Below are 144179 nucleotides of genomic sequence, written 5' to 3'. Positions count from 1 at the left end.
ACCGACGAATATATATATATATATATATATATATATATACATATATAGCAGCCGTTTAGCCCGTGGTGCTGCGTACCACGATTTTTTTTTAGATTTATAATTTTATGTCCTGCACATGAACGTTTCCGACTGACAAGGCTTTTGTCAGGAATAAATTTCACCAGTTTCGCAACGAGGAAAATCGGCAAAACTGCAGGAGCGACGAAGCTATTTTTACAATGCAACCGCTCTTCTTTTTATCTATGATGAAACGGAAACGATGACAGTGATGGAGCCACATTCGGATGCGTGTTGCGTGCCCCAAAGACCTTGACTTTGATGTCTGTCCTTCGGAAAGTGTCGGAAGCGGCCGTCAAAAGGAGGACCGCTGGCAATTCATTATGCGTTCGCAGTCAACGATGCCCGCGTCTTTACGAGAGGACCGCTGAGCCATCGTGGAGTCAGAAAATGCCCCGTGGATAGACGGCCTCTCATCGGCGTTTCCGCAAGTACTCGCTCAAGAAGAGCCTTTCGTTCGTTAGACCTAAACACCCTCTGGCTTCGACCTCGCGCTCCATCTTATACATCTCTGCGATCGCATTGCCTCCACTGTTAACTTTTGATTTGGGAGTATTGCCACTTGCTGTGACGCAGCCATTGTGCGGATACTACGATCTTTTCCTGATGAATGCTATGTATAACATCGGTCTATTAAAACTCGCAGGGAAGTAAAAAAAAAAAAGGAAGACAGTTTCCCCTGTATTTAAACTTTCCTGCGAGCAAAGGACATGAAACTTTTCATAAATGCCTTTATTTGAAGATCCTCGATTGCTTTCAATATTACTGTGGTGGAAATACATCACCCATATTTTTCCTCATCTTCAGTTTTCGCAGCTTAGATTGCACGAGATACATGTGAGTGTGTAATCGGAATTTCATCAAGGACTTAGTCTAGTTTTCGTGCTGACTGCAGCTTGTCAACTCCGTGTCTTGGCCGTTGTCTTTATAGGGCAGCACACGCTAGTTGGGAACTGCGACATGTGAGACATCATTTTTCACTTCGGTGTGAATAGTTATTGGAATGGCGCTCGTTATCATTACGAGTGCAATAACCTTTTACAGTCGCTATATTAACGTTCGCATCAGGACGCACAACCGAAGGCACACACTAATAAGCTAAAAAAGGTGAAAGGGCAACTGCGGAGATTTTTGGATTTCCACTGATATCAGTAAAACTCTGAATATACGTTTGCACTATGATTACCTAAGCTTAACAATATGGCTGCAAGTCATTTAGTTTTCCTGAAAATGAATTTTGAAGATTGCTTGCGTTCCCGACTCATGACTTTTTACCTGCCACGCTTTCTTTGCGACGTCAGAGACTACACCGCCACTGTCGTTAAGATCGTCGCTGAATACGCCGCTGTCTAGTTCGGAAAGCCTGTAAAAGCTCCCTGTGTCGTCAGGACATATCATCAACTTCGCTTCTTTGGCATTAGTGTCAAGTGCACTGCTAGTTTAGCACGCTTACTGCGTGTTTACATTAGGGTAGTGTAGGATCTGACGTCATCGACTCATCGTGGCATCACTAGAAGCAGCTACCCGTTTCGGTTTCGGCATCTCGTTTATCGGTATTTTAAAGTTATACGATGAATCTCCAAGTACATCGAACCACCCTACCAGTGACAGGACTTTCGATGCCGTTTGAGAATGACAATATCATAATGTGGTAAATAAATGCCGGGGTTGCGCTTTAAATCTTCGCGTTGTCGTTGGCACCATATATCGCGAACCACAGCGAATAAAATGTGTTATCTTCGGTGCAACATCGCAGGTTAAGGCGTGGCTGTCGCGATGCGGCTGTTTCGCGTACAGCGTAACAACCTATGGCGGCAACAGCAGTTTCGCAAGAATCGCCGTTTGTTGAAAATTCGCGACTGAATGCTTCCGCTGAAGCAAAGTGAGCACTCATTTACTCATGGGTGTCCAGCTAAAGTTGAAGCGCTCGTTCGCGTTGAATAAGGTATATATATATATATATATATATTCTGAGGTTTTGCCTGCCAGAACAGCGATATGAATACGAGGCACGCCATAAAGGCAGACTGCGGATCAATTTTGGCCACGTGGGGTTCTTTTCTTTGACATGCACTCAATGCAAGGTACACTAGCGTTCTTGAATTTCGCCCCCACCGAAATGGGGACAAAGCGACCGGGATTATATATACCACGCCCTTAGGCTAAGCAGCGCAACGCCAAATCCATTACGCCCCCACGGTTCAAGTTAAACGACAATTCCATTTAGGCGAACTTTGTTTAGCTTGACTCAGCTGTATATATTTTATATATTGAAGGGGTATTGCTACGCATTTAAGGTTAAGACGATGTAAGCACAAGATGTGACCAAGAAGACATATGCCAAGAACTTGAGTTAGCCACCCCTGTTACGTTTTTACAGCTAGAGGGAAGAGCATCAGGACGCGTTTGGTTACGTCATCAGGATATCCGTAATTTGACGGTGTTTGAAGATCAGAGCCGTCGCTAAAGGCATTTTCCGTGCAAGGGGATCTTGAAGATCCCGAAGTAACGCTGAGCGCTAAATTAGACCGCAGACCTTTCAGTTTAAAGAAACGTTTGGGTCCTTGGCCAATAACGTCTTTGCAGAAGAGCGCTTTAAGAGCACTAAAGACTGTTCTTGAATACAGCGGCATTGTTGGACGTTATTAACGCTTTTATTGTTCCTTTCATTTCATTGTCGCTGTATATATGCATGTATTTGTGAATTATGTAATGTTGACTGTTTTGTTGTGACTATACGTGATAATGCATTGACATGATGAATGTACCACCCGCTGACTAGAGACTGTGTCGTTAGGAGACAGTATCTTTTGTATTTTTGAGACTTCTATCTACATAACTGAGGAGACATTTACCTTGTATATTGTATGTATCATGTGTTTATTACGTCATAGTCTGTCTGTGAAAACGTTGCGTGTTAAGTCGTGGTGCTTCTGTGAAAAGATTATTTCATGTGTAATCTTGAACCCTGTATGTTGTATGATGGACCATTCAACAGATAAGGAGTAGCCGGTGGCTTAACTTGTGCGTCAACATCTCCTTATATCATATCAATAGTAAAAAAAAAAAAAAAACGCTTAGCGCTAAGTGTCCATGTTGACAGTAAACATGCTCAATAGAGGTTACGTAATACGCGATCTCCTGTTTCACTTTGTGTGATTTCTTATTTCTTTTTAGTGGCACGAGCATCGAGTCACGCTTACCTTTTTTGAGCAGCACTTCCGGTTCACCTCATGAGACGACCGGGGACGAAATTCAAAATTAATCAAGAAGAAATTGTAAAAAAAGAAGTATAGTACGAAATTCATGGGTTTCACTACAGATATCATATCAGGGCATAAGTTTCTTTACAAGTTGAGCTACTGAAGTGTCTCGAATAATTAAAATTTGTTAGGAATGACTGACTGTCGCACACCAAAGCACAGAATCGCAAGCTTTAGAGACCCGCCACGTTAACACGACATTGGCGAAATGCCTGGGAACCCGGTATTAGAAAGCGGTGGTAATGACGTCACTAATGACGTCACACAGAAGAAGGTGGCATGGTATTTAACCTGCTAATTAATAGAAAACAGTTGCCTGGTATAAACTGAACAGCTGCCTAACAGAGTGCATGTGACGTCATTCCCTCCTCTCTCGCTTATCCACTCCCTGCGCTCACCTGCTTGCTCGCTCGCCACAGTTGTGCGTGCGTACTCGTTACATGCTCTGACGTCAGCACCGGAGAGGAAGCGTAGGGTACGCTATGGTGGCTAGAAGGGGGAGAAGGGGGCATGGTGACGGGCGGCGTACCTGCGCCCTGCGAGGGAGAGGAGCGATGAGCGATGAAATTTCCCGGCGCTGCTAGGGGCGCTGAAGCGCACTGGTGTACAGCAAGAGCAAGAGCTTGGTGGCGCAACCCACGGCCCCGTTTCAAAGGGGAAACTCATAACATCCATCCATCCATCCATCCGTACAAGGTCTGCCGGGCAAGCGCAGGCGTGTACATCGGCGTTCGCACGTCGATCGCGGCGCACTTGCGCCACTGTGATTATTTTGAGGCGCCTAGTGTATGATATTGTGCAGTTCCTGTGTTGTGTTGGATAACGCGGCGTGCACTCATAGCGTCGAAGGTGCGAGCATGTTTTGTACTCGGGTGCAGAAGCGGGTACAGAACGTGCAACGCCAAGGCGTCCCTTTTCAGACCGCCTAAATATGCATGGTCGCGAAACATCAAACGTGCTGACAAGGAGTTGACAACAGAGTCTGTCGTTTCCGAACGGCCTATTGTACCCTGTAGATGAGTTAGCCACGCTCATTAAAGTTCTAAAGGATGCATTCACGTTATTTTTTTCATCAGAGAAGCTTCATGCTTTCAGTGTGCATGCTTTTATGCAGTTCTTGAGCATCAACACTCCGCCAAGCGTGATGCTAACTCCACCGCAAAGAGCTCACTGCAAAAATTATCCATTTTGTGGTGTTAACTAGGCTGCACTTTTTCACAGTATCTTTGAACAAAGACATGGTTCTTCAAAGGGAGCGCCAGAACCATTTGAAGTTAAGTAGAGTGAAGTAAAGAATAATGCTAAGCTCGGTCTGGTCGATCCACGTAGATTTCTGTATGTAATAAAGTTTTTCCCCTCGTCTAGGGGATCTGTACAACAAAAGCAGTGATGGAAAATACTCAGTGCACCCGTCGTGGTTGCTTAGTGGCTATGTTGTTGGGCTGCTAAGCATGAGGTCACGAGAACGAATCCCGGCCATGGCGGCCGCATTTCGATGGGGGCCAAATGCGAAAAAAACCGTGTACCTAGATTGAGGTGCACGTTAAAAAACCCCAGGTGGGCAAAATTTCCTGAGTCCCCCACTACGGCGCGCCTCATGATCAGATCGTGGTTTTGGCACGTAAAACGCCAAAAGGTAATTTAACATATTTAGTGCATCTTGAGGCTCGCGAAGGAGCCCACATATGAACCTAATTTTGTTTTGCAAAGCTAAAGCTTCTTAAAGGTAACGTTTTTTTGCGCCTGCGGACGCGGAGAGTGTACTGAACGAGTCGGTGTTGTCATTCCCTGGTTTATTGCACGCAGCCTCAGCGTTGTTTTTGTCTGTTTGCGTGTGCGATTTTCTCTGCGCCCAAGGGCTACATTTGCAGCACATTATCTAATGGAAAAATTTGGAAGTCGGCGTTTCGGGTTCCTTGTGTGCACGGTCCACTTTCGCTTGAGTTAACACCAAGCATTTTAGTAAAAATAAGCTCGTCCAGAGCGGCCTTCAAATGTTATTTTCCTCATTCTTGAATAGCATGGCTAAACATTTGCTGCGCGTTCCGGTGTTGCAAATAACGCATCTTTCCATTCTCTGCTCTCCGAAAAAGTGTTACGCTTTTTAATAATGCATCTCTGAGCTGCAAAAATGTTTACGCCGCGCATTTTTATTTATTTATTTCAGTACCTTAAAGCCCCTAGTGGGTATCAAATAGGGGGGGGGGTGATTTCGGGTGAGTATCTAAATATCATTTATAAACAATACAGATTGAAGACAATAATACTAACAACACAACAAGAAAAAGGAAACAGCAAGTTCATTTGAACCAAGGTGTCCATAATAGCATAGTTAAAAAAATCAACCAAATACATTGAAGACCGGTGTAGAACATTTTGTTAAATAGCCATTAAAACACTGATCAGAAATATATTAGAAAGAGCACTGCAAGAGCTTGCCACGATTGTAAATAAAATGAAGACAGGCACATACGTGTTATCAATGTTTTTCATTTTGCAAATAGCCCCGGGGCGCTGAGTGAAATATTGAAGGATCTGACATCTCGGCGATGTTGGACGGCAGGGACTTCCATTCGCTAATGCGCGCTTATTATATTAAAAATTTAAACGCGACGCAAAGTGAACGCGACGCGCTTGCTAGCTGCCGTGCGCCGTCCCATTAATATGCCGCGAAAGCTGTACACCAGCTGCAAGTAGCGCCGCCTACAACTTTCATCGCTCCTCTGTGCGGCCCACCGGCTCCCGCCCGCCACTTAGCCACCATCAGGACTCACTCGCTCCTCCGCGCCAGAGGAGAGAGTTGAGTCCCGCCGTGCCACCATAGGTGCGCTTCGTGCACCGCTCGCTAGAGGGCTATGCCCCGCCAGGTGGCGCGCGCTGCGGTTCCTCCTCGCTCTCCTTCGCTCCTCGCCCGCATGTCATGCCACGGGAAAGAAGTTCACTCGCTTAACCTAAAGAACGCCAACGCCCAGGTGCGAGTGCCACTAAGGGATACCCAAGTCAAGCATTAGGCTCCCCTACAATTTTGTTCTACTCTTTTGCGCACGTATCGCGCCGGTATACAGAAGAGCAACACAGAAAAGTTAGAAAAACATCTACTAAAGCCACTCGTTATAAAACTGTGACACAAAAGAGTTACAAAATTTGGAGGGCGTTTAACAGGAAGCTTTAGCTCGGGCCCTCCTCCGACGCGGACTATTCAAATACATGTAAATTGCAAAAAACGCTTTTCTGAGGTAACCCCTGGACCGATTTTAATGAAATTTGTTCTATTTGAGAGATAAAGTTAAATTCCGATGACTGTTGGAAGCGGAATTTCGATTTAATGTCTGAATTTTGTTAAAAGATTTGTAAAAGTTCGCAAATTTGAAAATAATAGCCGCATTTCGATGGGGGCGAAATGCGAAAACACCCGTGTGCTTAGATTTAGGTGCACGTTAAAGAACCCCAGGTGGTTAAAATTTCCGGAGTCCTCCTCTACGGCGTGCCTCATAATCAGAAAGTGGTTTTGGCACGTAAAACCCCAAATATTATATTATATATTATCATCACCTACCATGAAGGTGCTCTAAAGGTACACGAAACCTGCTCATCGAATTGGCAAACACCGCACCCAGATATTTTCCGAGGACCCTCGAATGTGCGTCGACTCAGCTTTTGAAGTGAAAATCGTTAATGATGCGCACTGAGCCAGCGCCGACGTGCTGCCCACGTGAGGGGCTACTGTTTTCGGCAGCTTCAGCACAGAATGTCAGCCGCAAAAGATGGCCCAAGAAGAAATGAAGCTGTTGAGCATAGGCAGCCAGACGAGAGAGAGAGAGAGAGAACAACATTAATGTTTGCCCGGGTTAGAGTCGAGGAATGGGGAAGAGGTAGGAGATCCTCTTCCGTGTTCCGTGATCCCCTTTGGGCGGGAGCCTGGAGCTCTTGGGCCCCGGCGGCGTCTTCAGCCTTACGGACCAGTCGGACTTGCATTTCCGGATCGGAGCTGAAGCTCACCCCAAGAAGCTTACCGCAGGCAAAGCTTGTTATTTCTTTGATGCACGAAGGAAAGTTGACGACGTATAGAAACTACTTGACAGCGAGCGATGACCAGGTGGGTCCTTTGATTTTATTCCTAGTGCTAAAGTGACCTTCCATTATTATTCTATGCACTGGTAGGGAGCGTGACTTTGATAGCATCACGGCTACATCTTTGCCGCATCCACTATAGTGTAAGGAGACTGTACATCTAAGTGACGTTTATCCTTCTTAGCTTTCAATGATCCTTACTTTATTGAATTGTGACGTTTGTTTCTATATTATTTCTTATATTACTGTTTAGTACAAAGGCCTAGTTGTAACCTTTGCAGTGTGACTAAATCTCCACGTTTATATTTTTCTTTAGTAATAATAAAGAAAGGGAGCGGGGGGGGGGGGGGGGCGGTCCACGCAGGATGTCTACAACTAGCTCCGTAGCGAAACCAACATAACTCCAACGTGTGCTGTGAGTATGCCACGAAAAAGCTGTTATGAAAAACGCAGAAGACGCGCAATAAAGAAGAGGAAACTCGGAGTGATAGAAAGGAAAACGAGTATCAACCTAACTTCACTGAGACCTAACAGGAGGCAGAAGCTAACCGCAGTGGTGTTTACCGTCGAGCCAGTCTTCCGAGAGAGTGGGCCGATATGTCAGGTTGTCTCGCCACTCAGAATCGCGGGGACACCCGGTCCACTCGGGAGAAAATATTTCATTAGTGCGCGGCCTCAAGGGCCGTGCAAAACTAATTACCAGGAGCGACGCGGATAGAACTCGAGCGGACTGCGGGTGACACCATCGTGGCTGTACTGAAAGTGAGTGGTCTGAAGAAGCAAGCTGTGCAGGTACGCCAAAGTACAGTGGTAATTCGCGAGCACACGAACACAGTTTGTATTTACCCGGCAGCAGCGCGGACTTTGCAGCGCTGATGGCTGGCCATAAGTAAGCGTCCTTGCGGTTATTCAATACACTGAGCGCTTTATGCCTTTTATATCACTCAAGTGACTGCTCTGCATTTCGCATATTGAATTGTTAATAATGCTGTAGGAAGGATGCTATTTCAACTCGCATCATTCTTTAGTACCTTCAACTGTTTTACTTTCAACAGAGACTAGCAGCAGATCAATTGGTGATACTTGTAATACGTCAATCGGCCAGCACATTAACCCATTGCTTAGTTCTCCTGTCTTTCTTTTTTTCTTTCTTTCTTTCTTTCTTTTCTGTCTTTCTTTCTTTCTTTAAGTATTTATTTCGATTGATTTCCACAGCTTGAACGTCCCGACATTAGGCTGTTTAAGTCAGTGGAGTAGACATGATTTAGTTTCGAGGATACTTTGAGCCTCCGGGTAAAAACTACGAGGGTAGGAGAGGTGGCGGTAGAGAGAAGCAGAGGAAGTGTTTCAGCCGCTCGCAAGCTGTCCCTGACTCTTGGCACGGGGCTTTGTCAATTTTCTGAGGTTGGTCAGAAGCGTTCCCTCCTCCTATTTCCTTTGCTCGCTTTACGTTTCCCGCACTCCGACTACGCCACTATTTTCAGTGCTCGTAACGCGTCCAGGGTTTAGGTAATACGATATAAATCCGTAGCTAAAGGTTATCGATATATCCCTTTGAACAGCGGCAAACAAAATACAATTTCAAGGCGTGGTTGCTTCGTGTCCTCAAACACGTGGTGGCTCATTTCGCTTGGTGGGTGCCCACGTGACAGTGGAGAAAAACGAGCCCGGCAAAACTATATATAGTTTTCTATGTACCGAGCTCGCATGGTAAAGCTTCCTCTTATGAGAATCAACAGTGGGCAAAAAAAAAAAAGAAAATGGAATCTTGGGCTGCAGTCAACGTCGCAGCAAGAGGTCCTGAGGAAGACAAGTCACGTCGTTGAAACGTTGGCTCGATGGCCCCAGGCCTCAACTGCTCACATACTGTTTACCACTTCAAGTATGCATGTTACAGTGGATGCTTCGTCTAATTTTGTTAATATAACTTGTGATCATTATTAGTCTGAACAGCGATTACGTGGTTGCAGCGTCCAAAAGCCTCGTCTGCTGCTCTCTTCTCGAGTCGTTTAGCAGATGGAGTACATACGTGATAATGACATATGCAATATGTGACATGTGTCATAATAACAGTACTGTGAGCGAAACGACAACAAAGTGAAAGCAGGAGACAACGTTTCGACGAGAGGACTTGTGTTCTTCAAGGCAGTACTAGCGAGACAGATCAAGAGTTCACATTTTCAAGACGGCGGCAATCTAGAGAAAAATACGAAAAACGGTTTTAATACGACTTGTTCAGAATGGTCTCGCGAAGCCAGCTATCGCCCGACAACGATGTACCTTACACACATATCGTGAGCCTCAATATTGTCTTCGGTTGTGGCCTCGAAGGTATGTTGCGCAATACTTGCGTGTGATGTGGCTAACGCGGAATGGAACAAAACGAGATACAACGCGCGTAACGCCAAAAAAAAAAAAAACGTGGCAACTGCAAACCCGCTATACCGTACCAACGAAAACCTCCAAGAAAAAAAAGTAGACACGTACTTTTGGAAGAACAACCAAACCACACTATTGCCGCGTGGAGATTTTTCGCGCAATTTCAGCCACGATTCTGGCTAAAATCGCACACACCGCTCTTGCACTCTTCTATGTAGTTTCTGCCCACGTACGTATAGACACGGCACGTGCATTAAACATGTTACGCATTAGTGACGGGGGAACCGCAACTTTTTTTTTCTTTCTCTACATCTGAGAAGTGGACTTGAATGCCACTGCAGGCTACTTGGTTAGGGATTGCACCGCTAAGCACTTTTTATTTGGATGACTTATAGTTCATCGTGCAGGCACATATGCGCGCTGCTTGCTATCCCAGCTTCGCGTTGCGGCGTAATCGTGTTAGCCGCCCCAGAGGCTGTCCTAAGTGCCAAGCTCCACCGACAGTGAGCGCGAGCAGTAAAAGCCGGCTGCTTTCCGGTGCTTTTTTTTTTTTTTTTGCCTAAATGCGTTATGGCGAAATCCCTGCTGTATGACCCAGCGCAGAGTGTTCTCGCTCTCGCAAGTGGCGTGAGCCCACTGGGTGAATGTAGCAAGTACTATCGCTCTAAATATCTAAATATGAGTTATGCAACGCGAGACCGCCTCCCCACAGGCTTTAGTCTTGTAGCTCACACTGAGCGCGATAGTACGCTCTCAGTCATTCAGGAGAATGAATTCAGGAATAGTGTAATACTGATGATGCACCGGAAGGCCTAGCTCAGTACTTCAAAGTCTATCTGCGAGAGCCGAACAGACTTTGAAGACATTCTACGTCGAGGATTTCGTGTTGTTGATGTTGCGCTGGAAAGAAATAGTAGATTAATTGATCTTGGAAGATATGTGGTGGCTGTCTTTTCTACGTCTGTTGGGAATCCAATCTCATTGTAGAAGTTCTTACTTTCTCCTTTAACAGATCTGTAAGGTATTTTATGTTACCAATGTACGGGGGCGGGGTGGGGGGGGGGGAGGATTTATTGGTTACACCGTGCTACCTTTGTTGAAGGGGCAACCGGGCCTTTGGAGCTGCGTCACAGTAGCTTTTACCTCTGCCTTCTTTACATGTTTAAATGATATTACACATCATACAAGCAAAGGAAGGATTAAAACCAACTCAACCTTGCTCTGGGCGTAACTTTGGCCTCCAAGAAGGAGGCAAAAGCAAAAGGTTGCTGCCGATGCTAGACTGCAGTCCCCGCAGCAGATCTCCCTACGTAGAGCCACAGATTCTTCAAGCGCTTAGTTGGTGTTAGGTAATTGTTTGCTAATTAATAATGACTAAATTGCAACTTGTGTAAACTAGAGCTCAACGTCCCACTATCGCGAGCATTCATTGCATGAAAAGCAAGGGCCAATATCTGTGATCATACTTCAATATCCGAAACGTCATCATGACGCAACTGACACCGTAGTTAGAATACTAAATACTTAGAAAAGGGGACACTGGCCCTACATTTCAGCCCCTGATAATCAGCTGTTTTGTTCCAAAGAAACGTGAACAATGTACTAAATGTGTTCAGAAACCAATCAACCAGTCTATAGTGTATCGTTAGGACTGGTTCACTTAATTTCTCGAACTTCCCTTAACAAACATTCGGACAATCTATACACCCTGCGGCCTTCTTGAAGGGTGCTTTGTCTTCCAAAATATTTGTTTGTTTGTTTGTTTGTTTGTTTTCTTGCTTCGTTTTGTTGTTATTATGTAAAGCACGTGAGCTCAATGTGCGAATGTCGCTAGCAAACCGCCTAACTTTGTTGCAATTGTGTTTCACTAACTTTCAACAAGTTACACGTGGAACCTTTTTTTATTCTAATTAAGATACGACTCATGAACTAGCCCAAGCTTCCCCGTTAGCAAGTTCGTCCCCAACAGTTACCAATATACGCGAAACATGAACATATGACTTATGCAAAAGAGCACGAGGGTGAAAAAAGAAAGCCACTAGTCTGTATTTCATCGACTGATTTATGCCATTCAACGTCCAAAGGCAACATTGGGGCTACACGAGAGACACCGTAGTGGATTACTCTCGATTAATTTTGACCACCTATTTGGTTACTGAAGCCAGGCTCCTCACTCGCGTTTTCCTCTGGACACGCAGCACCATCTGGCGGCGCCGCCGCGAAGTCTACTTGTGACGCATGTCTAAATATCATAAGAAGCCAACAAACGCTGACACTATTTGACACTGTTGGCTTCTTATGATATGATTAATAAAAATTGGGCCCCTCGGTTAACTCCCTTTCTTCATGTCTGAATATGTATCACACGGGCTCAATGCCGCCCAGCCCGAAGAAATTACGGAAATTTAAAAGATAAAGATATCGCGTCCTGAAGAGTGGCATAACGCGGTGGTACATATCCAGTGACCCTATAGCTGGCGTCAAAGAGAGAGAGATAGAGAGAAACGGAGTGGGAAAGGCAAGAAGCTTAACAGGAAGAGATTCCGGTTTGCTACCCTGCACTGGGGGAAGGGTACGGGGAAATGAAAGACGGAACGAATAGCGCAGAGATAAAGCAAGGGCAGGAAAAAAAGAATAGAGGAGGTGGGGAACGTACGTGAGAGCTGTAGTCTCTCTAATAGGCTACTCGAACGCAAAAACTTCAAAAGTGCACTGACCGACTTGTGGTGTGGCGACTGTATAAGCCGGCGTTCCAGGACTGTCTGCTTCGAAAGCAGCCGGTCGTCAAGACGGCCCAGCGCGGTCACGAGTGACTGCCTGTGTGCGCTGCATCGGGGATAACGGCAAAGAACGTGTTCGATAGTTTCCTCGCTGCTGCAGTGGTCACGCGCAGCACTATATTCCGAGGCATCCAAGAGGGTCATTGAAGAGCGGAACATACCTACTGGTACATGACCAGTGACCCATGTTGGCGTCAGAGGAAGGCCTTTAGATATCGGCAAGAACATAGAGAGACACTGGAAAGTACGTGGAGTATCCTAAGAACGCTAATCTCATTAAGGCTTAACCTGAATAACCAGCGCCTCTAGTGCTGATCTTGTAGCATATCACCAAGCAGAACGAAGGAATGAACGCCCATTTTATTCGTTGTAAAGCGTTTTGCGGGCGTCTACTTATAACTCATTTACAGCGATGATTGCACGTTCACAGCGCTTTCTTGCGCGATGTTAGCTTCTGTCATTACTCTACAGAGTTACGCACAGCTCATACGTTGGTGATAATTAGAGCAACATGGGTGTACTGGAAGTTAGAAAAGTGCGAGTGAGCGAGAACATATTGGTTTATAAACAAAAAATGGCTTACGCATATGCACGAACAATAATCTAAAAATGGGAAAAAACATTTTAAAACGTGTATGAGGTGCGGCATGGAGATTAACTACTATCAAGTCGGATATTGCTGTCCAGTTAAGCCTCAGATATATTTCCCTCTTTTCTTCCTGGGAGAAGATTTAATGCATATTAATCAATGCCATATTTACCCATTTTAGCTGCAATTAATCTCACTGGAAATATTGATCTTGGGATCCTTCCTTGAATAAACTGCTGACACAATAATCTCTCAATGTTCTTGCTTACGCGGTTGCCTTTCGTAACTGCAAGAATTCATCAAAAAGCAAAGCAAAATTCTTAGTTGTGAAATATTGATGCGCTCTTTTGCTGACCGGGCTTCAATAAACTACCATAACTTTTGTTATATTGTCCACACTTCTAGTAATACTAAGAAGGCAATTTGGCCTAAAGGAACACATCTTTTTCAGTACCTGGCACAAGATCACAATGGCCTAAATAAAGTATGTACGTGGGAAAAAATTTGGTGTTAGCAATCGAAGGGACCGCTGTCACTATGACATCTTAGCGTAACACTGACACTTATGAAAGTGGGACTTTAGTAAGGGCCAAACGAACGAAATGCCTCGTCATCGTAGAGTTTGCCGTATTTCCGCGCAGCTGCTTTCTTGACTAGCAGATCGTCGTAGCAAAGATGTAACAAAGCCATCGACTATAAGTTCACAAAGAAGTGCTTACCAAGGTCCTGCAATGACAGCAACCGGTACTATTATTCACATGGTGGCAACAACGCCACATTATGAATATTACATTTAAGTAAAGAAAGAACGCTCTAATTATAGAAATAAACGCAGCTGCACCAGCAATACTGTAATGAGGACACTAACATGAACACAGTCACAGACACTCCGGCAGCAGTGCACTTTGGCATCGCACACTAAATCTACGCCTCTTTCAGATACGCCTACTGCCAACACATCGCTGATGCTGCCTGATACCCCGGAACTGGCATAGTGGGACGTGTTTCCTGCATCGACGACGAAGCTGTGCATCACCAGAGGGCAACGGTTCACCGCTGCTACATAAAGACGCTGCAAGAAAGTCGTCGTCCACAGTCCGGCAGCAGTGCACTTTGGCATCGCACACTAAATCTACGCCTCTTTCAGGTGAGAAATTTCCAGCTGCACTTGCAGCAGTTAAACTTCGTAAGCTGTGCACTGCTGCCGGACGTACTGTTCTTGTCTTTGATGCTTTGCTAGTGATTTCATTTGTGTTGGCTAACTATGTCTAAAGATGCGCGCGCGATACCGCCAAAGCCATAGAAGACTTACGACGGGAATTGAGAAAGGAACTTCGAGATATAAAAGATGTTTTGAAGGAAGTGAGAGATCTCAGAGAAGATATTCAGTCAGTAATGAGGCTAAACGAAGAGCTCAGAGCTGAAAATGATAGACTGCACCGCAGGATAGAGGAGGTTGAGCAATATCATCGCTCAAATAATCTGGAAATTAAGGGTGTTCCGCCTGATGTTGAACCACTTGCAGCAGTTAAGAAAATCGGTGTTCTCATTCAAGAAGACATAACTGCGGATGACGTCGATATCTGTCACAGAGTACCGACTGCTCGTCATGACCAAAGTAATATAATTGTCCGATTTGTGCGCAGGACAAAGAAGGCTGCTGTTTTAAGCAAGTCAAAGAAAGTCAGAATCGATAGCAAGGATTTGGGCAGCCAGACTTGCTCTGCAGTATATGTCAATGAACATCTGACGAAACACGGCAAACAGCTTCTCTGGTCAGCTATACAGAGAAAGACGGAAATGCGGTGGAAATTTGTTTGGCCATCGGGGGGCAATGTCTTTTCACGTAGAAACGAAGGCTCGCCTGTACTGAAAATCAGGAACGCTAACGACCTCGATAAGATGACTGCAGAAGCAGGTGGAACTACTGGAGAATAAACACGGTATCGGAACACGCCCAAATTTGACAGACGCTCGCAAGTTTCATGAACTCTGTTAGAGCAACGCCTAGCGATGATTATCATGACAGCCATTCCTTGAATAGTCTACTTCGGGATGCGCGCAAGCGCATCAAGGCCTTTCATCTAAACACACACAGCATGCGCAACAAGACAGACATGATCCTTGATGTCCTCGGCTCCTTTTCATTTAGTTTTGAGTTGCTATTATTTTCTGAAACATGGCTATCTGTAGGTGAAGATCCGCCATACTTCGAAAACTATATTTACAATGGCCTAGTGCGTCCTTTAGGAAGAGGAGGTGGTGTGGCTATTTACGTTAAGCAGTCATTAAAACATGAAGTTATCTCCCAATTTTCTATTATTGACGAGGTTGTAGAGTGTCTTATGATACGCCTAGAAAAAGCATTTGCTGTTGTCGTTTATCGACCACCTTCTGGAACTCAATCTGGATTTGCTAAGTTCATGGAAGACGTGCTGGAATATGTGTCATACTGGCTTTCCATTTGTGGTAATGGGCGACGTGAATATCTATATGTTATCTAAGGATGCATCGTCACGTCAGTTAACAGTACTAGTGAAATCATTTGCTTGCAAAAATGTTATTTCTAAGGCAACCCGTATCACTGCGCAGGCTGCGACTTTGCTTGATATCTTTTTGACGAACATACACCCGCCGCACTGCGTTGCTGGAGTGTTGGTTGCAGAAGTAAGCGACCATTTACCTATCTTTTGTACCTTTCCTTCTTCCAACGATAGTCGCGAAGCTAATGAAAAAGTGCGGTCACGCCAGATCAACGCTAGGACACTAGTATTCCGGCATCACGTTATTCAGACCGAGTGGAATCACGTGTTCCGGGAAAAGGATCCTAACTTGGCATACAACGTTTTCATGTCTAAACTGATAAAATGTTATAATGACGCTTTCCAGGTATCTGTAAGGTACGTAAAACGGCAGAAAATTAGAAAAGTCTGGATAACTAATATCTTACTTAAAAAAATAAAAAAGAATAGCATGTACCATGCATTTGTAAAGACACGCGACATAAATTTATTTATTGAGTTTAAAAAGTACAGAAACCAGCTAAATGGTGAACTGAGGTGTGCTAAGTTCAGATATTATGAGAATTTATTTTGCAAAATAAGTAATGATCCCAGGAGAATTTGGAACGAAGTTAGGAATCTTTCCGGTCGAATAAAACAAAACCACGTCCCTAGCATTCTAGCTAACTCTAGCGGCCTTGGCTACAGAGAGATTGCAACTGAAATGAACGATTACTTCATTACTAGTTGTGGTTACGATGAGATATGTGATGACGATGATCCAAGATTATCGATAAATGACCATGGCTTACCTAACTCCATAGTTTTGCATTCTGTTTCATGTCGTGAGACTGAAGAATTAATAACTAAGATTAAAAACAACTGTGCGGCAGGACATAATGACATCAAACCTATGCCAATAAAATGCGTTGCTGATGTGATATCGCCCGCGCTCTCATACATTATTAACTTAACTTTCTCTACTGGAGTTTTTCCTGATCAACTGAAAATAGCTCGTGTGTGTCCCGTTTTCAAAGGTGGTAATGACAAAGAAATTGCAAATTATCGGCCAATATCGGTACTTCCGATACTGTCGAAAGTGTTTGAAAGTGCTATAAATATCAGATTACAAAAATTTTTTAAGAAGTATATTATCCTAAGTGAGGCCCAGTTTGGCTTTCAAGAAGGCAAATCCACTGAGCTTGCATTACTCGATATTAAAAGTGAGATACTAAATAATTTAGAGTCAAAGCTTTACACGCTAGGACTGTTTGTAGATTTCCGTAAAGCATTTGATACCGTGTGTCATAGCGTTCTTCTAGAAAAACTTAATAATTACGGCGTCCGTGGTATTGCCAATAGATTACTACAGCATTACTTGACAGACCGTTACCAATATGTAGTTATTAATCAAGAAACATCCTCGCATGCTAAGGTCAAGAAAGGTGTCCCACAAGGATCTATACTCGGTCCACTGTTATTTATAATTTACGTAAATGACCTGTGTCGCATTCCGGATTCTCCTAAAATAATTATGTACGCCGATGACACTAATATTTTTTTTACTGATGTTTCAATTTCTAACCTTGAAGGAAGTGTAGATACCTATCTAAGTAAGCTGTCTTGTTGGCTTAAAATAAAGAAGTTACGACTAAACGTGAGTAAAACTAAATACATATTCTTTGCACCTATCAATAAGCCACGGAATATAAGCTTAAATGTTTACTTTGAGGGCCAGTCGCTTCAGCAAGTTAAGGTTCAAAAATTTCTGGGCGTATGGTTCCAGGAAGACCTGTCTTGGAATGAACACGTAAATAAATTAGCATTAGAATTAAGCAAAAGTGTTGGATGTATATACAGGTTAAGCCGATTATTACCACTTTGGCTCAAGAAAGCGCTATATTATACGTTATTCTATTCCAGGCTTAGTTACTGCGTGTTGATTTGGGGCACAACGACAGCACAGAACTATACCACATTACTCGCATTACAAAAAAAGGTACTACGAATATTTGAGGGATATTATGGTCAGCCGCAAGGTCTCAGCACGCGTCCGCTTTTTACTAAACATTTCATATTGCAAGCTAACCAAATCTATTATCTTAAGCTTTTTCTGCATATCCAAAATAATAAGCTATACCCCACGTACAGTTCTTCTAGATGTGTTCAATATTGCCTCCGGTCACAAAGTATAAGAACACCAAAAATTAGAACTACCTATGGTCGGCAGCATATTCTGCATCAAATACCCAGTCTGCTTAATAAACTTGGCAACATTTTAGACCTAAATAAACAAATTTCCAAAAATAGGTTTAAACAAATTCTTCTTGAAAATTGCATTGAATATGTTTAATTTCTGTAAGTGTTGATTACAACCTCCATGTGTATCGACTTTTTTTATCTTACTCAATGTACACTGTGTTTATTTCTTAGCACGTATTGTTTCTTTTTTTTTTTTTTGCTGCTTGTTACAATATATGAATGTCGATCTGCTTGTTTTCTCTACTCTGTTATATTTCTTTTGTTTTTTTATAACTAGAGACAATTTAGATTGTTCAATGATTATCTTTTGTCTGCTTATGCCTGCTTGCTGAACTGTATCTCGGAGCAAAAACCTCTGTCAGGCTGTATAGCCTTTTGCTTTTGCTTCGATTTCTGTTGATGTACAGAAAGAAATCAAATAAACCTCAAACCATATATTACTGAAACATTTATTTCTGCAGCTAAGGAGCATCCATAACCGTCTTCTTTTCTGTTAACTTTATCAGAGTGTCTGCAGACGTATTTATCAACACTGCGCATTTTATTGACCAATATCTGGTGACCTTGGGCAGATACTGTACGACCGGTCCTATTCCTAACCGTTCATAAGAGTTGCAAGCTAGAGTAACATTACGTAACATCAAATTAAAAAAGTAAAACATAACTGCAGCTAAAGAATTTTGGTTATAAACACTATCATATTATTCAATTCAGTTCAATCGAAATGGTTTAACTGACATAAATAACGTGATGTCAGGAGCGCAGACAAAAAAATTTAATCTATGAACAATGCGGCTAGACCAGGATGAGTGCTGTCTAACATGACATTCGTTGACGTTCGTACGTTGAAGTTTATTTACCGACTGCTAACATAAAGGATGGCACAGTGAAATTCTGGAGACTAAAGGTATAGCGAAAGTACCGCGGCGTCAACCGAAATATCAGCACTGACCACTTGCGCCAAGGCAGAAAATAGAGTGTGTGAATAAACAATGAAAGAAAAGCTACAGTGCAAAGCTACAGCATTGCCCACTGTTTAAATGGAACCCCTGACTCGCAACAAAGGAAATATAACTGGAGCAATCACCATTATCAGAAAGAATTGGCTTGGCGCCACCTACACGCAACAATGTTTAGGCAGAATTTACCGCTCTGAAATTCCGCAGTGGGGTTGTGGCTTTGTTAACGGAAACAGATATCTCCTTCTTTTTGAATATCCGCATTTTGATACGAAAAGAAAACCGCCGATTTAAATTGTTTTCAATAACAGGAGACCGTGGATCACGTAATTAAAATACGGACCCATGGATAACAAAGATCACACAAGAGTGCGTTTCTATAGCATAAAAAAATTACTGAAGACGGCAGCATTGATGAGTGTTATTACTGTATGTCAAAAAATGAAAATAATTTTTGCTGATGATAGCGTTCTTTGTAGTGTTATATTACGGAATGTTCAATATTTAAAAACTTTTTGTGCGCAAACAGACAGGGACAAAGAAAAGGGCAACACAAGGACGAGCGCTTTCTAACAACTGGTTTTATTTTCGAAGAACTTCGTGCTTAAATACCCACAGATCTGCGCGATCTAGTCAAACAGAGCACGCATATAGTGCATATAACTCTTGAGATAAAATGCCGTGGACCAAAGCCACCCGGTCAACATAAAAACATGAAGGCGCATGTAACAAGCCCTTACGATGAAAATACGTTATAGATGTGATGACAACAGCGAATTTTCTTTATCCAGCAATGAAACCGAAGGATGGCTGATGCATTTTTCCTTTTGTTTTTCAATCCAGTGCGCTTCCAATTTCTCTCGCGGTTTGATTCTTATGCTTATACAAAATTACGATGCTACTGAGACACGGTGAGCAATCGTGTTCCTGACAATGCATAGCCAAATGCGTACCAAGGCGACCTTTCAGACTAAGCATAATAAGCCTAAGAATAAAACCGCGAAAGAAATTGTGGAAGCGCACTGGATTGAAAAACAAAATGAAAAATGCATCAGCCATCCTTCGGTTTCATTGCTGGATAAAGAAAATTCGCTGTTCTCATCACATCTATAACGTATTTTCATCGTAAGTGCTTGTTACATGCGCCTTGATGTTTTTATGTTGACCGGGTGGCTTTGGTCCACGGCATTTTATCTCAAGAGTTATATGCGCTATATGCGTGCTCTATTTGACGAGATCACGCAGATCTGTGGGTATTTAAGCAGGAAGTTCTTCGAAAATGAAACCAGTTGTTAGAAAGCGCTCGTCCTTGTGTTGCCCTTTACTTTGTCCCTGTCTGTTTGCGCACAAAAAGTTTTTAAATGGTGAATCTGTTCCAAATAGGCCGACTTGCAGTTATGCTACGGAATGTTATTGCTCTTCGCATTCTAGCTTTGAAAATTTATTTGTAATGGTGGTGATGTTACTTTAGACTGCTATGTAGTAACGTCTCTCTGCGTGCATTAAGTGTTTTTATGCTCTTGCTCTACAAAGCTATGTGCGGAAGTATACAAAACTATGTACGCAACTGTACCAACTATCAAAGAGCCAAAGAGTACTCGGCGCCAAATTCGTGCGCAAACCTCTCTGTTTAACATGTCAATAAAAAGACCGTGCATGATGCGATTCATCCAGCAAACATGAATTATTACTGTTATAGACATTGTTAGCGAAGAATTATGTAATTGAAGAATGTAATTTAGTATATTTACGCAATGTTAAGCTCTTATTAGTATGTGGATCATTGGGCTTTTTTAGCCTCTGTGAAGATATAGACCACGGCTTCTAGCCCAGGAAACAGTCCGAGGTTGTTTTCGAAAGGTAAAATGAAAAAAAAAGAAAGAATAGAATCAAATTATTTAATATCTCAGCGATTACACTGAAAGCACAATAACTTAATGAGTTTTCTTTTTATTTTTTGGCAGGTAATCACGCTGTATACGCGAATTTATGACAGTGTATCATACAGAAATAGAAGAATAATAGAAATGAACCATTTATTGCATACACTTTATAAACTGCACTCAAGACTGTTAGGAAGTGAAAGCGCAATATCACGCGAAGAAACGCATTTAAGAAAAAAGATACAGAGCAAAATAGGATTTGTAACGCCAAAAGGCAATTTTAGAAAGATAGCGAGAGAGGCAAGTAGATGAACCAGGTCGCGCCTGATTTACTACCCTATACTGTAGGAGGAGGAGGAGGAGAAAGCAGTAACGAAACATTGAAGTAAAACCCTTCCTTGGGGGACGTTTATAATCATTAAGGCGATTAGCATTCAAGTGGTGGTGCAGGTGTAATTTGTGGATGGGAGATGCATCATTGAGCGGATTGGTAAGTATTCGTTTCAGGTTATATCGTGAAACCCGTGTGTATTGTAAGAACGGTGAGACGTGTAGGGCCCGTCAATAGAGAAAAATGGAACAGCCACCGCCCACACGCGTCATGTGCGAGCCATGTACTACAGCCGAGCACATCTCTTGCGCTCCCCCCCCCCCATTCCCCCGAACTCGCTGCGCCATCTAGCGGCACTCACGCGAGGTCCCCCTCCTACTTCCTGGCCTCCGAAATCATATCAGTGGCGCGAAGGTGCGGGCTAACGCTGAGAATTAATCCCTCGTTACCCAAGCCTGTGATGGTGGCCGATCGGGTACAGCATCGGGCTGCTGTGCTCGGGCGCCAGGATTTATACCAACCAATGCCGAAACATTTCAAGCATTTCTTTTAATTAGAAACATCGCCTTAGTAAAAAAGACAGAAACACAACACAGACCGCGAAGTGTAAGAAGTAATCTCAGAATGCTAATCGCATAAAAAAATGTAAATGAATGATTTTACGTGCCAATACCACCGTATAGTTACGAGGCAAGCCGTAGTTGGGGGACACCAGATTGATTTTGAACAGCTAGGGTCCTTTAACTTGTGCCTAAACATAGTAGCTACACGAGCGATATCGCATTTCGATCCCACCGAAATTCGGCGGCCGAGTCCGGGATCGAAACCGCGACTTCAAGCTTAAAAAAGGAAAGGGTCGAAAAGGTGAGAGGAAAGGCATGTACCCGCAACAGTCCTCAGCGCTCAAAGCGGTGTACTAGAAGTCTATAGACAATCTACAAACATCTAAGTTAATTTTCGTAAGGGCATTTCGCACCCGTAGCTAGGACACACCGAATAGAAATTCAGCCTTAAAACATAAGCCGTCCGCGTACTGCCGTCCGTAAATTACGGTGAATTTCGAACAAGAAAACAAGTGAAAAAAAAAGGACATGCTACCATGGGCGTGAAAATTCATTTTAGTGCACAAGTAGCATCGATTGCGCGCAGATCAAGAGGGTCTGCATAACGTAAAACATAGTTAGTGCCAGAATTTATTCTGCGCCAAGTTCATGCGGCTCTCGGCGAACGTGCGTGAATTAGCTGATAAGAAATAAGAGCCGCCGCAGTAAATAAGAGGTTTCTGTTGCTTTGGCCTCGTAATTCGATACTCCCTGCACTGAAGGCCGCAAGTGCAGTGCGGGTCACTGCATTTGCTTGCTTATGGAGGAATTTTTTTATCCCTTCTACGTAATTTGAGACAGCCAGGGATATTCCTACATTTTCTCACTTTTATATATGGACCTTTAGCATTAAATACAACTAAATAAAAAATAATAAATAAATAAATAAATAAATAAATAAATAGGGGAATAAAGGAAGAAAAAGAAAACAGAAATAGTAATGATATGGCTGACGCCCGACGTGAACGAAGAACGTTTATTCAACAGTACGCAGGAATATATATAGGCCCGAGAGGCGTGATAACGCAGCATGGAATCATTCTTCTTTCAAGACCGCGATGACGTCACAACACAGCGTCACGCTGTCACAAGTAACAATGTTGGCACTGCACGCCTTACGCCGAGAGTCAAATCGATATATAACATTGACAATTCGACGACAAACGGTTATTGTCAAAAAGCAAACGGATGTACACGTAATAATAATAATACGTTATAGTGCAGGCGCTACCCACTGTACTAGCGTTGTCTTCTCTCTATCTGTAAAAGACCATAAGAAAAATTTTGGTGATGAAGTATCATACTTCATAATGGCCCATATAAGCACAGTCGTGTTCTCTCTGATTAAAATAAATGAGAGGATGTTATTGCGCGCCAAAGTATATCCTAAATAGAAGAAAGGTTTTTTCTTCGGTTTTCTCACTTTCTCACGTTTTCTCACTTGCGGCAGACAAGTTAATAGGTGGCGAGGTCGGAAACCACCTTATCAAAGCGGGAAATATCAATGAACCATATGCGCTTCGAAGAAGGGTACTTAGCTTCGCATTGGTTAGACCTTCTAAAACGTTCTCTAGGAATGCTCACGACACAACGTGACTTTATTTTTTAAGAATTCCCTTTTTACTTTCCATTCTTTCTGCCCTTCGCAAATAATTGAAACGAAGCCACGCCCCCTCTCTCGCTGACGCCTCGACCAGTCGGCGCGAATAAGAAAAAGCAATGAATATAATCGGAACAAAAGAATCCTTACAAAGTACGGCCCCAGCTTTGGAATCTTAGCCCAACGCAGTTAGACGCATGTGGCGAAAAGAGGTGAAGAAAATATGAACGGAGACAATATTTCGAATACAGTATAGAAACACCTCCACCTACCATACCCAGTCGATGGTAAGTCTCCCTTATGGCAAGGCTCTCTGATTTAATCTCCCGGATGATTTCAATCTCCCCAAGCTCATCTCACACTATTTGAGATGATCATTTCGTATGGCTTAGCGACGAAAATTTGTGTCGAGTCAACGTTACTGAAATAACAGATTTTGTATGTCTCTGAGGTAACTACTTTTCCGGCACATAAGCTATGCGCATACACGAAAAAATAACATAGTTTTGCCATAAGGGCGAATAATTGAATGCCATTGAAACGTGTTAAAATATTACACCAAGTGTAGGCCTCGTAGCTGTAATGGCAGTATGAACTGAAGTAAACGTAAGCTAAGTAAGAACGAGCTGTTCTGCTAGGGGTCCTCTGCTTTATTTCTCTTTGGACAGTTTTATTTATGTTGATTGATTAAAGCCAACGTCTTTCTTAGCGACCTTACCACCACTTCTCTGTATCGAGTATGTTTCAAAGCTCTTTCCTGGCCTATCCAGGACATAGTGCACAGCAGCGTCAATAAAATTAGACATCATTTTCAGGCTTCAGCATTGTTATTGTTTCACACTTTTAATACTCTGCGAAGATTCAAGATAAAAGGCATGCGCTGTCAGTGTTTTGTTTCATGACATTTATTTGTGGGCTGCCATTCTCAAAATTCTGAGAAATGATTCTGTCAGGAATGTAAGACGTGGTATGAGGAACCTTAGTAATAGCATGGTGTGGCAATATAACCAGCATATACTGCATGCCATATATACCATGGCATGGCATATACCATACATATACTTACATATATACGGGACTTCACGGTCACGACGACGGCAAGAATTCCTATTGAATGGCCATATAATTTATATCGTAATGAAAGTACAGTTCTCGCGTGCGCTGGGTTAACAACGAGACACCGATGGTGCAACTATAGAGGCGCAAATCAAGGGCAATCGATCGATCGAGCGTTCCGTCATAAGTTTCTGCCCCATCTCGACATGGAGCCGCCGGAAGCGAAAGTGGGAACTCGTCCTTCGCGGTGCGTACACGGGCATCTGGGATGAGCAGACACTGCGTGCGTCCGTCAAGCGCTTGTGTTTTGCTATAAGAACCCCTTGCTCCGGACACGTGCCTCAACACTTTCATCAATTATCACCTCAGTATCGCCGACAGCCGTCGCTATGTGGAGGCAAATAACTGGGATCAACAATCGAAGCTTCATCGCTCGTCTGAGCGTTACACACTTGAAGCTCTTCCGAGATCAAGCTCCGGGATGACTGCGCTTTCGATCCAGATCGCCCGCATTCCCGATAGAAATGCGGAGCATACGCACTCCGGCATCTTCAGATCTCGGACGCTCTTGCCTCGTGATACGGGATTAGACGCGTTGCAGCGAATGTACGCCGCGTCTCTGATATGTCTTACTTCTACCGCTCGCTAGGCTGTGCACTTTGGCGCAGTTGTCATTGCATAAAGATTCGACGGAAATGAGCCGACAGTTTTGTTACGTGAACTGCGTCGTGTTCGGATGCATCGAACTGAATGCGAGCATGTTTCTAATATCCACCATTATTGAAAGGAAAGAAGAAAAAATACATTATGCCGATCCAACACACGTCTCGGAATCTATGTGAGGCACAGCTTTCTCGAAACGGTTCATTTAATGCTAAAAAATTTGACCATTTAATTCCTGCGTCCTTGGCATAAACGAAGCTGCTGCGCGCGCATGCGTGCTCACGCACAGCCGTACTACGCGATCTGGCGCACGCGGCAATCAACTGAACAGAGCTAGTCGACGGTGGCGCAATAGAAGTATACGCGCGACTGTGGCCTAAGGGGGAGTGAAAAACCCTTTTTTCGGTAAATTACATTTAGAAACTCTTCCCGGTCAAGCTGGGTTAAATTCAAGGGGGCTACTTGGTCCCGCGTAGTGGAAAAAAAAAACAACCTACCGAATACGTCAACGTGCCAAAACCTTGGATTACTGTTTTATAGAGTGTAAAGTTGCCGTATTTCTTTCGGAACAATCTCCAGCGAGCTACACTAAAAAAAAAATAAAGAACGGGACGCAGACATCCCGCCCTACTCAGCTATAGGTGTCTTGTTGAATAGGAATACCGGTAGTCCTCCGTACGACATGTTCGTGCTGCTGGATTTGTACAGACTTCGGAGATATAGGCTATTTGGTCAACATGTCGAAAGCTCGCAGTGTATACTGGATCCTGCTCTCGCAAAACCGAATTTTACGCAAGGAGTGTGTATGCTACACAGGAGCTTCCTTCAGCTCGACTGACAGCACTTATAGGAGACGTGTGTTTGTTTATCTGGCGACTTTTGAGTAAGTGTGCACATTTTAAGTTTTTCTTTTCACGTATTAAAGACAAAAATTAGAAAAGAAACGCCATTGGGGTCTAATGAATAGAGCATCAGACGGCTAATGTCCTGGGGGACCGAGATTCGATCACACCATCGTGCACATATTGCAGCTTTTCTTTTTTTTTTTTTTTATTTGATCTACTTGTCAAGCCAGCAGCAGCATGCAGCAGCTATGGTCAGGAAAGCCCAGGAGGGTTCAGAGAGGCAGCGATGCCATTTAAATAAAATAAAATAAAAGAAGAAGAAAGAGAAGAGAAGAGAACAAACATTATTTTAACTTCAGTACTTGCCTGAGGAGAGCCCTGAGGACTTGACATCGCTCTCGAGCTCGACGCTAAACGTCTTGTGCAAGAAGAGCTGGAGCCGGACTTTGTAACGATGCATTTCATCCTTCATTTTCGCGTTTCATCATCGGATCGAACACAGTCGCGCTACCATTATGTTCGGCATCGAACACTCGAATCGATCGATAATAATAAATGAAGAATACAAAAAGAAATAAAACGGAAGTTAATACCACCCCTGAATCCTATTAGTGTAAGACCCAGTGAGCATTTCTTGGTAAGTCCATATCAGAAAGCAAAAAAAAAAAAAGAGAAAGAAGGAAAGAACGAAACTGCTTTATATTCTGTTCAACAGTTCAGCTCAACGTGACTTCGCGAAATTTATTCCAACTCATTTAGTACCTCGCGAGGAAATGCGTGAGCGTGCTACAGACTTTCGTAATTATCCCACCGGATAAGTGTCCACCCTTGGCGGTCCTTGAAGTGGCAGGCCCGGCTTTCTCGCGTATTTATTATGCGGGCGACTAATTAGGTTCCGGTTGCTTTACTAATTCCACTCGGCTACAAGGGGCGTCAGCCGGTGTTAGACGTGCCTCTGAGCGCGGTCTTCGGCGACAGCGTGGCGCGTGTGGCGTGCCGACGACAATCACTTCTGCGTACTCAGCCGAAAGCTGTGGGGCAGCTGGGGCGGCTCACTTGTCCGGCGCGAGCGAATAACGTCGCCATCTGTCGGAATTGGCTGTAACCTCCCAGCCCCTTCGCGGATCGAACATCGACGCACTTGGGAGAGCCGCAGGTAGCTGTCGCTGTTTCTGACAAAGGGCGCAGCTTTTAAATTGGCGTTCTCATCTTCGAGAAAACGCGCCACTTTGTAAGAGGAATGCTGTCAAACAAACCCGAGTATGAACGAAACAGGTACGTATATAGGAAGGTGGATATTTTAACGAATCAACGCGGGTAGATAGGGAGGTATAACTGGAGCCAACGTTTCGGCAAATGGACCCTGTCTTCGTGAGTGGAACAAACCTGATTATAGCGGAGCAGACCAGACCCTATTGCCATAAATTAATAGCACCACTCAACAGTGGACCGGAGAAAACAACAGGTTTGATTTTTTTTCTAATTAATCATGAATACATGTTAAATTACGCTATATAGTAATCCCATATCAGAATATTATTGTTACTATACCCGCATGACTAAAGATAGAAAAGAAAATGATACGCAAGGAAAATAGTTTATGTGAGGCCTCACCACGTTTAATTCTGTCTGTCATGCCAAGCAAAAGTATTGCACATGCAACGCACATTTTGGAAGCTATGAGAAGCGAAGCTTTCGTGAAGGGGTTACTCGGATGTTGTATAACTGACCATCTTTTGCAACGCGTTTTGCAGCATACCGAATACGTGCCTGCCCGGCAAATCAACAAGACGCGCTAATTCCCGCAACGTGATCTACAAGGGATCCCCGTGAAAGCGGATTACACTGTCTCTGGGATCCGCCCAGTTTGCTTTTGCACTATCAGACCGACTTGTTTTCTATCGCACTATCTCCTGGGCTGGCTCATTTTGCTCTGCGAGTAGCAGACAGCAGATGCGGCAAACCTTGGGAAAGAAGGCATAAAAGGCTTCTCTTTAAAAAATAAAATAATTATGCCTTTGAAGGAGTGCATTGTTTGCAGCGGAGACAGCTCGGCGCCGTTTGTCGTTTCCCAGCGTAATTACGTAGAGAACAGAGCCGACAACAGGCACGTGTGTAGGATTAGTACACATGGGGCTGCCGATACAAGCCGATTCGTTATGTGTGTACTGAAATGTGTGTGAGCTATTCGTCAAAACAACAAGTAGCAGCAGCAAGCAGCAGCCCGCCGCCATGGTCAGTAGAGTACGAGAGAGAGAGAGAGAAAGAGAGAGAGAGAGAGAGAGACAAGCTCTAATGACATGCTGGAGATGTTAGCCTGGCTGTTGGCCTGACATGCTAGGGTTTGCAAAGAACAGATTGTTTTAAAAGTACACCATGAAGTGACTCATAAGTGACACGTCCGTCGCTACAAAGGAAAGACTTACGAGTTTCTCAGAAATACAGCTTCACAGTTGAAGAAGAATGTGCCCCGGTCCGGGATTCTTCCGGTATTTGTCCTAAACTGCGAAGCTTTCTTTCCGAGAAACCTGTATAGGTCTCCTTTGTAGCTTCGTGTTACAGATGGGTGGATGAGAATTTTCCCCTTTCATGAAGTTTACTCCACTTTGCAGGCTTCCACATGACTGATTAAGCAGATATATATATATATATATTTTATTTATTTATTTATTTATTTATTTATTTCCATGTGCCACTACCTAAACAATTTATGAGCAGCGTTGTCGTAATAAAGGAAATATGGGAAGGTCTCGAGGAAAGATGGGTGAGAAGAAAAGGAAACTGTCGCGAAGGGTGTAGACCGACAGCTCGGAGGCCATAAGAATGTTGCTAACAAAAATAAACCCACCACGCAAACAAGCGACGACGGCAAAACAAAGTGTCTTGGGTGTGGACATCAGGGACTCTACAGAAAACCTAAAGTACAGACGTGGGCATGTGCAGTTTGTGCGGTGTGCAGATGGCCACCGCAGTATAGTGAAACAAAGAAAATACAATGGACGTAAGCTTTGCTATGCGTGAAAGATACATCCGCTTCCAGTGCTGACGTAGGAGTATGACGACGCATAGCTGTGTTCACGCGGGCCACCAGTTGGTCAGTGTATCGGCCTCTGTTTAGCAAGTCTGCTTTTTTTTTTTTCGGAGAGCCCTTCTGACCTTTTCTTCGATTTATTTGGCTCGCATTTTGGAAGGCTAACCATCGCTTCTAACTTGCTAACATCTCCAGAGGGTTCTTTTCCCTTTCTTTTCTTTTCTGTACTCTGTGAATAATGTAAAAAGTTTCGCAAAAAAGAAAGTAATTGCCACTGCTCCTGTCGTCTCGGCAAGCGTGCGTGGGCATTGTACTCACCATCATTCATGTCGCCAGGCTTGTCATTTCTTCGCAGAAAGGTTGAGTGGGATCCGACACCTGCGGCTTGAAATTGCCTTGGTTATAGCTTGGTTTCTACGTCGCAAACTCAGATGTGCTCTTTCTAGCCAAAACTGCTCATTCTCTTTCTAATAAAATCCTGGACAGTCTCTCGAATATGTCTTGCTTGCTGTGTTTGTGTCACATTTCTAGCAACAATTTTAGCAACAATTCCTTAAGACAAATAGCAGTAACCTATAGTGGGCAAAATAGCAAACTTGTGGAACGTAGTTCGCATTAGCCCCGATATTGCTCATGTCTCTGTAGATATTAAAACTTTACAGCATTGCATACTTCGATAGAATGGCTTCATTTCACGATACCTCGTTTAAGTAGACATGGTAAGAGAAACACTGGTTGTCAGCTGCACTTGTGTTTCGGAAAGAGCATTTAAGAGCTGCCGTCGAACAAGAATCAGTGTTGAATAGCTTCGAAGCGCCTGGCCTGTTGCTCACAAAGCCATGCGCGCTAGCGATTGAGCTGTCATGCAGCTTTTGAGCTTTCAAAATTGTGCACGTATTGTGCACCACACCGGCTCTGAATGTCATGCTGTCTGTGCGCGTATTTCGAAGGGCATAGCCGACAGCACTGCAGCCGATAAAGATGAAAGTTGCCTGTATCGGGAAACAGTGTTTGTTATTGAGAAGACGACGTTTTTCGCTGCGAGTCATTTTCTAGGAATCGCTGAAGTATACTCTTTCCTGCTTTACTTTAATTTGTCTGATAAAAGGAAGAGCAAAAACAAAGAAAAACTTTAGTTACCACTGGTGCGTCTTGGTAGTTCTTTCCATGCAGCTACCGGGCAAAATGCAAGAAGCTCCTTGCGTCTTGTATGTAATATTACTTGGAAGTTGTAATTGTCTTTATGACCAAGAGGCATACTTTTCTATTTCATGTTCTCCATATAACTATACTAAACACGCAATAGCCAATGTGACGGAAAATGTTATTCTATACATGCCTATATGCGCGTGTCCTTGGACTAAATGACCAGGAGCACCAAGTGTAAACTCTATGGGCGCAAAAAAAAAAGCAATTGCTCGCCTTTTGGGTAATTGTCCTCTTTTTAGCGCGCAAGGAAATGCGCTCTGTAGTACACTCAACAAGCTTCCACAACTGTCCTCTTTCGCAAAACACAATTCTTGAACCCTCCCCTAACCGAATGAAACCCGAGTTGCTGTAAAAGCGCTAGTGTTTTTAATACTAAACATTCTTTCGCTGATCCCAGGGACTTCGTTGTGGGAGCATATTTCCCTGTCTGGCATTTTTTGAGCCCTCTTTAATAAAAATATAACATGCACATCCAATACAGGAACCTATGTGAAACAAAGCTTCCCTAATGTAATTCTTTAAATTCTATAAAATCATTCATTTTCTTCAACAAATTTTGCACCATGGCAATTACGTGCCTTCCCGTTAACAAGACGCGGACCTGCCAACGCGTTGGGACGCTTCATTAGACTGCTCTGCTTTCGTTATCGACCTCCACAATCTCAAGTCCTTTACTCGCAGCAGCTTATTCTACGTGTATGCACTGTACAACATTGTACCACCTTCGGAATCGACCCAGGTCGTAACGGATTAGGTCATAATGTCCAATTGCGGGAGCACAACAAAATTGTGCGGTGACCATCGACGGTGATTGTCAATGGAAGAGAATAGAACGAACGAACGAACGAACGAACGAACGAACGAACGAACGAACGAACGAACGAACGAACGAACGAACGAACGAACGAACGAACGAACGAACGAACGAACGAACGAACGAACGAACGAACGAACGAACGAACGAACGAACGAACGAACGAGTGCCGAACAAGAGATAGAGAGAGAGAGAGCGAAGGAGAGTTTTCTTTGCCTAATCCGACAACCGACCACCGACCAATCACGAAAGCGGCCGAAAGAGCCAAAGAAAGCTATTCACCTTAAAAAAATCAGCCGTCAGGTGGTCGCTGTCATACAATCGTCGCCTCCGTCGTCTTGCTGCTTTCCTCAGACATACTCGTCACAAAGACAATATATCTCATTAACTAAACACGTTGGTCCATCCAGTAACGCTTTCCAGAGGCCCATACGATGCTGGATAGCTATGCATAACATCGGCATCCACAGTTCGTGGGATCGGCAAGAATATTTTCCTTTTCTTATTTCTTTTTAAGTGTCGGGACTAGCTGCTATACGCAGTCGTTGTCAGGCTCCTTCCTAGTGCTTTCGGGAACAAATTCTTTTTCTTGTATTTTCTTATCCTTTCTATCCTTTACCTTCCCCTAGCGCAGAGTAAAAACAGTTACTATTGTTAACCTATCGGCCTTTCATCTCTCTCTCTCTCTTTTTCGAAACAAGGTCGCGGCTTCGACTACCTGTTCAAAGTCCATTTTTAACCTGGACGCTATTGTAGAACGACCGCATACCCGTGCTTCGTTGCGTTCAAGGGCCCCAAAATCCCATAGTCGTAGGCCCTGGATTTCGGAGTCTTCATAGCCTCGTTTGTCTATAGGTTTCTGTTCCAAATCCTCATGATCAGCAATGCTGTAAAGAAGATGATAAACGTTGACACCAGAATAACAGCAATACAGTAGACTTTTCACCAGTAATTGATATTTGCTACGTTTGCGCGAAATTAATGCGAATGATCGCGCACAAATACTGTCTACAGTATTATAGATTCTAAGAAATGACATCGCGGCGGGAATAAGCCTCTTACACTAATATAGGCGCCGCAGAGAGAGCTGTTGCAGCTCTCACTAAGCTCAAGAGTATTAGCAAACTCAGCGCGACAAGCTTCGGTATTAGAAACTGTAAACATGCAGCAATTTAATGAGATGTATGGGTAACACGGCATTCACAATCCCCTATTCACTTCTGTAAACACGATACGAAAAATATTCTGAGTTTCTTGACCAAGTGCTGAGAAGTGGGGGGCTCCTAATGACCAAGGTGTTCTACCCCTTTGTGAAGTTGCAGAACGAAAGCAAGTGGGCCTTTCTTTTGACACCTAACAATGATGTTCTAAATTTATGTGTAAAAGAGAATAAATTTATGAGTGAAAGAGAATAAGTTTATGTGTAAGGTGAAAATGCCCCCTGGAAAAGAACCCTTAATCTAATATCCTGAGAAATGAGACAATGTAGGGAAATCAGCTGAGCTAGAAGAGACTTGACTCTGCCAGGGGAACTTATGCATATAACAATGTTTTCAAGACACTGAAAGCCCAGTTTTTAACTTTGCGTTCATTTGCTATGTCTTAGATTAACCTCTTGCACATGCGTTATGATAACGTTTCGTTATGGGCACGTTATGGTAACTTAATATCACACCGAGAAAAGTGGGAAACATCCCAAAGATCTGCCCCAGTATCACCCGCCGAACAGGGCCCCTAATAATCTAGGATCATACCAACAAACTACTAAGTGCCGTCCTAACGAATTCTTAATAATGCGACAAGGAAACGGAGACGCAAGGAGGGAGTGGAAAGGAACATAGCGGGCGCTATAATCCCTCTTTCTTAAATATTTGTTTACTTCTTGCGCTGTTCTGCATGTCTTAGTCTTCAGACAACTCGCCTAGTGACAAATTTTACTTGCCTGCCGTCCGTGTGCATCTAAACAGCAGCCTGCTCAAGTAGGAGTCTACCTCTTGGGCTTCAAAGCTGAGATTACCTAATAGCATCGCGTACCTACTTCGGGAATGACGCCTTATTCCACTCGCACTCCTCCAGAGCCCTACCCACCTCTCACGCGCCGGCCTATGCAAGCCTCGATTGGGTGGCCTCTTCTCACCAGCCTTAAAAACCAGTAATATCTGGCAGACTTCACTGGAACAGCGCTGATGAATTGGGTCAGAGAAGCCTCCCCTACCGATGGCTTTGACGCTACCCCACCCTTACTCCTCATTAAAGTCTTAAAGAGACACTAAAGGTTACTATTAAGTGAACGTGGACTGTTGAAATACCATCCCAGAAACCTCGAAACGCTTGTTTCGTGCCAAGAAGAGACTTATTTTAAGAGAAAATGCGTTCTGAAGCGTCCGCGTACCTAGGCCTCTAGCGCAGTTCAAATCGCCCGCCCTCCGATCGAGGAGTACTGACATGATGGTCTCATAGTGACGTTGTGCCATCGGTGAGCAGAACGGCGTCCACAGACGGCGCTACTGCTTTTCTGCGCAAAACGCAAACGCGCGGCCAGAAACAGAGCCAAGACAGAGCTGACAGCAGAGCGAAAGCGGGAGTATGGTGGCTAGCGGAAGGAGAAACGCGCGACCATAAGCTGGTACTTTATTCTATGACGCAAATTTCGACGCTCGTCACAATGGACCTTGACAACAACAGATTGGCTCGCGATGCTGGGCTCAACTTCAGCGATTTGAGCACTGACGAGCGCGACCTGCTGCTGAGGGCTCGCGCTGCCGGCGTCGTTGCGTACTACGACGGCGGCCTCGACACCGGCTCTCCGGAGCGGGAAAGCAACGAGGGCTTCCCACGACATCACAAGGACGTGGCATTCTCACTGCTTGTTCGAAATGAAAGTTTCGCCAGCCAGCAGACCCGCACAGCACGACACGATAGCGAAACTACTGAAACTCCAAAGCGTGCGCGGCGCAGAGTCGAGCGCGCAGAGTCGAGCGAAAACGAAACCTTTCGACCACCCATACTACTGAAGGATAACGTCAAAATGTTATTTTTTCTTAGAATCGAATAGACATAGACAAGTAGCATTTTCTTCCGTCTTATAATCGAATGAAATGATATTTTTAATACGAGTAGTTGAGTATTAGTAACACAAATTATGAGGAGTGCTTTCGTCATCGGGCTAGTACCGGAATGTCGCTGGGGAGTCTCAAATCGTGTCATGCATTTACCTCAATTTCTCGGTTACTAAAGCTCTGTTCGGGATTAGATTGACGCCTTAGACGTTCTAGAACATTGCTCTACCACTTTAACTTGACTTTCTGGTAACCTTTAGTGTCCCTTTAAAGTCTTTTTAATGCAGTAGCTTTCTTGTGGTGCATATATATATATATATATATATATATATATATATATATATATATATATATATATATTATTATTATTTTGCATTTCGTCTCCATTCAGATGAGAAAACACCCATGTACTTCGATTTAGGTGCACGTTAAAGAAACCCAGGTGGTCCAAATTTCCGGAGTCCCCCACAACGGCATGCCTCATAATCATATCGTGGTTTTGGAACGTAAAACCCCGTGATTTAATACTACCACACGATGTTCTTAACGCGAATTTTAACTGATTTTATTAACGTTCCTCTTACTATCTTTTTCTTTTTTTTCTATCGGGAAGAGTTCCAGCTCTTTCAGGCAGTGCTCAGGTACTCCACAGTTTCTGTTCAACACTCTTATCAACCGCGCAGTGACCCGCAGAAGCTCTAGACGGGTTTTAGTTTCCTAAGACTGCACCTTATTTTTTTTTACAGTTTTTAATTTAATAAAATAAAGGTTTATTCTTGAACATCATCGCAGCACGTATACCTTTTAGGAGGAACGTTGCCCTGGAGAGAAGGAAAGTACGGCTTGAACAAATACTCCAAAAGCAGTATACTAAATACAGGATTGAAACCTTAGCTACAAAATGCGAAATCTTTTTGTGGGTGTGTAGGGGGGGGGGTGGAGAACGCGATGCCTTATCCCGGTCGAATCTATAGTTACACTATAGCTACAGCACGACGTACAGTGCGCAAAAGCACAATCAATCGCCGCGCTTCCAGAGCTATGAAGCAGCAATTTTCATCCATAGGGCAAACAAGTTGGATTACGCACGGTCTTTTTCTTTGTTTCCACGCAATTTCCTCGACCGTGAGCGTAAACAGTTATATTGCGTGAGACTGCGGCACCTCTAATCTTTGTGCAAGTGGACTCGGAAATCTGTGTTCGATTTCATCGGGGCTCATCGTACAGCACTGAATCGAACGCTGCGAAAGCAGAAGCAAAAAGCGAGGAGTTTCAGCACTGCAGGAGTTGGTTTCGAGTCCGAAGCAAACTGGGCGGTTTGTCCGCGAAGGCCATCCGGCATGGGTTACGTCACGCAGAAGTGGTTAATCTCTTCTGCGTGGGCGCCTCAAATTGGGATTTCAGTTGGATGCCTGGTTGCTCAAGCGAAATTACTTGTATCGGTTGTACACAACCCTGGCATGCTTCGGCCTCCGCGGCCCCAACCCACGGGCGGCCCTGCTTCCAGCTTTGAACACCTCCCCCCCCCCACCCCGCTACCCCTTGGTTGCCTTGGAGATCCTGCGCCGCCTGCTTTATTATAACCTCAGGTGCTCTGCTGAGGCCTCCGTTTGCCGGTTACGTGTGCCCTCCTTGAGCAGTGCTTGTAAAAAATCCAATCTATCGTCGCGACGAAAAAAGCGACCCGCGACTTATACAACACCAGTCAGAGCCTTGCCCCTTCATACACTGCGATCACCAAATGGGGCGTCCGTGCCCACTGCCTCACCGCGCTGGCAGCCAGCGGCGGAGCCTAAACAAACTCGGCCGCACTCTGCAATGCCGACATGTCTAGGGGAAAAACGCATACAACACGCGAACGTCCTCCGTTATACCTATAGGCAGAGTCATATATAGAGATGACGATGGTGACCGCAATGCTACTATACGCTATTTTCTGTGAGCCGAGCGCTCGTGGATCCCGTTCACGAGGCGGCACTGTGCAGCGTATATGCCACTAAAGTGATATTATTTAGCACCGGAAGCAAGCGGAACGAATCTGTCTATTCTTTCAGTCTTCGTTTACGCATTGTTAGTATCGGCCTGCAGCTATTTCAGCCCGCTGCAGGTGCGTCGACCCACCCGCGGTGGGGGCGCCCTTCAGAGAACCAGCGAGGACAGCGCTAACCAACCGTGAACTTCCTTTGGAGAACTTCACTACGGCGGCGTTCATCCACCAAGCGCCACGTTCGGAGAACAGGAGAAAGGCAGCTCTGGAATTTAGAGGCGCCGGCTGGGGTCAGGCGTGACCACCTGACTACGGGGACGCATGACAATGGATACCACGACGACTGCGCTGCAAAGGTCGCCTGCCCTCGAGAGAGCACTGAAACCTGTGCGGCACGTGTGAGTGAGCCCTCCTCCTCCAAAAGGCGGCTAGTCTACTATGACGTCGAACCATGACGTCGAACGGAGTGCTTATAAGCAGTGGTTGTCGGTTGCTAGCGTGTGCTGGTGCTCGTCGTCGTGCTCGAAATGTACTCGTGAGCTGTGCGCTCGATTGCTGTATGCTTCGTCTTGCGGGCTCCATTTGGGAGCCACGCTAGACTGTCGATGTATATCTTGTTTAAACTGTATATAATGTAAATAAGTCCTGCTCGCCTTAGTCCTGTCGCCCCAAGTTCCTCCGATCGTCCTACAAGCCCGACTCCCAAATCTTACATATGGTGGAAGCGGCGAGATCGTCCAACAACTCCTAGAACTGGTAACAGTGGTGAGAACGAGCTCCAACTCTAATAGCATCAAGCCGAGTTTCCACGAAGCAGTAAGCGTATAAAACACACTCTGCAGTTTATATTTTGTGTGCGATAGTGTTCTAGGAGCTTGTGTGCGCGCTCTTAGCTTGGCAGAGGAAACGTAACGCTATTGTAACATAGTAAAAAGTGCCTAATTGCATTGGGATCGCTAATGGCGTACGTCGCACACACACACAAAAGTCGTTATTTATTTGTATTGTCCAAAGAAGCAAAATTGTATGTTCTTCTCACAATTGCAGAACTCTATCGGGAAAGTAGAGTCCATCTTGGGCGGTGGAATACATACGGCTTATCCCTGTAAGCCTTGCGCGAGACAAATACTCTTTTCCGCCACGCGAGATTTGCCTCCGTCAAGAGACCGAGAAATCGTATTGAAAGCGGCCCCCCGCATAAGCCCTTCTTAAAGCAGTGTTTCAGTCTGGAGCTCGCAGATCCGGAAGACACTGGATTTTCTATGCGAGGCTCTCCTGCCCTAAGACTTCGGACGGAACGCTGTGCAAATGTGGGCTTTACGTCCAGTTCTTTTCCTGTTCAACAAGAATCTTCTTTCCCGTTGAAGTGAACAGATTTCTTTTTTTTTTTATCTTTCGACGTTTTCGTGGGCTGCGGTTGTACTTCAACCACCTATACAGGGCGTCGATGCAAAGGGTGCGTCTTCAGCAACCGAGTTGCCGGGCACTGCCGTCGTCGTCAATCGCCAACTGTTATGTCTCTTCGAGGCGCACTTGGTGTCGACCTATATAACCCCTACAAATGTGCTGGTGAACGGAACCGTCCTTTTAAGAAATCACCCCATGAAAGACAAACGCTGCCTAAATATTCTCGCTACAGCAAATATATGCCGTCAAGAATATCATTGCTTTAATAAAGCGACTGGCTTTCTGGCAGTGTTCGGCCATATACTTACATTGACAATCAACGTCGATCGTTTCTGTATACGTGTCTTTCTTTGTTGCCTCTTCCATAGAGACAACTGAGGCACGAAATACCACTATTTTTCTTTTTAGGTTTAGCAGAATCAAAACAGAAGCGCAATGCACACAGCTGTGCCCACTACAGAATGCACGTTTTATCTATGCTTTCATAGATGAATATATTGCTTCATTTTTATTTTTATTTTTTATCTGCCCGTACCATTTCCCTAGTGTACGGTAGCCAACCGGCTGTCCGTCTTCGGCTTAACCTCTATATATTTCGCATCATGCATTTCTCTATCTCTCTTTCGATTCACTGGCTGTCAGATTCTGCGGCAATCACTTCACGCAACTGAGGTCAGCATATCCGTCGATTCGATGGCCTCCATTGTTACGTCGTCATAAACGAAGACGATCTTCCCGTGTACTCTTTCCAGTTCTGAGGACAACACTTATGCGACCATTTCAGCTCATCAAGCACTTGGCATCGTAACTTTCACCGACCTCAGAGCACCAACATTGTCCCTATATTGCGGTCTCAATATTTTGCCCATCTTATGCATTGTCCTTTAGTCTAGCTATGCTTATATTTAGTCTACAAAATAGGGAGGATAAGGAGACAGCTTTAAGGAAGAGAGAAGGGCAGAGCTCAGCCTGAACAGTGTGTCTCTAATCCTCACCGGTGTAAGAATGATAGATAGGGAAAGAAAGAGGTAGATGGAAGATGACGATGTAGCAGTATGTACAATCAACCATACCGGGTGTTACTACGAAGGCTTTAAGTATATTCTAAAATACCCGCTTTGAAATAAAAAAAAAGCATGGTTCCTTCGAAATGTCGTCAGTGGTGCCTACCACGGGGTGACGAGTGATATGTGGTAATTAGTAAGTAACTTACAAAAATCTAATACAGAAGTTTTAAGCTTTCGATTTCAGTGGGCTCATCGTAATCCGTAAATTGAAGCGAGCTCTCCGTATAAGCCAAATCAACTTTTGCATCTGGACAAAATGCGATTACCCGCGGAACTGTGGCGCGGTGGATTTCGGCTATGAGATAGCGTGAAATCGAAGCTGGGAGTCTGTAGCGAGCGCGAAGCCACGCCCCTCGTGGATACGTTTTGCTTACGTCACCCAGCACGCGTCACGTCACTCAGAGCGCTGCGACAGCGAGGAGCGCGGAGCCGCAGAGCGCTGGCTGCCTGCTACTAAGTTACGTAAGCAGAACGTCTCCATTTAATTGAGTCATTGTGTTGCATATGAGCTGAGTCATTTGATTTTCGCTACTACAATTGCTGGCGCTCTTTAAGCTATTGCAAATGTGTGATTACTCGGTCAGCCACCCCCCTCCCCCCCATAGCTGCCCTCCCTTTTTTCTATTTTTTTTCTACGCACGCCGTCTGTGGGTTTACTCAACGGGGATTCTTACGGATTTTTCCATGGAAACTCCTTCTCTGAAACTACTGTTGTGTGGTGATTGAGAAAAGAAATGCAGTACTTAATCTCCCAACCTCATTCAGTCAAATTCCAACTGCCCCTCTTTGGTGCACTCCGCGCTGCCCTATTGGTGATTAACCTCGTGATAAATTTTAGTAAAAAAACACAGCTCTGCTACAGTTCGTAACTTATGGCAAGACTCTCATGATCTCGAGCTTACACTCATTACTGACCCAGCTTTCCCCACTCGCCTCGGCACTTCCACTGAACTTGACACGACACCAGACCTCACTTTCACCAAAAACGCAGACAACGCCCATTGGCGCAACACCCAACATGACCTCGGGAGTGATCACTCTATCATCAAAATTACTCTCCCACACCTAACAGCGTTACGAGAAGAACAAGGGAATTTACTTAGACGGACTGGGATGCGTTTCGTAAACGCCGTGTAACAGTAACAACGGACACTCCCATTACCGTCATAGAATCATGGTCATGCGATCTACAGGCTGATACTAAATCTGCCACCGGCACTATCACAACAGATGCCCCGACTGAGCGCATGGACAGCAGACTCGCCCACCTAATCGAGTCCAAAACAGCCATCCTCTCTAGATGGAAGGGCAAACGGCTCCATAGAAGACTCAGACGGAAGCTCACACTTATCAACAAGGAAATTGAAGCACATTGCCGCGTTCTAAGTCAGCAGCAATGTATAGAGCTCTGTAACTCTTTAGACTGGCAACTCCACCACCCCCGCTCGTGGAAAATCCTCAAACATTTGTTTTATAGCACTACCACATGCTCATATCAACAAGATCGCCTCACCAAGCTTTTATTCACGGAAAGCAAGACGCATGGCCAGGACCACGTTAACAATACCTTATGTCAAAAGTACATCCCATCTGAGCCCACTCAACCTCACGGGCCATACACAGGCACCTCCAACCCTGCCCTTGATGAAGATTTCAGCGTGTCAGAGAGTCATGCTGCCCTGCCCAAGCTGAACAGCCGTTGGGCGCCAGGCCCAGATGGTGTTACGAATAAAACATTAAGAAATCTAGTTGACCCCTTGGTGCGACAACTCACCGAATACATCAACAACTGCTGGCGCCAAGGATCTATTCCTCCGACATCGAAAACGGCCAAAGTAATTCTCCTCCCCAAACCCGGTAAGCCATCTAGCCTCGCCAATCTCCGGCCCGTCTCGCTAACTTCATGTAGGCAATGTCATGGAGCACGCACTCCTAACCCCTGTAAGCACGCACCTCGAAGACACATCTGTTTACCCCCCCTCGATAATTGGCTTTAGACAGCACCTTTAAAGCCAAGACGCTATGCTCCAACTTCAGCATCAAATTCTAGATGTCAAATCCCGTCACACGAAGGCGATCTTGGGTCTCGACCTCAAGCGCGCCTTCGATGACATCAGGCACTCCATCATCCTCGAACGCATCTCCTTGCTCAACCTTGGAGAACGCACTTACAACTACGTAAGAGACTTTCTATCCAATCGGAAGGCCTTCCTGTCGGTCGGAGACATTCGATCGGAGGAATTCCCTCTCGGCAGCACGGGCACACCGCATTGCTGTCATTTCCCCAATACTGTTTATTCTGGTTATGCTCGGATTAGCACAAGAACGACAATAACCTGATGGCATTGATCACGCCATATACGCCGAAGACATTACAATCTGGGCTGCAAAGGGCAGGGACGGCCAAATCGAAACTGCCCTACAAGACGCCATTGAGGTCGTAGAAAATTATCTTCAAGGCACGGGAGTCCGCTGTTCGTCTGAAAAGTCGGAGCTTCTCCTATACCGCCCCACGCTCCGTGGACGCCCCCCACGGGGCTCCACGATTAAACGCCAATACGAGGAAATCGAACTCCGCCTGAGGGATGGCAGACCCATACCCGTGGTCCTTAGAATCCGCGTTCATGGTGTGACCAGAGAAGCCAACGCAGCTAACTCTACGGCTATCTCCAAGAGCCTTCGACAGATCGCTAATATCCAGACAGCTGAAACGAGTGACCAACCGACGAGGGAGTATGAAGGAAGAAAGCCTCATCCGCCTTGTCCAATCTTTTATCATCTGTCACGTTACTTACGTTGCGCCATTTCTCAACTGGTACAAAGTTGAAAAGACTAAACCGGAGATCATCATCGAAGGAGCCTATAAGCAGGCTTTAGGACTACACAACCACATCAGCACGGAACTTCTACTACAATTAGATATCCACAACACGCTAGACGAGTTAATCAAAGCGCAACGTCGATCCCAGCTGGAGCGGCTTACCCTCACGGAAACGGGCCGCAGCATTGTATAACCAAGCTTGATATCACCTACCACCGCCAACATGGAGACAAACATCCAATACCACGTGACGTTCAGCAATGGATACACACCGACCCTGTTCCCAAAAACATGGACCCAGACAACAACAAAGAACGAAGGAAGGCACGAGCTACCTCCCTCATCAAAGCTTATGCCAACATCGCGGGCGTCACCTTCGTCGACGCAGCTGATTACCAAGATGGACGGCGCTTTGCGGCGGTTACCACAGCAGGTGGCTTGCTCCGACATGCTGCCAGCATCGTTACCCAAAATGCCGATACGGCCGAGGAAATGGCCATCGCCCTGGCCACTCTTGACCCTGCCTGTCACACCATACTGAGCTATTCTCGCGCAGCAATCAACAACTACATCAAAAGTCATATTTCTCAGCAATCACTCCGTATCTTACGACAAGCCCCGCATTCGTCTGAAAATTAAATCACCCTCGTCTGAATCCCAGCACACGCCCGCGTTGTCCACCTGCACCTCGCCAACCTCAACGAGGTTACACACTCCGTAGCACGACGTCTAGTCAACCGTGCCGGAGACGGTGCAGGTGCACCCGCAGGACGCGACCGCCTTATGAGATACAACGACCTTGCGAAGTCGTTTTACCTCGCAAGAAGAACCTTCCCCACCCATCACCGCAAGTTAAACAGAGCACAGGCAACCACCCTTCGCCTGTTACAGACTAATACACAAGACTCCCTCACACGCTATCCCATCATATACCCCGACATCTAGCCGAGCCAGACGTGCAAGATCTGTAAAACTAAATCAGCAACACTCGCCCACATGCTATGGGAGTGCAAACACAATACCAAGACCTTCATCCCGTGACCCTCCCATCGAGATGGCACGCCGCCCTGCGCAGCTCTCATCTCGACGACCAACTCTGGGCGACCCAGCACGCCTACGAAGCGGCGAAGAGGCAAGACCTCGACGGCCCATCGCGGGAGGCCTAGGCCCAGCGGACTGAACTGCTGGTTCTCATTAAAGTTCACTCTCTTGCTCTCTCTCTTTTTCATTTTTTTTCAGTTCTTTATTTCAGACAACAAGGTCTCGGTTACAGGGGGAAAAGCAGAAGTGCTCTGCCTGACGGGCTCTCAGAGACTGCAGCAACACTCAGAGAATGCAGCAACGGAAACAAGAACATCATACACTATCGTAACATACAGAACACAGTTTTATGCAAAGTAAACGGAACACACTGCGAACTTTTGCAATCATAAAGGAAAATTCGTACAAGTAAGCTAACCTCAGGACAGCAAAAAATTTTGTATGCACAAGCTCTTAATCATTAGGACCTGAAACGAGGTAAGCTTTAACATTCTTTTTTAAAGAGTTCAGAGACACACATTTCTGAATAATTTCTATGGCTTGCGTGTGTCTGTTGAGAAGACTTGGAATTAAGTATGAAAGCATTTGGGTTCCATAGCTGGTCTGCACAAGTGGAATTCTGTCATGGTCGTACCTTAATTTGTAAGGCACAATACCACTAGAGTGCAATTCCAGATATTGAGAAGGACTGAGCTTGATTTCGTTGAAGACGTCAGAGAGCAGTTTTAATTAATTAAATTGATTCAGTTTTAGAACGTAGTGTTCTAAAAACGACCTGTGTAGTCGTTGTACGAGAGGTTATCGACATATTGTGTCACTTTTTTCCGTAATGCTATCAACCTCATAAGATTAGTTTTGGTTGTAGACCTCGAAATCAGTGAAGATGTTAATCGATTATAATGTAATATAATTGCCATTTCAGCCATTTGGGAACAAGGTTTCTAATGTTGTACAGCACGCAGAGTGACCTTGATACGTTGGCGTGAATTTTATTAGTATGCTGGGGCCAGCTCAAGTGTTCTTCAAAAAGGTACACCTGAAAAAATTGTAGGAAGAAACACGTTCGATTACATTGTTTTCAAATGTAAGTTGAAGTTCAGAATCTTCAGGTTTGTTGCGGGCTTTAGATACAGCAACCTTTCTTATATTAACATTTAATTCGAGTTTGTTTATAATGAACCATAATCATAATTCTTGTAACCATACATTAGCCTTGGCAGGTATATGATCGAGATGCATACCAGAAAAAATACACTGGTATCATCCGCATAAATAATTATTGCAGGAGTTTTTGGGATGATATTATATCACTGATGTAAATATTCAGAAATATTGAACCTACAATATACCTTTATGGTACACAATATATTAAATGTTTCATTTGTGACTCATGGCCATTCAAACATGCACACTGCACACAACCGCAAAGATAACTGCGAATCAGATTTAAGGTAACTCCTCGAAAGCCATAAAACGGTAGCTTGCAAAATAAAACATCATGTTGAATAGAATCAAATGCCATTTTGAAATCTAAGAAAAGTCGGACTGTGAATCGTCTCACATTCATATTAGAAGGTATTTTTTTCCTTTATACTAAGCAGTGCCATTTCAGTTGACTTCCTCTAACGACACCCAAACTGTTCTTTCACAAGAATTTGCTTGGTGTCAAGAAACTTACATAGTATATTTTTTATCAAATATTTGAGTAGGTTAGAAAACAACGGAAAGACAGATATAGGCCTGTAGTTATTTATGTTATCATAGGTGGCCCCTTTAAGCAAAACAACCACTCTTGCAATTTGCGTACCGTCTGGAAAAATACCTTGGTCTAAAGCTTCATTACATATATGCTGTAGTGGCGAGCTGATTAGATCGGCAACAGCAATAATGGGTTCGGCCTGGATTTCATCTGCTCCAGCCGCAGTGAATTCATCTAAATCTCGAAGGAACGTGAACACTTCATGTTAACTGCACGTCCTTAAGAATATAGAACTTACAACTGGAGAGGCAATGTACTGATTAATTTCATGTTTTCTCTGCTGTTTCTGAACCGATTCACCAGAGGAAATTTGTCTGCCAAACCAGCGCCACTGTAGTCGACATTATTGAGTGTTAATGTTCCAGGAACATGACAAGTAGTCCTTCCCATGAAGTTACTAAGGCAATGACACATTTTCTTGGGAGAGATTGAAGCTGCAGCAAATTTATTCTTGTAGTATTCTTTCCCTGCTTTTTTTCTATCGAAACCTAACTTATTTCTTCATTTTTTATATTCCTGAAGTATGACTGGGTTTTTATCTCGGATGAATTTCTCAAAAAGTTTGGCATGCGCTAGAGTTTGTTTATACAACTCCCTTGTTACTCATGGCTTTCGAGACCTTCTGTAGGTTTTTTTAATAACAAAGAAAATGCTCTATCATATTTGCTTTTTACTAACTCGAGGAATATATCGTAATCTTTAATGGAATTTTTCTCATTCATTCATTCATTCATTCATTCAAAGCTCCATTCAATGCTTTCTATCATAGATCTAAACGTAGCCAGATTATCTTGATTGAAACTTCGGTATACGATTTGTTGAGCTGAAAGTTTTTCCAGTTTTCTTATTAACCGGGGGAAAAAGTAAAATATAGGTAGATTGTCGCCTAAATCAAATGCTAGCACACTAGATAGAACTCTAGACAACTCATGATTTGTGACACACAGATCTATTAACGTGTCACTCTCTAAGGTTATTCTTGTGTGTGATTGCATAACATTGGTGCAGTGAAATGCATCAATGACATCATAAAAAAACGTCATCGGGTGCTGTTTTTCAAAATATCAGTTTTAACATCTCCGAATAAAACAACAGGCATACTTAGGATACATGTATATTCAATCAAATTGCGTACAAACTGAACAAATTCGGCAATTTCTCTACATGGGGGTCGATAAATGCAATAGACCAGGGCTGGCTTGCACGAACGTTTAATAACGAAAATAATAACCAATTTAAGAACGCGTTCCCAAATGTTCCATAGACAGCGCCTAGTCTGCACAAGAGCGCGCTCTTAAATTCGTTATTGTTTTCGTTATTAAATGTTCGTGAAAGCCGCCCCAGGGTTCCACGACATTTCACAGCAATGGACTCGTAGTGCGTAGGAACAAGAGGAAAGTGTGACAAAACTTCGTACTGAAGATTTTCTTTAACATACCATGCTAGCCACCTCTCCTACGGTTTCCTCTGAACATCCCTTCAATTTCAAATTCAAATTCAAGCATGAACCAACTAGCCCAAGCAAGAGTTTTACATAGGGAATCCAAAGCCGTCGGTATTTCTAAGTGCTTATTTTTTAGGCTTCTAATATTCACGAGAAAAACTGACTACCTGTCATTTCCTTGAAGAAGCGAACTGCGTACAGCAGAATTAAAAGATCAAGCATCGTGTTAAAAAGGCCTGGCTTGTGATGCTATGACAAAAAAACGGAAGGTGAAACAGATAAGCAAAGACGCAGGAACAGCAGCGTCTGCTTAGACCATCTTTTCCAGGACGGCATCACATGCAATCTGTATAGCCGGTTCACCGTTGCATTTGCGCACGAACAGCTTCCCAATACTATGTCATGCATATTCATACTGCTTTTCTGTGCCCTTTGCCCTCATCATCCGCATGTGCTTTTGTTCTGCGCTGTTAAATTACCAAGAAAGTATATCGTGTACTTAGCTTCACACATACCTTGCTTCTTTGCCTTCCATTATTCTTTCGTTACACGCGAAGAAAAACGAACCAGAACTTCCAGGGCTTTGTCACGTTTAGTTGGCAGTCTATGAAGGCCTTCTGCGTCCTGTTTTGTCAATTGAGCCAGCTCCAAGTCCTGAGCAATAGCATTGATCCTTTGTAACAGATTTTAATTTTCAACTTGCGCAAGTCCATGTACTTCTAGATTATACCTTCTACTATATTGTTCCAGACTGTTTATTTGTTGTCGCAGTTCCTCGACTTCCTGATCACTGTTCACTGACTCAATCTTTCAACTCTTTTCTTTAAAGCAACAATCTTAGTTCACTGAAGCTTCATTTCTGCTAGTACCTGATCGTGCTGATCTGAAAGATGCTGGACAGACTTTTCCATACTTTCCACAGTTTCTTTGACCTCGAAAAGGACATCTAGCTTCTGTTTGACATCTGGCAGTTCACAAAGCTTTTTGTTAAATTAAATTACGGGGTTTTACGTGCCAAAACCACATTCTGATTAGGAGGCACGCCGTAGTGAGGGACTCCGGGAATTTCGACCACCTGGGATTCTTTAACGTGCACCTCAATCTAAGTACATGGGTGTTTTCGCATTTCGCCTCCATCGAAATGCGGCCGCCGTGGTCGGGATTCGATCCCGCGACCTCGTGCTCAGCAGCCCAACACCATAGCCACTGAGCAACCACGGCGGGTAAAGCTTTTTCTTGATTTCTATGAGAATCTTTTCAGGGAACAACTGCTCGTTCTGTACCTGCCTTTTTAGTTTTGGGGGGCCTCCAGCAGCTGGAATTGCACATGTTTGACATCTGCAGCTTTTTTTAGCAGTGTCTGCCATTGCTTTGTAGGTAGTCTTGTTCATACAAGAACAGGTGCCTAAATGGTAACCATACCCGCATTCTGAACAGACAAGGCCCAATCCATCTGTTAGAAGTAACTGCTTACAAACCAGGCATATATCGGAAGCAGAATTAACCATTACACCCACGAAGGAAAAGCACGCGTTACTGAAGTAGCGGTACAGACTTAAGCGCAGGCGCACGCTCTTGTGCTTGTGCGATTAAAGTAAATCAGTAGTGGTATCACTGGAATCACTCAGCAGCAGTGGCATGTAACATAAATAAACAAATGAAAGTGAAAAGGTGAACAAACCAACCTGCGTAATAACAGATTATTCTTAGATGCTTGAGAAAGGTCTCGTCGGTGCAACTGCCGCTGAGTGTGTGTCGATTCTTCGTCAGTAAAGCAGCCTTCTGTGTCATCTTGTCTGTGACGTAGGGCTCGTGCTGACTTGACGGCCGTTCAGTCCCTCTTGGCGCGAGTGTGATGGTTGCAGTTTCCAAAGGTTGCCTATATTCCTTCGTATTAACATATTATTCTTAGATGCTTGAAGAAGGTCTCGTCGGTGCCACTGCCGCTGAGTGTCTGCCCTTTCCCCAGTAATGGCCTAAGATCTTACAGCTTTGGCGCATTAGGTATGCGGAACGTCAATCAACAAACCGCCTACTACTATGCGATCCCAGTTCACGATTCTCCGAGGGCTTCAACAATGTATGCTTCAGGTTGTATACTCTCCAACCGTAAGCATTACTGGCGAATGTCTTCAAAGCTAGTTAAAAACCATGCCTGTGTATGCATATACTAAGCGAGGAGGAGGAGGGAGAGAGACAAGAAAAAGGCAGGGAGGTTAACCAGAATAACGTCCGGTTGGCTACCCTACACTGGAGGAATGCGAAAGGGGAAACAAAGATAACAGGGAGAGAGAGGAGGGATGGAAAGAAGGAAATTGCGGTGAGTTCGCTGACGTGTGTGGTCTTACGAAAATTGCATTAATAATTATAGATGGTCGCACAAGCCCGTCGTCCTTAAGAAGCACAAAAGTGCCTTCACCGCTTTATGGGCCGACGGGCGATGGGGGCGGTTTTCCGGCAGTACCTGCACAGCAAGCGGCCGATTGCCCAGTTTTTGGAAAGCTTTGGCAAGTTCTTGTCTCTCTGGGGTGTATCTTGGACAGTGGCACAGCAGGTGGTCGATGTTTTCTTCGGTGCCGCAGACCTCACATGCTGCACTGTCAGTCACTCCAATTAATGTAGAGTATGCCTTTGTGAAGGCAACTCCTAGCCAAAGGCGACAGAGAAGCGTAGCTTAACGTCGAGTAAGTCCGAGTGGAGGTCGGAGTTGCAGGGAGGGGTTTAGTCGATGCAGTCGTGTAAGTCGTAAGTTTGGCGAGTTCCAGTCGGTCAGTGTGAGACTGCGTGCCAGGTGTCGAAGCTGCCTTGCGGCGTCTGTCCTCGAAAGCGGAATTGGAGCGCTGTGCGCTTCTTGATGGGCTGTGCGCGCAGCGTTATCGGCGATATCACTGCCACTGATTCCACAATGGCCAGCTACCCATTGAAAAACGACCTCGTAGCCTTTTTGTTGGACGTGATGGTAAAGTTTCGCGATTCCGTATGTCAATTGGTCATGGCATCCGTGTCGGAGAACTGACTGCGTGCAGTGTAGTGCCGGTTTTGAATCCCAGAACACAGCCCATTTTCTAGCTCTTTCAGAATCAATGAATTCCAGTGCACGACGCAGGGCCGTTAGTTCTGCCGCCGTTGAGCATATACTAACCGAAGTATACAACGGAACTAGCCACCTCCTTAAGTGGAAGCTTTAGGTCTAGACATCCCATCTACATACATAGAAAGAGAGAAATCGTTTTTATAGAGTACCACTGAACCAATTTTGATGAATATTGTTGCCCTTAAAAGCGACAATCAAACCATTCCGATTGTAAGAAGTACATTTTCGGTCATGACACCGATTATATAATAAATATTGCTGAAGATCGAAAAATAATAAAAGAAAAATAGACCCGACCAATCAAGTTTGCAACCCTAGCTGAGCATTAAAATTTACATTACATTTTTGTAACTACAACAGTGAGACATCTAAAGCAGTCAAACGTTAAGTAATATACGCTGTTCTGAAGTATACCATTAATTTGTAACTTTTAACATTGAAAAACATCGTAGCCATTGTAATAATTTCTCATAAGCTGTAAACGTCCTAACTTTAAATGTTGTAACAGGGACAGCTTACAGAACTGCAATATTTTTCTTTGGTTCACAGTTACAAAAATTGCAAAGTTCGGACTTTTATTTTTGCTTTCTTTCTTTCTAGCATACCAATTTCCGACAGGCTTTTTTTCTTAAGTTTGAGGCCCTCAATCAAAATTCTGCTCCAAACAGTAGGTAGAAGATTCCTTTCCCTCTTTTAAAAGGGAAAGCTAAAAAAAAAATATCGATACTTTTAACAATACATTTCATTTAAATCGGTTCAGCGGTTGGCTCATGTGAGTTTTTTTGGCGCTTTACATGTACCTAAATAGGGTAATTGTATTTAGCCCCGAGCTACAGCTTCCCGTTAAGTTCACGCATATATTAGAGAATGGCATGCGCTATAATGAGGTTGTTGCTTCATATCGCTTTGGTTTTATTTCTGTTTGTTTTTCTCTCCCTGTTTTACAGCTTTTTTCGTCCAAAATACGGATGATAAATCGTGTGCTGTACAAGTTCGGACGCTACGGTTCTCATATGTGCTTTTGTTATTAATATTATTAGTCGAATTTCACAAAACTCATGTATCAGTTGGTGGCGTCGGCCATTCCTGTTTTCCAACATAAGAATTCTGACCAAAACGAAAAAATAATTGAAATACAAACAAGAAAATATGCCATGCACTTTATTGTCTGCAAGCTTTATATGGTAAAGATCAACAAAAATCGAGTCCTTTGGTTTCCCTTCAACTCTCGTTCATTCATAGCGAGGGTCTCGAATCTGGCAGCCTTGACCTCATTGGGTAGCATACGTGGGCTTTTTAGGCACGTGGCTGCTCTCGTAAGTTCACGCTTTACGTGAAGTCATCGCGCAAAAAAAAAGAAGAATGTTCCACATCCTCCCACCATGGCCCTCAGTGGCGCCGGCTAACACTCCCATGGCTACGTCTATAGTAAGGATAAATACACAAGTCAACGGACAGATTCAAAACCGTCGCTGTAGCGCAATCGGTAGTGCAACATACGCGCAATATGGCGGTTGCGGGCTCGGCTTCCACCGGCGGTAAGTTATCTTTCCATGCACTTTCATTTCCCTTTTCTACATCATATTCTGCATTTCAGTTTCAACCACGCGTAATTTCCTCGATAGTCACCTTGGCTTCATTGTCTGTTAGCTTTATATGATAACATATACAGGATGTCCCAGCTAATTTAAGCCAGAGTTTAGAAATATGCGAATGCATCGTAGCTGGACAGAACCAAGGTAATGTTGTTTGTCGTGGCTTGGACATATTGAAATTTTTTGTTCATTCCGCCTATATAGGTAATTAGTCTTAATTAATTATTCAGCTTCTCAAATATTATAATTAGGTGAAAAGTGAGCGAGAAAATTGTAGAGCGACATGAAAACCTTCCGATACAGCTTCCTGATGCTCAATACGTGCGACATAAAAGTGCTTTTCTGAACGTGACATAAGCCCGCAAATGCACGCCAAATTGTCGCATGACTGGCTGCTCGAGGCACTTTGCGTGTCTTCGCGGTCTTCTTTCACGCTCGGAAAAATATTTTTATGTAGCACGTACTGACCAACAGAAAGCTGTATCTGGAGTTCTTCATGTCGCTCTACAATTTTCTCGTTGGCTCTTTTCATCTAATTCTAATATTTGATAAGTTGATAAATTAATTAGGAGTAATTACATAATTAGGTAGAATGAAGAAAAAAACTATCTGAGTCTGTCCAAGCGGTGGCAAACAATATTATATCGGTTCTGTCCAGCTACGTGGCATTCGCATATATTTAAATTCTGGCTAGGTTTAGCATCGACGCGCTGTATATATACGCACATACATACCCTATGAAGACCGTGTTCGAGCTCGAAAACGATCCGCACGAGTGGTTATGCTGCGTCCGACCGAAACAGTAAATGAATCGTGTCATAAATTACGTACTTAAAATTATTACTTTGTTGAAAACCCGATTACTCTCGTCACGGTTCTGAATGCCCATGCTCGCCAGCCTGTTATACATTCCTGTTACGAAAGTATACGCACCGCAGGAACGCGTGATAGGTTGCATGGATCGACGCAGTTCAGGCATCGCAGCCTTCGACGGCAGCTCCCGAGAGCTGTCAGAATACTGTTTACGCTTGAAGTCAGCGGACACGTCTGGCTGCTTCCCTCTAAAGGGGGCAAATAACGCGTGCACTCCGAGCCCAGTCGATGGCGTAACGGCGACCCGCCTGCCAGTTACCGATAAGTGACTGCGGCATGCATCGAGGACGCGGCGTCGTGCGTATATTTCAAGCGTGCTCGCAAAGTTGTTCACCATAAGCTCACAACGCTGGCGAAAGCCTCGCTGTGGCATAGAAGCTATAGTGGTCAGTGCACTCGGCGTGCAGGTAAGTTCCCTTGCCACGAAATGCGAAATCGCGCTCGGGCATCCTGTATTTCGAACCTTTCCTTTCATATAAGCCTCGGTAGCAGTCTGCCTTGGTGATCAGGTGATATTGAAGCGCGTTCCAGAATATTGACTGAGTTCGACCAAGCGCAGCTTACATAACACGGAGGATGTGCAAGCAAGATATGAAGGACTGACGGTTTGTTGGCGACTTGAGGTGGGCGACAGTGGGCGTGTTCGTGTGGCGTGTTAGTGTGTGCGCGTGTGTGCGATGCTTGTTATTTCATTCTTGCTTTCTCCTTCGGTATTCTTCTCTGAGTAGAGAATTTGGGATTTTCGGATACCCCGTTCCACCCTGCCATTTTTACAATGCAGTACCAATACAATCTCATTTCCATAAATATAACGGCCGGGGCAGGATGTGAATAAAAGGTGCCCCTTAGAACAGCCTGGCAGGAGCCCACAACGCCCTCTTTACGATGCAGTCGGCGGGTAGCAGCATGCGCGCGACACTGCTATTCTAAAGATAAATGTGCATATCAATTGTATACACACACACACACACGCACAAAAGAGCCGTAACAAGATGCATAGATTAACAAAAATACACACGTGGATCAGCGGATATGTAAAATTACAATTAGTATTCGTGATTGCTGCAATAGAAATAATTTGTTTACATCGCGAAAGATATTTCTGAGATTTCGTTACGTAGATCTTAACTCTTAACTCTGAGAGTAAGTTACACCTCTAAGTCTGCACTATGTAGCCGTTTACAGCTGTGAATCTCTGAGCATCAGAAAGAACAAGTTCCACTAAAAGACTATCATAGCCAAATGTTTTAATTAGCGTTGTACTAATAACACAATGTTAGAATGGGATGAAATGCAAACATGGGAGAAAAAGAACCTCCAGATACTGAGCTGAATACATAATAATAATAATAATAATAATAATAATAATAATAATAATAATAATAATAATAATAATAATAATAATAATAATAATAATAATAATAATAATAATAATAATCAACAACAACGACGACGATGACGACGACAACAATAACAGCAGCCTGTTTTATATCCATTGCAGGACGACGGCCTCTCCCTGCGATCACCAATTACCCCTGTCCTGGGCCAAGCGATTCCAACTAGCGCCCGCGAATTTCCAAATTTCACTGCTCTACCTTGTCTTCTGTCGTCCTCGACTGCGTTTCCCTTCTCTTGGTACCCATTCTGTAACCCTACTGGTCCAACGGTTATCTAACCGTCGCATTAGATGACCTGCCCAGTTCCATTTTTTGCTCTTGATGTCAATTAATACATCGTCTATACCCGTTCGCTCTCTGATCCAAACCGCTCTCTTTCTGTCTCTTAATGTTATGCCTAGCAATCTTCGTTCCGTCGATCCTTGCGTGGTCCTTAACTTGTTCTCAAGCTTCTTTGTCAGTCTCGAAGTCTCAGCCCCATATGTAAGCACGGTTAAAATGCACTGGTTTTACACCTCCCTTTTCAATGATAATGGTACGCTTCCAGTTAGGAGCTGACAATGTTCCGTATGCAGTCCAACCCATTTTTTTTTCTTCTAATAATTTTCTTCTCATGATAAGGGTTCCCTGTGATTAATTGACCTGGGTAAACGTACTCCTTCACAGACTCTAGGGGCTGACTGTCGATCCTGAACTCTTGTTCTTTTGCCCGGCTATTCATCATTATCTTTGTCTTCTGTATATTAATAATCAAACCCACTTTTACACTCTCTTTGTTAAGGTCTTCTACCATTTGTTGTAACTCGTTTGTATTGTTGCTGAACAGAACAGTGTCATCAGCAAACCAATGACATTCGCCGTGGTTGCTCAGAGGCTATAGTGTTAGGCTGCTGAGCACGAGGTCCCGGGATCGAATCACGGCCACGGCATCCGCATTTCGACGGGGGCTAGATGCAGAAACATCCGTGTACTTAGATTTAGATGCACGTTAAAGAACCCCAGGTGGTCGAAATTTCCGGTGTCCTCCATTACAGCGTGCCTCATAATCAAAAAGTGGCTTTGGCGCGTAAAACCCCATAATTTCAGAAACCGAACGGTGCTGACATGTTCGCCGTCGGTCCTTACTTTTAAGCCTTCCCAGTTTAATGCGCGTGTATACTTCTTCCAAGCACGCAGTGAATAGCATTGGGGAGATTGTGTTTCCCTCTCTCACCCCTTTTTTGTAGGTATCTTCCTGCTTTTCTTGTGTAGAATTAAGGTAGCTGTAGAACCTCTGTAGCTATTTTCCAACGTATTTACGTAAGCATTCTGTACTCTTTGATTACGTAATGCCTCTGTGGCTGCTGGTATTTCTACTGAATCAAATGCCTCTTTGTTATCTATGAAAGCCATATAGAGAGGCTTATTGTACTCTGCGGATTTCTCGATAACCTGATTAATGACATGGATGTAATCCATTGTAGAGTATTCCTTCCTTAAGCCAGCCTATTCCCTTGGTTGACGAAAGTCCAGTGTTGGCCTTATTCTATTGGTGATTATTTTGGTAAATATTTTATATAATACTTGCAGTAAGATAACGGGCCTATAATTTTTCAATTCTTTAACGTCTCTCTTTTTGTGGATTAGTATAATGTTTACATTCTTCCAGTTATCTGGGACCTTTGCAGTCGATAGACACTTCGTATAAAGAGCCGCCAGTTTTCCAAGGATTATGTCTCCTCCATATTTGATAAAATCAACTGTTATTTCATCTTCTCCTGCCGCTCTTCCTCGTTTCATGTCTTGCAACGCCCTTCTAACCTCATCACTACTTATAGGAGGAGTTTCTGTATCTTGTTCATTACTCTTTCTAATGAAGGTATCCTGACTCATCTTGGTATTGTACAGGTCCGTATAGAATTCTTCCGCTTCTTTTACTATATCTTCGAGATTTCTGATAATGCCCTGCTTATCTTTCCGTGCGTACATCTTGGTTTGTCCTATGCTAAGTTTCTTTAACATTTCTTTATATAAAAAATAAAGAATGAGGAATATGAAGTTTTCACAGACTTTGTTTGGTAAAAAATGAGGCCTATATACACCAGACTGTGCGTGACTATGAAAGGGAACACAGAGTTTGCGTTCAAAGCTTGTAATTTTACTTGTACATGCTGGTGATCAAAAAAGTTGCGTGAGCGGAATTTTTAAACAGATGAAAAACATCACAAAATGCACTGGGTGAGGTTCTGATGTGCACGGTTTCAAGAATAACTGTTTCAAGACGTACCTTGTACACGAGAAACAATTGTTTTCAGTTGTTCGGTGCACGATGACAATGACTGTAAGGAAGTATGGAAACAGCACGTCCCAAGATGCATGTGCAGTCGTTGAAGGACGAGAAGTACCCCTTGTAGGGAGCCATATGCGAGAACTTCCTAAAGAAAATAATGTATATATATATATATATATATATATATATATATATATATATATATATATATATATATATATATATATATATATATATATATATATATATATATATATACACAAGAGCTCTAAGAAGTGTGGCACCACAGCGGCCCACGTTGTTTCAATGATATGCAAACATGGCTAGACTGGCCAAATAACATGACAAAAAGAAGAACACTCGTTCACCGACATCTGTAGTGCCAGATTTTATTAACGATATTTTCCTAACCCAAAAAGATTTCCTCGGGCGTGACGCACGTGCTCTTATCGCCACGTGAGACCGGTGTTTCTCTCGCAACCTCGCAAGGGTGGAGGAAGTTTCCCTGAGGATAATATGGGCTGGGGTAGCCCCCAACTCTGCTCTCCCTTGCATGTGAAAGTGCTTCGTCAAGAACGACGCCACCGGCCCTAACTGTACGGCACTGACACAGGACGCGGATGTCTAACCCGTGTTGTGGACTTGCCCAGGCACACGACATATCCGGGGCCCTTCCTCAGAAGGTCTGACCACCACAGGCACCGGCATGCCGACTTCATCAAGTGGAGCCAAGCTGGCTTTAATTACAGAGCCTTACTGGAGCTCCTTCACTGTGAAGGTCGCATTCATATAAAGTTTTTTTTTTTTTTTCTTTTTCAGTTTTTCATTTTCCTGTGCTATAGGGCCAGCCATTCTCAAAAAAAGAGTTAAGACAACAAACTTCTATATATAAGCTATATATTGTATGAACGGGAATTATGTGCCTGTGCATTTGCTCAAGAAGGGGGCGGCTCTCGTGTAGCATTATTATTCCAAAATTATCCCGACTTCCATCGCTCTTTCTCCCTCTAGTTTCCAATAAGCGTTGTTAATTCTTATCTTAAAAAATTAATATTTGATAATTTTGAATGGCAAATTCTCACATCGAATGCGAATCAAACAGCAGGGACCATTACATCCCTATGCTAAATTTTGGATATCCTCACTTTCCTAGTTTTCATTAAAGGTTCTGATAGTGGTGAGTGTGTGTGTGTGTGTGTGTGTGTGTGTGTGTGTGTGTGTGTGTGTGTGTGTGTGTGTGTGTGTGTGTGTGTGTGTGTGGGGAAGTGGGAAAGTGTAGGGATGGGGGAGGGATGGCAGCATCTACCTGTGTGGGCGTGCATACCTGCGACACAGCGACGTGTTCGCACAGCGTAAGTGCTTGCTTCCCCACGCCTTGTCCCTCATAGCAACATCGTAACACGTGAGACGGTTGTCACAAGAAATCGGAAGGAGCCCCGATGATAAAGCAAAGAAAATCTTACACGTCCTCGCAATGACATATTGGCACAGATCATGGCTTTGACCTTTTTTCCCTGTGCGGCACCGTCGGCTGTCATGTCGACACGCATCATACGCTACTGGCTGGAGACATTCGCTCACGGTCCTTGGGCGACCGGTGTTCACCGCCACTGGCATCATTGGTTTATGGGCCTCCGTTTCGTCGTCGCATTAGGGGCTTCTCCACCGTTGAGATTCTCTCTGATCATTGGGTAGAAAAAGCGACCCAAAAAGCAGCGTTATCCCAGATGGTTTTGTGTCTCCATTCCTTCGGGAACGATGTGGAAATCGAGTGGTGTCACTACACTAGAGAAGTTCTGCCTGCGCACCGCAAAGACAGAGACGCGCATGCTTCTCGTCGCACCTTTTCTCTTTTTTGCTTCGGAACAAATCTTGCTCCTTCCTCCTTTTTATCCTCATCAGTCGTTCTTGCCTATCATATACTGGCATTGCTCGTGACTGTCGGGAGCCCTGGAACTTCGTCGCGGTTGTTTCTAAGCTTGCAGCTCGTGTTCATCTTTCCCTGAAAGCTGTTTCTGTGTAGTTGAGACATAAAGATGCGATTGTACTGCACTTTTTCTTTCTTTCTTTATTGATTTATTTAAGACAATGAACAGATTTTCTTAGGGGACACGGCTAAAGGCAAAGATTTGCCTGACTAGGCCGTGCCACCCGTACATTGGCTGCAACATGGCAGTGGCAGGCTTTCAGGAGGTCACACATGGAATTATAGTACACATTTTCAACACTTGAGTACACAATTCGCATAAGAAGAAAGAAAAAAGGTTAAAGTTTATACAGTTCTCTAAAAAATTGAAGCACAACAACAACAGGAAAAAAGAAGCATGTACGAAATTTTTCATACCTGTAGCTGAAAGCTTAAAGTTTACACTTTTCTAAGAACAACAACAAGAAACATGTACAAAATTTTCTATACCTGAAGTTGAACATTTCTGTTAGTCTTCGGATAGTAACAGTTCTTTTACCGTTTTCTTAAAGTTTTGCTTTGAAATTCCAGAATTTAGCAGGTCCATGCACTAGCGAAATCAAAGTGTTCATGCACTGAAGACCAATACATTCATAGCATTCGTTAACAATCTTGAGCTCGGGGATTATACTGTACGATGAACCAGAACGGAAATAAATAGCAATTCCTCCTCCTCGTTTTTTCGTTCGATAAACAGAGATACAGTCATATTCAGAAATAGAAGCGCATTCATCTTCTCATGTAAACCACGTTTCACTAAAACAAAGCAAGTCGAAGCAGTGTTGCAGCTCAGACAGATACAAACTGACTTCATCAAACATATTTCTCAAACTTCGCACATTAAAATGAAATATTGAAAGTGGACATTGGTTCTTTAACGACGCGACATCCCCAGTAAATTGGAATTCCAGGGTCGCATTGTAGTTTAGTTATTTGTTTGTGGTTGTACACATGTAAGGTCTGATGAAGCCTACGTGAACGACAGTCACGTGTCACCGGATGTGAATGAAGTTCGCTGCCAATGCAGTGACAATACATGCGCGGAACAATTTAACGAAAGCGCCCTGTGGAGGTCAGCGTTAAAGATCGTTCGGCACGTGCCTGGTCAAACACGAGTACGTTTCTGTTTCATCTTGCGGTCTCAACTCTAACTACAGCCCATGTGATGACTGGTGCAACACATGCAACACATTATGGGAGCTCTTTCATTCATTACGTCTTTTGGACAGTGCAAGGTGTTGCCCGCGGGTCAGGACAAAAGGAGGTGAGTAACCTCCTGAAAGGGTCATGCTCGCGCTGGGTGAGACAATAGCTGTGTTCGTGTTACAAAATGAACAAACCCTTTTTTCCAGATATGAATAGTAATTAGTTATGTCTCAGAAGATGTAAAAAACTATGAAATCGTTTCCCGTTGCGAAACAACACAGCAGAAATATGAACATTCCACACACCTAGTAAACATTGTTGCGAAACATTGTACAGAAAATTATAGCAATGAACCAACTAGGGAAAAGTCCACTGAGGTCAAAAATGTATGAGAGACGGCAACACACACATATAACCGTAACGCAACTGGACCTTATATCTTAAAGTGAGTGAACATGCAATTTGAAATTTCGAGCAGTTGCACTTATTTCTTCTCGTTCAGTTACAGCAGGATGCTCATCACACGCAATTATAATTTGATAGTCTATTTTTCGCTTTCCATACTTTGTTCGCGCTCTTTTTACAACTATGTGCGTTGCGCAAATCATGACCAGTTTTCCTACTTATGTTAGCGACGAGGAAAGGAACTGCTGTCTCTAGATACTTCACAATATATCTAATTGCTAATCTAATCTTATAAATATGGCAAAAAATGTTGACTTTTATGCTTCGGCATAAACGCCGACATATCAATGCGATCTGCTCAGTTCAGTGGTGCAACTGTTCTTTTTTTTTGTAACGCAGAAATATTATCCTTATCAGTTTTATTTCCTGTTCCCAACATGTAATAACTGCAATGAGAATGTATGGTAGAAAAATACAATTAATTATTTAGTCTAGTTAGTAAGAAATGACGTAAACGGCCAAGCGTGCCAAGGGGCTTGGCGACCTTTATTTTGAAGCTGTTTACATGCCATGACCAGCTTAAGTAAGACTGAAAATCGACGCCTAAAAGCCATGATAATCAACAAGGTCAAGTAATGAGTCATCGTATATGAATTTTAAATTTAGCGCATAATATATTGTTTTATTTTTGGGAGAAAACAATGTAAACTTTGTCTTTCTTGCATTTATATTTAGTTCATTAGACAAGGCGTATAGTTTAAGCTCGCACAACGAGTTAATTGATGTCACTTCGAACTTCTTCATGCAAGTTAGCCCGTAGAAGAAGACGATCGTTCCCTCAGCATAGATTAATGGCTCGCTAGGAGTAGGAATATTAACACTCTAAAAATAACAGGGACCCACCAAAGAGCCTTTAGGCATACGATATTTTATTTGAATTCTGTCATAGTGGACATCATGGATACAAATGAACATCGCAGTCGAGCGTGTGGATAACTGCCGACAAGGTTCTATGCTTTTCCTCTAAAGCCGTACGCTTCGAGCTTACGGAACCAAATATCGTGTTTGACGGGATCGAATGCATATATAAAATATAAATATTACTCTTACTCTAAATAACTTTTTTCAATATTTTCAATGAATTTATATTTAATTCTCACCAGTGCCCTTTCTGTCGACTTGCCCTTTTGAAATGCCAATTGTTGTCCTATGGTTATATCTTTGTCAATAAAAAATTATTAAAGCGTATGTGCAAGACTGTCTTAGCAATGTTAGAGAAAAAGTGATAGCGCAGATATTGGTCTGTAATTACCCAACTCATTGCATTTTCCAACTGCATCAATTCAAGCCACGCGCGCAATCTTTAGCCTATCGGAGAAGATGCCAGATGACATCATTCCATTTAAAATGCGCTTTATTGGCTTCGGAATTTCATACGCAAGCACCTCAATTCGCGAAGCCTTTGTAACAGCTTCTCCTGCTGCTGACTTGCTTTACAAGAGACTTAAAAATATGCAGAATTTTATCTACAAATGTGGGAGTCAAAAATAGCGTTTCTTTTACGACACGGCGCGAGTACGTTCTGTCAGTATGGGAGGCTGGGACTCAGCTGCTTCAGCGCTTATGAAATAATTGTTCAGCAAATTGGTTAAGAAATGACCACAATATGTTATACCATTTACGTACAATTCTAACGGCAGACCTGCTGCAGCAGTGTTTTGTCAATTCACGCAAGACCTTCCATGTCTTGCGGCTGTTTTGGGCAGCAATGTCGAACCTGCATCGGAAAAGCGGGAACTTTGCTTTCTTAATGTCCCATGCTTAACCGGTCTCTGACTTCTTAAATTCTTGTAAAATCTGAGGGGCACGTGTCTTTGTAAATATGACTTTATATTTCTTCCTTGTGTTTAACACGCTAATACAGGTCGTTTAAAATACAATGTTTTAGTTCTTTGTTATACATAACTACTGCTATCAAAGAGAATGCAGTGTTACAACTGTGCTGCAATATTGAAATAAACATTTCACAACATTGAGATGGATTATGCTCGGAACGCACGCCCATGAGGTGGGGTGGGGATTTGAGGGGATTTGCCCGGGACTCTTTTGCAAGATCGTTCTTGTAGCCCTTGTGTCTGGAGATCCGAAGCTTAGGAGAGCGCAAAGCACTAAGGCCTCTCAATCTTCAGGGCTTTAGAGCAGCGGAATTCGCGTAGAGGCCTCAAGTACACAGCGCAACCAAACGTCGGACATGCCGCAGCTTTAAGTGACTATAAAAGAAGCTGCGTAAGCGGAGGCATGTAAGCGCTTACCAAATTTTATGAAACGTTGTGCGTTTTGACGTTTTTTTTTTTTAGAAACGCGTTAGTAAATACATTACCATGTCTTTTAACAGCGCGAAGCCTTGGCGACAGCTAACCTAGACGTCTCTACGGGCATCATTCATAATCGTGGAGAAGCGCTATACTGTCTGCTGCTTAGGTAGTAATACCAAATTAATGAAACGCGAGAAAAGGAGCGGTGCTGAACAGGTGCAGCTCTGGTCAACGTCTCAAATTACCAACATCCAAACGACAAGATTCTTCTGGGAGCAGAATGCTTGTTGTTTTGAGTACACGTTCTAGCAAAAAACTCAATATTTCAGTTACTGGGCTTTTTGAGCTAATTTTTTTGTTTTTGTTTTTACTTGTAATAAACAAAATTAAACAATGGCAGTAATAGGTCTGCCTCCTTTCTTCTGTTGCCGAAATGCACCTAGTAGGGATGGGAGGTACTAGTATTAAATGTACGCTTGATTCAATGCACCACAAAAGCACGGGCAAAGATAAACAGGTAAGAACATTTATACCAAGCATAGCTTTCTTCGTTCTTTCTTTTTTTTTCTTTCACTACCTGGTCTGGTTGTAAAAACGCGGGCGCTTCTTTTGTATATTCTTGCGGTCACGAGTTGGTTACTTGATCATGGCGACCGCACTCCGTTGGCGGCATCTTACAGAAACGTCAATCATAATATCAGATAACTCGAGGTCGTGAACGTCATTGCGGCACCTCTACTCTAGTGACCAAAGAGAAAGGGATTGTTTGGAAAGGAAGGTAAAGAGGTTAATCGGGGAAAAATATAGTCAGATACCTTACACAGGGAAAGTGGAGGAGGAAAAGAACTATGAGAGATAGAACGAGAAGGTACTATGAACAGAAGCTCGAGTGGAAAACAGGTTGTAGTCTAAGACGATCACACAGTCCAGCCGATCCGATAAAAACAAAATACAAAAAAGAAATCCGCAGAACTCATCCCACTATCACTGTCAATAGTAATGCGATCAGCATGCAAGAAGTTTATCGACACACTGTATTTCTGAAGTCAAGCATATTCAACATCTGTAGTTGTCATTATGATACTTCCCGTGGTTTCCCTCTATGTGACATAATTCTGTATCCTCTGTTGTTGCTATGTCACTCACTCTGCCCTTCAGCGCAGAGCCATGACGACGACTGTATGTCTGCACGCAATGATGATATGGTATGACGAAAAAAAGGAATGTCGTCGATGGAACGGACAAAGCCGGTATGACGACAACGGCACGATGACAATGAGATGAATATTCTTAAATGATGACGATGGTATAACCACGACAGCGTGACAATACCGACATGAGGGCAATTGGATGACAACGATGGTATGGGGCCAACCGTATCACGAAGGTGGAATTGCGACGATGGCGTATGACTGTGTGACAACAATGGAATAACGACAATAGCATGGTCATGATTGAATGACGACATCTAAATGAAGATAGAATGACGAAGGAGGAATGACGTTGAAGAGCTGAGGTTACTTAATTCCTGACGATGATAAAATGACAGTTGCGCGACGACGACATTACAATGTTATGACAGCAACCGTGGGACGAAGGGACGCGACCCCGACTACATGACGAGAGTCAGATGTAGAAGTCGGTATGACGAAGATAGAATGACTACGACAGCATTACGACGATGGTTGACAACCAATGCATCCCGAAGACATGTTGACGCATTGACGATGATGGCATAACAAAGGTGTGAGGACAATGGAATGACGACGAGTGCATGACGACGACAGATGAACGACGAAGCTTGTATGATGACAATAGCCCGACGACGATGCGTTGACGGTGACGGGTTGACGAGGATAGCGTGACGTGAGTAATATGACAAAACCGGAATGACGACGATGAAACGATCGTGACGGCATCACAGACAGACAGACAGACAGACAGACAGACAGACAGACAGACAGACAGACAGACAGACAGACAGACAGACAGATAGATAGATAGATAGATAGATAGATAGATAGATAGATAGATAGATAGATAGATAGATAGATAGATAGATAGATAGATAGATAGATAGATAGATAGATAGATAGATAGATTTTTCCGCTTCTTGATTTGTTTAAATTCTATTACCCCGGCTCCGATATTGAAAAGGCTGTAGAGCGTGGCGTCAGCCAATCGTTTGAACGAGCGCTCGAGGGACAAGCACAGTGTTGTCCAGGTGGAGTATTCTGTGTTGCGGCATCGCCAGAGTGTCTGAGAAGTAGAATGGTACAATCGCAGCTGAAGATTCGGAGTTGGCGCTTTTGCGGGAAGCCGACCTTTGCTCTTTGTTTCTCTCTGAATTAGCTAAAGAAAAGGAGGAAAAACAAGCAGAAAGAGGTGGTCTAAGGAGATCCGCCTGTACGTACCTTTCCTCATGCTGAATTGTGCTAATGTGAAAAAGAGAGAAGAAAAGAAAACATGATATAAAAGACGCCTATGAGCTTATTATTGAGGTTTAATATTATTTTATTTTGGTCGAATAACTCGTCCGAATGTCACTTTGCATGAAACTAATTTTTTATTACTGCTAAGTAAGTATTTCTTGTCTTTGGTTTATGTAAGCGTAAATGTCTTTTCGATTACATAGCAATAGCAGCAGAATAATTCTATATTGAACTGTACAGCGCCCAGAGCAGCCACGCTACTTTCACTGGAAGTAGTCATGAACAGGATACAAATCCTCGTGATATAACTAGCGATGAATTTAGAATAGCCTAGCAAGATATGTATCGATGAAAAGCGGCAGGACAAAATGAAATAACAGCCTATTTAATCAAGCACGGAGGATATAGTATGGCTGATGACCTATCGGCCGTCTATACGCAATGCCTCACGACGTCAAGTGTAGGAGAGAGTTGGAAGAACACCAGCATTAAACTAACCTATAAGAAGGGGAACCTTAAAAAATGAAAAAAAATGATAGGCCGAATAGACTGCTTTCAGTATTGCACAAAATATTCACCAAGCTAATTTGCAATAGAAACAGGGCGACACTTGAATCAATCAACCAAGAGAGCAGGCTGGGTTCAGCAAGAGATATATTTTTATAGATCCCATCCATGTCATCAATCAGGCAATTGAGAAATCTGCGGTGTACAATCAACTTCTCTATATAGCTTTTATAGATTACGAAGAGGCATTTGATATGGTAGAGATATTAGCAGTCGTGGAGGAATTGTGTAAACATGGAGTAAAGGAAGCATAAGTGGATATTTTCGGAAATATCTACAAAGATACCGCAGCTACCTTGGTTCTCCACAAAAAAAGTAGAAAATTACATATAAAGAAGCGGATCAGGCAACAGACACAACCTCTCCAATGCTATTCCCTGCAGGCTTAGCAGTGTTCAAGCTATCAGACTGGGAAGGCTTAGGAGTGTGGATCAAGAACGAAGATTCTGAGCAACCTTGGGTTTACAGATGACATTGTCTTGTTTAGCAACGCTGGCGATGAAGTGCAACCAGTGACCAAGGACCTTAACCGAGAAAGTGTAAGATCGTGGTTGAAGATTAACATGCAGAAGACGAAGGTAATACTGAATAGCCTGCAAGGCTATTGCATAATGCTTTGTCATTTCTGTCATTCAAGCTTTGTGGTTTCTTTATAAGGTCCTTTGTTAGTGCTTCCTTACTTCCTTAGAAAGCTTCCTTACTGGTAGCATTGGCATTACGTCCCGCTTCAATGACTGCTTCTGCAATCGGCCTAGTTATGATTTTATTCATTACCTCTATGTTATCTTAATCTTCCTGTTCTAAAGCCTGCTTAACAGGGCTGTTTGACGAATTAACAGCCATTGCCTAATATTGGCCTTAGTGAGGTTAGAACTGGTGAGGCTGATACAGTTCTGACTAACGACCATTCCGAATAAAGAATACCTTCTTCAGGAAGCGCACTAACAGGAAGTCTATCTCGAAAAGCCCTAAGGGAAAAACAAGAAACTAAATAGATTTAATACTCTCTGCCGATCCCAGCATAGCGCAGCATGTTGAACTGTTAGTGGGATCCCCAGTCAGCCTCTAGAGTCTGCACAAGAGTACGCTTAACAAGGTCATTTATTCACAGGGGACCCTTATCATGAGAAGGAAAATTACAGAAGAATAAAAATGAGTCGGGGTACGTACGGAAGGCATTGCCAAATCCCGACTAGGAGCTTACCAATGTCATTGAAAAGTGTAAGTTTATCCCATCCTACCGCTGCTGAGAGATGGGGCAGAGACTTGGATGTTAAGAAAGCTCGAGAACAAGTTAAGGATCGCGCAAAGAGCGATGCAACGAAATATGTTAGGCGTAACTTTAAGAGCCGCGATGAGAGTGGTGTGGACAAGAGAGCAGGCGAGAATAGCCGATATTCCGTTGACCTTGAGAGGAAGAAATGGAGCTGGGTAGGTCATGTAATGCATAGGGTATAGAACACGTGGACCATCGGAGTTACACAGTGGGTGCCAAGAGAAGGAAAGCGCAGTCTAGGACGGCAGAAAATTAGGTGAGTTGAGGAAATTAGTAAATTTGCACGCGCGAGTCAAAATCAGCTTGCGCAAGACAGGAGTAGTTGGGAGAGGCCTTCGCTGGGACAGGCCTTCGTCATGCAGTCGACATACAATTTTGTTTTTGTTGCTGATTATTATTATTATTATTATTATTATTATTATTATTATTATTATTATTATTATTATTATTATTATTATTATTATTATTATTATTATTATTATTATTATTATTATTATTATTATTATTATTATTATTATTATTATTATTATTATTATATTCCTGAGCGAGAGCGAGTTTGTACGTCTTCTATTCGATATGGTGTTTTCATCACTGTTTGTGAGATCTTTTATTTTCGCCTACAGAACGCCCACCGCTACGCGTCCCTCGTTAAAGTTGTCCTACACGTCCATGGTTAAGGTAAAGCTTGTGGGAGCAATTGGACTGTCAAATATGCTTGTTCTCGCTCAGTACAGTTCATATTATGTGCAGCAGTGACGTGGCTGCTTAAAAAGCATACAGAAACGATGCGCTACAGTCTCCAAGAAGTGAAACTCGGCCTTCAAACGATGAATGTCTTACCTTACTTGGACTTGTTTTCACTATCCAGGAATGTGTGCAGCGGCCGCAACATTTGTTTCACATGGATTTCCATAAGCCACTGAAAGTACGAGCAAATGATACGCACGACACTTATGCCTCAAATGGCGAAGAAAAAAGTGGGCATAAAGCCGCACTCAGTGAAAATGCAGCTAATAGGGCTCGACCACGAATTCGGCTTGTTTCTGCTTGCGACCGCCGCTTTGTGTAACCTTGCCATAGAGTTTGCTACAGTTACTAGAGGGAGAGCGAGAGAGACACAAAAGGGCAGGAAACTATGGCGCTAGTGCCTACGAGAGCTGCGAGCAGGGCGGTTGAACCAACATGGAAATGATGGGTAGTACATGAATTTGCCTAAATCTCGACCTTCTGGCTTTGAACGGCCTCGTGACTTTGCAAACTGATCATTTTTCAAGCAAGTAATGCGTAAATGATTAAATAAGTATCATTAACTTATCTGACGGCAGGATTCAAACAAAGGTACTCTAAGCACTGAAGCCTTATATTGAAATCATTATGCCACGGGAGCATGGATAAGCGGAACTACTGTAATTAGCAGTAATTATGTGCTTTCGCCGAGTTTAATTATCTTATGCGTTTAGAAAGAGGCATATATTTCCTTGAAGTTTAGGCTAACTAAGGCAGATCAAGCGCAATAAATGAAGCCACAAGAGGGTAGGAAGCCAAAAGCGTCAAGGTCAGACAAATCTATGTATTCCTATGGCGGCAGAATGATCGCAGTGGCAGAGTTCCCTAGGGAATATCACAGGAAACTCTATGATATTCACAACTTTGCAAAACACTTATTTGTTTCTACAGCGCGGCTCTTAGGCGCCCGTTCCTGCGTCGAGCGTTGGCGTCGGCGGCAGCGGCGTCGGCGGCGTAACCAAGCAAACGAGCACAGCGAAAGATGAAAGCGCGAATGCGGAACAAGGGGGATGAAAAAAAGACGCAGTTTCGCCTGAAAGGTGAGAGAGAGATAGAGTGAGAGAGAGAAACAAGGATAGTAAAGGCAGGGGGGTCAGCCAGAAGAGCATCCAGTTTGCTACCCTACACTGGGGGTGGGGGAAAGGAGAATAGAAAAAGAAAAAAGGGAGAGAGTAAGTACTGAGTGCGTGTATGGGACGCTATACACAGGGACACTATAAACGGTCTCTTAAGCCGGTGCACTTCAAGTATTGCACTAGTGCAGGAATCGCTTTTCGAGTCAGTGATGGATGTGGTGGCGGTCCGAGTATCTTTGACTCGGTGAACGGTCTCGAGTGCAGTCGGGGTTAAGTTGCCCGCAGAGAGAGGAGTTGGACATCGTAGCGAGGGCAGGTACACAATAGGTGCTCGATGGTTTCCTCGCACCCACAGGAGTCGCACATCCGGCCATTCCCAAAGGATAAGAGTATGCGTTTGTGAACGCCACTCCCAGCCACAAGCGGCACAGCAAGGTTGTTACGCCGCGGGAAAGGCTAGATGGCAGTTGTAGCCGTAGCTTGGGGTCCAGTTTATGCAATCGACAATTCAAGGCACTTGTAACTCCAGCGATCTTCATACTTCTTGCGTGCAAGTAGGCGAAGTTCCCTGGCAGCGTCCGACCTCACCAAAGGTGTTGGACGCGTCTGGGTATCTTCGTGGGAAGACCGGGCGGCCTTGTCAGTTAGGTTGTTGCCAACGATGCCACAGTGAGCAGGAATTCATTGAAATATAATGCGGTGCCCTCTTTCCAGAGCAGGGTGTTGCACTTCGCTGATGTCAGATATCACCTGCTCGTAAGTCCTGAAAGGCGAAGCATCGAGTTAGCTGTACGAAGTAAGGATACTAGTTTCACCGGCCGTGTAAACTTGCAAACATTCGCGTACTAGCTAAATTAACAAACACGGTGTCACGCGCGCACGGGTAAACACGAACGCTTCTCGCTCGATCACCGCGTAAACGCTGTCAAAGCGCTGGAAGGAAGAAGCGCGGCCGCAGCAGCGAGCGAATTGACTTTTGTGCTGTCCCTTGGCTGCAACGCGAACTAAACGTCGAAAGCAGAGCACATACGAAGTTATTGGCGCCCCGCGTGCTTTGTCCACGGGGCAGATCGCTTTGAAAATGAGGCTCGCGCGAGCTAGGACTTTGTCCACCTTGCACATCACTTGCACGATTGACCCGCGATCATCGGCTAGTCGTCGCAAGCTTTCACTCGCACACCCACCATACGGCACGAGGCGACGACGTTTTGTATGGAGTTTGTACGGAGCATCACGGCTACGGCGACGGCGACGGCATAAATGCGCTTAGAGTGTCTATATAATTGCTATCGCAATAAAACGCTAGCCGCGAACGGCGGAGAGCAATGAGAGTGCTACCCTACACTGGGGGCGCACGTCACAGAAGGGGCTTCTGTGACGTGCGCGCGGAAAACTGATTTCATGCGCACTCTCCCGACCGTTCGATGCGTACTCGTGTCTGGTCTTAGCCTGAACACTCGTTTCGCGTCAGCTATTGCGCACGCTTGTTTATTGGTTTGCTTATTTTCATATCGTTCGCAATTGTTTCGATTGTCATGGTTTGCGATTGTTTTATTTTTTAAATCTGATTGTATGGGCACCGCGAATTGTGCAGTACTTTCTGGAAGCCACGCGGCACAACGATTACACTGGAACCTTCGACGAGTCATGTGTGAAAGCCGATGCACATCACCCGCAGATCAGATTTTCGACGATTGCCGCCTCTACTAGATGTCTCTCTCAAATCATTCGCCTCAACCTAAACTCAGCCTATTAGAGGATATAGTGTTCTCGGGGGAAAAGATCCTGGGACCATGGTCAATGCATTCTCGCATGATAAAGGCTACAAAAGCCCTTTTGAACTTCTTGAAGGCTACTGGATGGTACGAATGCTTGCGACTGGGGACATTCATCTGCGACTGACTCTGCGAATGACTGACTCGGTATTATTATTATTAAGACTACAATAATTCATATTTGGTGAAACTCTGCAACAGAAATTTGTGTTGCTCGGCGAAGGCAGCAGTTTATTCTTTAACGTACCAAGCACTCATTGTGGCGGATGCAAAACGCAGCTTACGACAGTGGCGCCGTCATTAGCAGGAACCTCCAACTGGCCCCAGTATCCACGGTCTGTGTGGGTCTGTGTAGGCAAGAGTGTGGCGAATTATGCTTGCTTGAAGGTTCGCAGCGCACATATATTAGGCAATAATTTTCCCTTTCATATGACTGTAAACTGCGTTCTGGTGGCTTGATACTTGAGGTATGTCGACATGGATCTTTCAAAATACGGATTAGAGATGCTGACACACACACTCTTGAAAAGTCTTCATTATTCAACTTCTGGCCAGGATCCTTCCAATATATGTGTGCGAGCGCACTTTGACCACTACTTCGTTAGTAATGTAGGATGTATTTTATTCACAATCAACAATATGTTTAACAAAACTGATATTTGGAGGAGTTGCTGTAGCTTCGTCTTGAGTAACACAGCGCTAATCGAGAGATGGACGAGAGATGGAAAGAAAATAATTCGGTGTTTATCCCGTTGCTTTCCTCATTCTAGTCCGTGTCTCTGCTTTGTTTTACTCAAGGATAATGAAATGTTGAAGTTCTGAGTCTCTATTCTTGCCGTGATGTCTCACGGTGTTTAAGCCCATTGTGAGAATTGCGTAAGAGATAATTTCGGAAGCAAGTAAGAAAGTGATGCATCCCCATGTGAAGTCATGACTGCGCATCAATGTGTACGCTGTGGTGGCACCTTGCAACGTTTGTCTTTGGTCGATGCCTTCGCTTGTTTTCAAGCATATCGTGATACTGCATGCGGTCTACGTGTTGTCTCTGTACACACCTAGAGAGATGAGCACAAACTTCCTACATCAAGTACCCATTTATCCCGATTGACTGCTGGTATTTCTATTGAATCAAGTGCCTTTTCATGATATATGAAAGCCACATCAAGAGTGACATATATCACAATGATCACGATATTGATGATTTTCCCGTGGCTCATTGTCCACTAGCCCTGAAGGTTACCTATGCTGCAGACGTGCATAGCGCTTCTGCACCCATAGTTCCAAGGGAATATGGAAAACATACCATTTCTTTTAACCCAGCACTATTTCTTATCTGTACACGGCAAAAGTGTCTTCTCTTCGTATTACGAAGAGCTAAGCGAAAGGTTACTCAGGGAAAGTATTAACAAGGAGAGAAGGTGTCTCGCTGCCGTCTGCGCAGAGGGCGAGCACCAGATGCTGGAAAAACAGTTATCCATTTCGGCTTAATGAGATCATGTGCCGTGATATCATGTGGTCTAAGTGGAGACGTGGCCCTAGCAGGAGACAGCACAATGCATTGTCTATTGGAGCGGCCTTTGTAATATAAAACGCGCGCAGAACTGACACTGCGCCATTAAGTTACACTTATAAGGCTAAAGTTTTACGAAAAATAGGTTTTCTTTTTTCGTAAATCCACCGACGAATGCAGTCTTGTTGGTGCTGCTTATGCAGTTTTGTGATTGTTATAGAAGCAATGAAATCGTGCCCAGACAGCTCCGCGAGTCCGACGTCACAATACAGTGGTGGATATTGATGTGCATGCGTATCTTGACACATATTTATGCTGTAGAAATGCCGCTCAGTGACGCCCGTTTTCGAAAAGTAATGCTCTCAGTGTTTTCAACGGCACACAAGGGACGAGCACACCTCGTAACCCTGAAGATATATGCCTGCAATCTAAAAGCTATAGTTGCACACAAGTCACGTATGTACGTAGGCCACGGTGGCCCATTCGACAATGAATCAAATTGTCAAAAACACACATGAAAACATAATCGACAGCTCAACAGCCAAAATTAGAGCTGATGTAAGAAAGTAGAAACGTTTCCTCATGGCGTTGCCACGGATCATCGAAAGGGTGCCATTAAGCTCGCGCAGTGGTTTTTTACGGGCACTTCATAAAGCATGTAGCTTTATTAATATGTGCCACCAAGAAAATGGGGTTTGTTTCTGAAACTATGAATATATAACAAAGTGCGAGATATTAGCAAAATGAAAAAAAAAACTTCTCGCTCTCAGATATCATGTCGCTTTGTATCTTCATAAACGGAGCGAACACCCACAAACTCGTGTTTTTGCCGCCAAAGAGTCGTTCTTCTCTTGTGCTCCGTGTCTTGACACAGCTGTTCCTCGATGCTGAGCGCGTTGAAACACAAGAAATCTCGTCTGCGCGGCGTTCTTATTCGAAACAATCGTCTTTCTCTTGTCTCTTTTTTTTTTCTCATAGAAGTTCGAAGGAGCCTCTTGGTGGTCGAAATCTGCAAAAGGGAAAACGAAAGAATCACAGAATGAGATGATATAGTGTTAGGTTGAGAAATAGAAACAAAAGCTCGCTCTGTCTGTCTGTCTGTCTGTCTGTCTGTCTGTCTGTCTGTCTGTCTGTCTGTCTGTCTGTCTGTCTGTCTGTCTGTCTGTCTGTCTGTCTGTCTGTCTGTCTGTCTGTCTGTCTGTCTGTCTGTCTGTCTGTCTGTCTGTCTGTCTGTCTGTCTGTCTGTCTGTCTGTCTGTCTGTCTGTCTGTCTGTCTGTCTGTCTGTCTGTCTGTCTGTCTGTCTGTCTGTCTGTCTGTCTGTCTGTCTGTCTGTCTGTCTGTCTGTCTGTCTGTCTGTCTGTCTGTCTGTCTGTCTGTCTGTCTGTCTGTCTGTCTGTCTGTCTGTCTGTCTGTCTGTCTGTCTGTCTGTCTGTCTGTCTGTCTGTCTGTCTGTCTGTCTGTCTGTCTGTCTGTCTGTCTGTCTGTCTGTCTGTCTGTCTGTCTGTCTGTCTGTCTGTCTGTCTGTCTGTCTGTCTGTCTGTCTGTCTGTCTGTCTGTCTGTCTGTCTGTCTGTCTGTCTGTCTGTCTGTCTGTCTGTCTGTCTGTCTGTCTGTCTGTCTGTCTGTCTGTCTGTCTGTCTGTCTGTCTGTCTGTCTGTCTGTCTGTCTGTCTGTCTGTCTGTCTGTCTGTCTGTCTGTCTGTCTGTCTGTCTGTCTGTCTGTCTGTCTGTCTGTCTGTCTGTCTGTCTGTCTGTCTGTCTGTCTGTCTGTCTGTCTGTCTGTCTGTCTGTCTGTCTGTCTGTCTGTCTGTCTGTCTGTCTGTCTGTCTGTCTGTCTGTCTGTCTGTCTGTCTGTCTGTCTGTCTGTCTGTCTGTCTGTCTGTCTGTCTGTCTGTCTGTCTGTCTGTCTGTCTGTCTGTCTGTCTGTCTGTCTGTCTGTCTGTCTGTCTGTCTGTCTGTCTGTCTGTCTGTCTGTCTGTCTGTCTGTCTGTCTGTCTGTCTGTCTGTCTGTCTGTCTGTCTGTCTGTCTGTCTGTCTGTCTGTCTGTCTGTCTGTCTGTCTGTCTGTCTGTCTGTCTGTCTGTCTGTCTGTCTGTCTGTCTGTCTGTCTGTCTGTCTGTCTGTCTGTCTGTCTGTCTGTCTGTCTGTCTGTCTGTCTGTCTGTCTGTCTGTCTGTCTGTCTGTCTGTCTGTCTGTCTGTCTGTCTGTCTGTCTGTCTGTCTGTCAATGACTACAAATGAGTATTATTATTACTGCCACTTGAAAGTGAACAGCTGTCATCATTGTAAAGTGATTAAACCTTATTTTTTACATAGCTTATGGTTCTAACAGAAAAAAAAATTGACAAGGACACTTAACACTGTTTACGAGTGGGAATGCGAAAGTGTTGTACCATTTGTAGACCTCAGAACGTTATGAACACGCTCATGAACGCACGCACTAGGCTCACTTTTAGTCAGCCAGAACCGGGGAAGCGTGCTACTCTCGCACCCCGGAGGCCCGGATTTGATTCCCACCCAGGCCGAAATGTATAAGACTTTCTTTTCAAAGCCGTCAATTTACTTTGTTCACAGAAACTTCCTTGAGAAAGTTGACGTCAATCCGAGCGTTTTCGCACGTGCTTTTACTCTTTGCGCCATCGGCCAGTTTTGGTATGATCTTTCGGTCACAGTCTCTGACGGATTTTCGCGTAATGGAACGTATAATGCTTTCCGAATAATAATAATAATGTTAGAATGAACCCTGACACTTAGGCATATATCACCTGAAATATGTGCAGCTTTTTCCTATGCTACCTTCCCGCTTCTTATATATAAAAAACTTTTATCAGACATCTTTGTCAAACTCAGAGCAAATCACTTCAGTTTTGCCAGAACAAGTAGTCTGATCGATGACGCAGCCAACTGGACTATTTACGATACCTGTCACGGTGGTTCACTGCCTATGAAGTTCTGCAGTTGAGCACGAGGTCGCGGGTTTGATTCCCGCCCACGGCGTCCGCATATCGATGGGGACTGAATTCGATCTTTCCTGTATCGTGCATTAGGCGCAGGTTAGGAAACCACGGGGGGTCAAAAATAATTCGCGCCTTTTGACTCCAGAATACTATTGTCTGTGAGTTTCTTTGAGGCACTAAATGCCATGATATATTTCATTTTCGAGAAAGATTAACCACTCACCTGATATATTAAGGTACACTCCGCATAGCCCGCGCGCGCGCGCGTGTGTGTGTGTGTGTGTGTGTGTGTGTGTGTGTGTGTGTGTGTGTGTGTGTGTGTGTGTGTGTGTGTGTGTGTGTGTGTGTGTGTGTGTGTGTGTGTGTGTGTGTGTGTGTGTGTGTGTGTGTGTGTGTGTGTGTGTGTGTGTGTGTGTGCATTTAAACCTGTTTTCTCCTAACATTGCTAAAACACATGTAACTGCAGATTGTAATTGTGTCATTGTCTTGACATATATTGCCCTAGGCCCCTCAAGGTGCAATGAATGAAATGATGTTTAAACTGCTGGCTTTCAACGCAGAACGCTGTCGCAGACGCGAAATTAAGTGGAATGAATGAATGAATGCAAAAGAGAACAGGAGAGAACTCAAGCGAAAAAGACAGGACAAAGCAAGGCAGACGACAAAGGAGCTGGCCGCATTTTGACGAGGGCGAAGAGCGAGAACGCCTTTGTACCGCACATTGGTTGAACGGTAAGGAACTCCAGGTGGTCAGAATTAATCCGGAGTGCCCACTATGGCGTTGCTCATAACCAGATAACGATTATGGCGCGTAAAACGCCGCAATTAAAATGAAATTATCAAAGGCGCTTTGTCCCGTCTTTTGTTCTTGCAATGCTGCATGAACTCAAACCAACACTTCGACCTTCGTACAACTGTTCTAAATTTTATTATGTCTACTATATGACATACAAAGATACAAAGGTTTTCAAGTTCTCATGAATGCCCTTATTTTGTGTTGTCATTGAAAAGCGGTGAGAATTGGAAAGTTACTTACGAAATATTTCCAGCATTAGCCTTCACGTACAACAATGGCACTGTTTGTGCTCTTGCTCGTTGCTTCACTGAACAATCCATCCGAGACAAATCCAAGGCGAGAGTGCTTCCGAGACGTTTGCTATCTTGGTACGCCGTTGTCAACACCTTCCGCGATTATAGCACCGACATCTGAAAAAGATTTAGGGATCAACAGGTAACCGAGAGGAATCGTAGAGTGTCTGATATTTTGGAATAATTTAGTGCAGGCAATATTGCAAGCATTGCGAATTTTATGCCGCCGCGCCAGCGAACATTTCTACTTTCTATTTAAATGGCGCTATGAACTAATCGTGACGCCGCTGCAACAATCCGCAAGGACGTTCATCCGTTTCACGTTGTAGTTAACGGCAGTGTCTGGGCCGGCAGAGTGGTGATTTGTTCAGTATGTGAAGTAATCACCAAGCAATAAAAAAAATGAAATTACCTGCTACTACTTGGAAACACTTGTAGGCTCTTTTCTGCAGGTTATACACAAATCTCGTAAAGTACCAGGATCTGCGAGACTGCGTGATGGCGTATCGACTGCCATGGTCGCGCGAGTACAGTGACGCGTCAAAGGGACTCGTGATCGGTGAAAGCCAGTGAAGTGGATTCTGAGGCCCTTTCTTTTTAATGAGGATTCGTTTCCTGCCATTCTGTTCCTTTTTGATCATCCGTCGCGCCGAGTGGCTGGTCTCGATAATATAGCGGCCGTATACCTTTTTGTTAGCCAATGACTAAAGACATAATGAATGAATGAAAAGAAGACGAAAAAGGCATGATCGATACTAAACACAGCCTCTGCATTTCTTTCCGTGCTAACTTTTTTATTTTTTATTGTGCATGTTGCATGCCTGTCGCTCAGTTTCGGCGTAAAGAGAACGCAAAACTACACTGCTCACTATCTACGAGTAGCTGCAATCAACCAGTCGTGAACCGAATATCAACTGCTGTGTCTGTATGTGTACTGTATTAAGCGGTACTTGCGAGAAACGTGCGGGGTCGAGAGAGAGAAGGAGGAGGAGGAAGTGGAAAGGAAGAATGTCGATCCGCCTGAGTGACGTGAATTTAGCCTGCTACGGCCCGCTGGGGAAGGTATTTGGGTAAAATGGCGGAGGGCGATAAAGGAGTGCGTTTATAGCAATGATGATTATGATGATAATTGCACTCTGCTGCCTCTGCGTAAGATGCGCGCGCACAGTTCACGGAGTGTCCACCTTCGAGGACAGAGTCGAGGCTATTGAAGCGCAAACGTAAATTTGTGGACGCCTATAAATAATATAATAAACCCACTTTCAACAAGAATGGTAATGACCTACACATCCGTATACGTCTCTAGTTTTCCCCTGTGCTATTGTTTCCAAGTATTACGCTAGATTCTAAACAGTGATTAACTCTGTAGCCTCGCTAAGGATGTTCTTTATACGACAGAACTTTGTCACGTATTTCGCTGAAACAACAAAGCACTTGGCATTACGATCCAATCGCGCACCTATATCGCGTTAAGAACACCAGTTCGTGTCACAACGAACAAGGCATGTGCATTAACGTCCTTTGTGGAAATAGGCCTCCACTTTTGCTGTCCACTTCAAGCAGGGACGGCCGTTACTCTGCAAGACGCGTGCTCTAAATGTGTTTCCGCGCGTGGCAAGGTTACGAGGCAGGCACCGTCTTATTGTAAACAACGAGGAGGAGCAAGAGCGTCCGGACACTTATCCGTTTCTTTGCAATAATCTGGTTGACAAGGCGGCAGGGGACGCGGTCACGTGTAGAAAGTCGGGTTACTACCGATGCCGCGGCTGTCACTCAAGAAGAAGCTGCCGGACAGCGTAACTACATTACGTCGAGGTGCAATCAACAGTGGCCGACGTGCTCGGTTTTCCGTCGGCGCTAGTATGTCATGCAGGAATTACACATACAGCGACACGGTATTGGATCGGGCTTATCCCCTACGGGGCAGCGACGGTGCGTGGTCGCACGTCAAACATGGCTCACTCAATAAGCGCCCGCACCGAATACGGAAAGTGGCTCGCTGCCAATACGAAAAGAAAGGTGATTTAATTAGGTGCCCGCTTGGTATATCGTATTCCTGCGTGATGTTTGCAGCCCCTCTGCAGTAGTACCGCGGAATACTGATCCCACAACACGTGCTAACACAGATGCACCGCGAAACGTCGAGCGTATGAACCGTCAAAGTGCAAGATTGCAGTAAACCTTCTGGCTCTCCTAAGCATCTGTTTTGTTCGTGGCAAGTTTTTTCCCATCTTTCTACTTCCTCTTCCCCTGTTTTCGGCAGTAAACGATGTGCTTTTTCGCTTAACTTTCGTATTACCTTACTTCATCAGCTCGTTTATTAACATTGTTTCTTAGCTATTCCTGAGCCGCTCTTAGTGGGATAAAAGATATACGAACCAGTCTCAGACAGGCTGGCCCACGTTTCGATATGTGACGTTATCTTCGTCACAGGCGGCCTTGCCATCTGTGGCCAGTAAGTTTTAGGTGAATAGTGCAATGACGTTACGCGACATCGGCACCTAGTATTCTGACGTGCGGTCTACAGTCTTCAATTGCGCTTTAATTCTTTTGAGACGATGAACTCGAGGATGCAGAAAGTGCTCTGTGTGTCCTTCTATTCCTGTTTTCGTTCCTCCAGTTCCCTGCGCTGTAGCATCTCATTATGGAATACCGCGGATGATGAGAGCTAGGATCGTTTGACAGAGACTGGTCCACCTATCGAAACGTCGGTCAGCCTGTCTGAGGCACTTACTCATGGTTCATCGAACCTTTATCCCACAGTGTGTTTCCTACGATCGGCCCCCATCTTCCCATCTTCCTACACGACATCCTCTCATTATTTCTTGTTCGTGTAGCTTACTCAGAATGCACACTGGCTGTTAAATATAGTCACCGTTTTACCTCAAAGGCGAAGAATCAATTGCGATAGCAAATTTGTAAATAGCTATACGAAGCAAGGGTAGTAGTTCTATCAGCCGTATAAACTTGTAAACATTCGCTTACTAACTATAATAACACGCATGTCGTCAGGCGCGCACAGGCAAACATAAACACATCTCACTCGATAAGCGCGAACACTTGGTGTCAAAAGGGTGGCGCGAGGAAAGGCGGCAGCAGCAGCGAGCGAATTGACCTTCGTGCTGCCACTCGCATCAACGCAAACTAAGCGGCGAGAATACAGCGCACACGAAATTCAAACGAAGCTATCAGCCCTCGGCGCACCTAAACTCTGCACTCATCTCGCATATAGCTTTCAAGATAGGGCCGGCGCTCCAAGTTTTCTAAAAAAGGATGGTAAAGACCGCTGTGCCACGTGTAGCAACTGAGCGGCCAGAGGGAAACGCCTGTCCTGAGTCCCCTGCGCGCCCGGGAAAGCAAAATGCAGGCGTGCTCACGCCTCGCAGCGGATCTCTCATATTTCGTATCTCACAAGGGGAAAGTTTCCGGTACCTGGGCCTCTGCAGCTGAATGCTGCAGTGACGCCTCGGCTGTGGACAGGTGGAGCGCGCTTGACGTGTCGTCGACCTCATAAACGCACGCCTTGGGGCGTTCCGGAGACGGCGAGTTTTCCCGTGCTGGGTTACTAGCGTCCTCTGTAGTCTTGCCTGAAAACAATGAGAAGAGAGTGGAGGTGAGGCCATCAAGCAGACTGGACAGAATTTGGGCCGCCGTTGTGTGAAGAAAAATGTATATATATATATAAAAAAATTAAAAATCCGAAGAATTTGAATGCTACAACGGTTGAAAACACTAGATGCAGAAGGAGGAATAATACATAATGTAGTTATTATGCTTATGTTCTTCGTAGGAACACACGCCGGCCAATCATGCTACCGAGCGCAAAATTACTAGAAATGGGCGAATATGAACTTCTTCGAATATGAATCGAGTACGAATAGTAAGCTACCCACTATCGAATTGAATATTCAATAGTGAATAGCTGTAGCATATGTTGTTTACAGCGCACTGTTTATTTCCGCAGAATGAGGTACCAAGCCTCTACGGACTATTGCAAAAAATACAACTAACAATAAAAAAGATGAGTTTTAAGTGCAAAATCACGAACCGTATTTTAAAATAAACTCCACGAATAGCCCCGTGAAAGCTTTAGAGCTCTGTATGATTGCAAACAATTTCTTCAAGTAAGGATAATAGCTTTATGAATAACTTTCCAAGAACGCTAAATAATTGATGGCCAAAGAAAGGTCCGAAGTTTGTAGGAAAGAAAAGCTGCTAAATGACTTGTGCCCTGTAGAAGCTTCTAATAGTTCCCGTTGCAAGCGAAACATCACTAGTTGTAGTATAAAAGATAACACTGCTTTTTAATAGACGGCCAGAAACACTAGATGACAGACAACAACCAAAAATCAGAAATTGTCGTGTGGGCTTCTGCCGCAAAACGAAAAAAAAGCTTGCACTAAGGCTTTTTTTTTTATATTGCATGCAAAGCGCTCGTGATTTCTCACTTTCGGTGAGATGCAATTACTTGTGTAGCATACGGATAACAATAATGAGCCTTTCACATTAGGCTGTTGCGAAATATTTGGTACGTTTCTAAAATGCGTACCAAATAGTTTTCTTTTCTGATACGAATACGAAAAGTGAAGCATTCTATTGGTATCGAAAACTCTGGATACCAATACTAAAATTTCCGTCCAGTACTAAAATTTACCGAAAGCGGCTAGCCAGTGAGCAACAACTACCAAGAAAGAAAAAAAAATTTGCCAGGTATAACATCAGTCAGTTGGGCCCCATGGAGTCAGCGGCGCAGAAGCCGCTTTACGTGTCCTCCACTCCTGCTCTGAATCCTTTCGTTTCCCGCGCAGTAGGATTTCATGACTTGAAATAACATTTGATGAAGCAGCGTCCTTACTGCTTTCTCGCAAACTAAGCATATTCCCCGCAATTTTATGAAGAAGCGAACATTTTAGAATTCATGCGAAGGCATATTCATGGCTGCTGCTGCAAACGCAAAAGAACGATAAGGTAATGTATCCGCACTGAGAAAGCACGCACTGAGAGAAGCACTGAAAAGGGTAAAGTACACGTGTGCCGCTGACAATAGAAGCAAAATCCATAATTTTTTATGGCGAGCCGGCCACTCAAATTATAGAGTTGGAAACTGTAATGAAGACCTGGCTGTGATATAGGGCATACGAAGTCGGGTTACAAGAACCCTCAACGCCGCCGCCGTTCCGATAAATGCGTTCGCAGAACTGAAGTTAGTGCTGTCCAAGAGCACAAAGAGAACAAATGACCAAGTCACTCCTGCTACTCGTGGTCTCAACAAAACCGTGCACTGTTATGGACGTTATCATTTAAAGGAAATATTGTCCTATTTCGGAGTTTCTGTGGAGGAGCCTACCGAAATAGAGCTAGGCCCTACATTGAGATGCGATATAAGCTGTGCGGAGTACGGTCGTGATTAAGTTTGTATCTCTGTATCTTTTGCACTCTATTTAGATGGCATTTCTACTGAGATTTTTAAACGAGTAACGGCGTAACTTAGTTTTTTTCTTCTTACCGCCCTAAAGTTGACACCGGTGAGAACAGTTGAGGATTAGTCATCTATATTTGGACACTCCCCTCCCTGGTTATCATGAATGGGTAAGGAACATTGACTAACAACGAGCTTCATTTAGCCAATAATGACTTTTAGAAATTCTATCCTTTGTCAGCTGACACTATAGCAGAGGCATCCCTGACGCTGCACGTTTCAAAGTAGTAAAAGCGCACAGTAATGAAACAGTAATGAAACAGCAATAAACAAACTGAGGGAACTGCTTTAGGAAAATCATTACAAAAAACGAGGGCTGCAATCATCTCTCGCCGCTCTCGGGTGCCCCACTAAACGTGTAATTACGAATTGAGCAGGGGCGATATGTTCCCGAGGAAATATAATTCCCCTGGCATTCAGTACAGCGATAACAAACACAGCGCTGCTTCTTTGTTCTGCTACTGCTTTCTCTCTTTGTTTTTTTTAGCAGGCTCTCTTGTTATACTTCGTAAATAACTAATAACGTGCTCATTTATGCTACTCATTGGAGCTTTCTAAATGGTTCTGTGCAACTTACCAAATCAAAAGCGGACCTTTTCAGCTGTGCTTGTTGCTAACTATGGGTGTCCTTCTTAGAGCTCGTGGAACAATATGCTTTCTTATTTAGAAGGTTAAAACAGATTGTAAGTATATGTGTCTCTTTATTGAATTATTTCGCTAATATTATCGGCCTTATTATTACTGAACATAAAGACGTCATAATTTTATAACCATCGGAGTCGCTTAGCGGCTGTAGAGTTCTGCCACTGAGCACAAGTTCATGGGTTCGACTTCCAGCAAGGTGGCAACAGTGGAATGTCGATTGTAGGTCAAGAAACCCCAGATGGTGAAAATTTATCTGGTGCCCTATGCAACAGCATCTCTCCCAGCCTCTGTGTCGTTATAGGGCTCTAAGCCTCATCAACCAACCTTCAAGATTACCAGCGTTTTGAAAGCGTTTTTGCTAATGTTGTGTTGTTTGTTGTACGTATGCTGTGTTTGTGTATGTATGCAATATTATTAGTATAGGAAGCTTTAAGTGCGTGTTAAACGTACATGAATATCAGATTTCATAGCACCTTAGATGAAAAAAATGGAAAGGAAAGGAAACGTACGCCGATGTCGAAATTTATACGGAGATAAGCTTAAGTGGTTAATGAATGATTTCCAGATAACGGCGATGCGTACAATTTTGCGATGACAGGTGTATCCACAGAAAAGCAACATTTAGGAATTTTGTACCTCTTGTGTCACAGTTAGAAATACCCATTCTGGAGGATTGGCCAAGAACAGATATAGCCTGAGTGGCAGCGACGAGGCAAGGCCTCGAAGTCGACCCTCATGGGAGACCTGAGCCCCAGTCGCTAATCTTTGGTGGATATACAATAAAGTTGCTTACATGCATACCTCGAGTGGCAGATATCGAATGTCACGTAAAAAAATAATTCATGAAATATAATATTAACCATTTCTATTAACAGACTGGTGTGCTTTATAAATAAAGCCGACAGTTACATTCAGTTTCTACATAAGAAGCTATTTCCTTTACGCAGAACAGAGGTGGCCATACATGGTCAGCACACAAGGCCTTTATGAGCCACCTTGTCGGTATATTAATTTATTTTTGCATATATATTCACAAATATATTTGGCAAGACAGCAGGACGAGGCCGGTAGCCACGGTAAGGAAAGTCTGGCAGGGTTCGCAAAGAATGCTTCTCTTTAACGTGTAGTATTCATGAGACAAGTAAACGCGAGCTCCGAAATTCGTTCGCCAACATCTCCTTTTTTTATCATGTCAATAAAAGCATGCGGTCTGTCGGGATAAGTTCGCCAACAGGCGTGCAGCAAGCTCCTGCAAAGGCATGGCAACGGCAGGCGGACAGCCAGTCTTGCCTATAGTGCCGCAACGGCTCTGAGATGATAATGGCGTGCCACTAGGGCAGTTAGAATCGCGAGGAATTATCTCATCACTAGCTTTCTCAAGTGATCACTCGTGCTTACGTGTAAAGCTCTATAGAATGCGAACAGTACCACATAAGAGGAGCTAAATTTTCAAGAAGGGAGGATAAGGTCGGCGCTCATTGGGCGTCAGTTTCTGTTTTGGTCGCTTATTGGTTGTATCAAGAGCGAGGGCACATTAATGGAGCTTGTGTTTCGAAGGACCCGGCTTTGTCACCAAGACGCAAGTACAAAAATGAAAAGGGAAAAAAAAAGAGAATTTTATTCTTGCACTCAATGGCAGTGCAACAGAACGAGTTATTTTTCCCGATAAGCCGAACCTCCTCATATCCCAGTTTTTCCATTTGTGTCGAAGCGTTTGTTAAGGAACTCACCCCCCGCGGTGGTGAAGTTGCCATGCCGATCTGGTTCGGAGCAGAACGTGGTGGTCTCCATTTTCTAACCACATTCCGCTAAACGCGCAAAGCAATGCAGCTCGTTCACCACGCTTGGAACCTTAGCTGGTCAAAATTTGTTCGGAGTCGTCCACTACGGCGTCAACCAGCGGCCATTCTGCAACTTAGGAATGGTAAACTGCTGCAATTCGATTTTTGTAAGCTTTGTTTGCCTATCCCTTCTATTTTTCCACTGCTGCTTCCGCTGCTGCTGCTGTCTGACACGTCACGTCGGGGGTTGTTTGAGAACTTGTAAATTTGCTCATGGCAGGAAGACGACGACGAAGTGTCTTCTTGGTAGAACGCTTCTAACTGTGTTCTCTGATTTCTGGCGAAATCTTCGGAACTTCCTGGTGCCTCGGCTCCCGGTCTCGTGGTCATGGACGCGGAGCCTTCCAGGGGCCCTCCTGGCCGGAGGTCATCAAGGCCGTCCTTCACGAGGAAAAGAGGAAGCGCGCTCAGTGACACCGAGGACACTGAGCTGTACTCCGTGTCGGATGAAGACTCGTCGGATGACAGCTTCATTACTGTCCGCAGAAAGAGGGCCAGAAGGAGGACTGTCAACGTGAATACGTCAACGCAAGCGAGCACGGCGACTCTGAAGTCAAGGCCTGAACGTTGGCCTCACGCCATCGTGTTCGTACCCGAGGAGCCCTCAAGCAACCTCCGACTGCTAAACGGGCAAGAACTATCTCTTTTCTTGGAAACGGTCGTGCCGAATGAAATTAAGGACATTCGGATAAATACACGTAAAAATGTCCTGGCAATCGATATTTCCAACGGGAGTGCGCTCGAAAAACTGAAGCAAATCTCGGACCTAGGGCACATCAAAGTGCGTTCCTATATCCCGATGGATGATGCATCCACACCAGGTGTAATTTATGACATTGATGTCGCCATTCCAAACGCGGACTTGCCTATCCTCGTCAAACCAACAAGTGAGGGTGTTAGTCATCACGCGTGTGAGCCGCCTTGGAACTTCGCGCTGCGTCAAACTGATTTTCAAAGGAGATTGCCTACCACCTCACGTCAAAGTCGGTCACTTCCGACACCCTGTTCGGCCCTTCGTACAAAAGCCTCTTCAATGCCATCAGTGCTTTAGGCTTGGACATGTCAAGGGGATCTGTCCAAACTCGTTATTGTGTCCCCGGTGTGCTGAACCTCACGCGGAGGACGCGTGCCGGGCTACTGTCCTAAAGTGCGACAACTGTAATGGTTGCCATGCTGCCTCGTCTAGGGACTGCCCTCGCATCAAGAAAGAGGTCGCTGTTCTCAAGCAAATGGTTCGGGACAATTCAACATACAGGGAGGCTGCTGAAACGATCCGGCGTCGGCGTCGGCGTCACCGAACCTCCTCAAAAAAGGCAGAGACACTAAAGGAGAGGGGCCCTTCCATTGTGGCACCGACATTCTCCAATGACGCCACAAAGGGGCTGAACAGCAGAAAAAAGTCAGCTGAACGGAATCTTTCTGAAGAAGAATGGCCTGCGCTTCCGAGCCAGCAACTTCCCAAAGAACCAGACTGTCAAGCCCGCTCGGGAGCCTACTCCTGCCGCTGATGACACGCACAAAACAGATCGTCAAGTTATTTCAATGCTGCGTCCCCTCATAGATGCCATTCGAGTGATTCTGTCGAATCTTAATACCACGACTGCGCGAAGTGCGCTGAAAGTACTGGACGCCTTAAGCCCAGTGTTTGAGTCTCTCGAATAGAGACATGGCCAACGATCGCCCATCCTTTCAAGAAGTCAGGACAGCGTCAATCATCCAGTGGAACGCAAGAGGTCTAAGGTCGCACCTTTCAGACTTTCGTCAGTATATATATAATAATTTGTTCCCGGTTATTGTCGTATGCGAGCCTAACGTGTCAAAACCAGTTAGATTATCGGGATACGAAGCTGTTATATCCGCAACAACTGAGGCATGCAGTAAAGTCATCGTTTTTATTCGTCGAGAACTGACCTATGTTCGCCAGCCGATTCCGCCTCATGATAACAATCAATATGTTTGCCTAACAATTAAAAAGCGCAAACTCATGTTTACACTTGTAGGCGTTTATATATCACCTTCAAGTAATTTTGATCCCAAAAGATTAACGAACATCTTGTCGGTGTGCCCTGCTCCATATGTCATCATTGAAGATTTTAATGCGCACCATATGGCCTGGGGAAGCACAAGGACAAATGCAAGAGGGCAAAGATTTCCAAACTTCGCCTGCAACCAGGGCCTTTCACTCTTGAATGACGGTAGCCCAATGTATATGCGAAGCGGGAATTATGGCAGCTGTCTTGACCTAGCTTTCGTGTCCAGCTCTTTCACAAGATGTGTTAAATGGTTTTCGGATATTGCGACACACGGGAGTGATCACATTCCCACGTACCTTGTCATCAAAGGGATGTCCAGGTCCTTCCCACGGAACACCATTCGATTGGTAAACTGGACTAATTTTACTTCTACCATGGAAGATGCTTGTCGGGAGGGCTTGTCTTCTAGATTAGAGGAAACAACCAAGTCTGCAATACGAGACGCCACGCGCACGGTCACGGTTTCGACGAAGCACACGGAATCGGATATAGAGTTGGAGCGACTTTATGCCCTCCGTCGTCGGGCGGAGCGGCATTACTGGCGTACAAAATCCATCGAAGACCTTAGGACAGCCAGACCACTACAAAATAAAATTAAACGTCACATGGATAAATTTGCGTCTCGACGTTGGACAATCTTTTGCCAGTCACTAGACCCCCGAAAGCCACTTTACCACATCTGGAGAACCATACGTGGTCTGCGTTCCCTCCCTGAACAACGCTTCCCATTCAAAGCGCTGGCACTCTTCCAGAGGCGACTGGATGCTGATGTTGCAGAAGACTTCTGTGCAAGGATCGCTGGCCAAGCAACCGGTCCAGGCTTTCTAGCTCCCAGTCACATCCCGGTTTCACGTGACTGCCGCATGGATCTTCCTTTCATAATGAAGGAACTAGAAGCGGCTCTTGCTCTATGCAGGCGTTCTTCATCCCCGGGTCCAGATGGAATATCCTACCGCGCCTTGAACAACCTGAGTGATGGCGCACGGAAAGAACTCTTACATCTATACGACGTATCTTGGCAAGATGGCATGGTACCCGAAGAATGGAATACAAGCCGCTTGGTCCCTCTCCTGAAGCAAGGCAAGTCCCCACTTCAACTCACCTCATACCGCCCAATAGCGCTGGCCAGCTGTGTGGGAAAGATAATGGAAAAGATTATCCTTGCCCGCTTGGAGTGGTACCTGGAACACTACAACCTGTTACCAAATTGCATGGCTGATTTTCGTCGAGATCGCTCATCAATAGACAGTGTTGTTGATCTCGCTACGTATGTGCAGCATCAAAAGTCACGCAAAAGATTATCTACAGCTTTGTTCTTCGATGTCAAGGGAGCATACGATAGCGTATCTCACGAGTCTATCCTCGATGCTCTTGAGATGGTTGGCCTAGGTGGTCGCGTTTTCCAGTGGATTTATCATTACCTTTTTATGAGATCTTTCTTTTTGTGTACAGACGATGGTGAAACCGCACGACACTACACATACCGAGGTGTTCCACAAGGCGGTGTACTAAGCCCTCCCCTATTTAACCTCACACTCATTCGTCTCGTTGATCATCTGCCAGCAGCGATCAAGATTTCAATGTACGCAGATGACATACGTATATGGACTTCAGGTGTGACACGTCCTCAGATACGTGCAAGACTTCAAAAAGCTGCTACTCTGACAACTATATACCTCCGCAACCAAGGTCTTGAAATCTCGTCAGACAAATGAGCACTGATGGCATTCACTCGCAAGCCAATGGCACCCTACGCCATCTCAATAAATGGCCAGATAATTTCTTACGAGAAGACTCACAGATTTCTTGGAATAATTGATAGAGATCTCTCATGGAGCCCATACGTGACCTATTTGAAACAGCGTCTGACAGCAATCTCCCAGCTCTTCAAGTTTCTGGCTGGAAAGACTTGGGGAATGTCAGTGCCTGCAATGTTGGAATTGTACAGGGCTCTTTTTCTGGGCTTCTTGAGATACAGTTTGCCCGCACTGACCAACACTTGCCGCACAAATCTTCGTGCTCTACAGGCTATTCAAGCTCGGGCTCTCAGGGTTTGTCTTGGTTTGCCAAAATGCAAATCGACTGTAGCGACTATTGCGATCGCCCGGGACCAACCCATACAAACGCACATTGCTGTGGAAGTGTTGAGAGTGCACATTAGACACGTTGCCCGTGCCCGTTCTCACTATCTGGCAACACTACCGTCAGAAAGGCCGCAGGCATCATTTTGTTCTACGATCTCGGAATATTACACCTGTCTTCCTTCAGACTTCACCCCCGCAACTAAGCCATCGATTCCTCCATGGTGTTTGGCTCGACCTACAGTGCACCTCACCGTACCAGGAATCAGGCAAAAATCTGAGCTGTCATCACCTGCTCTTAAACAACTAACTCTGCTTCTTTTGCACGAGATGTACGCCGATCGCGTACATACTTATACTGATGGATCGGCAACTCTCCAGTGTTTCTCTGGAGCCGTGGTTTTCCCAGCGAAAGCCACCACCATCATATTCAAGGCATGTCATGCAACGACAGCGATGGCTGCGGAACTTTCAGCTCTTAACGCTGCACTTCGTCTCCTCAGCCAAGAACAACCTCGAATGGTCAATATTCAGTGACTCGAAGGCAACACTGCAGTCTTTGCTATCAGCCCTGCGACGTGGACCACACGAACGGCTGGTATTCGAGATTAGAGAACTAATCCATACCTCGACTGAGAAAGGACACCACGTGATATATCAGTGGCTTCCAAGTCACTGCGGCGTCATAGGGAACCAACACGCCGATAACGCTGCTCGATCGGTTCTTTAAGGCGACGAAGAAGAGCCGATACCATTATCAAGGACAGATGCCGCTAGAAAGCTTCGAATGCTCAGCCGTGATATCACGTTCACTTTGTGGAATGCAGGAAGTTCTCACAACAACCGGCTGCACAACCTAGACTCTTCTCTACGCCTTTGCCTTCCAGCTGGACTCTGCCGTCGTGAAGCTACCCTGCTTTGTCGAATATGGCAAGGGGTGGCGTTCACCAAGTCTTTTGCTTTCCGAATCGGATGGGCCGACGACGCCTCGTGTGATGACTGTGGTGACAAGGAGACTCTTCACCTTCTCTGTGACTGTCCTCGCTATAATTTACAGAGACGATCACTCGCAAACGCGATAGCGCGCTTTGACCGAAGACCTCTAACAGAGGAACTTATTTTAAAGTGCCGTCATCACAAGCCATCGCAGCAGAGGGCGACGAGGGCAGTGTTGCAGATTTTAAGGGCAACAGAATTGGACAAGCGGCTGTAGCATGAACAGATGGTTCATAGTGCTGCAAGTGCTACTGTGCTGTGCGTTGACATTATGCGGTGACAGTGACCAACTGTGATTATATGTCTGTGCTCCTTTTTTTCTTTATCTCTACTTTGTTATCATTTTACCTCCCCTCCCCTCCTTCCCCAGCGTAGGGTAGCAAACCGGACCTTCCCCTCTGGTTAACCTCCCTGCCTTTCCCCTTTCCTGTGTCTCTCTCTCTTACACATGGCAGGGGCGAAAGAAAGGACTCTATAAGACCTGTCCAACGAGTGCTCATTGGCATTCGCCGCCGTGCTTTCTGGAGTAGAGTACTGCTCGGGTCCGAGATTCTCTGCCCGTGTGCAGCACTTACGAAAGTTTACCCGCCCGATCCCTACCCGGTTGCTCAAAACGATAGCTGGGACCGGTCGGAACCCGAAAAACAATTTCACCTACTTGACCTGCTTGGCCCAACCGCAAATCGGGCCCGACCGAAGACCCAGCTCACCACCGAGAGCGAGGTGGTTCCAATAGACGTTTTCAAGGTATCTCCAACGCGCATGTTTAGCTAACAGGTACTTTAACCATAAGTAATTCATTTTAAAGAACGGCCTCAAGGTGAAGAAACCTGGCCAAACATACAGAGTATAAGAAGCGTTTATTCATCTACGGCACATTGCATTCGTTTTTCTTTCAATAAAGAGGTGCAAATCATCGAGAGCGTTTGGTCACAGTCCTTGTAGCAGCCAAAATAATTCGTAGCATTTGCCCTCACTTTAGGAGCAGCTTGCCATAGCAGGAGAAACAGAGGATTAAACCTAAATTTACTGGAAGATATACAGTCGAACTTGGACTTGAGGAACTGCAACTTCGGTGAAAGACAATTCGGGATCGGTATTCACTGAAGTTCATTAAGATGCAATCGTTTAATTCTGCCCGTACGCAACTTCAGACGCACAGATGCATGACAGACACACATAGAGACACACAACTGGTAGTGATCATATAGTTTCGCAGGTGTACGTGCACTCGGTTAGCAATTTTATGTTCGAAGCAAGGAAATCGGGCAGAGCTCTTAGTTACCATATGCCACGTCAGTATAGCCTCCTTTGAGTGTAGACCCCCCCCTCTCATCCTTTGAAGTTGGCCATCAGAGTACACGGGCAGGAATGACAGAAGGTCAACGAACACATTTCGAGCTATTTTTGGCGTTCGTTTAGAAGCAGTTCAGTGAGAACGGTGCCACTTAGCTTCTCAATGGATTGGGTTCTTATGGTTCCAGGTAAGGTGACACATAAACTGCCACGGAAACCGTAAGTATCTTGTTCAAGCAAGAGATACGGGTAAGGGAATATATTGCCGCCCATGTCTTGTTTAAGGGCGATATATTCCTGCACATTTGCAACAATGTTAGGGCAGTCCCATGATCTCTCGCCACATGCAGTCGAATTCTACCAGCGCATGCATTATTGTGGACAGGCACGGAACCAAGCTCTGGGTGTTCATTTCGCGTCACGTGAAAACTGGCAACTGCGATAGAGCCCTGGGAAAAAAAGGTTTCTCAACTGAAATTAAGTCATGAGACACCACGCAGACCGCGTTCTTTTTCCTTTTTTTTTTTGTAACGGCGGCAGGCTTCATGAAAGTTCCCGGAAGCCAACCATAGTGCTTGCGACGATAAATAATAAATATATTCATTATATTACATTACTGCGATTATAAGATAATGTTTAAAATGTAAGATAATAACGAACGTAATTAAAAGCACAGAAAAAATAGATAGATGTTTTACTTAAACAATTTCACAATGAGAGAAAAGGTTAACTGGAGCGAGGGGCTTATACACTTACGAGTACTTCTCTGCCTTTCCATATAAACCCAACAGGAACCAGCAAAACAAACCCGGTGTTGCAGATAAAACTTCCCCAGGTGCTGCGTGTTCTAGATAAAATATCTGGAACATATATGTATGCACAAACTGTGTAGAAACCGATTAAGAGTGTACGAAAGAACAAGTCCGGCCAGACCCAAGCCCGCCGCCTGAAAGCCGAGCCCGACCCAAAGCCCGTAACATCAAGCCTGGACCCAACCCAAGCCCGCCGTCAAGGCCGATTTACCAGGCCTGAAGCGGTGCGGTGCTCCTTTCTAGAACTCCCTGGCCGTGGACACAATGTCCTCTGGACGGCTGTAATTACGCGCGAGCCCCGCCTAAAAGGCTAGCAGAAGCTGCAACGCTCAAGTTTGTACTCAGGCGCAACAGCCCAGGGAAAAGTAGGTAGAATGGTAGAGAGGAGATAGACAATTGGCAAAGCCAACGGCCGTCATGAAATGGGTGAATAACAACGTCGCCACTGTTCGATCGTGGCAGCTTTTATGCGTGGGAGAATCGCGAAAGAGAGGAAAGGCCCTTTAGAAAACGTGGCTTGTCTGTGAGGGCGCAGACTCAGTAGAAAATTGATTGTGGCTCGTTTGGGGTTTCAATAGCTGAAACGCTACTATAGTAGACACGGCTAAAGTACGGGTAAACTGAAAAATAAGAACATCATTTCAACGTGCGGCACGGCACGTTTCTGCTATTTCCGAAAAATGAACACCGTGCGGGTTTGTCCATCCGGCCAACTGACGGATGGCGTGCAGACGCAAAGCACGTTAAATCACCGCAGCGTAAAGACAAGAATATGCGAGCAGCCGTCCATCAAAGCAACATTTCAGCCACGATGTGATGATGTGACGCTCCGTGTGAGGCAATGATAGTGCTAGCCTTTGCGCAAGCTGCGAACAATGACCCACAAGAACGCCTCGAGCAAACACGTCTGGCTGTGTGTTCTGCGTACTGTGCAAGTAAAAACAAGTGGCGCACGCATGGTAACATTTAACATCACCTCACGACTGTCGTATGCCGTCAACATCGCCGCCAAATATCGTCAATCAGCGCAAACAGCACAGAAAGCTTCGCTTACATCGATTCCCACAGTGCGTGGGATCTGCATTACATTTTTTTAGGCTTTCAACGACAGTAGTACTACATCTTTTTCTGGTGCGAGTCTCATGCAACTCTATAAGATGAGAACATTTTGTGTCATTGTTCCCAGCACCAAGTTCATGATGTCGCTCTCCGGGAAGCATTAAACCAGTCGAACTCAATACCATTTCCGGAGGCGAATGTCCTGGACGGTAACCGCGCGCGTAGCTGGCGCAGAACGCAACGGGGAGTGTTAGTAGAGGACATCAAGCTGATCAGTCTCTGCGACTGTTTATAGACTTTAGTACGCACCTCTACGAGTGCCCTCCACTAGATTTTTTTCCCTAATCTTATCCCTCTCCCTATTCGTATCTTTGTCCCCTTCCTCCAGCGAAGGGTAGCAAACCGGAGGTGCGTCTGGTTACCCCCGCCCCCTCTCTCCAAGTCTTTCCTTTATTTTCTCCTTTTCTCTTTACGTAAGATGCTTAACAAATCCAAGAGCATGCGGTGTTTGTGTGCGAGGGTTCTAGGTTCGACGCAAGCTTCGCCGGCAGTCGACAGTTAGAACCCTGAAAGCAGTCTACGCACACATCTGGTACTCTCGTCACCCGTTCGTCAGGCGCTATTCATGCGAGCAGCGTGCTTAGCGCGCTGTCCGATGTAAGAAAGCGCTGGCGACGAGCAGCGCTTTCTTCAAGAGCGCGCTGCCTTCTCGCCTAATTCTGGTGCCAACGAGCGGACGTACAGGCACAAGCGTTTACCCAAGGTTGTTTAGGTATGACACGGCCTGACCTCGAGAAAGGAAACATCTTCTATAGAGAGCCCCATCAGGGAGCAAGAGGCATCCAGCAGAGGACCTGCCAGTCACGCGAGAAGCACGTCTAACGAGCCTTGCAGGAGAGCCTAACATGCGCTGACACTTAGCGTTGCCACACATCGCACAAGCAGGCACCTAATGAGCTGACTTCCCAAGACAAAATCAAGCAACCGTCAGCACTGCTGTGCCCAGTGGCAACGTTTCTCTCTTGGGATGTGTCCAGGGGAGAGAGTAAGGGGCGGGGAGGTTGCGGGCGGGAAATGAGAGTTGTTTTGTCAATAGAGGCTCCACGAAGGACAACATTGCCCAGCTCAACTGCAGAAGCATAAATTAAGGATCTAGTGGGAGTTGTAATTCGCGCGGCGTTACGAGAACTTTGTTTGCGTCTGTTTGCGTACTGCACGTGCGTGCAGCTCACTGCCTGTGCCAAAACTTTCGCGGGTGCGCTGGTGCGTCCGCTTAGTATGTTTAATATGTGCAGAGCTCCAAACATCACGGCTCGTAGTCACAAGAAAAGTTATTACGCTAGAACTGTTGCTAAGAACTGACGCCAGCCAGTTGTGATTAGCGAAGGAAGCCTGCCAATGGTAAACAGCACATAGTGCGAATTGGAGACCAGGCACCATATACCGTGTAGAGTTAGTGCACATTTCATAAGAGCCTGTGCCAATTAATTGTGATTTGGGAACGAACGAAAAGCATCTCGAATGTAGCCCCTGAGCACTATCTATTCAAAATTTCTTCAAGGCTTCTTCAGAAATTTTAAAAGAATGCATAGTTATCCATAAAAAAATTATCTGATGTAAGTATCCTGGATTATTGATGGGGAACCAGCGCAAAACAGGAAGGAACAGGGATATGCTTGGGTAATGCCCAAGCAACATGCCCAAATCAATACCTGTTATATATACTAAAGCCATAAATTTAAAATCGTAGCTCTCATTAACTTCTGTGCAATGTCTACAAAATGCTGCTCCTTTTCTCTTTTTCCTTAGGAAAGCAGCATATATCGTAGCACCGAACTACGTGTCACTGGCTGGTTTCCTCGAATAATACACTACTATACGCGTGTTCAATGGTACGATTGTATGAGACTTGTTTTTACGAATCACTTTAGCTTACGAACAGTTTTTTAATAGAGGCCCAGATTACACGGTAAGCGGTGGCAAACGGCCGGCAGAGGGCATTGTTATCCGCTTAGCTATCTTTGCACTTTGCATCCAGCTTTGGTTTTCGATGACTCCGGGAAAAGCGTAAATGAATGTATCGCAGAGACTAACTAGTAAGAGGTTGGGACATGGTTAGTGGCGTGGCGCAAAGAAAGGGACAACACGCAATGAACCAAGCTTTCTATGTTGAATGAAGTAGCTTCGTATATATATATATATATATATATATATATATATATATATATATACCAAGAAAAACAACAAAAGCAAGACAAGATTTGGGCACGTTAACCACCGATTTCAAAGGGGATGAGGGTGGGATGCTCATATCATTTAATATTATTATGGCTAGCCGTAATACCCTGTTGGCATCATAGGACATCCCACCCCCATCGCCACGTCATCGCGAACACAAACATGAGAGTATTCGTTGGGCAAGCATGGCCGGCAAGGCGTCTGTGCGGGTCTCTGCAAGTTCGTATAATTTGCGCTAGAGACAGCATACTGTGAACGAGTGAGTAACCGAGCGAGGCCCATGCCATAATCATTATACAGTCTTCGTACTAATGGTACCTCAACTGTTTTCTCAATAACCATAATCGCATGCTGACACCTTGATGTCGACTGGCATGGGTCGCATCACGTCGGAGAAAGTACAGAATTAAATGCGTAAGTTGACAAAGTTCCCCAATTAGAGAAAGACTTCATACCAGCACCAATCTTCAAAGCATGACACAGAAAAAAAAGCAATTATTTCTGCGTAACATACCCTGTAACTTGTAAAGCGTGGACGCACAGACTCACGATTAGTGGCGCGCCAGCATTTCAATACAGGTGCTTTGGGACATTGTTTGCGCGGTTTATAAAGACCAAGTCAAATTTGACGCATTTCCGTGCAGCACAACTTTAAAATAAACAGCCACCATACCCGTCGCAGTGGTGGTCCCTGTGGCAGCAGGAACAGTAAGGGCCACGAAACTGCAGGGTGAAACACGTGCTCCGCTCTGTGGGAAGGCTGCCTTGCGGGAGATCCGCCGACTGGGCCACGACGCTATGCGGCTGAGCGTGCAGCGGCTGTTGCCATGGTTATTGCCATTCGTGTAGCGCGGAACAGCAGCGCCTGCCGACGCACTGTGCGGTCGTCTCGGTTGCGTCTCCTTCGGCTTGTTCGTGGAAAGAAGCGAGGGAAAACACTGTGTGAAACTCGAGTTGCCTGCAGCAGAGGGAAGCAGTTGTGCAGATAAAAATACGCGGACTCGGCACTGCAGATTTCGGCACCGCTACACTGCAATGTACGCCTTCACGTTGACCTAGGAATTGCAGTCACCCAATTGAACGAATACTTAAATAAGCAAACAGTGGTCTTCACTTGAACGCCACTGTGCAATTCTGATTTTCACTTCGTCCCACTGCAAGCCGGCAAATTCATCTTAAGCGGTTGTTCGAGTTATCGGGGACAAGGTGAAATTTATAGTTGTATGGAAAGCCACATGTGGAAGTCAGGAACAACTCCTCCAAAGCCGCAAACATTAGAAACGAAACGTACAGGAAGAAGAGGAGCGGGATGCGCTTGCTGCAGGAGGACCTAGTCTTGCAAAAGTTGTCCTCAAGTGCTGCGCTAGAGCGCCATTGCTCAAACGCCGTATGGCCTGAAGCCGTCCCATTCGATATGTTAACACAAAAGAAATTCGAACTGGAGCGCAATAGGCTGCGCGAAATTTATAACACTTCGACCCACTGGGCTCACCATTAACACTGTAGCTCCGTGCCACGAGGAAGCTTTATGGGGAGCCGAATCACCTGTCCAATAAATATTCAGAATCCTCGCGGGAAAAAATAATGCCACTTGCCCTTCATCGTAGGGTAATCTTGCGCTTCAGACCGTCTATTAACACTTTATGTACTACGTCATGCTGAGGACGTTATAACAAACATTGATTGATGACCGATGATCGAGCGTTAGTCTTTGTATGTGCTGTCTGTGTATTTCCTTGTTTCTATCAGCCTTTATTTCATATTTTTGACGCAAGACATGGAGTATCACGCTATGCAGTTAGCAAAGCAAGCATTAGTAGCTGCTCCATTTACAAAAAAAATAAATTACTCCCTTTAATTGAGGCCAAATCGAATTTCACTGTGCAAACACTCGTGTAACGCAGTGATACTCTCACTAGGCAATAGGTGCACCGGTTTAAATAAAATCTGTAGCATAAAAAATCTAATTTTACCGACTGCGGGAAACAAATTTTGGTTTGGGGTTTCGAATTCCTTTGAGAAAATCACCAAAGATTGCTAAGTTAAAGAAATAAAGAAAATGCAGGCACAAAGTTTACAAATACGTAATTCTGCATAAATAATAAATGTCGCAGTTCCATGAAATGCACCTGTTAGAGAACCTAAAGCGCAAGAAATGCGATACAGTATAAATTTACAGCTTTAACAAAAATTTAATTCTTGGGTTTTTAGCTGCCAAAACCACGATATGATTATGAAAAAAGCCGTAGTGGGGAACTCCGGATTAATTTTTGACCACCTGGGTTTCTTTACCGAACACCAAATATCGACTACACAGGTGTTTTTTGCATTTCGCCCTAGTCGAAATGCTGCCTCCGTGGCCGGGATTTGATCCCACGACCTAGCGCTTCGCAGTGCAACGTCATAGCCGCTATTCTAGCATGGCACGTAAGTTTTCAGCTTACGAGAAACTCTTATCATGCTTACGAGGGATTTCATAAAATTCCTACGAGCAATATTGCGACGTATCTCAGAGCTCTCAGTATCTCTCAGTACACCAATGTTCAATTTTGTCAGCTTTAAATGTCTCTAGGGATGCAGTACACAGTATTGCGATATCGTTCTTCTTTAGCTGAATGACACAGTTGTAAACTTCATCCTTCAGATCTTTTTTATGCGATACTTTTTTGTAAAGAATGATTCACAGAATAAATAAAAGCTTTACTCACTGTAAGCGGCGGCCTCTGACATTTACTTTCTATGGCGCGAAACCTTAACAAAGTTGGTGCAGTGGGTGATGAGGAGAACAATTTCTCCGTCCCCATGTATTATATATGAGCTCTTGAGGATACAGCTTCCTCTCCAAGACAGCATTTTTCTTTTACTGCAGGCGATCCAAGCGCAGGCGCCGGCACAAAAGAAAAGACAAGATGGTAGATCTGGCTGCTTCATTCTTTACGTCTGCATCAGCTCTTCCGTCGTTTACTCAAAGACGACCGCGACAGTCGTCAGCTCTTCTCTGGCCTCTGGCTTGACCTGCGTCATCTGCTGCTTTTGAGTCTTTGTCTGTAGCGCTGTTTATCTTCGCATCGTGTCCCGACTATGGTCCTGCTCGACACTCCGAGGAATGCTACAAGTTGTTAATGGGATGTTCCTACTTCGTCTACGCGAACGCACACCCTTCTTTCTTTCTTTCTTTCTTTCTTTCTTTCTTTCTTTCTTTCTTTCTTTCTTTCTTTCTTTCTTTCTTTGAAAGAGCTTGTCGTGTCACAAAAGCTGTCACCAGGGTGTGGCTGTCATTGAGGTTTCTGCCGAGGCTACCTGTCTCCATGAAATTATAGCTGTGTGGGCGGCCGGAAGCGTTAGATGAGCTTGGCCAAACATCTCAGCAGCAGCTGTCCTCATTTTCGAAGTAGCCTGTATACTTCTGACAAGATTGTGGAAAAAATTGACGCCCCGTGAAAGCGACGCCAGTGTCGATGTCACGTCCAAGCGACAATGCTTGCCATCAGAAAAAAAAAGGACCGGTGTTTAAAAAAATAGTGCAAGAATTAGGCAGATACAACGCACATATTGTAATCCACTTGAAGCGATTAATCGAACACTAAAATTTGCGCATTTCGTTCCTGCGTCTTCGGCGTGTAAAGGAAACTGGCGCGCTGGCGTGTGCGCCCTCGTACTCGTACAACGCAATGCGAAATTCGTGGCAATTCATCTCAATTAGCTATATAGCGTTCGCGCGTTAAATAGTATAAACGTCACATTGTGACCGAATGAGTAAAGCATAGGGTTCCTGTGCCGGAGGAGCGAGATTACATGCCACCATCGGCCACGCGGCTGAATTTTTTTTTCTTTTTATGTCTGAGCTATTCGGCAAGACAAGCGACGCCCGCCAGCAGCCATGGTCAGGAAGTTCGTCAGGGTTCGCAATGAAATCTTCACTTTAGAATTACATTTTGAAAGACAATATGTTTGTGAAAAGGTTGCTAAACGTAAAATTTGCGTCCAAGGTTACCAGCCAAAGTGTTAAAAAGCATAAAACTTGCACAATAAACGATTGTGATAACTACAGTGTGCAGTCATCACTCATCTACTGCCTCCGGGATGACCTTTCTGTAGAAATTACCTGGTTAATTAGCGAACATAAACAAGTATTTTTTAAAGATTTTGATACGAATGCGTGACTTAGGATTTGCAAAGCCCTTACTGAGTCCTAAAATATCCAGTCGTTTTCAGCGCGCTGTGTCATGCGTAATTATATCTTCAGCGTTTTCTCGTAGTTCCTGAAGTGAGAAGTTCCACGTCATTACGCGCATGCGCGCAGCGACCCGAGCGGTCCCAAACGTGCTTTCCAAGACCCGTACGCTCATTGCCTGACTCGGCAACTGCCTAGTCATAGTTCACGCTTCGCTATAGTCACACGAACCACGCAGCTCACCATCACCGGAAGCCGACCCCAAAACCGACAGCTTGCCACTTCCAGAAAGGTCAGGCCATTATCGCTCGATGGAAAGGCACACACGGAGTGCCTTTTCTGCAGACATTGTCAAATTTCGTCACGTTGACTAATTTTGTAATGGTGGTGAACGTATAAGCGGTTCCAGCAAATACGGACGCTAGCACAATCATTTTGCGGCGGGAGGCACTTAATCGAATAATCATTCACGGCTATTACGAACCCTATAATAGTATGCTGCACCAATTTTAATGCGAACCTCTTAAGAGGAATCGCAGAACGGTTTTCCTGTTGCAATGCAGTGCAGGCGGGCGACGTTCGGCAGCGTGTTCAGTATCGAACGTCAATCAAGCAAAAGCCAGCAATGGAGCTTGGATCGCAGCCCCGAAGCCGCCGTTTGTGACCAGGTCAGCGGAAGGCGCAGACAACGTCGTTACAACCTGTGCAGAATACCGCAACATGGGCGTCGGTCATGATAATAATAATAATAATATTTGGGGTTTTACGTGCCAAAACCACTTTCTGATTATGAGGCACGCCGTAGTGGAGGACTCCGGAAATTTTGACCACCTGGGGTTCTTTAACGTGCACCTAAATCTAAGCACACGGGTGTTTTCGCATTTCGCCCCCATCGAAATGCGGCCGCCGTGGCCGGGATTCGATCCCGCGACCTCGTGCTCAGCAGCCCAACACCATAGCCACTGAGCAACCACGGCGGGTTGGGCGTCGGTCATAGAGGATGCCATAAAAGTGCTAAGCTAGAATGCGACAAAGCGTCTGAAAAAAAGCTCGGGTATGGGGAAGGAATTGCGCTGGATATCGTGAGGCGCTCGCAAAGTCTCGAGTAGACTTTGCGAGCCGCACCCTAAGGACTTCCAAAGGGTGTGAGAACTGTCTTACACCACCTCGCTGTAATTCAAGTATGACTTGCTGGGATTGGCGCGCATCTACGAGAGATTTCGTTTAACAGCTTGGCTATCGTCAGCTGTCCACATTTTGCTTATTTCCTGTAGCTACAAGTGGGTCATCGTAAGTACACTGCGAAGCTCGTCTTACTACTTCAATGGCCCAGTGTTACACTTTACGATCTTCACGAATGCACCTATCTCGCATAGAAAACAATAGTAAAACATCATTGACTTTAGTGAGACGCACTTAGTACGTAAAACGCATTAGACGCGGAAAGCAAGTTTTTCTCACTCTTTTCTCTACCCCCAAAATTCACGTGCGCCTCTGAAGTACTGCAGGAAGCATGACGCTTTGCCCTTTAGCAAGTGTGCTGCCGTAGAGCATTACTGAATGCGCCGTTAACTCTTCACGCGATGCCTTGAATGTTTCAAAAGAAAGTCGCATGCGGAACGCTCTTTACTCTCACAACAGAACACACATCAGACATGCATAACAACAATCCCTTGCGATTACAACGCGTGGAGGCTCCCAATAAAAACCGATCGCGATGGCTTAGTGGCTATGGCGTTGCGCTGCTGAGCACGAGGTCGCGGGTTCGATTGCCCGGCACTTCTGCGGGGAATCGAACCCTCGACCTCGGGCTCGGCAGCGCAGCGCCTTAGCCACAAAGCCATCGCGGTCGGTTCGATTATGATGCTCGACACCGCATTCCAATTGAAGCGGAGGTAAAAGAAAAGAAACGTGGCGTTCAGGGAACGCCAGGGCCGCTTCACGTAAAAATTTTCTTTATATTTCACTCTATTTGTGCTTCGTCATTGCTTCGCATGACGCTATACCATTCCGCTGTCGCCAGTATTGCCCGCTTTCTGCGAACGGTGATAAGACGTGAATATGAAACGAAAGAAAATGCGACAGCGCAGTTTGATTACGTAGCCATTTTTGGCTCATCAGGATTTAAGAACACTGACGTGCTAAGGCTTCAGGTGACCAATATGAAAACGTGGACCCCTGCTACGGCGTCTCTTGAACGCCACTGTGCCGCTTCGGGACGTTCAACCATACAATTTTAATTGCTTTAAACAAATTCAGTACTTCCGGAATGCCGCTGTCCCAGGCTTTTCTCTCTATTTGTTTCTTCTACTCAAGACAACTCACCGATGGACGGCTTCCCTGGCCCGTGGTTCTCCTTTCCAGCGCGTACATTTGGTACTGGGAGAGCACGCAAAGTATGCAGTAGACCTGCAGGCAATGCGCGCGTGTCATGTATCACACCAACACGTCTATAATTAAACAAATCATCATAGTAACATCGCTTATCTACATCCGCCCATTAGTGGTGGCCTTTTTAGATATACTTAGCGTTAATGGTGATACCTTTGTTTCATATTTTTTTTTCTGGCCGAAGGGCGTACAGAAAAGTTTATGAGTTGATCCAAGAATGCTCCATCTACTTTTGCTAATTACAGGCGCCACCACACACTTAATATGCATATGACCACTCCCACGTCATTTATTACGCAAGCCTAGTCCGCCGCGACAAAGAAACCGAGCGAGAGTAATGTGTGTGCATGACGATAAACACACGCAAGTACGAAGTCATTAGCGCGAAGCACACGCGGCAAGCCTGTTCCTTGATTACGGTCGTTTTTCTATCATAAATGCTTTATCTCTTGTTAACTTTGCATCAAATTACCAGCGACGCGCCAAGGGCAGAGATGAGACGTTCGAAGAAAGCATGCCACCATTCTGCATTCCGTAGTTGATGAAACATAACTATACCTAATTTAGCAGACTCAGCTACATGCCAAGTTGAATTCCTGGCAACGCTGCTGGCAATTCCTCGCAATTCCGGACTGCTTGAAGTTTGTGCCAATGTGAAAAAGAAAATTGCATTCCGTGCACTTGCCATGAGAAGTTTCTGACTTCAACGTTACTGTCTTCTACGAGATTGAAGAAGTATTTTCATCTGTAAATGCTTTACAGCTGAGCGTTTTTAGGTTGGGTTCCGCAGCGGTTTTCGTGCGGTGTCGGTGAATGCCAACGGAGGCTTCTGTCAGCGTGGTCGTTATCGAATGGCAACCATAAAACAGCCCCGCACGCCGTCTGCGTCGGGGCGCTGAACTCGCTTTGAAAGGTAATTAATTCTGAGAAGTGATTAAAGTTATCTTATGCATATCTTACTCAAATAGAGATCAACTTGTTCGCATGCTTTATCTTAATCAGTAATCGTAATTTTTTGTTGCTCACTGTGCCTTTCGCCGGCTCCGCGTTAAAGATAAACTAGGAGGGACCTAAATTGGCAAAAGCTTTGCTATTGTAGAGGGTACCGCTTATGGGCATCTTATAGATAAGGTCAATTTTAGTTTCTGATCTGATACGTACGTTCGTGCCACGCCTTTTATTATTATTACTATAATTAATATTAACTGAAAGGAGATGTTGGCATCATTATTGGCACTGGCCAATGCTTTTCGCGGGGGGAGCAAAAAAAAAAATAAAAGAAAGCTCGAACAAGTGATATGCACTGGCGTGAGTCAAACAGTAGTCCCGTTTGCACAGTTGTACCCACAGAAGGAAGTAGAAAGGACACTAGGAGACATACAAAATTCTGTAAACGAATTATAAAGTGCACAAAAGAGGAAGGACACGCGCATAAGGTCAGTCCACATCTACACAGCATGACATATAAAAACATATAACGAAGCCTGACTTAAGCCACATACATGCAACATACTATGAAATCCCGTGTATTCTAATACAATGTAATAGTGGGGTCAAACATGACGCATTCAGTTATAACCTAATATGTTTGCTTTTCCCAAAAAATTTCAATTTGAAAGCCGGAAGTGATGTTTTCTGTTTCTTCAAGGTCAATTTATCCTTATAACAGCGCTTGTTTGCATGTTCGTCTACTCTCGTGCTAGTTTTCCTTTAATTGAATGCAGAACCTTGATTGTAAACATGTGTTCTTAAAGAACGCCTTCAGAATTCTTGCTGAGGGGATTGCTGTGCTTTGTTTTCTTGTTTCCCTTGCGGTGGGGAGTAGAAGGTGCCACCGCAAGGCACTGTTTCCAAGCCATCTCTCTCTCTCTCTCTCTCTCTCTCTCTCTATCTACATATATATATATATATATATATATATATATATATATATATATATATATATATATATATATATATATATATATATATATATATATATATATATATATATATATATATATATATTGTCACGAAAAGACAATTGAAGATGTACCCGGCGTCGGCGAGACAGACAGTTGTACAAGATGGCGTACACAAAAACTCAAGCTGGCGTCCTTAGCCTCTGCTTCTTCTTCTTTAGCGCCCACCTCTTGCCGAGCGCGCGTTCAAGTCACTTCTTTTTCAGCGCTGGCGCGTGACAACTAGCGGCATTATCCCCCCGCCAAAAGAAAAGCATCGACCCAATGCTTACTAAACTACGATGCTTACTAAAAGAAAGTGGAAGTGTGGTAGTCGTATGAGATCAGTTGGCGCCGCCTTAACGCGCGAAATACGGTTTGAGGCGAACAACATGCACTATCTCTGAGTGGTGCTGTCGACGCCGAGGCGACGCGGCACCATCGGGAATGACCTCATAGTTCACTTCACTAACGCGGCGTATCACTTTGTACGGTCCAAAGTATCTACTCAGCAACTTCTCAGACAACCCCTGGCGACGAATTGGAGTCCACACCCAGACTTGGTCACCTGGCTGGTATTCGACTTGCCGATGTCGAAGGTTGTAGCGTCGCGCGTCTGCACACTGCTGCGTCGTGATGTTTATGCGCGCGAGTTGACGAGCTTCCTCGGCGTGTTGAGTAAGTTGCTCGGCGTCGGAAGTAAGTGATGTGTCGGTGTCGAGCGGGAGCATTGCGTCTAGCGTGGTCTGGACTTCGCGCCCGTAGACAAGACGGAACGGTGTGAAGCGTGTTGTTTCCTGAATGGCGGTGTTGTACGCGAATGTCACGTACGGAAGGACTTGATCCCATGTTTTATGGTGGACGTCTACATACATAGACAGCATGTCAGCAATGGTTTTGTGTAGCCGTTCCGTCAGTCCGGTGGTCTGCGGATGATAGGCAGTGGCCTTGCGATGCTGCGTGCAGCTCAGCGCGAATATGTCCGCTATCAGTTGGGCCGTAAAGGCAGTTCCTCTGTCGGTGATGACATGTGATGGGGCACCATGTCTTAGGACTATCTGATCGATAAAGAACTGGGCAACTTCGTAGGTGGTGGCACGTTGTACAGCTTTCGTCTCGGCGTAGCGTGTTAGATAGTCTGTGGCGACTATAATCCACTTGTTTCCGCTGGCTGACAAGGGAAAGGGTCCCAGAAGATCCAGACCGATTTGATCAAACGGCGCGCTAGGTGGTGCGATGGGTTGCAGGAACCCCCCGGGCTTCAAAGACGGCGATTTCCGGCGTTGACACTCACGGCAGCTTGGCACGTAACGCTTCACCGTGGGAGAAAGGCGGGGCCAGTAGTACGGCTGGCGTACTCTTGCAAGAGTGCGTGAAAATCCCAAGTGTCCAGACGTGGGCTCATCATACATATATATATATATATATATATATTCCAAACTGCACGGACCACGACATACATGATGGTTGCAGGAGCCCTGCAAGGAGGCCTGTTCATGGTTGTGTGATATGATGATGCACTGCGATCATGACTGTCGTGTTTCGTGTAGACCAGGGTGACAGGGTTTTACTGAAGTCAGTTCTTGTTTTGTGCGACGATGTTGCCGACCAGTGTTAACTTTGCTAACCTTCCTATTACTAGCTATGCGTTAAAAATTAAGAACTTAGAAACATGTGTGACAGAGCAAGTTAATCAGAGGAGCGTATAATCCCAGCTTATTTTTTTTTCGACGCTAAGTTGACCTTAGCTCGTAGCAAACGCCAATAATATTCTGAAGATAATAAACAGGTCAAGTTAAGAAAACTTCTTGACCATTGAGAGACAGATTTTCTTTCCAAGAAAGTCACAGGTGCCTGTCTCCTTGACCGTGAGACAAAAGCACTATTTTTCATACCAGAAACAAACTGATAATTACTAACTTGAACCTCACTTTTGTGTCTGATAAAATAAAGATGGTTTAGGCTGTAAAGACCCTCGGTGTTTATTTCCACGTATTTATTTCCGCGAATTTTCATGCAGAGTCGGTTTGCCGTCAGCTATCTCGCAATGTAGGTATGTTTTCCGTTTTCGCTTGGCGCTCCCACTAATTAAGGGGCTGATTCCTTATGGCGCACGTTTCTTTTCAACGCTGACGTACTGCCATTTGGTCTAGGGTGCGGGAAACAGTAATAGTAACTTGACGAAACTACACAGACGTTTTGAAAAGGCGGTTTTTGACGTTGCAAATGCCGAATGTTACACTCACAAAGTACCCGTCTTTGATTACTTAAATCTATTGTATGCAGTTCCAGAACTGCATAACTCGTCATTGTAGCCAGATGTTGGGGCATATTCTACCAAATGCTGCTTAAATCCGGGTGTCGAAGCGACGTCGAATTCCAGCCGAGAACCGCACTCTTAACTCCAATTTCGGGCAGAACTGAACCGGAGTCAATGCATTTGGAACGTGCCTGCACTCCAACCAAACCTGAACCGAAACAAAATAATACCGGTTACCGGTTCCACACGAAACGGTGCAAGCACATAAGGCGACAGCAGGTGTTCCCTAGTTTGCAGAATAGTTCGAATACCAACTTCCTCAATCGGCGAACCCTACTAGCAGATTGTTACGATTCACGAGTCGCGCTGTCTGTGAAAACGGGGATGGACGATCTGTATGTACTGGTAACTAAGGCCACCTCGGCAAACACACTCGCACTTCTGAAGTCGGCCATGCCAGTTGTGTTCCGCGGCGGGAAAGTTGCTTCAGGGGCCCCGCGGATCAGCATTCCTCGTGACGCTCCACATTAGGCTGTCGGGTAAACTTCTTACTGAAGCTAGACAAACTAGATAAAAACCTAGAGAGAGAGTAAAAGAGGATGTTCCCGAGAAGAGATATCAACGAGGTCGGCTACATGACTTATTGTAACCATAAACACTGTGGCCGCTAATTAATGCCTTCGTCTCCTTAGCGAGTGGTAACCGGGGTTGTAAACTGCAGTTTGTGTAGTATCTGCTGTGTGCACCGGTGCGGTCTTCGACAACATAGATCACGTGCCACAGTTCACTCACTACCAGTCATGCAGTAAACGTAGTAAAAACATGAATCAAAGCGAAAATGAATGACCCTGCTGGTGCAAAAGTAACGAGTGTCGAAGCTACGCAGACCTTACGCTAACGCAGCGATTCTAATTACCTCATTATCTGCGTGAAAATTTTCCTGTATCTGTGCAACTCATTCGCTAATTTCTGCCTCCTCTTGGTGAAACTTGCGCATGCGCCATGCGGACAAATCGATAGTACTATGCAGCATATCACCACGTGGCAGAATAAATTGGGCAACGCCGAACCGGTTTTCGAACCGTTGTATATTTTTTTTTTATTTCCCCGAACCGGGACTGAATCGGAACGAAATCGGAGCATGCTGAACCGGAAGCCGAAGCGAACCGGTATTTTTTTTTCATTCGAGACCTTAGCGTAAATGTTTGAGCAAACTAAAGTGAATGCTTTTTTATATATATAACGTTAAATTTCTGCATTCCTTGATATGCCGATATCGCTCGTCAAAAAAATAATAATTTCGTTGTGAGCATCAACTTGGTGCCGGCCTAGTCACTTTCGTGCAAGCTTTTTGTCAGCGCAGTAATATCACCAGTGTTCGCAAAAAATGCTATTACATTACTGTGAATAGAGGAACACTTTTCATGTGAAGTAAACATTTTGTTTTATTTGAATTCATTCGATATGATTTGCGTTTTTCTATTCTTTTAATTGCACCGTAGAGGTGCTTTTCTGTTCTCTCCTTCTTTTACGGGTGGTCTAAATACGTCACAGAAACGTAGGCGATCAAGAACACGAAAGTCCTCCGGTGAAGGCTATTCCACGACTCGGAGCAAAACAATAAGCATTCGAACACCCTGAGTATCGTTTCTCATCAACTCATTTAGTCTCTCTCGGGTTACTTGATATGCATAGTTCTGTTTTTCCTTCCTCACTCATGCCATTCCTTCAAGAGAACGAGCGAAGTGCTGCAAACCATAAAGAACGGGGGAAAAACACACTAAAGGTATTCGTCGAAAGATCTTTTACCTGACGACATTGATAAGTCTAGAGAGACGCAGCTGCTCGGTAGCAATATTTCGACAAACTGATGTAGCGGCAGAAAGAGGAAGTACAGAGGAGAAGAGGTGCGTACACAAAAATGATCGCGCGATATGTGAGGAATATGCCAATGTTGCAGGAACTCAGAATTTCAAATGATATCCATCCAGTAGCATCCTTTCCGGGTGTGCGCCGCAACGCCTACTTTCTTGATAAAACAAGATAACATCAATGAATAAAATAGATAAAAATAATAGAACTCTGCTAGAAATCCTGCTGGAGCTTTTAGTGGGCGAAAGACCGTTGTTGGCACTACACGCATTTCTGATAAGTTCGAGAAAAAAAAGGAAATATGGCAGTGCTAGTGCGAGACCGTAGTGCAAATGCTGCTGAAGAGAGAGAACAAGTCAGAACTTCTCACTTCGCGCTGAAAGCTTCAGAGCAAGCGCCAAGCAGTCGCGCAATTTTAAAAGCCAAGAGCTTTCAGCCTACAGTATTAGTTAACTTTTGTGTGTGTGTGTGTGTCAGCTCTACAACAGCTTTGATCTTTTTCCCGTACGTGAGAATTCGAAAACCCGCCAGGCGGCATGACAGAAATAACATGAGAAAAAAAAAAAGAAAAACGGGGACACCCCGAACATCCCACGAGTACCTTCTAAAAAAAAGGAAACGAAAAAGAGAGCGCCTATTTTGTTGTCATGGTCGCTAAATTCTTCAAGGCACTTATGATGCGATGGCGATACGTCAGGACCGTATGCTCCGAAGTAATTCGGGCGATCTTTAAGTGGCTGGTAAAGGGGCAGAAAGATGATGGAGATAAGAAATGGAACGTATTTCTGGGTTGCTGAAGCCATGGTTGTCAGTAGCAATGTTGGTATCGACATCTTGTGCCGTTTTGCGTAACTACCACGCGTTTGAAATGTTCTTGTGCTACGTGAGTTTTCTCGTCTAAAAATATTTAAAAAAACAAAAGAGACTGAACAGTAACGAATATGTCCTTATACCGACAAAATATAATAGGTCACTGGAATAATAGCTCTATGTCATCTCTAGTTAACGTTTGTGCCACAAGGTGGCAGGAACAACGAGGCTGTTGAATTCGATATTCCACACAGGATAGTACACGTTTACGTGAAGGCTAAACCCTGATTTCAAATGGTGGAAAAAAAGTTCCCTCTTTTTGTGGTCAAAGGTCGAAGATTGATAGAAAATAGGCCTTTTTTTTTTTGTCGCTGTTTGAGGCGGAACTGCAGTGTCATAGACCACAAGCCGCCGCCGCCGCTATCTCCGCGTGACCGTCTGCGCCGTCTGCGCACAGAGACGCTGCGTCATGCCAACTCGGACGGCACTGCCGACATCGCACCTCACTAGAACAGACGCTCAGTTGTTTCAGCAAGGACCACACGGTTTTAAAACGAACGAGACAGCACTTTTACGATATGAACAGTCGAATTCATAGATAGCTCCGAAAAAATTGATGTTTTTCGATGCTTCCCTCACTGTGCGTTTACATTGCTCTAATGGCATCTTCGACTAGTTTTTTCGGAGCGCTCTAGGCTGTCTTGACCACTCTCGCCAGTAGTCTTCTCTTCGACTGGTTGAAAAAGCAACTTGCGTTCGAGTGGTTCTTTTCCATCGTTCTCCCGCCTCGAGCGCTTTCGGGTGCTCCGAGCCCTGCCGTCGGAGCATTCGTCGAGGTGAGCGTTTCCCGCCACGTTATATCGCCGCACATCGTTGCCGCTGTTGGCGACGGTCCACCGTAACCTAGGCAACCTAGTCCACTGTCTGCTGGGCGTCTGAACCGATTGGTGCTCGTCACATAGGCACGTCCGCCGTTTCTTCCGCCGATGCCGGGAGCTTTGGCTAAACGAAGTAACGGGATTTCGCATCGGCCGGTTTGCTCCTCCGAAAGCAAGTAGCACGTTAGGATTGCGTTCTCATTCTCGTCCTCCGAGTTCGGGGAACGTCGCACCTGATCTACCCTAACTGAGAGGGTGGAGGCGGCCGGTTGAATACACCATACGTAGAAGACCCGCATGGTGTACCAATTTCGTCGAATGTCACCCCTGACGAGCACCACCGTTCGTTTTTGTGGGACACGAAAGTTCGACTATACGCTAACCTTGCAGGTCGGTTGAGTCGGATTCAGTGGAGTCGGCAAGTGGAGTGAATTTGGAGGTAGGTATTCTTTCTTTTTTCTGTGCATTTGTGTTCAGCTTGTGGCATTTCTGTTAGGCGTACTACACAATTTCGCTTTTCTAATTAGGCAGTGTCTTGACCACTCTCGCCAGTATAGTCTTCTCTTCGACTGGTTGAAAAAGCAACTTGCGTTCGAGTGGTTCTTTTCCATCGTTCTCCCGCCTCGAGCGCTCTCGGGTGCTCCGAGCCCTGCCGTCGGAGCATTCGTCGAGGTGAGCGTTTCCCGCCACGTTATATCGCCGCACAGCGTTGCCGCTGTTGGCGATATAAGCTGCTAAGCTGCTATAAGCTGTAAACTGCTAAAGCAATAAGCCGATATAAGCTGCTATAAGCTGCAAGCTGCTACTGTTATCACTATAAAGGCGTGCCGGGATGGCGCCTTTAGTGCCGTTGTTGTTTTGTCAACAATGCGGCAACTATTTGTTGACAGCAGGTTGACATTTGATTAATGACGAACACAAACGTCACGATATGCGACCGCCTGTCGACACGAGTCGCTTGGCATCGAAAGGAAAGCAAGGTCTCCCAGGGCGCACTATTGTACGATGCGGTCTGCTGTTTCATGTTTTTTCCACGTATGTTATTCAGGAGGGAAGCTTGGAGCCTCCATAAGACCTTGCCTTTCTTTCTTCGATGCCAACCGCTGTTTAGTGACCTTAACTTCACCTACACCACTTCACCCAGTTTTTGTACCATCTTACTCCTACATAAAACGTTTGTTAAACATTTACTTGTCTTTACTTTCCTTCTCTTTTAAATTGTCTGCCTTCGGAATCGTCTCACATCTCATATTGCACTATGTCAGGTACCAGCCCAAATTTTTCGTTGAGTAGAGGCACTCTTCTGTGTCCCGTTTTAGGTGCGCCCAGTCTGAACTAGCGCGTCTGGTTTGATTTCGGCCTTTTTGAGCTAATTACTCACTGTAACTGCTCCGTATACAGCTCCACGCTAGCTTGGTGCGCTTTTTTCCTCGTCCTACGTGCTCTAGAAGGCATCAAATTGTCTAATTTACTAGACGAATGCCCAGATCCCACGAACCCCACTTCGAGATGAACTCGCTAAGGACGATCTCGTCTTCGAAACAAAGCTTAAGCATATGCAGAAAAAGCAACAGGCTGGCTTTAAGAAGTGAATCAGAATTCCATTGCTGTCCTCCATGTATCACAGTTCGTGCACTTATGGTGGCTTAGCTTGTGGAAACTTACGTTGATGAAACTCAATGTGTAGTCCACGATGTACATGACGATCACAAAAGCGTTGACTTTCTGAAAAATAGAAGAGAAACAATGCATGTTTGGACTTTGTGGTTCGCTCAGTGCGAATGCCGTAAAGTGGGGGAGGGGGGGAATAAAAAATAATTACAGAAGCACAGTGCAAAATGCATATACTTATAACAGTGCGCACGACAAGCGAAACGCGACTTCTCATTCGAAAATGAAGTACGTTGTTGTCAGGAAAAACTGTGCAGCCACCTGAAGGTGAATGCAATCTGCAGGTAGACGTTACCTATGCCTTTCATGTACCTTCATGGATGTTGAGCATATCTTCGCCGAGCTAGTTTTGTTAATTAGTAGGGAGTTTTACAAATAGCGTACACCCAAAGGGGCTTAGCGTACGCAAAAACCCAAACTCTATTATAGGCCTTCTGCGTTCTTTTGTACCCTTATCCGCCGTGGTGGCGTACTTGCTTTGGTGTGGCACGGCTAAGCCTGTGGGCGAGGGCTCAAATTTCGTCCATGGCCACCGCATTTCACGGTGCGCGAAATAAAAAAAACACCGTCTATACCGCGCGTTATGTTTATGTAAAATAAACCAAGGTTGTCAAAATTAACCATTAATCCTCCACTGCGGCGTGCCTCACAATCATATGTTAGTTTTGCGACGCAAAACTAACATATGATTATGTGTCCGGTGGATTGCGCTCTCTAACGTTGGGTCTCATATTTCTGAAACTTCCCAACAAAGTATGTTACATAGACTGGTTGTTGTCTATGAAAACCACACAAGGACTCAAACAGAAAGGATGTATGCATGTGTCTGTGTAAGAAGAACCTTCCTAAATGCGAACTATTTGCGTTCATTACTATGGGGGTTTTAGATAAACTACCTCGAGTTGCGATACGTCGTGCTCCACTTATTGACTTCTTAGTCGTATAGGCCTTATCAAATTTGCTGTTGTGTTCTCAATGCTATAAACACGGAAACAGGTTTTTAAGCCAAGCTTGCTGGTACTTATTACTTGACGTCTTGGAAACTGCGCGAAAACACAGGATAGCACCCGACAAACGCGGATGTCTGTTCTTGCCCCCGTGTTTCTTTTCATTTTTTTTCGCGCAGTTTCGAAAAATCAAGCTCTAAACACTGTATGACAGCTGCGATAATGGTTACTTCGGAGTCAGGTCCGTACCATCATTAAGGTTAAATTCATTCTGCGGAACGGTCCGAGACTAAGTTATGGAAAAGTTTTAAATAATGGCACATGTTGAATGGCTCCCACTTCACATCTAATGGAGATCACAATGATGCCAACACCAGCCCGTTCCTCAAGGTCATTTGTCAAGTCCCACTCATAAAGACGCGTTAGTTATAATATTATAGCCATATACAAGCGTAGACTTTCATCAGCACGTATTTGACTGGACACAATATAGGTACAAACATGACAAAATTACCAATGTCTTCGTTCGTTCCAAACTATCTCAAGATTATCGTGGAACAAGAAAGGCCACCAACAGCGCGGCAAGACACGTACAGAGCTCAAATTTCTTATTATTGCAAATGAGATCTGCGGAATCCCGCAAGGTATAAACATGAAAGGGAAAGTTTTTTGATCCATCCAACCGTATACTGAGCTATATCTCTATAAGGCTATATATACCTTTGGTGTTCGTAAGCTTCATAGCTGTATATAGGTTTGGTTACTATGGAGCTTCGGTGGTCCAAAGCTATACGGGGTGTTTCTACGAAGATTTTGTGTAATGTTTAAAAACAGCCGCTCCGAAATAAAAGGACGGCTCCGTCAAGGGCATGCCGTCAGTGGTGGCGACCACGGAGTGACTGGTTATACGGGATAATTAGTCGCTAATTAGCGAAAGTCACTTAATTAAGTTTTAACCATTTAGCGGCAGGGATTTCAGCATAATTGGGAAATTTAGGCGAGCTGTCCATACTAACCATATCAACTTTTGGATCTGAAAAAAATGGGTTTACCCGCCGATATCGCGCTGTGATAGCGAGGAGCACCGAGCGCCAAGCCACCACTGTTGGCTGACGTAAGCCGAAGGTCGCCTCGAGGGCCGCGGCTCTGCGCTCACTGCAGCTTCCCTGTTTCGGCTTCGCGTGCTCTGAAACTGCGTGCAAGGTGGGTAAACCGGCATCTGGCTCCTGAATTGAACCAGAGACGTGGTTATGCGTGCGTGCGAACCGTTTTTGCGGCGCAGAATCGTCACCGGGGACGAAACCTGGGTTTACGTATAGCAGCAACCACAAATAGAGAGAGCGGAAGTGATGCCTCTTCACCCCAAATCAAAAATGTTCCAAACACAGCCATCAGCAGGGAAAGTTATGCTGACCCTGTTCTGGGACTAAAATGGCGTCATCTTGGAGCACTACACGTGGCGAGGGACCACCACTGTAGCTCGTAAATCATACTCTGACCACCTAAAAGATCATCTTCGACCTGCAATCAAATCGAAATGCCGTAAACTGTAGTCATCAGGTTGCAACATGACAACGCACGACCCCACACGGCTGCTGCAACAGGTCAGAGTATAACAGTCCTGAAGTTTGAGTGTCTTCCGCAATCACCATATTCGCCATACCTTGCTCCGAGCGACTTCTTTATTGCCATTTGTTGGGCGTGTTCGTTAACTGCCTTAGAAGAAAGCTTATTTAGCGCCTGCTAACAGTGACAGAAGGGAGACGACACCACAATGCGCTACATCATCCAAATGTTAACCATCCAGAAAAGCCCTCTCCTTACCTAACAAGTCGACCGAAGGGTCCCTAACACAAGAATCACTATTCCGACAGATAGCCTGAGACTCAATAATATATCGCACACCTTTATCTTTGTGCTTCGCAAGAACATGGCAGGAGCCATACACCGGCGCACAGCTCCATTCCTGAATGTGAGTTGACAGATGACCGTATTGCTTATTTCTCACGTTTATACTATATATGTTCTCGTAACCGATCATTAAGACCCGTTCCTCTCTGTCCGATGTATTTTTCCCACAGGACAGCGGAAGCTCGTGAACAGCAGTTTCTATGCAACCCACTGGTGTTTTACGATGATTCGTTGAGCATCCGACAGCTGGCTTACGGTATGGGTCCGTTAACAGACATATTTTCGCGAGTTTTCTGGCGCTGAAAAGACCACTTTTGTGTCCCCACGGCTAGCCATTTTCTTAAGACTATGTGCTGTTCTATGAAGATAGGGCACTACCGCTACTTTCCCTCTGCGTTTCGTTCGTTGATTTGCCGCGTCCCGAGTTGTGCTCTCTAAAGCACACTTTTTGAGCATATATTTAGCATATATTTAGCATATACAATTAGTATACATATTTTAGCAGATAAGTCAGCATATATGTTAGCATATATACTTCCATATTTTCGAACTAATGAAAGAAGCCTCGGACGGCAAGAAGTTTCATCCGGATGAAGTACGCCACGCGCTGTACGAGTGGTTGCGCAAACTCCCCAAACGAATTCTTTTCTGCGGGAATACAGACACTTTGCAAGCGCTGGTAAACTTGCATTGAACTTGAGAGAGATGATGTCGAAAAGTAATACAGCTTTGTGCCGCGCGTATTCAATAAATAATTAAAGAAAAGCACTTGCGGTTTTCATTTTACTGGCCTCGTATATTGGTGTTCTCGACTAAGAACAATAAAAGATAGGCTGCGTCGTAACCTTCTTGTAGCTAATTCTTCTACGAGCAGCTGAGTAGAATAGGATTGATTACTGCAATAATAGTTCTCTATCTTCCATGGTTAAACTCGGTGCCCTCGTATGGCACCACCAACAGTGCTGCTCACGTTGACGAACAACCTAAAACTCCCCAATGACGTACGACACCCGTATACCGGCTAGGTTTGTCGGTCGATCCCTTTGAGGGATATTCGCGCTTTTGTTTGAAATAGCACCCGGCGCGACGCGTCGCTCGAGCAGCGAGCCCCCTCGCGGTCGCGTAGCCAATCAACACGCAGTAAAAAGCGATATCCTCGAAAATGATCGATCGGGAATATGATCCCCGAGCTCTGTACACTAACGAGCAAACGTTTAGCGAACCTGGCATCGGCAAAACATTTCAGTTTCTTCTAGCACAGTCGTGCAATTGACTCAGTGGGTTGTACTGGGTGAGCAGGCGCACGTGAGCTGTATCACCTGATTTCAGCCTGCGTACCTAGGCTTTAGAAAGAAAAAAAATGCTTGCGAGTATACGTTTACTACCAAAGGACCATTACAGCAACGAACATAACCACAGCCATATGGGGCATGACGTAATAAGATGCACAATGCCCTCGAACGTAATGAAGGAAAGAAAGAGAGAGAGAGAAAGAGAGAGGGAAAGAAAGACAGGAAGAACTACGTTTTTCTCAAATACAAATATCACTGGCGAAGTAGCGGCCTGCAGTATAGTATAGAAGTGAATGGTGTAGAAAACGCAGACTTACAAGGTCCTTGATGAAATACAGTGACAGTGCAACGTCCAGCGCTGTGGTCATGGGCACGAAAGTTAACCAAGGAATTAGCAAGAGGCGGTTTTCCTGCAAGAATGAATGGCATAATGCGGCACTTCAAGTTGTGAAGTTGGAAGTAGCAGGACCAGTAGGATATAGCTATGAATACCAAGGGTATGAATAGCACGTTGCGCACAAAGATAGCACGTTGCGCACAAAGATAAAACAAAAAATGAGACTGCACACACAGATCCAGGTGTTTCTTATAGCTGTTACTTTGTCGTCGTCCGCAATGCCCTAATGGTCGTAATGGACGCCTAACGAGACAAGTTGCTACCACAACGGAATAGTCAGAGAGGGTAGACTGGACATTATCTCGTAGAAACATTCTTGAAGCCGTTTAAGAACATCACGTAACCGCCATCACGATGAAAAGGATACATGGCTATGAAATACACATAAGAATGACAATATTTATCTCGCAATAAAACGGATGGCACACATCACCCAAAGTACCCAGCAATGTAATCTAGTAGATATGCACATAAAATGCGAAACTGAACGAAGAAACACATAGTACAAGAACTCACAGAAAGTCTTTATACGGAAAAACATGCGTTTACGGCAATTATGTGTCAGGCGTGTTCGTGATCCTCGGCGTTTCAACATTGTTGGGCGTGCCATTAAATATATGTAACCTACATGAAGCATTATTCGAGGATCATAATTTGGTTTGAAATATTCGCTTATCAATAAACAGTTCCTAAACGCTCCTATCATAGCGCATGAGCAGGAGCGACATTAAACACAGTACTTCGTGCTTTTTTTTTTTATGCTGGAAACTTTAACTTTCAAATAAAGATCTCGCTGAAAAGATGCAATGAACTGGAGACAGAACAATGAACAAATAACACGAAAGTACCAGAGTTTGCTGCAAGACTTACGATAATCAAGGCCAAGAGGAGCAACACGGAAAATACGACGCACAGTCCGCAGAAACTCAAGAACAAAAGAATCAACGAGAATCCCACTGGAAAGAAACAATAAAGTTTGAGGTTAGTGGCGGCGTATTTTTTAGGAAAGCAAGAGCCTCTGCGTCACTCGTTATGCATGTGCAAAAGATAGATGAAACATTTTCACGCGTGCATGTCCCCGTCACAAAAGGGCTCGAAATATTTCCACGTTCGTGCTCCGCACACTCATGGTTTAAGTTTTTCGCTCATGATGACCTATCACTGCGGCTTCGCCTTCAGCTTTTTTATACAGCTGAAGACTTACCTTGCTGCGCATGCTGTAATGCTAAGCCTTTATGCAAATTGTAATGCGAACTTCATATGTTGTCAGTAAGAATGCAAACTTCCGCCTTCTCTCCGTTCTAAAGCGAAAAGAGTTTTTTCTCTTACCCGGTGAGTGGAACACAGAACTGACGTGGGATCCCCCTGTAGCGACCAGCATTGTGTACAAGATCTGGAATGGTCAACATAAATGTTACAGAACCACTCTCAAGACTCACCGTAGAACCTGGACATGTCAGCTATGCTATACACAGGGCTTGCTACTTTAGATGAAATGTTGAAAGTGACATGAGGAGAAGCATGTAAGCAAAAAACAAGAAGACAAAGATAAACAGTTACAGGAATAAGTGAATAAATCAAGCCCCGATCACCACAACAAAAGGTCTAAGAATGTCTATAAGTCCTGACTGACGTAAATGTAACAAAAAGGCTAAATTACTTTAAACGCGCGGTGGTATAGTTTGTGCGGTGACGCAGAACGTTCTCGATATCACCAAGTAGAGTTTGCATTCCGTTCGTAGCGGAGAAGGGAGTACTATGAGTACAATGATGGCAGCGGCATGGCGAGGATGACACGTATAGGGATTCGAACCGGTCGAATAGGCTGGCTGGTGTCCCATTACAGCTCTTCCAATAGCTACTAAACTTCACCGTCCTCCTAACATTTCCTAGTGGCAACCGAATATCGCATTTACCCGAATAAGACCCGCAACTTTTCCTTCTCAATTTTTTTTAGAGGGTGCGGGCCTGAGCCACTTACGCTATGTACCGTTTGAGAGTGCTGCTTAGTGAAATACTTTTTTTTTTCACTTTCGCTCTCTAAATGCGGAGGGCTTAAAGAAGGGTGCGCTTTACAAAGGTAAATATGCAATATTGTATTTTTTGTGGATTTAATGCTTCACTCAGGGGTGCGCTAGAGCAGCACTTCGGACTGTGCAATCACAACGCTATATATAAGGCTGGAATGTCATCCACGACATTACTGGTTAAAAGCCATACTCCACGATACAAACTTTTACCGTGTTATGCAGTGCAATACCAGGTACTCCTTTTCCTTAGCAATTCTTTCTTTCTTTTAAGTTGACTGTGGCACTACCAAAATTTCGCCCTTTCATGTGGAGCATTTGTAAAAGCGGACATTGCTAGCACACGAGAAATGTAAACGTACAATTGACTAATTAACAATATGTCACTCAGTAAATATCAAACTAATCGCTTTATGGCCCGTATTGCAGTTTACAAATTGGAGTCAGTGAATTCGCAAGACCACTTCACTCGGAAAGATTTCGGAGGGTGGCGTTAGTTTCGAGATACGCAATCTGAAATTGTTCTACAAAATGCATCACTGTTGCAGTTAAATGTGGCCGGCACTGCTCAAGAAGGAGTTTCGTAAAAAGAAGAGTAAGTGAAACAACAGTACGTTTGGTCTCAAGTTCAACGCCTGTTATCTCAAGACCGATGCTAGCTTCAAAGATCTTTTACAAGTAGACATGCCTTGAGAACTCGCCGCATTGCATTCATCGACCTCAACGTACATGTACCCTAAAGTGATTAGATGGAATGTTGTAATGAAATTCTGCTAGTTAGCCAACATTTATTGTAATTTCTCGTGCAATTTCTGTCGCCCTCATGGAATACCTCAGGCAGTTGAGTTCTCCTATCTGCCACAGGTGCCTTCTTAAAAGTTTTCTTTAGAAAAAATAGAAAAAGAAAGAAAGAAGACATACCTGTTAAAATGAACTCACGATCTCTGAAACGAATGCTTTCGCGAACTTAAGCCTGCTCTATACAGACAGATAATATAAAAGCCCTGTTACACGGGCAAACTAAAGTGCACTTTGAGCAAGTGCACTTCAGTGCACTGAGTTTCATTTTGACGGCGCGCTGCTACACGAGAAAGAAAGGTGTTCTTTCAAACTGGTGGCGATGGCCATCGGGAGTCAGAACAGAAATCATATATTTGTAAACAGCTCGACAAGTAATTTCCTGTCTTTTCTTTTTTTTTTTTTGTGCGGTATGGCACATTTCATTACCTCGTAAGCTTCGAAATTTGAAAAAAAAATCTTATTAAATATTACTCCTGGCTCTGCTTTCAATATTACTTTTTTTTTTTTTACTCATTGCTAACGAGGCTACACACTTCGCCGCCGAGAAGTGTGTTCGCTAAACGCCGTCGTCGACGTACAAGCGCGCTCTGCTGTAAGGTTCCTAGGCGTTGCCGCGTGGCAGCCTCCGAATGACTTCATTATTCAAAAGACTAGCGCAAAATAGCAGGGACAAAGACAGAGAAGACGACAGGACGAGCGCTTTTCGCGCTAGTCTTTTGAATAATGATGACGCACCAACTAGCCCAGCTTTCTGCCTTGATCGCTCCGAATGACACTAGCGGATGCACTCGCTCAAAGTGCACTCAAGTTTGCCCGTGTGGCGGGGGTACTAGATTTGAATCATGTCTCAAGGCCTGTTTTGTCAAGAACGTAAGGATGTGGTAAATAAGCTCAGTGTGGCTCCCCGTGGGATTTTCGCATTGGAAGCTCCATAAGTGACCTTTATGCTCATCAACCTGCGCCAGATGCGTCGTGCACTGAAGATGTGCGGCAAAGTACTAAACTTAATCCAGAACGCAAGTAATATGGAACAGTGTGGCGTCAGTGAGCGTGGCCCTCGACATGTTAAGGGTGGCAAATGTAAATTCAGACTGCTATCAAGACCAACTGCACGAGAGGTCTCCAACCCCCCGTACTCGATTAAAGAAACCAAATGCTTGTTATCAACCGAACAGTTCACGCCCCCGCAGTGGTTCTCTTCGCTACAATTCATATACAACAATGGCCGGTAGACCAGCCCATGAGCTGGAATTCTGCTATTTACCACAGGCAACTTTTAACATTTTCGACAGTGTGCGCTGAAACGCCCTGTATAAATACCGAAAGCGTGCCCACCCTGTATCCTGGCGTTATGTTTCTCAAGGAACAATATTTTTGTTTTTTCGCATAACGTATTTTGTATCAGACTGCTGGCAAACAGAACGAAATTGAATTCTGCTTATCCAGCGCTTAAAGTTTCTAGTTATCGTTATTTGCTATGAGCCCCTGCTAGCGACCAAGTTTCCGTGAATATTATTATTATTATTATTATTATTATTATTATTATTATTATTATTATTATTATTATTATTATTATTATTATTATTATTATTATTATTATTTTACTTATACACATCCAAAAGCAAAACAAACAAACAGGCCTGTCTAAGTTCACGAGGACTTGGGCCATTAGGCCTGTAAGAGTCGGTACAGCGATGTGGTTACATGCTTACATAATAACACATTTTTTGCCAACTTTCAGAAGAATAGTTGGTAGTATTAGCTGTTAACAAGCAATGACATAGCAAACAAATACGAAAGCATAAATAGCTAAAGTAAGGAATCAGACTAAAATTCAACGTTTCATGATGAATTTCTTCAACTGTCTTTTTGAAGTTGCAAAAAAGAATTCGTCAGCCAAATCATTAAATAGTTTTGGGATATATACACTTCTCGCTTGTCCATGCTTATTAGCCGAATAGTGTCCCTTAAAACGTTTTCTGTCTCTTAATAATCGAGCTGTAACGTGTGCCTCTTTGAATTCATGGCTCCAGTTATGCCGCTTAATAACAGTTCTGGTGAATGAATCCTGGAATGTGCAAAATCTTATTTCATGGAAAATATTATTGCAGTGTAGTGTAGTATCATAAGCAACATTTTCTGATATATATTGTAGTATTTTATCGATCCAATTTTTCCAGCGCTCTGAACAAAAGTCGAAGATCGTTATGCCATACCTCAGCACAGTGTACCCTAGTGCGTGAACTATCATTTTCCTGACTGGTAGAGGTACTTAAGCCCTTTATGTTGAAAAGTAGATATGCAACACTCCGTAGTTGGCCAGATAAAACTGCCATGTGATGCTGCCAAGAAATGCCGTTGTGAAACTTTATATCCAGGTATTTGAATGTCTCCACATATTCTATAGCAGCACATTTGCATGAAATAGGACGTTCATCATGTAAAAATATTGACAACCTTATTCTTTAGGTTTTAATGAACTACGAAAGCACATGATTTTGCTTTTCTCAACATTGATATATACACAATTTTCTTCAAACCATTGCAGGGCCTTATGAACTGCATTCCGTAGAGCGTTAATGGCTTCCTCATGACGCATATGACGTGTGAGTAGGATTGTATCATCTGCATATTGATACACCGCAGCTTCTGTAATTATCGTGGCAAAGTCGTTCATAAACGAATCGAATAACAGGGTTGACGACACGGATCCTTGTGGAACCCGAGCTGTAATATATTTCCTAACGCTAACAATTCATCTACTACCCATGACTCTCTGTGACCTGTCATGCAAATAATTGCAAAAAAGATAAAGAAAGGGTCCCCTGAAACCTAAACGAAACAACTTTTCCAATAAAATGACATGATTTACAGTTTCAAACGTTTTTTTCTAAATCCGAAAACAAAGCACAAATATACAGGTTCTCATCTAAAGCAGTAATGCTGAGCATTGTAATAGTACATCGCTCAGCAATAAATTCAACCTGCCTTGGTGTTAGGACTGAAACTTTCTTTAAGAAGAAAGTCATACAATCAAACAGAAACTTTTCTAGTATTTGGGAGAGCACAGGCAAAACAGAGATGGGTCTATAATTTTCAACATCACCTTTCGTTCCTGCTTTATACAGCGGCTTAACAATCGCTGTTTTTAATGTCTCCGGAATAATAATAATAATAATAATAATAATAATAATAATAATAATAATAATAATAATAATAATAATAATAATAATAATAATAATAATAATAATAATAATAATAATAATAATAATAATAACCCAGTTGTATTCTACGGCTTGCCAGGCAGGGCACTCAAGGTATCGCAAGATTCTCACTCACAAGCGTGTAGACGCCACAAGCGAAGCTTCCTTTCCGCACAGACAACCAGCAGCAACAGGACCTGAGCAGTGCCATGACTCGCGTCGAAAGGGCGACACGGGCCTCGCGGGGCAGCAGCAGCAGCGAGTCGCTTCGCGCAGCATGGCGCGCCTCCTTGGGCTCGCGCAAACGCACGCGACAACCGTCCGGCACGCCGAGGAACACCGAAGTGCGAGCGCCGGAATCGCCACGACCGAGTCGCCGGAGCCCTGACGCCACTCTGCGCCGATCCGAACTCTGAGAGAGAGAGAGAGCGAGGCAGGAGGGAAAGACCGACACTGAGCGGGGGGAGAAAGGAGAGCATGGCCAAAGGGGCTCGCCGTTTAGTCGAGTCGTTTTTTACCAGAGGCGACGCGCTCTTCGCGCTAACCGCGTTCATTCATTCATTCATTCATTCATTCATCCATTCATTCCACATTTCTTTCTCTCCCTGCTTTCACCTCCTCAGTCTCGTAGGCAGCTCGAGCATCGCTCACCATTGGATAGCTCGCTCTCTCAACGAAAGCCGTTCGCTTTATCCAGATAGAACAAGATAACGCGTGCAGCCACAGTAGAGCTTAGCATGTACACTCAAAAAGGCAAGCGTCTGGCTAAGTTGTGGGGTTTAGCCTCCCAAAACTGCGCACTGGCTTATGAGCGACGTCGCATGCAGAGGAGGGCTCCTGATTAATTATGGCGACTTGGAGTCTTCTATTATCGTCTTTTCAATTCTGTGTCCACTGTGCAGGACGAAGGCCCCTCACAGCAATCTCCAATTAAGCCTGTCTTGCGCTAGCTGATCTTTCTATAGTGTGCACCCAATAAAGAGTAAAAGAGAGCTTTTTTTTTTTCATGACAGATATCGGCAGCGCAGCCCCGTAGCCATTGAACCACGGTGGCGCTTCAAGTTTCTAAGGAACTCTTGTCTTTTTCATTCGGTAGTAATCGCTATTAATGAGATGTCTCTCCCTGCAAGTTATACTATGTCTCAAAAGAAGCCACGAAGGAAGGCAAAGAGATATTCTTGCAATTTCAAAAGCATGTATTTCAAAAACCCTACCAGCAAATTTATATGCAGCATGGAACAAAATATGGAATAAAGAAGGAACAGATAGTTGCACTTACAAATAGACAAAGAGCGTAAATGACATTCCGAAACACTGTCCAACAAGTTTCTATACTTCCCAGGCACTCACGGGACGTAGGAGATTCCCTTTTTGCTTTTCGCGATTTAATATAACGTAAGAATCAAAATGTCTATCCAGGAAAGTCATTTAGAGTTTTGATCCCTATCTGGAAGACTGTTCGCTTGTAACTACACAACGAAAGGAACTTTATCAAAAATATAGGCGATAACTTACGATATCGAAAACCATAAATTATTATTAACAACGCAACAATGTCGATGCTAGAGGAAATAGTAGAGAAAATTAACGAAGTCACTATACAGTGTTAAAGCAAGGCAAAATCAGCTAAAACAGTGAAAACACAAATTGAAAACAACATCTGAAAACATATTCCAACATGGTTATGAGAAAGAACTGGTGCATAAAAACCATTATTGGTGAGGACCCTTCAGCCACTATTTCTTATGAAACAGCCAATATCACCACAACAAGCCAACAAAATAACAGATGTACACACAAGAACACAGTGCGCTACAACGATCAGAAGCAAACCGCTTAAACCCTATCAACTTCGCGACAGCAAGCAACGGACTAACAACCAGGACAAGAATTGAATCCGAGAAGAATAAAAAATCTCGTCACACACAAAACAACCAATAAACACCGAGAAGAAGAAAGGGAGAAGAATCCCTTCAAGACGAAGACGGACAAAAAGAAACATTTTATTTAATCTTTATTTTACGTTTGTTCAATAATTGCCCGCTGTCTTGCCGATCCCGCCCCCTTGGCTGTGGATGCTGATAGTAGCTTTTTCTTTCTCTATTTCACGTTTTCTCCCCCATACCTCTTAAACTTTCACATTTCACCCCTCACCTACTCCTATTTTCTATACCTCTCTACTGCTTCCTACTCTTTTCTCTGCTCCTCACCCAACACCTTCCAAAGCAACCTTCTTATGTCCTATTTGTTAAAACATGCGATACTTTGGTGGTGCAGGTGGGGCGCATTCTACTCCTTCTCACACTGTGTCTCTCGCTGGCACACGTAAAGAAAAAGAAAGAAAAACAGCGGACTTCAGCGATCCCTTCGGCCCGGAACTCATTTGCTGCTGCAACAGCATTTTCCCACAGTGAAGATCACCATCTTATTCTCGTGTGCCTCTTTCTTTCCTTCAATAATAGCATTCCCCCCTACGGGGAACTGGACAAGCGCTCAGCTGTTATATATGGCTGTTTTTTGGAGCAGGTGGAGAGGTAGTTGAGGAAGCTTTTTTTCGGGTACTAGGACGAGCCAGAGCTACCGCACCCCGTGACAAGTTACAAGGAAATCACGCAAATGTACAGAAGCGGCAGATGTAGCCTTCCCAGTCCGCATCCGCAACTCAGGCGAATGCAGCAAACGATCGTGCGACGCACGCAAGCGGGGTCGCTAGCGCATCCCGTGCTCTTGCACAAGATGTTCCCAACAGAGCATGACACTTCATGCCCTTTTTGCAGACGGTCAAAAGGCACTCTAGCACTCATCCTTGCAGAGTGCACTAAGCTCAAGAACCCCCCCCCCTCCCCAGACCCCCCCCCCTCCCGAGCGATGGGAGACCTTGTTGTCCAGCCCCAACCTACCGACCCAGCTCTCGCTGGCGGCTAGGGGCCAGGAGCTGCTGGACGCATATGGGACCTGAGAAGAAGGTTCCACCCCATCTGGTGCCAGCGCGCACCACCCGTCACTAAGGGCTCAGTACAAAAGCTGATTCTCTCTCTCTCTACCCTATCGAAATACATGTAGAAGAAGAAGTTTATTTTTTACCACATAAGTAGAGTGATGTATACAAAGTCGTGGGGATGGCAGGATAAAAGCTTCATAACGGCAACTTGACTAGTCCCACCTCCCCGTGAAAAATATCGTCGTACTGCGCCGCTGCCAACAGATTGGACGGAAGAGACGGACAACTGGCAAATGTAAATGGAGAATTCGTTTTCCTTGGCAACCACTGCACGAAATCTGGCGAGGTTTGTTGCCTTTAAAAGAAAGAATCAATATCTAGTGACTGTTGGTTTCGAACTTTATGTTTATGTCGTCAATTTTTCTTAAAAAGTGGCAAAAATCGAAAATTTTCAGACAACGACACTATCAAGTTTACAACTCTGTAACTCGCAATGATATATATATATATATATATGTATACATATATATATACATATATATATATATATATATATATATATATATATATATATATGTATATATATATATATATATATATATATATATATATATATATAAGCTGGCGACCTCAGGCGAACATCGTAATGTGCGCTGGATGTTCTTAGCTTTTGGTTGCGCGCACTTCTCACTTAGGTCCTACTTTTCTCCTACGTATATACGTGTAGCGACTCTTGCATTACCAATACTAAAATAAAAATAAAAAAGGCGTCTCTTTCAAACGTTCTTCGGGCTTTAGTTCCTTCCCGAGAGACTGGACTTAAGGAAAGCGAATTTATGCATTTGTTTATAAAAGAAGGGTAAAGAGAAAATATGTCAGCGCCCAAATGCTTCCCCTTGTCGAATATTGCCCCAACGATAGGGAAATGCTTTGCATTTCAAAGGGGCCGGCTTTGTTGCAGAGGTTGCCAAGCGAAGCTGGTAGATTACGCCCAAGTCATAAGTTATTTCCTAATATCGAGGAAAACAAGAAACATTTCCAACTTTCTATTGCTAGCAAGGATTATTTTTTAAAGGCTGCATCTGCATCCGACACCGTATCATATTTGCACTCGCCATATTTGTCTGCTATAACGCTTGCTGAAACTCCGTGAAAAACTGGCGCAGTAAGATTTCTCACGTATTAATCTTTGTTTGGTCTGCTTATGCGTGTGAATATCCGTAATTCACAGTTGCCTTTTCTTCATCTGAACCAACTTCTGCGTTGGTCCTTGCGGGGCATTAGTCTGTAAAAATAAAAACAAGGGATAAGTTGTGACGAAACGATGTGAAACTTGAGCAGCAGTAGGTGATTAAATGCGACGTTCGAAGGAACTGCGTCGAATACAACAGTTCCCATGCGAACATAGGAACTGTGCCGAGCCCGATAGCAGCTATAAAGTTGTGACACTCTTTGGCTTGTCAACAGCGTTGGTGCCTCATCGAACGTGAAGACTCCTCCAGAGCTTTCATGGACGCCAACTCGCTTGAATAAACTCCCTTAAAAGCTTCCTTTATACCAAACAGTAGCTGCGTACATCTGTTCAGATCGTCGTCTGTGAATAATTCTATTAAGTTCTAGAGATCTAAAGAACACGTGACTAAATGTCTACCTAATTTTTTTTTTAATCTACACTGTCAACTTCACTGGCGTTCTTGGTGGCAAACACTTGGCTAAGGACGCATATGAAGCACACGCACACGTCGAACCACTAACTAGCACTCGACACGAAGCTGTGAAGTCGAGCGTGTTTGTGAACAATGGTTTGTTCAGGAATCGTAGTCACTTACACGCACGCGCTACTTATAGCAGCAGTGCTGTTTTGTAACAAAAAGAAAGAAAAATACGAAAACAGCAAAAACAAAACTATGGTCTTCGTTAGACATGACGCCAAAGCGGCTATCTTTCAATTCGAATCTGTAACTCCACGTTCGGAAGTTGTAGACAAATACAGCAGCCGCATAAATATTAGCGCGGCAGAGCTGCGGTTGATTGCCGCATTATTGTGTCACAAAAATTTGGTAGTGGAGCTCGAAGGGCGAAATCTTGAAAATGATTCAGCGTTTTTGCTGAAGCTCCTCGGGCGGTGTTGTAATTAAACGCGGGGCGGCGTGTTGACGCCACGCAGCTAGCGAGGAAAGTGCTACTGTCCAGCAGAAACATCGCCATGGCAGCTTCCAGGCGCCTCACGAGAGTGATGAGGAAGCCCTCGGTGGCCCACAAGATGATACCGAAGGTAAAGGGGTCGTGCGGGAACCATTAGTGATTATTGTCAATGTAAGCGAATTGCCGAACTTTTCTAGGGAGCCATTAGCTTGATTAACGCAATGATACTATTGAAAGTGAATATTTGTTGCAGTGAGTATATTTAGGTAGCGTTTCTTGTTTCGCTTTGTAACTCCATAGATAATAAAGTCGTTAACCAACGCATTTGTAGCCTGCAACGCACCTGTAAGCCGCTCCGTCATATGTGTCATGGTTGGCGGTATGCTGTCGACGGCGCCTGCTTGACTAATGCGTTCTAAACACATTCGGTTATCTCCAATGGAGCGAGCGCCGGCGCGAAAGGTGGTAGCAATCTTCCTCTCGAGCGTCTGCCAGAGTGAAGGCGGATGGGAAAGAGGGTTGTCCTTCCAGAACGCGCTCCATTCTTCACTACCAGTAAGGTTTCTATAAGATAAACTTTACACCACCGCGTGTAAGCCTGCAGACGCTTCAAAGCTCTCGCGCGAGCGCACGTGCCTCTCAAATAGGTACAACGGCACTCGTCAATGATCGCGCCACGCAACTCGGTTGCTCAGGAGCACGCGTCGGCTTCATCTGCGCCTCTGTAGCTTTGTATGGACAGTGAGAGTGAGAGGCACTGGTCACCGATCATCACGAAGACGGGCGAAGAGCCAAAGATGCCTATTCGCTTTAGAACGATCGTTTGTAGTTTGAATTTTACTGTCCGTTCCACTCATACAAGAGATGCGCACACAGCATTGCACATCAGGAACAGGTATAGCTGTCTGTGCACAAAACGTTCATGCCCGCGGCGGAAAACAGATCGCTGCTCTGGCTACGCTGCATAGCCGTTTGACTGTGACTGTACGTCCAGTCGGCTTCGTCTTTTAAAGCGAACCTTTCTTTGAGAGCCCCCCTGTGCCTCTCTTGCTGGCCGTGGCTGCCGCCTGCTAATGCTGCTGCTCGCGCGTTCTCGCCGAATAACACTTGGCTGCGGGATGGCGGTGCTATCTAGGAGCGAGGGCTCACACGACTTTGCCCTTGGCAGTGGAAGGTAGAAAGGGAAACCGGCCTACGCACGCGGGTCGTTGGCCACTGGTGGAGAGGGTGAGGGGGCCACGACGAGATGAGCCGCGATGAGAAGGGAGAGAGGGCACCAGAGGAGGTCGGCCACCTAAAAAAATGGCCCAGAAAACGAGCTAGCATATTTAAATCCCTATAACGCTGGTTGCGTTGAAAGGTGCATTGCATTGCAGAGCTCCTCGTTCGGGGCATCCTTGAGCCAGATGAGGAGGTGCACGTCAACACCTCCTTGTAAGGTTCGCTGTATATAAGTTCCAACAGGGCGCGTTGGATCTCCTGCATATGGTTTTGTTTCTTTCTTTTCTTGGCAACGAAACGCACTACGCGTCTATAGCGTCTTTAGAGACTATAGCTGACAGTTCAGCGACGTCGTTAACTCCTGTAGTCTCATGTTTTCAGTTCAGCTGCTCAAACTCGTGTTAGCTACGAACCAACTAGTTCAGTTGAATATTATCCAAACTTTAAAACACACGATGTCAACCTCACGTCATCCTTTCTTTTTTCAGCCAAATGCACTACGCATCTGTCGTGTCTTTGAGGACAATAGTCAATAGTTCAGCGACGTCCTTCTCTGTCTATCTCCCTTTGTCGCGTGTTTTTAGTTTAGCTGATCAAAGTCGTCTTAGCTTTGAACCAACTATAGCTCAGTTGGACACTATCCAAACTGTGATTTGCACGATGTCAACCTGACGTAACCCACGATACAGTTTGTCCGCGAAATTTAGCAAAGGCTAAGTTTCATTTTTCTGTCTTTCTCTAATAACGAACCTCTTCCCGCGAGAGGAACGAAAACAATGTTTTTAGCGAATGACCTACTTGCATAACTAACCTGGGTTGTAATGCTTCCCCCATGGTGTCCCTTTAATTTGGCAACTCACTAATCAATCGTGGGGATGAGTAGGATTCGTCTATAGTGCCAGACAGGTTGACATTCCGAGAGGCCTTCCAGAAAGGCGCCTCGGAATCGACCTTGGGTCCATAAGCGCCCATGAAACCGCCGGTTGTTTACGCAATACCGCCGGGAAAACTTGACGAGGTCGACCGCGCGGTATTGAATGAGGAGTTATGTAGGAAGGAGAGTCCTTTGTGCTTGCTCGAAGAAATATTACTCGTGGTAGGAGCTCCAACGCAGCCACTACGGCGTGGGTGTGGTTTGCGTTCCACAGTTCCCACTGTGTTCCCTTGGTTCTCTCGGGTAGTGCCATGGCGCTTATTTAGGGTAAGGGCGAGAATCAGGCTTTTCCTTTCAGTTTTATGCCGCTGCCTATCACCAGCCTAGGGGAGAACGAAAGTAAAATACACAACAATGAGCAAATATTCAACTTCTCCGGGAGCGGTCTCAATCTCTGAGAGGACTTCGCAAAGCCAATACTTTCCCCTCAAGTCAACATTCCGGGCTTATCACTACATCACTACATCATACATCACCACATCACAGTGTAAGCTTTAGACTGGTTTGTTGGCGCACAAGGTACGGTGAATGGTGAGTCACATGCCTGATGTCACGAACACCTGAAACGAATAATAGCTGTCCTTCAGCAAATATGTTGAATAAGAAAGGATTGTTCACTGACACAAGCTAACAGCACGGAAACGGCAACTTTCCGGAAATTGGTTTGAAGGTAGCACAAACATTTGCGCTCACTGGGCTTACTCGTTTTTTTTTTTTTTTTCTGTTTATCGTGCGTCTCTTCTTCGGGCTCATTGCTTCTCGGGAGTGTAGACTCTGGCAGCCTTGCCGCCTCGAGGTATAGCATCCAAATGTTTATGTTGGCCTGTTGTCTGCTCCCAATTTTGCGTGCAACGTGACGCCCGCAGTTGAAAGGATGTTCCACATCTGCCACCGCGGCCGTAAGTGGGCACTGGATAGCATTCCCAGGGCTATGCCTATAGTACAGACACAGGTACTTAAGGTAGGGTAATAGCCGCGGCAGTAGCTTAGCTGAGGGAGCATCGCACGCGTAATGCAGAGGGTGTGGGTTTGGCTGCCGCCGGCGACGAGCGGTTTCCCATTTTCATTTACATTTTGCTTAATATTTGGATGTTTGAACTTGCAGTTAATTACCCCTAAGCTTTTCTTGGCCTCATTGTCTCTTGGGCTTATACCGTTCTTACTAAGAACGAAAATTAGATCTCTTCAGTTTTTACTGATTATTTCTTTTGTCACGTGTTTCCGTGCGTCCTCTCGCTGTTTGCATGGAGGTCCTCACAAAAATCATTTCTAATCAAATGTTCCTACAAGGGCTCCTTCACGCTCATGCTCACTGGCTATTGAGTATTAGCGAAGGTACTCGTTAGAAGGAAAGAATTCTAGTGGCGAAGACATAAGTAGCCAGGGTCTTCAAAATATTTTCAGTCGTACGCGTATTATACAAGGCGGAAGCAGCGCTTATAGAACGGTCGTCTCTATGCTTTTTATTTAAATTGACACACGCAGAAGAAAGACTGTTCAATCGCATCTAATAAGGCAGCTAATCTAGAGTAATAAATTTTCTCCGCATTGACAATGCCCGTATTCGACTCTTACTTAAGGACGCGATCTCATTGTAGAACGCTGGGCGTCTCTTTAGCAGAGTGCACCCGAGATTAAATCCGGTACCTTAATTGCGAACAGGCTCCCAGCTTAGGAACGTGCTTGCAGTATTATGTTTCATATACGGAGTTACCTATTTCTAGCTCTCTTTCATTTTTGCCAGCGAGCACGTGCTGGCGGGATATCAAAGTATACGAGGGTAGAAATGAGTCTGGCCATTGATATCAAGGTTTAATCAAGCTCTGTATGTCAGAACTTGCGATTTCAGCAACATCGCGATTTCGGTATGTGTCCAATTAGAATTTCATTTCGCTCAAACCGAAGGCTTATACAGGGTGTCCCTGCTAACGTTAACCAAGCTGTTAAGGTCAAAATGCAGGATATACGAAGACGTAACCAATGGTATCCTGCTAGCAGTGACGTGCCGCACCAGGATTATTTCCTTCATATTGAAACGTATATATATGCCTCCCGGCTGCAATCACCTCCGGCTGCAAAAGGAGCCATCCTGGCGCCCTACGGCGACGACGAAACGATGGGCTCATAATAAGGCTTGAACCTGTCTACATTTCACGTCCCCGGCTACGGTGGTCACTTGGGGGCTTTAGTTGCTCGACGGTGTACTTGACGGGTGAGGTTTGGGCAATAACGCGACAAGGGCCATCAAGTTTTCGACGTAGTTTCGAAGAGAGGCCAGGACTCGTAGGTGACACCTAGAGCCAATGTACGAGGGATTCAGGCGGGAAAGTAGGAGCAGGTCGGCCGTCGTCACGTCGAAGCCTCTGACGCGATTGGCCTGCGGCAGGGAGCGAGCGGGCGAGCTGCGGACATTCCTCGGCATGCTTAGTGGTGGTGGAGACCGGTAAACACCGGTGGAAACGTCGCCCGTGTAGACCCTGTGCCTTCGAGTTCTTCACGGCCCCTCTTTCGCGCACCCGTCGACTGTAACCTTACTCCGACGAAGCACGACGTGATTCTCTTTCTTTGTCATCAATTCAGATCTTCATTTGATTACCATGCATAGTACTTCTGTGGGTCGAGCGACAGCTATCTCCCACCACCATCGGCACTGGTTCTCATGCTCCTCTGCGGCACTGACCTTACCGGGTTTCGGCGAAAGAGAGGGGATTTATTGACGAGCAGGTGACCGACATTCTCACTTGTGGCGTTATTCAGCCATCAAGTAGTTCATGGGCATCCTCAGTCCTTCTTGTTAAAAATAAAGATGGTTCCGTCCGATTTCGGGCCGATCATCGTCGTTTGAATAAAGTCACGCGAAAGGATGTCTATCCGGGCACAGACGATGTGTTTGACTGCTGTCAATGGAGCCGAGTTTCTTCCTTAGATTTTCACTTTGGATACTGTTAGGTGCCCATGGCCGAGGCTGATCGCTGTAACGCCGAATTTTTCACACCGGACGGCTTGTATCAATTTAATGTCATGCTTTCTTTGTTTGTTTCTTTATTTCTTTATTAGAACATAAAACATACAGTCAAATATTTTGTCAGCCCGCCAAAGCAATGATGCTTTTGATCGGGACTGGGCAGTGCTCTGGTCCGAATGACCGTCTTCTGCTCTAAGAACAGAGGAAACTATAGGAAGAGAGAAAAAATAAAAAGTGCAATAGGAAAACTAAATTTCTTGTATGTGCCACAAACAGTAACCTATATTCCGCGAAAGCATCGATGCTTTTATGCGGACCACTGTGTATTTGCCTTCAACAAGGCTTTATACAAGTACAGAATTTCAATCCCTCCTCTCTTCCATTCCTTCACCCTGCTGTTCGGCCTTTTAATGGGCCACATTTGAACAGATGAGGGACACAGTTTTGCGTGGCCTGATGTGGCAAACATGCCTCAGTTATTCAGACGACGTTGTTGTTGTTGCGCCCAACTTCCAGACCCATCTTCAATGCTTAAAACAAGTTTTCACCTGCCTTACGCAAGTTGGCCACAGCTTCATCTAAAGAAGTGTTTTTTCGGCGCTAAACAATTAACTATATTGAAATATGTTGTTTCCAAACATGCCGTACTTCCTGATCCCGCTAAGATCCATGCCGTGTCCGGATTCCCTAAGCCAACGACACTCATGGCACTGTGTATAGCTTCATAGGCCTGTGCTTCTATTTTCGCCGTTTTGTGTGAAGTTTCGCTATCACCATTGCACCCTGACACAGCTTCTTGCCGGTGCCAGTGACCTTTCTACGTGGCCACAAGACAGTGACGCCGCATTTACCACCTTAAGTCGCCTGCTTACTCCGTGCCTCCACAATATGTGACAATGTTTATTGAGTTGTCGAGCGATAGCCAGAAAAGAGCGGCAGCAACTGTAGCTCACCTCATATATATATATATATATATATATATATATATATATATATATATATATATATAGGCGACTAGTGAATTCGCGGCACGCGCCGAACGTTTTTTTTTCATTTTTTTTTATATTCTTCCTGTTATTTATTTTTCACGTATATATATAATGGAGGAAGGAAACAAAATAGGAGAGGCGCCTTGACGTCACGTTTTTGAAGCCGGAAATGCAGCCATGTTGGTGTGCCATCTGCCATTCCGCTTCCAATCAGCTCGCAGGAGCAGATAACCGGGAGCTTTGAACATGCATTGCTATGAGCCTCCGGCAGTGTGTGCTGTCGACACCCGTCAGAACAGAGCCTACGAAACTTCTGTAACAGTTTTTGTGAAGCACGCCCGTTCCTGTACTTTTCCGTGGCACGTTGAAGACGACGACTGAGGCCCACTACATGATTACTTGAGTGTGTCTGTTGCTGACTGACAACACACACTCACAGACCCAAAACAAAACTTTCATGGTTACACGCCATGCTCTAAAGTCAGCTTGTCCCGCGAACAGAATGCGCTGCGAGAAAGACACGGGCCGAAAAAAAAACTTCCTCGCTTTTCCGAGGCCTAGAGCAGCAGCGAGAGCATCAGGAGCGTGGTTGCTATGGCAACGTTGCCGTTTGGAGTGCTAGTCCCGGTGGCCCTTTGCGAAAAACAGCACGTGACTTCCGCCACACTATCTCCAATACGCCCGTGTTGGCCCCGGGGCCTCTGCTATGATTGCCTACCTTCGTGATATATATATATGTGTTTATATATGTATATATGTATATATATATTTATATATGTTTATATATATATATATATATATATATATATATATATATATATATATATATATATATATATATATGTATGTATATGTATATATATATATATGTATATATATATATATGTCCTGTGTTTCACTTTGCCCCGCTCCACCCTATATTGGTCCAGGAACAGAATTCGACAAGGCATTCGTGATTTTAACTTGCAATATACTTCTGCTTAACTTCGTCTCTTAACGTTTGTGCCTTATTACTTTTCAGTGAGGCTATAGTATTTTGCTATGTTATAGTCAATTAGTATGCTTCATAACCCTTTGCTCATATATAGTCTGTGAGATATCACTGTTACATTTCAGATTGTGGTCATCCCTTCTATTGTCCCGCAGGACATTTGGAACTCATAGGACGCAAGATTTTCTGTCAAAAGGGAAAAAAGAAACGATAAAAATGAGTCTGACACATCGCTTTCGGAGAAATTGTTGAGTACTATACAAATACAATTTTCGAGTAACAGAGACACATTATCGTGCTAAAATCGAAGCTTTTCTTGAAAGATTGCTTTAAAAAACAACATGTTTGCGCAAGAGTGGTTGGTCTCATCAGTTGTACCAGCCGCGCCTTTTCTTTTAGCGAATAAATCTCAAAGATCTCTAGCTGAAGCAAACAAACAAGCGACAATTATAAAATAAGTTAGTACCGTTCAGAAAGCTCTCACGCGTAGCTTTGAGAGAGTTCAAATTGTATATGATAACACATACAACTTACAGAATAAATGTTGATAACCAAGTAGCCTTATACAAATTACAGAATAAATGTTAATTAAACAAATAGCCTTATTCTTCTTTTCATTACAATTTTTTTCTCCTTGAAGCGTTTCATCGACGTTAGGGTTTTCATTTTAATTTCTATTAGTGGAGCAACTTCTTTTCTGGCTGTTTATTGATCTAGAAACGTTTCAAGCAGTGTGGTTTTCTAACAAAGCTTGCAAGAAAAACAACAACATCGGGAATGTTTATTTTCTTAGAGACATCTGAGCGTTCCCTGGCGAAAGTATTGGAAGGTAGTTTCTCAGGAAAGGCAACATCATGCACAATGCTCTCCAGGAAGTGGAATCCTCACAACCTAATCCGTTACTTAAACAGCAACTCAAGCCGCCATGACATCCGTTTGCTCCCCATATAAACAAACAAGTATTTCCCCGGCGAAGGCTGCAACATTGAAGGTTGCACCACAGGAAGAGTCCTCGTGTGCTTCCTGACCGCAGAAAAAGTGCTTTCGTTCTTGCGAGCTTCAGTTGAGTTGTTACTCAAATTGTAAAATTTATTGTGATAAAATGCACATTGGGTCATGAGGGGCACCGTGTGCCGGGGGCTCCATGTTGATTTTGACCAATTGGCGTGCTTTAAAAGGACTGACAACTGGCCAGAATGTGTTGGGAGACATTGATGGAAATGTAATGGCCATGTTTTATACTGATAAATGTGATAGAACTGTTCGCGATTTAAGTAAGAATTATACTTTTAAATCGTCAAAGAAAGAGAGAGAGAGAGAGAGAAGTCATAAGGGAAAGGCCAATAGGTTAACCAGGCTGAGCCAAGTAGGCTACCCAGCACTGGGGAAGAGGGAAAGAGGATTGAAAGAGGAGAAGAAAGAGAGAAATTCGGCGCTTTGCACAGTTACACAAACAAGCGTTCCTCGCTGAGTTAGTCACAGGTGGTCATACAGGCTGATGCATTTCAAAAGACGCAGCAGCGCCTTTGTAGCCTTGCACATATCCCACGCACGAGGCCACCGGGCCCAAGATAAAAAAAGTGTCAAAAACCAGTAAGCCAGGGACGCGAACTGGCGGTGAAACCTTCGCACTTCGGATGCACTGTACGTAAGTCGACTGTTTTGTTAAGTACCACATACTTATTGATTAAAATTGCAGTTCGCAAAATATTAGACTTCGGCACTTTATTCAGGGCGTATTACGAAGTAAAAAAGAGCACGCTAACTAGCGGAGTCCGCCTCCTTCAATGCATGGCGGCGAACATGACTGATGTTGTACGCATGCGAGATCGTGAGCACGATTGCGAGCTAAAACCCTAAGTTCCAACGCTCGCTCAGGTCCTCAATAAACGATATGCTTCTGAAATTAGGATTGCACGCGTGGCTATGGCAACACTCCGAACTGTATGGCACGTGTAAAAGCGTTGTTTCACTTTAGAGGACTTGGCTTGGCTAAATAACACCATGAGCTTTTTAATGACCAGAGTTCAAGGTTGGGCAAGTAACCGCGAAGATATTATTGCAAATGTATTTGAACTTTTCAGGAAACCTGAGTCGCAGGAACATCGGCTTGATAAAGAAAACAATACTTGGCCTCTGCGTCCCACCAATGCCGGCGTTTAGTTGCTATCACATTCATCTATCACTGTTTCCTGCATGCTTCCAGTGAACGGCTACAACCTCACTGCAGATAAAAAAATTCTGTTAAAAAAATGTTCCATGGCGTTTCCCACGTTTAACTGCACGATTCGACACTCTTACCGGTAAGCTTTCTGTTGTATAAAAAATCGGTACCATAAAAATGTATTCTCATTTCTATTTATCTAGGCCTAATTCAGTACACGCGCGCATATTTTATTTCCTCCTCCATTGCACCGCAGCCGCTGCTGTCGGGTGCCGAACTCGCCACCTCGTACTCAAAGGTACTCAAAGGCAGCTCAGTGGCTAGGGCCACTGAGCTGCCACGCGAATGATTGTAGTGTGATTATTGCATCGCTTTATGTGCTCTTCGCTCTTGGCCAGCCGCCTTAGCTCGTGTAGAGTGTTCTGACGTACCCGCCGTGGTTGCTCAGTGGTTATGGTGTTGGGCTGCTGAGCACGAGGTCGCGGGATCGAATCCCGGCCACGGTGGCCGCATTTCGATGGGGGCGAAAACACGCGTGTATTTAGGTGCAGGTTGAAGAAGCCCAGGTGGTGAAATTTCCGGAGTCCTCCACTACGGCGTGCCTCATAATCAGAAAGTGGTTTTGGCACGTAAAACCCCATAATTTTTGTTCTGACGTCGCAGCAGGAGGGGTACACGACTGGTGCAGGCTGCTGTGTATTTGTTGTAGAGAGGACAACTTTAGATAAAAGGAAGTTGGCATCTTGAGAGACCAGCATGATGACCTTCGTCTCTGTCCGCAGAGCGCATTCTTATTTCATCGCATTACTTTCTCTGTTCAATGAGAGAGTGCGATTAGAATCAAGCACTTCCATATTAAAGATCTAGTATTGACTCTCTTATATCACCGATACCCGCAGATGTATTATCAAGTGTGGCATAGTGTTCGTTTGTTCATAGAATAATGAGATGTGGGAGAAAACCCACCGAAAGGCCGGCTATCCCAACGTCAGAAGTAAACTTCTATGACTAAGAAAAGTAGGTAAAAAGCAGAAGGAAATAAGGAATATAAAAAAGCAGGAAAATGAATAGCCATAGGAATAGAGCATCCCTTAGCTCAGGCATAAAATATTATATAGAATACGAATAGCCAGAGCACGCTGTATTCGCCATGTGGGAACGCCCGATTACAGCGCCCGTAACCAGAACCATCTTTACCTGTAGAGTCACGAAATGGAAAACAAAAAGAAAAAGTCAGTGCCCTTCCACTCTGAGAAGAATGACCAGCAAAGCTGTGAATGTGGACCCCTTAATGGCGAACTGCACCTCTGCCGTGGGTCCGCCCGGTATTGTACTATCTTCGGGATCGGCCCACGTATCGGTAGTGCTTAACACCTGCTTCAACTCCGCCGTGGGTAGGCCCAGCATCGCGCTATTTTCAGGATTGACCCACGTATGAAAGAGTTTTCGGCGTACAGGCGACGGGTGGACGAATCGGCTAGCCATACACAGCTTCGCTGTAGAAACAATATGGCACACAGTGGATACCACCACGCTTTCCATGTGCCGAGAATTCTAGCCAGAAAATAGGCGGCGCTAAACAAAAACACACGGGATGCTCGGTGAATGTGACTACTGCTATTGCTTTCGTGCAAATAAAATAATCATAGTAATCGAGACGTGTCTGCGTGCCATTTGACGACCTCCTTCGTAGTCTTTGACTAAACATTGCGTACGCGAATAGTACTTTTCTTTTCCACAATGGCCGAACTGCAAAACCACGTTGCGACAGCATCGGTGGTAATGCAGTGAACTAAGCACATTGTTCTTCAACGCAGCGCGTACAGCGACGACCGAACCAGATGTCGGTGTCGCATGTCTCTGCTCCTGCCCATCGATGCATCGCAAAGCGCTGATTTCCTTCCGTTTATACCTGAACACAATGGGCTTGCTGTCGAGGCACTAATGCACCCTGGTAAACTCATCAACAATTGATTTTCTTTCGTTTTCATGTTTACATTAGCCGTCAATTTTACATTTCCTGTATCGAAACCCAGCCTCCATCTTGGGCTCCAGACATGATCACATGAACTGCATTTCAATTTTTTTCTTTTCTTCATTGTTCACTTAGCCCTTTTCCGAGCTTACTCTGCGGCTTGTCTTTCTATTCTTCTCCTGCCCTGCAGAGCAGCCTGTAGGCGATAATGTGTAAGCTAGACAGTCGTCCTTACATTTAAAAACCTTATCGATCTCTCTCTGTCTGTCGAAGCTAAACGAAGAACAACCAATTCAAGCACTGCTCAATCGTTGGTATTGCACGCGCCAGCATAGAGGCGCAATTAGATTCGAACTCCGAGCAATAGCACTCATCAACCAAGCAATACCCATGGGAGGAATGTTCTCTAGCACCGGACTCTGTGCGAGCCATCTTGTTCAATCTTGCTGCACTTCCACTCCCGATGCAAGAAGCGCAGGAGCGTTGGCAACTATTCTTGAGATTTAAGCAATTTTCTCATCTTAAATGTGCAATTCAAAAAGAAGTCTTCGTCTACTGTTCACGAACCAGAAAACTTTTGTAATAGGAATTCCTTTGAGAAACAGGAATTGTTATTTCCACTACGATGACCTTAATCTCGTTGAATTTGAAGGAGAACTGATATTAGCGAATTCAGGACTTCATGTAAGCCTCCGGCTGAGGTCTGGGGCCTGCGTGATCAATATTGGACACAAAGTCCTCCCACTTTCTAATAATCGTGGAAGCTAATCAATGCCAAATAGATGGAATTTCGCAATATACCTTTGCAAAAATCCCTTTTCATACTATGTTTAAGCAATCCCGAAGTTCTGTAACGGGGAACAATGCGTCTTTGCTGTCACAAATATATATATATATATATATATATATATATATATATATATATATATATATATATATATATATATATATATATATATATATATATATATATATATATATATATATATATATATATATATATATATGTGTGTGTGTGTGTGTGTGTGTGTGTGTGTGTGTGTGTGTGTGTTAGATCAAGATTGTATAGCACGAGTACCTAAATTAAATGTAGAAGACAAAATTTAGGCACGTGTCTTTTTTCTTCTCTTCTTCCTTGAAAGAGCGCACAAATACCTGCGGTGTAATGAAATCAGGCGACAGCATTCAGGATGGTCCGCGCCATTTACCAATTTCCCGTGTTTTCTATCCTCCCTTTGCTGCCCTTTGTTGTGAGAAGTTTCAAAAATACAGGCTTCAAAACTAAGCCACGCTTCGCCCATTTGTCCGCTCAGCTGGATTTTTCTTATTAATACTGGAAACTCGTGCTATTTCTGTAGTCAGACACATTGGTGGACACCTCCTCATCTCTCTTGCTATGAATTAACCTTGCAAGACACACCTGCTATTCTTTTTTTTTCTTCGCTACATTTTTCGGAGAGCGTATTGCCGCATATTTACGGTCATTTCGTAGAACTGTGCGTTCCAAAAAAGGATCTGTCGTTTAATTTATTTCGTAGGGGCACCTGTCGTCCTCGCCCGCCTTCATGTGAACCTTGAGGACTAGAAATGCTACGAGGACGGCGTCAAATATTCCACACCCGCGCCTCGCACGCAACGGTTTGGCTTGTTGGTGAACACTGGTGGTGCAGTTGGAGGAATTGGAAAAAAAAAAGAAAAACGCCTAGAAAACAGAGAGAAAGAACGGGGGGGGGGGGGGGGGGGCAAGAAGGTTATCCGGAGGAGTTTAAGGTTTGCTAAACTGGTTATTAAAAACAGCATACTGGCTATTTTTAGCAAAGGCAGTGCTTAATTCACGTGCTTTTATAGCTTCGCATGCACAGCACTCACACTTGCACGGTGGCGCAGTAGCCATGACGTTCTGCTGCTGAGCACAATTTCGCGGGTGCGATTCCCGGCAGCGGCGGCCGCATTTTGATCGGGCGAAATGCAGGAGCGTTCGCGTAATACTTAGATCTAGGTGCACGTCAAACGACCATGGGTGGTCAAAACTAATCCGGAACCCTCCACTCTACGGTGTCTCTCATAGTCCCAGGGTTGCTTAGGGACAGCAAATCCCCACTCATCAATCAGCCACATCAACCATGATGCCTCTCCCTCTCCCTCACGAAGCTTTCTATTAGCAGTCAGTTGTAACATGCGCTGACTCTTTCAACTTTTCTGTCCTTGCGTTTTTTTTTTTGTCTCATCTACATCATGCCTGCTCAAAGATTTATTTGCGCGATATAATAACCGAGATAATGAGAGATTATGTTCCATTTCGCCTAGGTTATCACTAGGATGATGGGAGCGGTGGATTATCTGGAAGGAATTGAATCGCGTGAATAACTAGAGAGAAAAATAAATTCACAGGCGATTACTATATATACTCCACAATGCGAAACTTTAGCGAAGTTCTATAGGTGTTTCCATGTCGCGATATATTGAGACAAGGAATTTGAGAGAGACATGTCGCAGAGTCGGCGATCGTCGAAAACCTGATCTGCGGGTCAATCACGTCGGCTTTGATACATGACTCGTCGATGGTTCCAGTGTAATTGCTGGTGCCACGTAGCTTCCACAAAGTACTACACAATTAGTTTCGCGCATACAATGAGATTACGAAACAATCGCAAACTTTGACAATCCAAACAAGCGCGAGCGTGACCAAACCAAGCAAACCAAAACAAGTTCAAGCGAGAGCTGACACGAGCAGACGATAGTGCGAAACGAGCAGTCCGACTGGGAGCAGATACGAGTCCACATTGAGCGGTCAGGTGGGGTCGCCTGACACCAGTTTCCCGCTCGCACATCACTGCTGCTCGCGGCTCACGTCCTTCATCCCCCGCTCCGCGTTCGCTCTTTCATCTTTCGCTGTGCTCGCTCGCTCGGTTACGGCAGCGACGCCGACGCTCGTCTCAGGAACGGCGCTACGGGCTGCGCTGGAAGAGTTAGGGGCATCAACCATATCGGACGCTTTGGGCACAAGGCGGTGAGAGAAATAAAGTGTTACATTATAGGTGAGTTGATCCATAAATAAGGTTCCTAAACAGCACCGGTCACACAGGAAAAACGTGTGAGGTGAAATCCGGCAACACTGCTGTGCGCAGCTGCTCCCCCACTCTCGATCTCCCCCGGCCGCGCTTCGCGGCGCCGCTCATTTTTGGCTCAGAAGCCGTCCGATATGGAGGTTCCCAGAACCGCCGGTGTAACCCTGCTTCACGACAACGCCCTACCTCACGTCTCCCGTCGAACACAGGAACTTTTGACAAACTTTGGGTGGACTGTCATGCCCCACCCACCGTATACAGTCCAGACCTCGTGCCTAATGACTATGACCTGTTCCCCAAGTTAAAGGAACATTTGAGGGCCCAACGCTTCCGGAGTGGTGATGAAGTCAAAGAAGAGGTGAAACGCTTCTTCAACGGGTTGGCGGCGGAGTTCTACGACATTGGGATACAGAAATTGGAGCACCGTCTACAAAAATGCGTAGACAAACATGGTGATTGTGCAGAAAAATAGAGCAAAGTTTCATCTTTCCGATTATGTAAATTGCTATGGGAATAAACAACGTTGTCTATTTCTAAAATAGATGGGAACCTTATTTCTCGATCAACCCAACCTGCACCTTTTGCCTTTGTAAGTCGAAGTGACAGTTTACCCCAATAGACGGAAGATGATTTCTAACGTAATTGTGCAAGCGTAGCGGGATTAGAATGAATTTATACTTACGCGATCTCCAAGCAGTGGACGCCTAGAAATGACGCTACGTGGGGCATTAATCGCAAGAAAACTCTATGTGAACAAGACCGGTGGTACTTCGCTCTTCACGTGGCGGTGAGACAAAACTCTCTGTCAAGACGGAATTTTTCATCGTGTGGACCACTCGCGGGCCTCCATGTTGTCAAATGGCGACGTGCTATCGCCGCTGGCGTTAACTCCGAAGGAGCCCGACGTGATCCAGTTTCTTTTTGCCTCCGACACCTGCTTAATGAGTGTCACCAAATGAGATCGCGGGGCTTCGTAAACGAATTATGCGCTGCTGTTTACTCGCAGTTCGTAAAGGGACAGGACTTGATAAATACGACGCTTGAAGCTCTGACAGCGTCTCTCTAAAGCATCTTCTTCTATAATCGCAAGAGTGCTCGAATGCCGACTCTATATTACACGACGATAGGTTTTGTGTGTCAGCGCGGTGGATCGATAGCGCAGCACGGTATTCTCATCCAATAACAAGTAGCTCCAAGGAGGACCGCACGCCAAAAGGCTTGCCTGTCGGATTAAGGGACACGCCGACAGCTTTCCTTGCACTTCGCGCGCAAGGCGGACAGAATGAGTTTCCGTTTAGCCATGAGTTTGTATGCCTGAGGCACCGTTAGTCGCACGAAAGAATTGCTGTTTCAGCATATGCAGGTCAACATCACTTATCATTCTCAAAGAGTTTTCTAAGGGTGCAAGTGCTGGAAAGTGTTCACTCGAAGCCAAGTTAAGGCAACGTTTGTCAGCATTACTTGGACGTAGTCAAGTACCTTCTTCTTAAACGCGTATCTGCATATCTGTAGGTCTGGGCCATTCAAGTAGTTGTTTTCAACTGCAGCAAACGAATACATCGTGCTTAGTCCACATTTACCTAACGTTAAGACGCTATTTGAACATAAAAGCCGTTTTATTAACCTGGCTGCTGCTGAATATAAAGTTCTACTTTAAAACGACGAATCAGTCACCATGGGAATTTCAGCCGTTATCGCCACGTCTTTTCACGCACTGATATATAGTCTTTGTGTACCTAGCCCGAAGTGACAAAACAAATGTTGAAGCTGCGAAATTTTCTATATTCAACCGAAGAATCGAGCTCCACCGTACAGATTATAACTAAGTATTTCAAACTGTAGTTGATAGTCTACCGCTGATTACTTTAATTTCGAGCTTTCTGGTAAACAACACCTTAAACCCCATGAAAGCGTTCTGTATATAATGACGCGAATCCCAGGACATTAAGTGCTCCGCTTCTATATTTACTCTCGGTTGTACAGGAACTTTACACGTGTAAGTTGTGTGGACATGGTACAGCTGTCGTAGAGTGACTGCGATGAGCTAAGGATACGCGACGTTCCTCGCGTTTTGCAGCGTCTGGAGTTAACAGGCGCCCTTGGCAGCTGCTTCTTGAGGCACGTATTTTTATTGATTGATGGAGTAGCGATGAGCTTTGATCCTCAAAGCGACTCAATGGCTATGAGATACGCCGTAATGAATATCTCCGGATTAATATTGACCACCTCAGGGATTCTTTAACGGGAAAACAGACCCGAGACACGAGCATTTTACATATCGATGCAATCGGAATGCCGCCGCAATGGCCGGTAATTGTTCCTGTGACCCCGTGCTTGGCAACAGAATGTCATTGCAACGTGAGTAACTGAGAAAGATGGGCTTATTCGTTCGCCTTGATGTCAGTACAACTACGTTCTTAATATTGGCGTCACCAAAGCTTGAACTTGTCACTTTTCTGCTCCTTAAACTAGCGAACCCGTAAGCGATTCGGTGTTTGTATATGTTATATATGCATTGCTGTCAGATATTTCTAAAACTCAGCTTAATACTCATCTGAGACAAGCAACGCAAAAAGGCAACCAATAAAGAAGGTATAACAATAACCCTTATGTCGCCGATTAAAATGTTAATGGTGGATATTCGGGAGCGTGCCTTTTACATCGCAGAATTAAGTACAAATCTTTTGCCGCAGAATAACATCGAAAATGTGAAGAGCTGGAATGTCATGTTGAGCTCACTCTTTGCCATAAGAAAACTGTCATTATGAATATTTGTAGTCGTAGATGTAAAAAAAAAGCATCTTTGCACGCTCTCAATGTGGTGAGGCGAGCTACTTTGTTGCTGGAGCTAACATTAATGTTTGCAGCGTGGACTTAATACTTACACAAAAAGAGAAGGTAGACTGGACGAGTGATAGGTGCGCGCTGTCCTTATCAACAAAATAGTAACAAATAAAGCACTAAGACATGAACGCTTGCAGCATTTACTGGAGATCACTTTCATTTACGGTGCATTCCAGGCAATACTGGTATGGCATACTGGTATGGCAGGTATGGTAGTATGGTAGAAAGTAGGTGGTAGGTATTGTAGTATGGTGGAAATACTGGTATGGTAGGTCATGATGTTGCAGGTAAGCTAGCTCTTGAGGTACACTATAGCCACACTGACACCTGTCGCGCACTCGCCACCGGAATGCGAAGTGGCTTCCTTGCAGCCAGTAAAATATGCAAGAAGTGCTTGGACACTGATCGTTTATCAACAAAGAGATGCGATCGCTCAAAAGACTACAAGATTTTCTTTGTCTGAGAACAATACTTTATCTTCGTGTATAATATTGTTGCGAGACGGAAAACGCGCTCGTGTATGTACAGATAGAATTTAATGGATGAGCCAGCATGCGTAGAACAGCGATAGTCAAATTCTTCTTCGTCATCTCCAAGACCACAATCTAGGTCCTCTTCTTACAAGATAACAGACTGTGACATTAAACCCCGGCGGAAGAAGCGCCTTATTGGTGATCCGCACCGATAAGGTCTTCTTTTCACTGGTTCCAGAAAGGTAGGGTTTGAGGCGGCTGACGTGGATGATGTATGATAGAGGTCGAGGCACGGTGGCATCCACTGGAGACATTTCATATGTGGCATATAGGATGCGGTAAGGGCCGTATTATCGCGTGATGGCGCTGCTCACAACTGCACTTCTAGTGTGTCTGTGAAGCACAGAGACGAAGGCGGGCAATCTGGTGTGCTTGGGCCCCTGTCGCTATGACATCACTAGCGTACTCTGCCGGCGAGTTGAGTGTGGGCGGAAGCAGTGCCTCGAAACGCAAGGTCGGCCCACGGCCGAATAGAAGGTAAAGGGGTGAGTAGCCAGGTGTGTCGTGGTGCAAGGAATCATAAGCAAACGTGACAAATGGTAAGTCAGTGTCTCAGTCGCGGTTATCAGAAAGAAGCATGTACCTTTGTCAGTAAAGTTCCAGGACAAAAGTAGTAAAAAATAGAAAATTGCACTTACCAAGTAATGATCCTAGCTCCTATCAAAATAGTCCCCTTGGCTATCTATACACAATTGCCAGCGTTCCTGGAAGTCTTGAAAGCAAGCAGGGAAATACGTAACTGCGACGCTTATACGCTCATTTGTCAAAGCCCATTGGATGTCTGCGATATCTTGATGAAGTTTTCCTTTCAGTTGCATTTTCACTCACGGAAACATGAAAAAAAATCCCACTGTTAGAGGTCGGGCTTTTATGGTGGATGTGGGATGATAGCAAAAGAATGTATGGCCAGATACTCGTTAACAGATAAAGCATTACGGGGCTTGCATTGTCATGCAGTAAGAATCACTCCTGAGAATGCCACAAATCAGGGCGGCGACGTCGAATTGCTTCTTGCAAACGTTTCAAGACTTCGGTGTAAAGAGTTTGGTTCCCTGTTTGACCTGGAGATACATACTCATGGTGAACCAATCCTTTACTATCAAAGAATGCGATCAACATTGTCTTTGGTCTCGAAGGTTGTTTGACTTCATTCGAGGCTGGGGATCCATGACTTCGCCATTCAGCACTTTGACGCTTCGTGTGATGATCATATTGATAGCACCAACTTTCATCCGCTGCGATAATCTTTGACGCAAATGTGGAATCACGTCTGACTCTATCCAATAGTTCAGCACAAATTCGTCGTCTGTCCTCTTTCTGTTCGTCTGTTAGTGAGGAGGTACGATTTCTGCATTAAGTTTCCGTTTCCCAAAATCTTCGCGTAAAATCTTATGACACACATCATGATTCAAATCCAGTTCTTCTGATATCATACGCACAGTTACACGAAGGTCTTCTTGCAATAACTGTCTTACACGCTCCACGTTTGCATAGGTATATGCTGTAGACGGGCGACCAGCTCTGGAATCGTCTTGCACTGAATGTCTTCACGAAACCTGCATATGCTTGCTTAATTATGTTCTACGTTTCACTAGGTATTTTCACGCGCTTAACGCAGAACTTAATGTTGACTCTTTGCTCACGATCAGCATCGATTGTGTTACCTTAACTAATACGACAATGACCTGAACAATGTTTTGCTAAGCAGAGCCCTGCGGCCTAGTGAGTTTGCGCGGAAACATGGGCAAGGTCATGCCAAGTAAGAACACATACCAGGTAACATAAAAACAACATTTGTTCATTTTAAATATTGCAAACACGGAAATTCAAAAAAGAAATCTCCTGGAACTTTTCTGACAAAGGTATGTTGCGAGCACATCAATTATTGCCCGATTCAGGCGCTCGGTAATGCTGTTAGCTTTAGGATGGTAGGCTGTAGTAAGCTTGTATTTAGCAGCAGATGATCAAAGGTCGTCAGTAAATTTGGCAAGAAAGTGTCTTGCACGATCGGGAAGACGTTGACAAGGTGCGTCGTAGCGTAAGATATCGTCGTGAAGCAAGAAGTTAGCGATGTCTGTAGCGCAACTGGTAGATAAAGCTCTTGTAATAGCATAGAAGGTTGTACAGTGCGTAGTGACGGCCATCGAATTATTTCCGCCCCTTGATATAGGGAATGGTCCGAGAAGATCATACCAACTAGAAAAAGGAGTTGGTTACTATATCCAGAGGCTGCAACAGACCAGCAGGATGCACAAAAGGTTTTATTGCGGCGTTGACAGAGTGGTTGAGAAGGCGCCACAAAGAACGTCGCCGATTTGGTCTTACGTCCGAGAGACGCTAAGGTGTCCAG

General features: G+C 44.6%; 1 protein-coding gene across 1 annotated transcript; it reads right to left on the bottom strand.

The window, feature by feature from the left end:
* Positions 1–70646: 70646 nt before the first annotated feature.
* On the bottom strand, positions 70647–119418 carry LOC142577741 (uncharacterized). Its single transcript, XM_075687194.1, has 10 exons — positions 119196–119418; positions 114358–114421; positions 113899–113984; positions 112949–113041; positions 108476–108535; positions 98985–99068; positions 93159–93393; positions 77438–77592; positions 73953–74122; positions 70647–70971 (listed from the first exon to the last, which is right to left on the bottom strand). Exons 1-9 carry the CDS (start codon positions 119268–119270, stop codon positions 74108–74110), a joined length of 867 nt encoding a protein of 288 aa, XP_075543309.1. The 5' UTR covers positions 119271–119418; the 3' UTR covers positions 70647–70971; positions 73953–74107.
* Positions 119419–144179: the final 24761 nt, after the last annotated feature.

This window comes from Dermacentor variabilis, chromosome 4 (genome assembly GCF_050947875.1).
Source record: "Dermacentor variabilis isolate Ectoservices chromosome 4, ASM5094787v1, whole genome shotgun sequence".
In the NCBI taxonomy this organism is placed as follows: Eukaryota; Metazoa; Arthropoda; class Arachnida; order Ixodida; family Ixodidae; genus Dermacentor; species Dermacentor variabilis.
Note: the sequence above shows the minus strand (reverse complement) of the source record. Positions and strands in the feature narration are given on the sequence as shown.

Bases quoted from the DNA above. Each gene is read 5' to 3' on its own strand.
- LOC142577741 (XM_075687194.1), bottom strand. From the start codon at position 119,270: ATGGCACTGCTCAGGTCCTGTTGCTGCTGGTTGTCTGTGCGGAAAGGA. The intron at 108,536-112,948 runs GTAAGTCTGCGT...TCTATTTTTCAG, and splicing joins TGTATTTCATCAAGGACCTT to AAAGTCAACGCTTTTGTGAT. The intron at 99,069-108,475 runs GTAAGTTTCCAC...CATTGCCTGCAG, and splicing joins ACACATTGAGTTTCATCAAC to GTCTACTGCATACTTTGCGT.